This window comes from Sciurus vulgaris (assembly GCF_902686455.1).
Source record: "Sciurus vulgaris genome assembly, chromosome: X".
Lineage (NCBI taxonomy): Eukaryota > Metazoa > Chordata > Mammalia > Rodentia > Sciuridae > Sciurus > Sciurus vulgaris.
Genome location: NC_136471.1, coordinates 23,120,506 through 23,264,684, shown reverse-complemented (window position 1 = coordinate 23,264,684; position 144,179 = coordinate 23,120,506). Strand labels below are relative to the sequence as shown.

General features: G+C 43.7%; 3 protein-coding genes and 1 long non-coding RNA gene across 6 annotated transcripts; 2 read left to right on the top strand and 2 right to left on the bottom strand.

Moving 5' to 3' along the window:
- Window positions 1-31,653: 31,653 nt before the first annotated feature.
- On the bottom strand, window positions 31,654-65,898 carry LOC306650956. 2 transcript variants are annotated; one of them, XR_013761066.1, is made up of 4 exons: window positions 65,811-65,898; window positions 37,314-37,411; window positions 33,692-33,958; window positions 31,654-31,742 (listed from the first exon to the last, which is right to left on the bottom strand). It is a non-coding gene; the product is annotated as an uncharacterized lncRNA (long non-coding RNA). The 2 variants fall into 2 exon arrangements; XR_013761067.1 differs by lacking the exon at window positions 31,654-31,742 and having other exon boundaries at window positions 32,588-33,958.
- Window positions 50,637-77,721, top strand: XPNPEP2 (X-prolyl aminopeptidase 2). Its single transcript, XM_079123373.1, has 21 exons — window positions 50,637-51,063; window positions 53,579-53,652; window positions 55,153-55,263; window positions 56,724-56,787; window positions 58,120-58,224; window positions 58,472-58,558; window positions 59,478-59,624; window positions 62,396-62,497; window positions 63,187-63,268; window positions 63,576-63,771; window positions 64,528-64,617; window positions 65,845-65,954; window positions 66,527-66,604; window positions 67,991-68,062; window positions 69,677-69,737; window positions 71,053-71,122; window positions 71,694-71,798; window positions 72,214-72,273; window positions 72,853-72,929; window positions 75,622-75,711; window positions 76,298-77,721. The coding sequence occupies exons 1-21, from the start codon at window positions 51,015-51,017 to the stop codon at window positions 76,490-76,492; spliced, it is 2,025 nt and encodes a 674-aa protein (XP_078979499.1). The 5' UTR covers window positions 50,637-51,014; the 3' UTR covers window positions 76,493-77,721.
- Window positions 77,722-86,774: 9,053 nt separating this feature from the next.
- Window positions 86,775-100,220, top strand: SASH3 (SAM and SH3 domain containing 3). The gene is made up of 8 exons (XM_079124821.1): window positions 86,775-87,031; window positions 93,912-94,007; window positions 94,554-94,700; window positions 96,661-96,802; window positions 97,785-97,933; window positions 98,095-98,304; window positions 98,451-98,601; window positions 99,138-100,220. The coding sequence occupies exons 1-8, from the start codon at window positions 86,975-86,977 to the stop codon at window positions 99,326-99,328; spliced, it is 1,143 nt and encodes a 380-aa protein (XP_078980947.1). The 5' UTR covers window positions 86,775-86,974; the 3' UTR covers window positions 99,329-100,220.
- A 10,455-nt stretch (window positions 100,221-110,675) lies between these two features.
- On the bottom strand, window positions 110,676-143,235 carry ZDHHC9 (zDHHC palmitoyltransferase 9). 2 transcript variants are annotated; one of them, XM_079124644.1, is made up of 10 exons: window positions 143,030-143,235; window positions 141,144-141,445; window positions 128,967-129,127; window positions 125,011-125,169; window positions 119,373-119,510; window positions 118,438-118,484; window positions 117,601-117,705; window positions 116,556-116,659; window positions 116,054-116,150; window positions 110,676-112,298 (listed from the first exon to the last, which is right to left on the bottom strand). In XM_079124644.1, exons 2-10 carry the CDS (start codon window positions 141,308-141,310, stop codon window positions 112,182-112,184), a joined length of 1,095 nt encoding a protein of 364 aa, XP_078980770.1. In that variant the 5' UTR covers window positions 141,311-141,445; window positions 143,030-143,235; the 3' UTR covers window positions 110,676-112,181. The 2 variants fall into 2 exon arrangements, with proteins under 2 accessions (XP_078980770.1, XP_078980771.1); XM_079124645.1 differs by lacking the exon at window positions 143,030-143,235 and adding an exon at window positions 142,599-142,753.
- Between the last annotated feature and the right edge of the window lie 944 nt (window positions 143,236-144,179).

The following is a 144,179-nucleotide window of genomic DNA, read 5'->3' as shown; positions in this document are numbered from 1 at the left end:
TTTGAACAAATGTTTAGATGGAGTTCCCAAATATTGGTTATGAAGCGTAAGAATATATTAGTCTGAACTGTTGGAAGGGTAGATATCCCTGGCAATTTACCACTGACACACCACCTGATGTGTGGCATGACTTGGGGCTGGGGCTGGACCTAGGCTCATATTCTAGCAAGAGAGGATGACAGAGGCGAAGGTAAGCAGGTGGAATATGTGCAACATGCCTAAGGGATAGTGATTGATCTGGTTTGCCAGTTTGGGGTGTTTGGGAAGGAGTTGGGACTCTACTACCTATTCTGATACACTAGGCCTACCACCAGTTGACAAACTATTTCATAGATAACTCAGAATGACAGAGGGTGAGACTATTGGGGGAGAAGGGTTCCCACATAGCAATGACTCCAAAGGGTCTTCTCTGACTGATATAGGCTCCCCTTGAAAGGAGTCACCTACCTAAGGGGACTGGGACCAAATGTAATCAGATGCACATGCTCTAACCAGAGACTCTTGACATTTTTTGTGTGTCACAAATCCTGAGAAGTCTGTGAAAGCCTATGGTTCTTCTCTCAAAATAATAGTTGCAAATGCATAGAATAAAATGAAATAAAAAGGATTATAAAAGAAACCAATTGTACTAAAATGGATCTATCAAATCTGGGATAATTGTGCCTTATTATTAGCACATTAAATAATAAGATCTAGCAGTAACTCTTGTAGCTATCAAAATTTCAAAGTAGTGATGAACATATCACAATTGTAAAAGATCTGCTTCACTCTAATGTGATATAAGAGTAAGTATGATTTCTGTCAGTGACCGGGTCATGGATCCTTTAGTAATAGAGTTATTTATTGCCTGCATTCATGGTTGAAGGAAATGTTGAATGTAGTTAAAAGATAGCAGACAGCCGGGTGCAGTGGCTCACACCTGTAATCCCAGTTGCTTGGGAGGCTGAGGTAGGAGGATCATAAGTTCAAAGCCAGCCTCAGCAACTTAGCGAGGCACAAAGCAACTCATCAAGACCCTGTCTCTAAAATACAAAAAAGGGCTTGGAATGTGGCTCAGTGGTTAAGCACCCCTGGGTTCAATCCTTGGTACTCCCCACTCAAAAATTAGCAGAAATAAAGATGTATTTCTCCCCATCTAAGTTCATGAACCCTCTGAATTCTAGTAGACCCCTTAGAGGAACAGGGTCCCCAGTTAAGGATGCATGTAAACTTTCTGGTTTTTCTTTTTGGAAATTGCATTTTATCCTAGTTCATTTGTTGTCCTATAACAAAATAGCAGAGACTGGGTAGCTTATAAATACTAGGAATTTATTTTACATAGTTCTGGAGTCCAGGAAGTCCAGAATTAAGGTGATGGCAGATTCCTTGTCTAACGAGGGCCTGCTTTCTCATAGATGGTACCCTCTTAGCTGTGTTCTCACATAGTGGCAGGGGTGAGGAATCTCTGGAGTCTCTTTTATCAAGGCACTAATCCCATTCATGAGTGCTCCACCCTCATGTCCTTATTACCTACGAAATTTCCCACCTCATAATACCATCACCTTAAGGGTTAGGATTTCAACATATGAATTTTGGGGGGCACTACAGTTTAATGTTGAATGTCTCTCTAAGGTCTGTGCATTAAAGACTTGGGACCCAGGGTGCCACTATTTAGGAGGCGGTAGAACATTTAGGAGATGGGACCTAGTGGGAGATCCTTAGTTCATCTGGGGCATGCTCCTGAAGGGGACTGTAGGACTGGAGTCTCTTCCTTTTTTCTTGTGCTCCCTGGCTTCTGAGGTGAGTTATTTTGCTCTGCCACATGCTCCCACCATGACATGTTGCCTCGCCACAGGCTCAAAAGCAACGGAGAGAATCAATCACGGACTGGAACCTCCAAAACTGTGAGCCAAAATAAACCTTTTCACTTAATAAGTTAATTATCTCAGGTATTTCACTATAGTGAGAACACTATAGCTGACTAACACAAGGGGATATAGATATTTGAACCATGGCACCCTTTGTTTCAAGTCTCCTCACTGGAGATTTCATTTCTAGGGACAGGGGTAGAGTTGGAGATTTGATATTTGGAAATAGCCCTAGATCCCACCTTCCCAACTCTGTCATCTTAGAACCCACATTGGTTGGGTATCTCTTGTGGTAGGTAGCACTTTCCACCTCAAGTAGTATTCTTCTTCTGACTCTTGTCAATTTGAGTGTCTGCTAAGTGTAGGACTCTGTCCTGAGCCCTGGCCAGGAGAAGGAGAACCATAAAGAGAATGTTATCAATAATAATAACTCCCACTAATCAAATACTTTTTACAGGTCAGGCACCCTGCTGGCACTTCATTCACTCGTTCAACAAAGATGTACTGATGGCCTGTTAGGTACCAGGCACTATTCTAGGAGCTGCAGGAAGAACAGTGAACAGACAGGTAAACTCCTAGCTCTCTGAAGCTTATGCTCTAGTAGGAAAGGTGGATGGTACACAAAATAAATGAGAAAATGATATTAGTGTGCTGGACTGTGATAAGTGCTTAAAGCAAAACAAAGCAGAAAGAGGGAGTATCCAAAAAGTGGGTACAATGTCAAATGAGTTGACTGTGGATGGTCTCACTGAGGACGAGGAACTTTGAGACTAGATCTGAAGAAAGCAAGGTGCTGGGCCTTTGCAGATCTTTAGAGGAAGGGCCTTTTGGGCAGAGAGAACAAATGGCTAGACAAAGACCCTGAGACCAAAATGTGCTTGCCGTGTTTGAGGAATGTGGAAGAGGCCACAGGGGGCTGGGGAAGGGTAAGCGAGAGGGCGAGTGGTGGGAGACATGAGCTGAGAGGAATTGGGAGGAGTTCCCAACCATGCAAGACCTTGGAGGTCATTTCAGTGACTTGACCAGAGCAAGATGAGAAGCTATTGGAGGGATTGAGCAGAGTCTCCCAATGATGCTGTTAGGTGACAGTACCATTTCTCCCATTTACAAATGAAAGGACTACAGCTCAGAAAAGTTGAATGACTTGACTAGTAAGTGGCAGAGCTGAAACTTGACCAGAGGGCTCTCTGAAAGTCACATACCTCTTCCTCCCCTATTGCCAGGCTCAGCGGAAGGTGTGCACGTTCTTTACTTGCTTCTGCTGCTTCCAGACTGCTAATCATTTGTCATTTCCCAAGGACCATACACTGCTCTGTCCACCCTTGCTATATCCACCAACCTCCGCCACTGAACTGTGAGTTCTTGACTTACTGAGTACCTACTATGTGCCAGGTACTGTGTTTGATTCTGAGAATAAAATAGTGAATAAAACAAGTCAGCTCCTTGCTCTCCTGGAGCTTTTATTCTAGTATATGAGGAGACAGGCAGGTAGGAATATAAAGAAGCAAATGGTCTTTAGCAAAAAGAGTCCTGCAGAGGAAATAGTTGCTACTTTATGTAAACTGGGTAGAGAAGATGTCTCTAAGGAAGTGACATTTAAATTGAGATCTGGATAATGAGAAGGAGCCATCCCTAAGGGAGAGCATCCAGGCAGAGGGACCAATGTGAGCAAAGGCTCAAAGGCAGGCACGAGCGTGAGCTCTTCGAGAAACAGGAGGCCAGGCAGTGTGGGAGAAGCATAGGAGGTGATGGGAAAGTGCCAGGAGATCAGGGTGCAGACAAGGGCCACAACCAGGAGGATCTTGTAAGCCGTAAGCATATGGGAATCCACTGGAGTATTTCAAGCAGGGGAAGCAAGTGATCTGATAGATGTCGTAAGATCATGCTGACTTCTTTATGGAAAACAGATTGGTGGGAGGGAGGGTGGAGAAAAGTGAAAAGATTTAGGATATGTTTGGAGAGAAAGTCGCCTTGACAGACTGATAGATTAAACGTAGGTGCGAGGAAAAGAGAGGAATCAAAGATGGCCTCCACATGGAGGCTTGAGCAATTACCTGGATTGTGTCTGAGTCCATTTGGGCTACTACAACAAAATACCTATGACCGGGAAACTTAAAAACAACACAAATATATTTCTTGCAGTTCAGAGGCTGAGCAGTCCAAGATCAAGGTGCTAGCAGATTCCATATCTGGTGAAGGTTCACTTTCTGCTTCATAGATGGTGCCTTCTTGCTACAACCCCACATGGCAGAAAAGCCAAACAAATTCATTAGGCCTCTTTTGTAAGGGCACTAATCCCATTCATGAGGGCAGAGCCTTCATGACCTAGTCACCTCTTCAAGGACCCACGTCTTAATACTATTACATTGTGGATTAGATTTTAACATACAAATTTTGGTAGGACCCAAACGTTCACACCTTGGCAGATGGTGAAGCCACTTACAGAACTGTGGAAGGCATTTGGGGGAGTGAATTTGGAGGAAATGTCAAATTGTTTTGAACTTGTTAGTTTGAGATACCCACCAAACATCCACATAATGATGTCAAATAGGTGGTTGAAGTTATGAATCTGAAGTTCTGGATGGTAGTCTAATCTGGAGATAAAGTCACAAATATTGTCACCATGTATACCTACCTGTGCCAAGCAATACCTGGCATATAGTAGATGGTCTTTAAATTTTTGATTGGTTGGGGGCGTAGCCCAGTGGTAGAGTATGTAGTCAGCATGTACAAGAGCCTGGGTTCAATCCTCGGCCCATACACACAAACATTGTGCTTGGTTGGTTGAATGAATGGAAGAAATACATTCCTAGGGGTTCACAATCAGATTGGCCTTGGTTCAAATTTAAATCCTGGTTTTGCTATTTCCTAGTATGACTTTGAAGAGGTCAGTAAACCATCCAGAGCCTGGGTTTTCCCACCTATAAGAAGGAGATAACAAAATACCTGTACCATAAGGTCAGTGTGAGGATTAAACAAAATGAAACATAAACTATATACATAACTGGACATAATACAATCTCTAATACATAGTAGACATTCAGTAAATTGATACCTATAATAATATTTAAAATATAAGACATGGCCCAAGAAAGCATGCCTTGGAGAGACACTCAGAGGGACCCCCCTCCCCCATGGATGGGACGGTGCAAAGCCTGGCTATGCATGAGCATAGTGGTTAGGTGTTGCCCTCTTAAGCCAGTCTGGATTCATAATCCTAGCTCAGCTACTTTCTAGCATAGTTAACCTCTCTGTGCCTTGGGCAGGGGTGGGGAGTTAAAATTATTATTATTTAATCTCTAAAATAAGGATAATAATAGTTCTGCCTCATAGGGCTGTTGTGAAGGATTAAATGAGATAATCCATGAAAAAGGGTGAGAACAGCACCTGGCTCATACTAAGGGCTCAATGCATGTTAGAAACTGTTATCCACAGGTTTGTAGGAGGGAGGGGGCTGCAAATAGGCTTCAGCTGTGCCCTTGACCTCCCTCAGAGAAGATGGTATTCAATCCTGCCAGGCAGCAGAGACTGTTTGAAAGAGCCCTTCTCTCCCCATGTTCTCCTTCCCTCTGCTCCCCGCCTGTGGCCTCCCAGTTTTTACAACTCTCTGAATAGCTCATGAGCCTTTGCCAGGGTTGGTGTGGAAAAGGCCAACTCCTCCAGTCCAGGGCTGCAAAAACTCGGCCTCCCTTCACGCTGGGGGAGGTGTTAGCCACAGGCAAGGGAATCCAGATCCCCAAGCTGCCTGAAGTGATCTAGGAGCAGAGAAATAACCAATGGAGATAGTCCCAGAGGGCCCCCAGGCTTCTCTTACATTCAAATGCTCCCTTTGTTGCTAAGAAGCAAATCTACCCCATCCCCACTGGCACCAGCCTGCCCATTGTTTTCCTCAGAGACCATCCCAAGCCCAGAGCTGGGGCTACCTCTCTCTTACAGGGATGGCAGCCTGGAGGTCCCACTGCAGTGGAAGTGTCATATAACCAAAGTTTCCATAGTGAAATGTTCTACAACAGAGCCCAGGGCCAGGTGTGATGGGAAGGCCCATAAAAGGCCCAAAGGAGGGTACAGAAAATGTTTGCTCTGTGTCTTCCCTGGGCCTGGTCACCTGGGGATGACTGCTCTGAGGCTTTGGCATCTGGGCAATGGGCACAAGGCTAGAGTGTAAGCCCAGCAATATTTGAGAAAAGAGGTGGGCCTTGAATTTGTTCCACCAGTGAAAAAGCATAAAAATGTGTCACCATAAAGATAGAACAGAGGAGTTGCTTAAGTAGCTGGTCCTTCAGCTGAAGAGAAATGGGTGAGACTGAGGTGGGGAATGACAAGAGGGGCTTCTTCAATATTCTTGCAGCTTTGGCTCTAAATCTAGTCAGGAGACCGTCAACTTCTGACAGACCAAACCTCCCCATCCTATCAGGTATCTCCTGAAGTTGATCATCTCCTTAGTGCTCACCCTCCACTCAGCCGAGAAAGGAGAAAGGAAGATTTCACAGCCCTATCTTCACCCACACCTTCTTATCTCTAGAACTTTCTCTCAGACCATTGCCTACTGCTCAATTATTCCCTGTTGTTTAAGGGCAAAGTTCAAACACCCCTGAAGATTTTCACTAAAAATGGATTTTTAAAACTAGAAAGGGATTTCTATCCTCTTGTTTTTACAAACAATGGAATTGAGACCCAGAAAGGAGAAGTGTCCTGCCCAAGACCACACAGCAAGTTATTGACAGGGCAAGGCCCAAGAACTCAGGCTCCTGATTCCCAAAGTAGTTGTCTTTTCATCTCACTCCTCTGCTTTCACCAATCTCTTTTGTCTCTTGCTGTGTGTAAATCATCCCAAATTTTAGTAGCTTAAGACATAAGCAATCATGTTAGTACTTCTCATGGTTTCTGTGGGCCAGGGTTTTGGGAACAGCTCAGCTGGGCGGTTCAGGTTCAGGGCCCCTAATGAGGTGGTAGTCAGAGGGTGATTGGGACTGAAACACTATGGGGTGGGGTGAATGGGCTGGAGCAGCTGGGGGCAGGATAGGCATCTGGAACTTCATGTGGTCTCTGAGACTAAGTCATGTGATCTCTCCACGTGAGTTACATTGGGCTTCCTCACAGCATGGTGGTTGTCAAACTAATCATCGTGGGGGTCAAGGCTTCAGAGCAAGTGTTCCAGCAAGCAAGGTGGAAGCTATGTCCCTTTTTTATGACCTTGCCTCAGAAGTCATCTCCCTAGCCTCACTTCTATCATGTCACAAGCCTGCCCAGCTTCAGGGGGAAGGAACATAGACCCTATGTCTCAGTGAGGGAGCATCAAAGTCACACCATGATGGGAACTTGTGGGATGGGAGATATTGTCATGGTAATTGTGGAAAAATACTCCCTGCCATACCATCTCGCTTCCCTCATGTGAAAGAATTCCTGTTCCCTCACACAATCCTTCAGTCAAGCCTTCTACTTTCTTGTTTTAGAAGTCTGACTGCCACTGAGGGCCCAGCGGGTGCCCTTCTTTCTTCTCCAGTGCCTTCAGACACCAGTTGGAGTGTTGCCTCTTTATTAAAGTTTCCCTAAAGACTCAAAAGCAGCGGTTTTGGCTCATTCAAAGCATACAGACACCTGCTTGTTTAATAGGCCAAAGATTTTCTCCACTTGGTCAAGGCCAGTCTGATCAATGGGTAGGTTTCCTAATATCCGATCAGCTGAAGCACCAGATTCTGTTCTCTGAAATGGTCCTCTCATTCTTCCAGGATCAAAAAGCCTCAGGCTAATATGGCATCTGGCAGTGTTCATAGTGTCGTGTCTCTTCTATGGGGACACATGAGCAGATGGGCCTGGCAGACAGGTGAGGGAGGCAGTAAAATGTTTCATCAGGAGCCTTTGACTGGAATTAGGGAACCAGTATCCCTGTAGCAGTTCTCTGGCTAATCTGAGGCATATATGATCTAAGGCAAACCCCTTAATGTCTCAATAGGCCTCAGTTTCCCTACATCTGCATGACAGAACCCAGAGCTTACTTTTCCTATCTCTGTGATATGTGAATAATAAGAGAAATGGGAAGAACACTGAGAGCAGAAAATGATTTTACAATGGTAGTAATTCTTGGCATTTCTTCTTTCTATCTGCCACTACTTCCTTTCTCTCTAGCATATAGACTCCAGGATAGTGGGTGAGTTTGTAGGTGGATGGTTTTGGAACTGATATTGGCCAACAGCCTTTCCCTATACACATGTTAGGATTCAGGCAGGCAGGGCTTGGCAACCTGACTATTCCTCAGTTGCTGAAGGGCTCAAACCTGAGCAAAAGGTTACTTATGGAACTAACAATCTCACCTTGCCCTGCTCCAACATCTCCCAGTTAGAAAGTTTGTTATTAGACAACTAATTAGCTGTGTGGCCTTGGGTGAATTACTTTCCTTCTCTGCTCCTTAGTTTCCCTTGAAGAAAAGAGACTCATAACCAACCCTGCTGCTGAAGAGAAGCCTGATTATTTCTTGGTACCTTTGTATCTATTGTGTCCCAGGGGCATGTGGTTTTTCTGGAGCTGGGAAACATTAAGTCAGAGCAACCATCATCAATACAATGCATTATTTCCCCCAAATACAGGGAGCTCCCTTTGGCACCTTCACCTCCTGGGACCTAAGAGCTGCCTGAGGCACAGTGTGGGCCCAGGAATTAGAAGACCAGAGAGGCAAATCTTGTCATGTGAACCAATCTCAGTTAAGTCAGAGAATCCCAGATTTTCTAAGCTAAAGCCACTGCCAAAGCCCTCAAGCCCATCAATCATCAGCCTCTAGCATGAATGTGTCCCGGATGATGTTCCCATGGGGAATCTACTGCATGGCAAGGGACTGGCACAGTTCTCTGGCTGGCAACTGGATAAAATATATTGTTAAAACACACATACACACACACACACACACAAAAAAAAAAAACTATACATTTCCATAGTTATTATACATACACATCATGTATGTACATATGCAACTCCATAGGCAAAATTTAGGATATTCAACCCCTAACTGTGCCTCTACGCATGCGTACAGGTCAAGGGAAGTGATGTGTTTTCTAGAGTGTGCATGTAAATTATGCCTTAAAAAACCTGACTTTCAAGAATATAAAAACTCATACCAGAGGAAAAATTGTGAGAGTGATTCTGTGTGGAAGAACCACTCTAATTTATTAAGGCAAGTAAATCATTCACAAACTTTTGTACCTTGTCATTAATAAAACATTATGCACAATGCATTTCACAATGAGTAGCTACAACTGTGCCCGGTACAGGAACCCTGATAGATGTTCATCCCTCTCCAGTGACAAGGAGCCCCTCAATACCACAGTTCAGCCATTGTTGGGATAACTGTAATAGAAAGTTCTCTACTAGGCTACTAATTCACTATATGGCCTTGAGTTGATTATTTCCACATAGGGTCTTAGTTTCCTTAGAGAAAAGATGACCTCTAATGTCCCTTATGGCTCTGACATTCTGAGACTCTAAAACTTGGAATTTACCACATTGTAACTTTAAAAAAAATTTTTTTTAGTTGTAGGTGGACACGATACCTTTATTTTATTTATTTATTTTTACGTGGTGCTGAGGCTAGAACCCAGTGCCTCACATGTGGTAGGCAAACACTGTACTGCTGAGCTACAACCCCAATCCCTGTCTTGTAACTTTTGATCTGGCTCTGCCTTCTACAGTCACACGAAACTTATCCCTGTATGATGGTGACATCCAGACCACCATACACTAGAAGTCAACTTCCTGGCCTTTCACATTGTCCTCACAGGACATGGAGCTACAGGATCTGGAGCCAAGCAGTCTGTAGTCTAGTCTCTGTCACTTCCCAGTTGTGTGTGGCCTTAGGCAGGTCAACTCTGTGAGCCTCAGTATCCTATCTATAAAAAGGGAATAACTTACCCTGGGGAGAGGGTGTGGGGATTATGTGAGGTAATGTGTATAAGCTAGGATGTGCCCTGGGCAGACTAATGTCTCCCTAAAGATATGCAGACCCTAATCCCCAAAACCTGTGAATATGTTTTATGTGGCAAGAGGGAATTAAGGCTGTAAGCAGCTACTTTAAAATAGGGAGATTAGGAAGCTATCCTGGATTATCTGGATGGGCCAAATATAATCACAAAGGTCTTTAGAAATGAAAGAGGGAGGCAGAAGAGTCAGATTCACGGTGATGTAATGTGAGAAAGACTCCATTGGCCATTGCCAGCTTTGAACATGGAAAGAAAGGCATTGAAAGCCAAGGAATGTGGGCAGCCTCTAGAAGCTGGAAGAGGCAAGGAAACCGATTCTCCCCTAGCTCCTTCAGAAGGAACACAGCCCTGCTGACACCAGATTTTAGTCTAGCAGGACCCATTTTGGACTCCTGCCCTCTAGAACTGCAAGATAATATATTTGTGTGGTTTTAAGCCACTAAATTTGTGACAATTTGTCACAGTGGCAGTAGGAAGCTAACATAGGACAGCAGCAAGCCCCACCTGATGGTCTCCTTGCATCCACTCTTGCTCCTCTCCACTCCATCCCTTCAACACAGTCAAAGCCAGGTTCCAAGATCCTTGTCTAAACAAGCCACTCACCTAAATACAACTCTTCTCCCTGTTCCTCACGTTACTCAGGGCCTTTGAACCTGCTGTTTTAAAAGATGCCATGGTCCCCAGCTAACCCTTAGTCAGTCATTGCAAATTAGCTCAAAGACAAAAATGGTGCTTCCTCCAGGAAGCCTGCCCTGAACCCGTCTGGGTTAGGTTCTCTGAGTAATCCATAGCACCCTGCACTTCTCTGCAGTTCTTGTAAGTTTCCAAGTTATAAGTTTCCATTTATCTGTTTCCAAGTTTTTCACCTACCTTTGCCCAGCAGACCTATAAGCTTCCCATGGACAAAGACGGTGTTCATTTTATTTACCTCCATTAGCCTAGTCTCTGGCACATAAGAAGCACTCAGTAAATGGTAACTTTTATCATTATTTTATTTCTGACTCTTCACCATTCTGGTCACTCCTCAAGCACTGTAGTTTGCAATGTCCTCTTTGAAGAGTGGTACCCCTCCCAGACACAGATGTGCAGGCTTGTAATCCCAGTGACTAGGGAGGTTGAGGCTGGAGGATGGCAAGTTCAAGGCCAGCCTCAACAACTTAGCAAGGCCTTGCCTCAAATAAAAAAGAAATGGACTGGGGATGTAACTCAGTGGTAAAGCACCCCTGGTTCAATTCTAGTACCCCCCCCCCCCAAAATGTGGTACCCCTAGCTTGGCCCAGTCCTCCAGGGATGGTATAAACTACACAAAGTAGAAGCTGACAATGCTGTCCCTACTGATTGGGGACATGCCATTTTTATTAATGCAGCTTAAGGCTATTTCCATATCACCAACTCTATCACACTCTTGACTCCAGCTGAGCTGGAGGTCACTTAAACCTAAATACCACCTGCTGCAATTCTTTCTTCTTCTATCAGGACATCTGTCAAGCCAGCTCTCCCCCATCCTGTTTCCACATGATTGCTTTTTGTAACTTAAGTGTTGAGTTTGATTCTCCTCCCTGTTAGGGGGTTCTGTCATTTGGATAGACCATTGTTCTAACCTGTCCAAAGCATCCTGAGTTCCTGTGCAGCCATCCATCATATTAACCAACCCTCCTAGCCTTGACTCATCTACACACCTGACATCCCTGTGTCTCTGCACCTGCCTCCAAATCCTGGATAAAAACATGGACCAAGACAGGGCTTTGGAAATGCTGCCAGTAAACTCCTGAGACTGGGCATCCATCATGAGGTGACAAATTAGCAATACTGATTGTAATAGGCCAAGTTCTGGCTTTACCACTTTCATGGCTATTAAATTGGGAATAATAGTCTGTTCGTTTCCTGGTGCTGCCATAACAAAGTGCACCGTGGACTGGGCAGTTTAAAACAATAGAAGTACACTCTCTCAGTTCTGGAGGCCAAAAGTCCTGCTCAAGGGGTCAGCAAGGCCATGCTCCCTCCAAATGGTGCAATGGAGGGTCCCTCCTTGTCTCTTGCAGAGGTGATTCTTGGTATTCCTTGGCTTATGGCAGCATAGTTCCAGTCTCTTGGACTATGCCCTTGTGTGTCCTCTTCTTTTCCTTATAAGAATATTAGCCATTGAATTTAGGGCCCACCCTACTCCAGCATGACCTTATTTTAACTAATTACATCTGCAAAGACACTAGTCCCCTTCAACTACAAACAGTAATGCTTTCCTCACAGGACCTTCTCAGTTTTGTTTTGTTTTGTTTTTTTCCCCAGTGATGGGAATTGAACTCGGTACCTCGTGCATGCACATGCTAGGCAAGCATTCTACCACTGAGCCACATCCCCAGCCCCTCACAGGACCTCCTGGAGGCCCAGGAAAATACTGTAAGGCAGGGCTCCTCAACCGTGTAGTGCCCACAAAGCACCTGGGGATCTCTTTCAAATGCAGATTCAGATCTAGCCAGCCTGGGGTGGGTCTTCATTTCTCACAAGCTCCCAGGTGATGACCTGCCTGCTGGTCTTACTTTGAATAACAAGGACATAGGTGAAAGAATGAGCTTTGAAAACAGATGTCAGGCAGGGTTATTACATTTCTTTTGTAATGAGCTTTTCTCACGCTCCTGTTCTCCCACACCTGGAACTCGTGTGAACCACAGAAGAAAGAAAAAGTGGTTTTGTTTGGATCCCTCCCCAAAAGCAGACCCAGAGACAGGACTTGAGTTTAGGTAGTTTACTGGAGAGGTGATCACATGAAGCACACATGCAGAAGTAGGGAAAATGAGAAAGGGGAGAGAAAGCAACAGAAATAGCATTAAAGAGAAGATTGCCACTTCTGGGGTAACGGGGGCTCCATCCCACTGGGGTCCCTCACTGAGAAACTTCAGGGACCCTTCTCAGAATTGCCCTCCTTGGAGAGCTAGTGCATTTGTCCACTGATTCCCATCTTCCATCACTTGAAGCTTTACCCTTGGGGTTCCTATGTCTCCAGCAGAGAAACTGTAGGCACTGGAGTTTGGAATCAGTAGACATGCTGGAAATAGCCTCCTGCAGCTGCAGGTGACCTCAGATAGGCTGAGGAGATGGGGGAAGGAGGGAGATCGTCTTCATCAGCTACAGAAAGCTTCCAGGATTTGCATGTTATACAGATTCTATTTTGAGTGCATGAGCTACCCAAATGAGCTCTCACTTACAGTTATGATTATGACTTGTAATCCAGCCACAGTGGACACCTTGCCCAGAGGGGTGTCAAAGAAGAATCTGTTGATGGCCTGCCCTGCCTCCAGACTCTCAGACCTGCCTTCCCATTGGGAAAATGGTTTACACTCTGGGTGCATGGTAGGGAGAACTCACCCCTAGAGTGATGTGGTTTGGGCTTCAAGGCCATCTTAAGAAGATATCTCCCTCTCACAGTGCCTACCTTCACCTACCCCCACTCTTGACATTCAGTGTCACCTTTCACACACATAACAATCCTATGAGGTTGTAGCTATGACTGTCCCCATTTTATAGTCAAGGAAACTGACTGAGGACCAGAAAAGTGAAATCGCTTGCACAAGGTTACCCACGAAGTGGCAGAAGCAGAATTCAAATACAGTCTGATTTGCTAAAATTGTTACAGGGGCTCCTTTACAATTGGAGGTTAAAGGAGGACTCAGTCATTGTCCTGACTGATTCCACTTTGCTCTTTTGGTCTGTTCTTTCTTTGAGTTATTCCTTTTGCCAGTCTCTCTTGAGTTCCAGAAACAGCAAGTCTTTCAGGCAGATCATCTTATGACAAGAAATGAACTGCCCCCCTACCTTAAGCAATAATGATTTCCCTGGTGCAAACAGGACCTGCAGAGTCAGACCTGAGATGATAATCAATCAGATCACAGTTTGATCAAGATTGCTTGACTATGCATACCTCTTTCCCCAACCCTAGTGCTACCCCTATATAAAATCCTAGGGCTTAGGACATTGTTCCCCCTGTTCCTTCCCCAGTGTGGCCACATGGAAATAAATTCCTTTCCTGCTTCACCACCATTCACTCTCTCCTTTGATTGGATTGTGGCAGTGAACAGCTAGACCTGGTCTATTGGGACCCCTAGAGACAGGTCCTCTGGCCAAGGATTTTGGTGAGACTCTAGATTCCATAGGAGGAACTAGGTATTAGATCCCATTAGATTTAAATACAAATCTAAACTACACCTCTGATAGATGAGAACAGTGAGAAAACTGCTTTCATTCATACAGAGCTTCTATTCCTAGTATAACACAGCAAGTGCATTAGGGAGTGATTCTTCACTTTAAAAAAGAATTTACTACAAGTAAAATAAATGTATGCCTTTTAAAAAGTTTACTTTGCCTGGTATTGGTATTTATTGGGATGGATGGATTCACTGGAATGAATTAATTTTTTTAGATAATTCATAAGTGAAGAGACCCTAATTTTAAGGAGCAAAAGATTCATTGATAAATAAAATATATTAATTAAATGACTTTTTATCATTAGTTTTAAAAATGATTTCCTCAACTAATGATTTCTCCCAGTTCATCAAATACAAGATTTCACTCCTACATACATTTCAGGAACACATTTACTCACAAAATAGCAGATCCACCCTTCTGCTATATTGGGAGCTATTTTTATTCCCTTTCCAGGCAGCAAACTTCCCAATAGAAGTTGCCACATCGATTTCCCTGCACACTGTAGTTTGGAACCCCTAAGTTCAAGGAAGATAATGCTTGAAAAATGAATCCATTAAGCTCTTGATGAAGGAGGGAAAGAACTTTTTTATGTTCTTTCAATTCTTGCTTCTTTTTTCATAATTGTTCATTATAGAGAATGAAGAAGAGACCCCAGTCTCTGCCTTGAAAGAACTGACAGTCCAGTTGGAGAAACAAAGCAGAACATATCAGAAATAACCTGTGTATTTTTATACCAGTGAGCTGGGGAATGAGTGTGAGAGCACATGGCTCTGACTAAGTGCTCAAGGGGGTCCAGGCAGGGAGAGACCAGTGTAGACCAAGAGGAAAGTAGGCGAAGTGAAAAGAGCACTGGGTTGGGAGTCAGGAGACCTGGGTTCTAGGCCAGTCCCTTACTGGACCCTTTGTGTCATCTTATGTGTTCACTTTCTCTTGCAAACCGATCCTCAATTAGCTTGCAAACTTGCAGGGCACACACAGCCAGCAAAAGCATCAACTGTTTATCAGAAGCCATGCCAGGCACCAGGAGGCAAAGGCCAATGGCCATGCTGAAAGAGATGCTTCAAACACACCTTGATCCTCTTGCTTTTGTACCTTTGCTTGTGGAGGTGTTCCATCTCACCCCATTACCCTTCTCATTTTCTTGTCCATCTGGGAAAACTATTAACCTTTCAAAACTCCTGGCCAGGAATCACTTCATGAAGACTTCTGGTTTGGTCTGTTCAGGCTGCCATAACAGAATACCATAGATTGAGTGACTTAAGCAAGTATTTATTTCTCAAATTTCTGAGATCAGAAGTCCAAGGCCAGGGCACCATCACGGTTCAGTTCTTGGTGAAGGTCTTTTCCCTGGTGTGCAACTGACCATTTTCTTCTTGTATCCTCTTGGTCATTTTCTTCTTGTATCTTCTCATGGCAGAGAGAGAGAGAGAGAGAGAGAGAGAGAGAGAGAGAGAGAGAGAGAGAGAGAGAGAGAGAGAGAGAGAGAGAGAAATATGAGAGAAATTCCCCCAATTTTTCTTATAGGGGCATTTATCCCAACACCAGGGCTCAACTCTAATGACTTTATCACTTTCCAGAGGCTCCACCTCCTAACACCATCACCAGAGGCTCCACCTCCTAACACCATCACCTCTGGGGTTTTGATTTGAACATATGAATTTTGAAGCAACATGAATATTCCAACCACAGCAACCTCAATTTCCCTGAGCCCTCTTTCTACCCTCTCACCTAGCAGTTACTTCTTCCACCTGTGCACCTGTCAGTAGGCTTCCATTAGTGCCCTCCCTGTGTTGGACTTAGATGGTCCCTGTATCTCCTACACTCAACTGAAAGCCCCTGAGGACAGGAAGCAAGACATTATCTTTGTACCTAGTACTAGTATAAGGCCTTGTCCAGAGCAGTGGCTCCTTCAGTACTTGTTAGTTGAACCACACAGAACTAAATCAAACTGAGAATGGGATCTTCAGTTCGATCAGATTTCCATTTCATTTGCTTCACAGTTGCCTTTGGTAGAGGAGGAACTTGGGAGCATGATGGGTTTGTGGGCTTTGCTGACTATGACAGACAAATTGCTGAGAGCCTTTTGTGAGAAATGACACATTAGAAAAGAGTTGATAAATGGAGACTAATGCTATGCTTCCAACCCCACCTCAGGGTCCAATTGACAACCTAAACTCCAGGAAAATCTCATTTAATAAACTGGAATCAGAAAGAGTCTGCTAGCAGCAAAAGCCCACTGGATGGAGACACCCATCATACTCCACATGGATGTACCCTTCATCTCCCCAGAATCGTGCAATTCAGTAGTCTTATACCACAGAGGAACAGAGGAATAAGGATGATCTGTCCATGTTGGAATGGCCGTTGGCCTCCACTATCTGCCTCCCTTATACTCAGTCCCTACTATGGGAGAAGCTAGGGAAAACAATAGAAGACATAGTCTACACACTTGCAGAGGCGACCACATATAATATGATTTGTTAAGAGAGAACTCCGAGTTAATAAAGCCAACAACATGGACTCCGACCTCAACCAGCCAGTGTGGTGTCCACTGTTTTGCAGCCACGTCTTCACCATTACAGGTCTTATCAATTGTCATATAAGACCCAGAAAAGAGTATGTACCAGCCAAGCCATTTTTACCACTGGAGCAGAGAAAGATGGGGCAATTAATATCCTAGACACAGAGAGCAACACAGCCTCCATGTTTTGGTCCCACTTTATAGTGTTGGTCTTGGAAATGAAGTGAAGGTGACCCTTTCCAAGTAGAGGATTCATGAACACCAAAAATTAGCTGGTATTCCTCCAGGAGTCAATTGGGATCAGTACAGCTGTGATAAGGAGGAGGAGCAGAGGAGAGAGCCCCATTGCATGGTGTCACAGACTACCCCCTAGAAGACACCATCACACTTTGCCCAGAGCCAGAGGGCAACACAAGGGAAAGGGGACCAGACCAGCTCCCTTCTGCATGCTGTTACTATTCCATCCATCTTAGTCTATTTTTTGTTGCTATAACTGAATGCCATACACTGAGTAATTAAAGAACAGAGTTTTATTTAGCTTATGGTTTGGAGACTGGGAAGTCTAAGAAAATGTTGCTGACATCTGCTCAGCATCTGGTGAGAGTCTCATGCTGCATCTAACATGACAGGGGGTCTTACATGGCAAGACAGTGCAAGGGTGCTAGCTCAGGTCTCTCTTTCTCTTCCAATAAATCCACTAATGCAGTCAAGGGGGGTCCCATCTTCATGACCTAGGTCTAATTACCTTCCAAAGGCCACACCTCCAAATGCTTTAACATATGAACTTGTGGATTAAGTTTCCAATACATGAACTTTGGAGGGGCACATTGAAACCATAGCAACATCTTTCTAACACAGGATGGTTGAGATCTGAGTTACTGTTATGAGGATGGTTAGGAAGCTAAATTATAGGTGGATACTTGGGACAAACTTCTAAGTTGGTATCTTTCCAAGTGCCCTGGTCTGTGTATCAATATGACACCCCATGCGCACTGCTGCCCCAGAGTTTAGGCCCAAGTCAGCCTATGCATAAGACTCAGGATCAATCTGAAAGAGGGTCTGAGCTCAGCTTCATTGTGTAGTTGGCCCATTGAAGCCTGGCTCCACATGCTGGGCTCCATTAAAACAAAGCTCTGAGCAACCCAAGTGACCAGCTCCAGGCTTACTCTACAGGAACAGCTTAATTTGAAATTTTGTAAGATGCCAGTAAATAGCACACTAATGAAATCCACAGATGAGCTAAAACTGGGCTGTTCTGAATCAGTTAAGACTGAGATTGAGTCTCTAGGGGGCCTGGGAGGCTAGAAATATGGTGAGGAAATAACCATGTGAAATTCAGCCTGGACAGAGGCCAGGTAACCTCATGTGTGTTCTGCCAAATTCTCCCCACAGTTATCAGGAGGCAGGAAGTTCTGTGGAGAGCATCTGGGCTAATGGAGACAGAGGAATGGGATGTGGTAGGGCCTTCAGGCATGTGGCCCTGACCCAGTCATTTGGAGGTAAGTCTGGAAAGACAGCATTAGTCCAGGGACTCATTCCTACCTATGTGGGCTTAGAGAAATTACAAGGGGATTCAGCAGGGCTGAAGAGTTCCAGGAAGAGCAGAACTTCAGGTGCACTGGACAGGAAGGGTGTTGTGGCTGAGTCATGCTTGGGATAATTTGGTGTCAGGGATACCAAAATCTCTGATGTCTACCTGTCCCCTGGGTATTTCCCCACAGCAGGCCTAGATCCCAGGAAAAAACAGCAAAAGATGGCAGTGACAAGGCCTCTGGAGTCACAAAGACCTGACTGACTCCTAGCTCTGTTCTGAAACTTTAGATTTTGTTATCTAACTTTCTTCAGCCTCAGTTGCTTCATGTGTAGGTGGGATATAGACCTTCTTCTTAGGGCATCCTGGGGACAAAATAAGATAATCTCTGTGAAGCAATAAGCAGTCATTTCTTCACATAGCATCAGCCAAGAGGAGGAGGAGAAGGAGGAGGAAACCAATGACTGTGTTGCTGGAACCCTCACCATAGGTCCTTCCACATCCCTTCCCTGCAGAGCCTATCCTCCTTGGGGCTATGAACCAATCTCTTCCCTCCTCAACTAGAAAATAATGGGCCCCTCCAAACCTGCTTTCTGCCAAACCTCAGTAGCTAAAAGAACCACCGTGTTAATGACTAATTATTAATGGCTAATATTGAATCTCTTACTACATCCATAACTCCTACATGAATGGAGATTTCAATACTTTTAGCGAGAACAAAAATTTTGAACTTTGAGTTTTTCCTCAAAGATTTACAAAACAAGTCTTAATGTGTCATTTGCAAGTAACAGACTATATCTAAATGTCTCAGCTGGTTAACTTGGGTTGTTCTAGCCCTGTGGAGCCAACACTGTGAATTCCATCTCAGTGTGGACCAGTTTCCTTCATTCTAGCCCTGGCCATGGCCAAAACACTAGTGAATCCTGACCGTGGCCTCAATCTGAGCCCCCAACCCTATCTAATCTGCCTGCTTCCAGCAAAATATGAAAGGTGCAGGCAAACTCCTCTCTACTGCAGGGAAAACAAACCAAAGACATCTTGTGGGCATAAAACTGGTTCATTGGTTCCTTCTGTCTCCATTATGAGCACACACTAAATCTGAAGCTTCACAGAATAGTCTCCCAGAGGGAAGGACAGACTCTTGAAATCCACCCCCTTGGGCCCTTACTATCTTAAGCAGACAATGACAACAGCTAGGGATGCAAATGAAAACCATGAAAGAATAAGACGGTTCTCTCTGGTGGGTCAAGACTAAAACACCTGGAGGGGCTTGATGGTATGGTGAGGACAAGCCTGCAGGGTGCCCAGGCTGAGCTGGGTGCAGGGTTGGGCTGCTGCTCTCTCCTAGGTCCAGGAAGTCATGGAACAGTAAGTCTGTTTCCTCCCTTGATGCACTTGGGTTATGCCAACCTCCAGCAAAAGGATGACCCACTAGTAAGAACTCCTGCCAGGGAACTTGGCTCAGCTCCCCAAGAGAGACTGGCCTCCATCTGGGCTATTTCTCACCATAAGAAATTCCAGCCTGAGACCAGTAAGTATCCTGTCAGATTTCTCAACCAGCCTCACTTTCTCATATTTAGTCTCTTGTGTCCAGAGTTCTGGTTCAGAACATGTGTTCCCCATGAACAGAAAGCCTAGAAAGGAAATGTGCAGCCAGTTCTTCTCACCTCCATCACTCCAATGTCCCCCACAACACCAAGGCCTTCTCTAGCATCCAGCTATGTTCTTGTTCACAGCTTTCTTTTAAGTGGGTCCTTATGTGTAGCTACTTCACAGAGTAAATCCTAGCTCTGCATCTGCTGCCTAAGGAACTATGTCTGCCCATAAGGCTGGGAGTTTTCATGGATAGGGCCTACCCTTTCCACCTTCTTGTGTTTCTGTGAACAGGGATCTTGTACCCAATAGACAATTATTCAGTTACCCATCTAATATTTGTTGAGGGCCTACTATTGCCAGACTCTAAACTAGAATATTGCAGCAAAAAAAAATGAAGTTTCATCTTTTGTGAACCTGTCATTTTAGTGGAGGGCGAAAGGGAGCCCAGTGGGTAGGGGTGGACCCAAGACAAAGCACTTATTCAACCATCAAGTATTAGGTACCCACTGTGTTCCAGGCTTCAGACTAGGTCCTGGAGGCACAAGACAAAAGCAGATCTTCTACTTGGCCAGGAAGAGCCACCAGCCAGGCCAGTGTTGTGGTCATCTTTCCAGAAGAAATGCTTTCTCCCAGGATTCTGGATGGAGGCAGCTACATTGGCCCTGGTCAGATGCCTATTACCCACCCAAAAACCTTCACCCTTTTCCCCACCACAAGCAGCACAGGTTGTCTGAGAGCTCACAGGAGCCATTCATCCATACATCCACAAGGAACCACAGTGGTATTTTCTTGAAGACCCAGAGGGAAGAGGAGGTAATTTCCAGGTCAGTATCAGAGCCAAAGTAGACCAGGAAGAGAAGCAGTAGTACCCTTCCTTTGGGGCTGTTGTTAATGTGTCCACCACCTGCACTGCCCAGTGGATCAGTGGAGAATCAAAACCCAGGGCCCCTCCCAGGCTGTCCTTGCAACCTGCATACTCTAAGGGATGACCCAGCAAGGCAGATCTCTAGGATCCAGGGCTGGGTCCTGAGGAGGCCCAGGAAGATTGTCTGGCCTGGAGTTCATCTAGAAGTGGAGAAACAGTTGCCTTGGGGGGGAAAAAAACAGACCAAGCAAGGTAAGACAATAGGTATTTCAGGAGGTTGTAGGAATAGTGATATGGTCCTGGAGACTCACCGTTCAGATCTCCCTATGAGAGAAACTTCTGTGATGCACACAGTTAACTGACAGTCCCAGCCGCTGTACTTTTGGATCAATGGTGGTGTTCACATCAAGGCCATGTTTCCCCTGGGCTGCTTTCAGCTAGCAACCTAAGTCTGGCTGGCATACTTGTCCCAGCCCATCCCTGCCCAACATGGGACTCCTCCAACAGGCAAATGTTGTTTGGAGATCTCCCATCAATCTGGCCAAGACTTTCTCAGTGTTATGACTTGAGATTCTTCCTAACCACACCTGATCCCTTGCCCCTCTCCTTTCTCAGGTGTCAGTCCTGCACAGTGGTCAGAAGGCTCCTTCTTCCATCCCTATATTCTTCACAGGTCTTTCCCTCCCTCCATAGACCTTCTATATATGCAATCCCATCTGGATGTGTGCTTTTCAGAGGACTTGAGCTGAGCTAGACGGCAAAGATCCCACGGGTCAGGATAAGAAATTGAATGGATACGTACAACCCTTTGTAGCTCTGAAGAGCCATATGCTCTGGCAAAAAGAATTGTTTTCCAGATCTGCAGGAGGGGCTGAGCATGGGCCTATAAGGAGCCCTTGCCTCATATAGCTCCCTTCCTACTGAGTAGAACCTTCACCAACTCCCCACTCAACTCAGTAGTATTCATTTACCTCAAGTAGAAGTCTAGGAAAATTCTCCCCCAACATATACAACAATTTATTCATTTCAGTTAACAAATCCAGACCAGGTACCTTACTTTACCCAAGAACTGTGTCCTTTAGAAGTTTAATGCAAAATGAATTTGGGGAAATCAATCCATCGTACATGCCCCAGGGGTTTCACAATTAAAGGGAACTCTGCAGTGCATTCAAAATCAGTCAGCATGCCACTTATGAGTTGACAGCAAAGATGACAGTAAAATTGATTGATGACTGTGGGCATACTGTAGAGAAGTCAAGCAACAGCAATTTCAGATGAGTCTCTGGCCTTGGGTATTCCCAACTCTCCAGAGAGATAGACAAGATCCTCCTGAAGAACAAAAGGCGATGGAGGATGAATTCGGGTAAGACTGGATGATGACACCATTGCAAATTTACTAGTTCTGAGAAGCAGGAGAGTTTAGGCAAGTATTGCCAGGGAAGCCACTGAGGGTGGGTACCTGGGACTGGGCTCCAGGCCCTCCTACCATGACTACACAGACCTATCCCCATCCTGCATTTCCTTGATTATCCCAGTTGTTCTGGGGTCCTCCTTACTCTGCTGCCTGGGCCTGGCCACATAGTTAGCTTCTTGGGGAGGTCCTGGCATGGTCCCCAGAGCCAGAGGTGGAGTGAAGATGTGTGGGCTGGTTGGAGTACGGCCAGCCCTCAGGGCCAGCTGCAGGGCTCAGGGCCAAATTGACAATGCCAGCCACTGGAGACAGGCTGGCAGCTGCTGCCATCTCCTCTAAAATACCAGTTGAGGTTTTCTCCTACTTTGGGGTTTGGAAGCTATTTCCATTTGTATTATGCCTTTGTTTTGCCCTATTTTTCCTTTCCTTTTTAATAGTACTTGTGGTTGCACCTGGAGATGAGACAGGGCGGGAAAGGCAAGAGCCAAGAGAACAGTGAAGGCAACAGCATGCCCTCAGCTTTTCTTCTAGCACTGCCCACTCCCATCCTTGGGGACTGTGCCTTTCAGGGCCTGTTCTTCAAGGACCAGGACAAGCAGGGCTCCCCTCATCACAACTTCCCTATCCTGTGGCTCATTCTTTCAACATCTAGCCCTTTGTTGATAAGCGAGGACATCCACTCTGTTCCGGGCTGCCTTCTCTACTCGTTGGATACCCTCTCCCTGGACAGTCTCAGTCACACATATGACCTCAGTTGCCATTTTTTGTGCCATAAACTCCATATTTATTTCTCCAACCCCTACCTCTCCTCTGAACCCCAACCTACATATCCAATTGCCCTCTCCACCTGGAAGGCTCACAGGCACCTCAAACTGCACATGTCCACAAGTGACCTATCATCCTACTCCACTCACACACCAAATAAACAACACGCCCCTACAAAAAAAAATAACAAAGACTTTCATCTGACTCAGTCTTCTTTATCTTAGTAAATTGTACTACCATCCTCCTAGTTGTTCAAGTCAGAAAACTGGGTGTCATCCTGAACTCTGCCCTTTATTTCACCTGTATTCACTCTATGAGCAAGTCTTGTCAATCTCACCTCCTAGATAGCTCTCAAATATTTTCACATCTCTCCAATCACATTACTACTGCTTTGGTTAAGGTCAGTATAAGCTCATTCATAGATGACATACATAACCTCCCAATTTGTCTTTGTCTCTTTTATTACCTCTTGGTCCATCCAAGACACAACCAGTTTTACTTTAAAAACAAATATGACCATGTATCTCACCTACTTAAAAGGTTCTGCTTCCAGTCCGGCACAGTGGTGCTCCCAGTGACTTGGGAGGCTGAGGCAGGAAGATTGCAAGTTCACAGCCAGCCTTAGCAACTTAGCAAGGCCCTAAGTCACTTAGCGAGACCCTATCTCAAAAATAAAGTGCTGCATATGTGGCTCAGTGGTTAAGTGGTACCCCTGGGTTCTATCCCTAGTACCAAAAAAAAGAAAAAAAAGTAGTCTCTGCTTCCAATTGCATTGTGATAAATTATATCAGTCTTTTCCTCCTGTCATTAAAAATCCTAAAAAACTAAATAATACAAGTATATGAAACAGCTGTTTTTAAATATTATACAATAGAAAGAACAGGACTGTGATCCTGGAGAAAAGGGGAGGGAATGAGGGGAAGTCTATGATGGTCCTTGATTTCTGTCTGGAGGTACTTTCTGGACAATGGTGTGAGAAAAAGCATAGAGGTCTCCCTGAGTTAATGAGAAAGATATTGGAGTTTGGAGAATTGAAGTGGCTGGAATTCGTAGGGTAGAGTTCTAAAAGGAGGTAGCAACACAGAAAAGGTGGTCCAGGTATCTGCGTAAGGATCCTCTTGTCTAAAATGCTAAACACTAAGCTACACATACATAGAGAGCAAACCTGGCAAAGCAAAGAACTATCAAGAAGCTGTAAGCTAAAATTTCCACAGCCCTCACACACATGGAAGACATGCAATTTACCACCAAACAGAGTAAAGAGAACTTGTGAAACAGGGCATTCTGGTAGAGGCCACAAGAAGAAACATACCTTAGCAGGAAGGATAAGCTAGTCCTAGAATAAACACTACTCTAGACATGAATGAAGCTTAGAATGAACCTTAAAATCAAGCCTTGTGAAGTTCTGGCTAATGTGAAAACACCACAGCTGCTTTCAAGAACAAAGTTTGAGACTATTTAAAAGAAGACACAAAATCCAGAGACTCGACAATGAAATATTTACAAATGTCTAGTGTCCAGTAAAAAATAGTAAAGATGTAAAGAAGCAGGAAAAATGTGCTGTTCCATAACCAGGAAAAATAATAGTCAATAGAAACAGAAATGGCAGAGATGAAAAGATGAACAAAAAGGACTTTAAAAACATTTATTATAAATATGCTTGAGGATTTAAAGAAAATCATGACTATAGTGAGGAAAAAATGTTTAGGAAATATTAAAATAACCAAATAGAATTTTTTGGAGGTGAAAAATATATTATTTGAAATGAAAAATACTCTAGGTGGGCATAACAGCAAATTAGACACTGCAGAAGAAAAAATCAGTGAACCAGAATAAATAGCAATAGAAATTAGCTAAAATGAAGCACAGAGAAAAAAGGCTGATCAAAAAGTTAACAAAATGAAAGGGTAAACTGTGGTATATCCATTCAGTGGAGTAGTATTTTTCCACATAAAGGAATGAAATATTGATACATGCTACCATCTAGCTGATCCTTAAAAACATTATTCTATGTGAAAAGAGCCAATCACAAAAGACCACAATTTATGATTCAATTTATATGAAATGTCCAGAATAGGAAAAACCACAGACAGGAAGTAGGTCAGTGGTTGCTAGGGGCTGGGGGACTAAGGGATTGGAGCAATAACTAAACTATCTAGGGTTTCTTTGAAACTGATGAAAATGTTCTAAAATTGGCTATAGTGACGATTTCACATATCCATGAATATGCTAAAAACCATTCAAACAGGTGATATGTGAATCATATCTCCATAAGGCTTTTATTTAAAAAATGTCAACAGAGCTTAATAACCCATAATTCAATGTCACACAGCTGAATATGTGTAATTAGAATTACAGGAGGAGTTGGGGGCATAAAAATAATATTGGAATAAAGAGAAGCTTATTTTTTGATAAGTCTGATGAAAACTATAAACTACAGATCCAAGAAGCTCAACAAGCCTCAAGAAGGATAAAAATGAAGAAAATCAAACTAAAGCATATCATAAGCAAATTGTTGCCAATAAACAGAAAATGATAAAAATGGCCCTAGAAAAGAGAATCATTATATATGGAAGAAATAAATTAAAGATTGCCACAGAATTCTTAACCAAAATGCTGCAAGCCAGAAGCCAGTGAAGTGACATCTTTAAAGTATTCAAGACCTGCACTACAAGAAATGGTAAAGGAAGTTCTTCAGACTGAAGGACAATGATACCAGACAGAAACACAGATTTATGAAAGGGAATGATGAGTGTCAGAAATAGTAAATGTGGATAAATATGAAAAACTTGTTTCCTTGATTAATTTTTTTCTTTAAAAGATAATTGACTTATTGTAATGTCACACAGTACCCCATAAATATGTGCAATTAGTATGTCAACTAAAAATAAAAACAATTTTCTACTAAATGCCACTGAATTGTTTACTTTAAATGGCTAATTTTATGTTATGTGAATTTTAACTCATAAATGTTTTTTTCAAAAAGATAAATAGCTATTTAAAACAAAAATATTAACAAAGTGTTTGGGGGTTTATATTATATTTAGGAGCAAAATATATTACAATGATATCACAAAGGATAGGAGAGGGTACATAAAAGTAAAAAGCATTCTTACTTGTACATGAATTCATATAGTAGTATCCAAAGGTCAATTGTGATAAGTTAAAAATGTTTATTATAAAACCTACAGCAACTGTAACAATGTAATTATAGTTAATAAGCCAATAATAAAGCATTAAAATATTTCAATTACACTTTGACACTTGACCGTTCATGAGGTGGAGCTTAATTCCCATCCTATCGAGCATGGTCTGAATTTAGTGACTTGCATATAATGAATAAAAGTTAAAAAGGAAAAACAGTACCTTCACAGTGAAGAAACCTGGCAGACACCACCTTAATCAAGTTATCAAGGTTAAAATCACCAACAAGTGATGTTGATGTCATAGACCCCCTGATATGCTGAGATGATAGGAGCATAGCATCTCAGTGGTATTCTTCTGCAAAGTCCATAGTCATGGACTAAATCCAAATTGAGGGACATTCTACAAAATACATTACTAAAACTACATAAAACTCTCCAAGTGATCAAAAAACAGAAAAATCTGAGAAATTGTCACAGTCGGGAGGAACCTAAGAACATATGATGACTAATTGAAATGTGGTATTGTGGAAGGGGAAAAGGCATTAGTGGGGAAAATTCAAATAAAGTCTGTAGTCTAGTTAATAATATTATATGTTAATTTCTTGGGTTTTGATAACTATACCATGTTTATGTAAGATGCTGACATTAAAGAAGTTGGGATGAAAGATCTATGGGAACTCTCTTCACTATCTTTGTAGCACTTCTGTTAATCTAAAATCATTTCAAAATTAATATGTGTTTTAAGAAAACACTCATTTTTGTCTGTTTTTCATTTCTTTAACAAAATGCCTGAGGTGAGGTACTGTTAAGGAAAATCGGTTTATTTAGCTGACAGTTTTGAAGGTTTTAGGGCTTGTCACTGGCATCAGCTCAGCTCTGATAAGGACTTCATGGTGAATGGCCATGAAGGGAGTACGTGTAGACAGATCACAATACCAGACAGGAAACCCAAGAAGAGGGGAATGGACAGACTTGTTCTTTTATAACTTTCTCAAGATAACCAACTCTCTTACCAGAACAGCACTCCCAGCAAGACTTAATGACCTCCTGCGACTAGGTCCTGTCTCTTAAAGATCCCATCACCTCCTAATGTCCCCACCATACTGAGGACCACATTTCCACACATGAAACCTTGGGGGCAAACAAACTATATCAACACTCAGTCCAAAAGGTGGGTTTCTGGGGCTGTGGCTCATTGGCATAACACTAACCTAGCATAAAGACCTAGTGTAACCTAGCATAAAGACACAGATAGGTTAAAACCAAAATAATGGGTGAAGATATGCCGCAGACAGCTATATGAATTTCCAGGTAAGCTTTGAGACGAAATATTAGCAGTAGTGAACACATTTATAATGATAAATGGGTCAGTCACTTCATCAGGACAACATAACAATCTTACATGTGTAGGTAGGTACCTAACAACAAGTTTGAAAATACATGAAGCCAAAAATGAAAGAACTGAAACAAGAAATAGACAAATCCATGATTATAATTAAAGAGTATGACATTTATCTCTCAATACCTGATAAAACAAGTAAACAGAAAATCGGTAAAAATGTAGAAAACCTGAAAAACACCAACAGTCAACTAGATCTAATTGACGTGAGTACACACATGGAACATTCTCTAAGATAGACCATCACAGACAAGGCCATAAAACCAGTCTTAATAAATCTGAAAGACCAAAATCGTGCATAGTATGTTCTCTTACCTCAACATAATCCAATTAGAAATTAATAACAAAATGGCGTTTGGAAAATCTTTACATATTTGGAAAATAAAGTGACATACTTGTAAATAATGCTTGGATCAAAGGATAAATCAAAAGGGAAATTGTTAAGTATTTTTAAAATATTTTTTTGTTGTAGATGGACACAATAACTTTATTTTATTTATTTGTATGTAGTGCTGAGGATCGAGCCCAGTGCCTCACACATGCTAGGTGAGTGCTCTACCACTGAGTCACAACCCCAGCCCTGTAAAGTATTGTTAAATGAAGAAAATATGTAAAAATTTGCAGAATGTCACTAAATCAGTGCTTAGAATGTTATAGTACTCAATATATATGTTAGAAAAGAAGAAAGGTCTCAGATCAATGACTTCAGTTTCAAATTTAAGAAGCTAGAAAAAGAAAGGCAAATTAAGCCTGGAGCAAATAGAAGAAAGGAAATAATAAAGGTAAGAGCAGAAATCAATGACCTAGAAAACAGAAAAATCAATGAAACCAAAAGCTGGTGCTACAAAAAGACCAATAACAATGATAAACTTATAGTCAGTGCTGTTTACATGATTGCATTTGTTGGTCAAAATTCCTTGAATTATATACGTATAATGTGTGTATTTTATTGTCTGTAAATTATACCCCTCAAGGAGCAAAATATTTGAACTGACATCTCAGAATGGAAGACATACAAATAACACATGAAAAAATTCTCAAAATCATTAGTCATCAGTGTAGTCCAAATTTAAGCCACCATGAGATACTAGTACATACCCACTGGATGGCTGAAAGATAATAATACCCAGTGGATAGAAAGCTCTTACATTGCTTGTTGAAATATAAAATGGTATAACCCTTGTGGAAATCAATCTGGTAAGTTTCTCATAAAATTAAGAATGACCAAGGCTTTGGCCCAGTAACTCGCATCCTAGATAATTATCTCAGAGAAATGAAAACAAATGCTCACAAGACTTATGCAAGAAAGTTCATAGTACATAGTAGCCTTATAAATACATATAATATTTATCAATATACAACATATAAAATGGTATATAATGCAATGGATATTCAGTGATAAAAATAAACTACCGATACATGCTACAATCTGGAGAGTCTCAAAAACATTATACTAGTTGAAAGAAGGCATATATAAAGGTTAGATACTATATAGTTCCATTTACTTGAAATTCTAGAACAGGTAAAACTAACCATAATGACAGAATGACAGAAAGCAAGATGATGGTAGTTAAAGCTGGGAATGGGAATGAGATCGACTGAAAAGTTCTTCAAGGAAAAAAAATTATTTTGGTACCAGGGATTGAATCCAAGGGTGCTTAACCACTGAACCACATCCCTAGCCCTTTAAAAAGTTTATTATTATTATTATTATTATTATTATTATTATTATTATTATTATTATTATTTTGAGACAGGGTCTCATTAAGCTGCTTAGGGCCTTGATAAATTCCCGAGGCTAGCCTGGAATTTGGGATCCTATTACCTTAGCCTCCAGAGTCACTGGAATTACAGGTGTGCGCTACCATACCTGGCTTCAAGAAAATTTTTCCATAATGAAAGTGGTGTAAATCTTGATCGTAGTAGTGATCATACACACAGGCCAGTCCTAGGGTGCTCAGATCCCTGGAAAACGCATTTTGTGCAGCCCTGTCTGTGCACACTATTTGAGTCATCCAAAACCAGTTTATCAATACCATTCTGGTGGCTCAATTGCATGCACTTCTGTCAAAGAAATATTGTTCTGGCTAGTGGAGGCCATGCTGACCTCCTGAAACTGAATCCCAACCACAAACCACATAGATGTTTTCTTTTTTTTTAATTTATCTTTTAATTTTTTAAATACTGCATTTTGATCCATTGTACACAAATGGGGTACATCATTTCATTTCTATGGTTGTACACAATGTAGATTCATACCATTCGTGTAATCATACTTGTACATAGGGTAATGATGTCTGTGTCAGTCCACCATTTTTCACTCTCCCTCCCTCTCATTTCCTTCTACATAATCTAGTTTCCCCCATAGATGATTTCTTAAGAGAGAATCCAGGAGTTCCTTGGGACATACTGTAGGCCCCAAACATGGGGTGGGTGTCTAAAGACTCAAAGAGTGCCTCAAAGGGGAAAAACATGGAGTGGATGCTTTGTCTAGGTGGGACCCATTCTGGCTAAGAACAACCCAGTGCACCTAGCACAGTGCCTGATATCTTAGGCCCTGTTGAATGAATAAAGGAATGAATCAATCAATCAATGAAAACTATCCTCCCTTTGGAACTTTTTAAATTTTATTTGTTTTATATTTTACAAGGTTTAATCAACAAATAGTTTTATGCAATAGATATTATTACCATGCCCATTTTAACAAATTACATTTACAGAGTAGTATTACACCTGGCCTGAGATTCTTTTTTTTATTGGTTCTTTTTAGTTACACATGATAGTAGAATTCATTTTGATATAATTATACAAGCATGGGATATATCTTATTATAATTAGGACTATTCTTGTGAATGTACACTACTGTGGGATTCACTATGGTGTATTCATATACATGATAGGAAAATTATTTCAGATTCATTCTACTCTCTTTCCTTTTCCTACCCCCTCCTTCCCTCCATTTCCCATTATCTGATCTACTGAATGTCTATTCTACCCCTCTCCCCCATACTTATTGTGGGTTAGCTTCCACAGTTTAGTGAAAATATTCAATCTTTGACTTTTTTGGGACTGGCTTGTTTCACTTAGTATGATAGTCTCCAGGACCATCCATTTACTAAAAAAATGACATGAAGTCATTCTTCTTCATGGTTGAGTAAATATTCCATTGTGTATATTTACCACATTCTTTTTATCCATTCATGTGCTATAAATATTGATGAGGCCATGTCACTGTATTATGCTGCTTTTAAGTTCTTTGGATATATACCAAGGAGTGGTATAACTGGGTCAAATGATTGTTGCATTCCTAATTTTCTGAGGAATCTCCATACTGCTTTCCAGAGTGGTCCCACCAGCAATGTATGAGTGTACCTTTTCCCCACATCCTTGCCAACACCTATTGTTGCTTGTATTCTTGATAATAGACATTCTAATTGGGGTGAGATGAAATCTTAGGGTAGTTTTGATTTGCATTTCTCTAACTGCTAGAGATGTTGAACATTTTTCATATATTTGTTGATCCATATATTTGTTGATTTTCTTCTGTGAAGTGTCTGTTCAGTTCCTTAGCCCATTTATTGATTGGGTTATTTATTTTTTTGATGTTAAGTTTTTTGAGTTCTTTATATATCCTAGAGATTAATGCTTTATCTGAGGTACGTGTGGTAAGTATTTTCTCCTATTCTGTAGGCTCTCTCTTCACATTATTGATTGTTTCTTTTACTGAAAAGAAGCTTTTTAGTGTGAGTCCATCCCATTTATTGATTCTTGATTAAACTTCTTGCACTTTAAGGGTCTTGTTATTGGGCTAAAGAGAAATTGGAAACATGACCACTGTATTTAGGCTTAATACACATTTTTGTGTATTAATTCATTTGATCTGCACAGTGACCCTGAGAGGAAAGTACTATTGGGTGGAATTGTATGAAACCAACAATATTCAAATTTTTGACCTACAAAATAGCATTTTCATATGGTTCAACCTAATATTACCATCTCCTTTTTAGAGCTGAGAAAACTGAAATGCAAGGAGGTAAGCCCTTTGTTTACATCTGAATGTTCATCCATCTGACTCCTGAGCCCTTTTGCTATCTCCGCCACACTGCCAGCTTCACATCAACTGTGAAATTCCTGCTATAAGCCAGTCCACAGAGGCTAAGAGGTAGGACAGGGTTGGGCCAGGCTAGGGTTTCAAATGCTCTTTTGACAGGGAGGGTGGGGGATGAGCTGACATAGCCTGCAAAATTTAGTGTTTTAGTGGTCATATTTCCAATTTCTCTTTAGTCTCTTACTCCTCCAGAATCTACTTCCCCCACCACATACACATACACAGAAAGGAAGAGCCAAGCAGCTGACTCACACACCACAATGCAGTTGCCTTGACTTCGTTCACGTAGGCTCCTGCCTCAGCCTTGGCGGTGTCCTCAGTTGGCACCTAGAGGAGTCACTGCATTCTCCCTCACCATAGACGCGGCTGGAGTAAGTGTTCTTGCTCTGGGGAAGATAGCCATCAGAGATTGGCAGAGGCTCAAGTCTGAAGTCGAAGGTAATGCCTAACATCTGAAAGGGCACAAGCAGCAGTGGGAAAGTCCTTCCAGCTGGGTCTCTGAGCTTTGACTGCAGGTGGGGCCGACCCCAAACCCACCACCTCCCCTGCCCACTTACCAGGCCCTGTGAGCCACCTGCTGGGGCACTAAGTCTAGGAGTGTTAAAGGCTGGGGAGGGAGAGACATGTTACAGGATGCAGCAACCTCTCAGGGGAGGATCACGGTGACAGTAGATCATAGTGTGAGGGTAATGACAGTGCATTGCTTGGATTGGTGTGAGCAAAGTCTCAGACATCAGGTATGCCTGAGAGCTCTGACTGAGGAATAGAGAGGCTGGGAGTTCAAGTACATATTCCATGAGGTTCCACCTTGAGATGAAGGCTGGGGTTAGAGTGACTGGCTGGGTGTTATTCTGGGACTACAAGTCCTGGGCTATAGGAGGAAAGAGGAAGCGGAAGGGTTTCCTCCAAGAACACAAGAAGACTCTGGCCTTTCCGGCATGGCAAGAAACAGAAGCAGACAGCCCCAGGATCTTTGAGGATTGCTCACAGGTTTGCTTCCTGTTTCCTCTCTCATGAGTGGGCAGCCTGAAATTTCTCAAAGCACTGGGCTGGAAGTAAGGAGGCCTGGGTGCTTGTCCCAACCCTGCCTCCCAGCCTTCCCCTCTTAGGGCCTTGATGTTAACCATCTGTACAGATGATGAGGCACAGTGAATAAAGTAGAGAAGGTAGTTGGTTAGACTGGAATCATGGTTTTCAAACATTTTTATTGTTTTTTAAGCAAAATCTGCTGTGGCAGTTCAACATCTAAGGCAGATGAAAACAGAGCTGCTCTTATCCCCTCTCCATTCCCAGAGATATCCCCCAGAGCCTCCATGGCAACCCAGAGTCTCTTCTAAAGATCACTAAGTTAAAATAGTGGTCTTCAAATTTGCACGTACATCAGTGTCTCCAGGAGTGCTATTAAAACAGATGGTTGTACACACCCCTTAAGTTTCTGATTTAGTGTATATGGGATAGGACTTATAATTTTCATTTCTAACACATTCCAAGGTTAAACTGATAGTGCTGGTCTAGGTATCACATTTTGAGAACCACCAGGTTATATTATGACCATAGGCCTTTCTACATCCATGCCTAATCATTCAGTATTTACATGAAATTCACCTCAACTAGATTATCTATGATATTAAAGTATGGCAGAGTTCTTGGCATTGTGCATGGCACATAATAGGCACTCAATCAAATCTGGCAGGATCCCATTCTAAATGCCCTGCTTATGAGTCTCTTTAGGTGTAAAGCTACTGGTCAAGGAATTGACAGAAGCAGAAACCTTTCCTATAATGAGTTTACAGGATGCCATGGCCCCTCTACATCTCCCCAGGAAATAACACCCCCACTAATGTTAAGCATTATCCTTTCCAGACATTCTCTTTTTTTCCAAATAAACCCCCTGGGATGGGGGTGGCTGTTCGTCCATGACCCCTCAGTGTTTCTCAGATGTTTTTCCCATTTGTAGGCAGCAAGCCTCATCCCACTCTGAGATCTTCCAGGACAAGGACCTTACCTATATCATCCTTCCCAGCATCCCTCTTGGGACCTGGCCCAGTGCTTGGCACAGAGTAGACACTCAATACAGGTTTGTGGAATAGAATAAAGGAAGCATATGAGCCTAAATTGACCAAGCCCCATGTGAGCTACCAGCCCCTGCTCATCGTGGTTAAGGTTGCTCACTTTGGAACTCTGAAAAGGCATGTGGGCAGGGCAGGTCTCCAGTACATTCACCTGGGATTGCTGCCCAGGTTTTGCAAACTGGCTCCAGGAATGTTTAGGGCCCCTCATTCCCCACATCCTCCTTTTTCAGCCTCACCACTTTCTTAAACAAATTGGCACTGACCCTGGTGACAGACTTGATCATTTCCCTTTGCTTCGTGATTGTGTTAAGTGACTGCCAAAGTCCTGTTCCTGAATAGTCAGCACATTCCTCAGGACTGCAAGTGGGAGCCCATCTGCTCCCGGAGCGCTTCCTTTCCTTTATTGTGCTATTTTGGCTTCAATTTCCCATTTGGACAGGAGCATCTTCCAGCCGGTGAGGAAGGGGAGAGGGTGGAGAGGATCGCTGGTCACAGCCTTCCTTCATTTCTCATTCATTTCCCTGGTTTCTCTGGAAAGAAATCAACAAATATCAGACCACATGCCAGGCATTGCTCTTAGTTCTCTACATACGTCTCTGTAGTTAATCCCTATAACACCCCTATGAGGAAGGTACGAATATTCTCCCCATTTCCAATGAGAAGAAACTGAGGCAGTGAGGTAAAGTGACTTGCCTAACGTCACACAATATGTGACAGAGCTGAAAATTGAACCCAGGAAGATCTGGCTCTGGAGGATCAGTTCTTACCATTGGCTCTACACCTTGCAAGGCTGACTCTAGATCTAGGCCCAGTGGTATCTGAAGCCACAGCCCTTCCCCTTTTCACAGTCTGTCAGTAGGATAGAAGGTCACTTATATTTAAAGCAGAATTCCTTGCAAAGCAACAGGTTTTCTCCATCCTTTGTCACAAATTCATTTGATGCAATGTTTGAACTCACAGATCCTAGGCCAACAGGAGAATGTGGACTCTATCTTCGGGTTAGTTAACCTCAGACTGATGTAATAATGCAGAACAGCTGCTAGGAATCTAGTAGTCATTGTGTGCTGTTCTCTTCATATATTGCTTCACTTGAGTCTCACATCGACCCTAAAGTAGGTTGTAGGGAGGAACTGAGGTTCAAAGAGCTCCCAACCAACTACAGACCCAATGCTTGTATATTTCATTGCTTCACTAAATGTGAGATAGCTAGGGAGCCCTCACTGCATGTCAGGCATGGGCAGGCACGCTCCTATATCGATTTATTCAATCTTCACAGTACCCTGTGAAGTAGGCACTATCATCATCCCTACTCCTTTGACAGATGAAGAAGCTGAAGCATGGAGACATCGAGTAACTTGCCCAAAGTCACACAGCCAGGAAATGGAACATCTGAGATTTGAACACAGACTGCTGTTGGCTTAGACCATTGGTTTAGATGACTGCATGCCCAGTGTGCACTCTTAACTATTACACTGGGCTACCTCTTGACCTTGAGGCCACCTCAGGGTACTTGAGGTGTGCCACATTACCACAATCCCCTCTACCTCTCTCTTCTCTTATCTCTCTGCTATTCCAGATGGATTTGATCTTTTCAATAAGCATAACACCAAGAGGTTCTGGAGTTCAAATGACAGATCAGCAATTCACCAGCTGTGCAACCTCTGCATCTTTCTGTGACTTGGTTTCCCAATCTGTACAGTGACAATGATAATGAGCTCATATAATAGTTGTGAGCATTTAGGTCAGGTAGGGTAGATTCCCCCATCACCACCACCACCTCCTGCTGCATCTTCCCCAGTCCAGCTCCAGCATCCTGCAGGGGGAAATAGTGCTTCACGCCCTTTTACTTATCAGTCTCACCCTCCGTGTCTGTCTCTTCCTGTCCCAAATGAAAAGCAGCCCTCAGTTACACATTCCCTAGGCTTTTCAAAACTTGGTAATTACAATTCCTCCCAGGAGATCAGAGAAACCCATTTCCCTAGCATTCGGAGCAGGAATTCTATTGTCATTTCATAATTCAAGCATGCGCAAGGTGGCCCAGCCCATCTCCTTTCTTCTCCACCCTTAGTGGAAGCAGAGAACAGACAACTTGCCTGAAATACATCCCAGGAGCATTCCATAGTCAGGATCCCTGAGATATTCACAGAAAAGAAAATCTTTCATTTCAAATATTTATATTGATGATTCCTTGCTACACTAGTAGCTGTGGGAGTGAACCTCTCTCTCTTTTGCTGTATTTTTCCCCAATACTGGAAATGGAACCCAGGGTCTTGTGCATGCTAAGTAGGTGCTCTACCACTGAACTACATTCCCAGTCCTTTTTATTTTATTTTGAGACAGGGTCTCACTAAATTGCTAAGGCTAGTTTGAAACTTGTAATCCTCCTTGCCTCAGCCTCCTGAGTAGCTGGGATTACAGGTGTGTGTCCTTGCACCAGCTTCCTCTAGTCTTCTGCATAGAAAGTGCTAACATGCTGGGCAGGAAATAAAAATGTATTATTCCTCATCTTCCTAATTGTCTTTGTCCCATAATATCAGTCTCTTCTAAATGCCACTGAGGTCTTGTGTCTTAAGCTCAGTAGGATAGAATATAGGACTACCTATGAGCAGGCAGTCAGGATTAGAAAAGGAAGACCCTCTTTGCTTAGTTCTTCATCCACAGTCTCTAGTCCTGGCCACTGACCAAATTCTACCTCTAGCCCAGAATATTCCTGAACCCTGTTCACAGAGTGAACCTGGTACTTAGCTGCCCTTCATCTCATTCAAAGGCTGAGTATAAGATTGCAGAATGAGGAAATTCAAACCTAACAGCAACTTGACCATCATCACACACAACCACTCAGAGGATAGAGTCCTAGCCATATGCTAACCTTAAACTTTAGCTCATATTTTTAGCCACAAAGGACAAGACCATGAACATCAGTGCAAAGGAATCCCTATTACTCAGGTTCCAGTTCAAAGACAGGTGAGTGGACACCACATCTTTGTTGCAAGGGAGAGCCCACTGTTCCAGTCTTCCTGAGGTACAAAGGCTATTAAAAAGAATTCTTGCCTAGAGAGAGTGATTTGTCTGATGAAAGAAATCAATAAATTGCTATTGAATGCAGTCCAACCTCACTTACTCAAACTAATTGGAGGTAGCCTTTCAAATTAGTGAACCATCTGTATTGTAGGTTACTTATAAAGAAATGAAGCTTTATTGCTTTGAATAATTCACAGTAATTCCAAGTAGGCTAACAAATGGTAGCCTAATCAAGGTCTTAGGAGACTTGTCTTAATGAAATGGAAAGAATTCTCAGCATCAATCATTGGTATGCAAATGACCCTGCCCAAGGAATGACAAAGCCTGTTGCCTTGAAATTTGAAAACTCAGTGCTCACACTCCATTTATTCAATCCATCTATTTGCTAATAGTGGGCAAGGCCCAAGGGTAAGGCCTGGTCAACCCAAGTCATCCTCATATGGTACTCATGAATTATCTTCCAACGAGGTTTTTCTGTAAAAGGAAACAATTGGAGAGTGACCTTAAGAGTAGCAGGTGCAATCCATCCACTGATGGAATAAAAGATGGTTTGGGAATACTGTCACTTCCTTTCATTTTTTTCCCTAAGAAGATATTAGGGGGAAAAAGCTACCAACACAAGTCAAGTAGCTCAGTGCTTTGTCAAAACCCGGAACAAACATTAAGAGGAAAAAAATCCGAAGGTCGAGGAAAGGAAATAAACATGAAGAGTAAGTAAAGCATGAATCATCCGTTACCACCTGATGGCCCCTGAAAAATAAAAATAAAACCATGGAAGGAAATCGAGTCCGTACCACAGTTTGGCATTTTGATAGAGGACCTGGCACAGATTCTGCACCCTTTTATTTCACAAAAGGAACTGACCTTTGGATTCTGATTTGTGTTGCCTTTTCCTCAGAGCCTCACAGAGCACAAGGTTGACAATCCTTGTCCAGCACAGGTGTCCACGTCTCTCCTGGGCACTGCGAGTGGAGACAAGAAGAGCATGTTCTATTACCCTTACCTCGTTTCCCAAAGACTTTGAGGTGGTTTAGAACCACAAAACAATGACAAAATAGAAACAGAAGTAGGACCAAGAAAACAGCAATAGACTTTCAAAAGTCAAGTGCAAAAGATTTAAAAGCAAAACAAACAAACAAACAAAAAATATATATATATCTTATTTTATGAGAGATATATATCTTATATATTGCTTATTTTAAAAAGAACTTAAAGTCTAAGGATAAATTATAAAATGGTTTGAAATGATCTGCCCCATGACGGGATTTTCAGAAAATCCTTTTTTCTTAAAGCAAGGAGTGTGACCAAACTACAGAACCAGCCTAGATGTCCATCAACAGATGAGTGGATAAAGAAAATGTGGTGTATAAACTCAAGGGAGCTTTACTCAGTCATAAAAAAGAGTGAAAAATATGTCATTTGCAGGAAAATGGATGGAATTAGAGATCATCAAGTTAAGTGAAATAAGTCAAATTCAGAGGGTCAAGGGTTTTAGTATGTTTTCTCTCATGTGGAAGCTAGAGAGGAAAAAAGAAAAGTAGGGTAGATCTCAATAATATCAAAAGATTGGTAGAGGAAAGGGACCAAGAAGAGGGAGATGGGGAGGGAGGAAGGAAGTGGTGGGGAGCAATACTGGCCAAATTATATTGTTATATTGCATGCCTATATGAATACGTAACAAAAAATTCTACCTTTATATAATATATATAATGCACCAATAAAAAATGTGGAAAAAAAGAACTTAAAGGCCATCTAGAATGACACTATAGGTTACTAAAATGAGACTGAGCTGGGGTTCAAATCATCAGTCTAATGAACCACTTCGTGAAAGAGCACAGGCTCCCCAGATAGGCCTCTGTAAGTGTGGTCTAGGCCAGACACCTCACTTCTCTGAGCCTGTTTCCTCATCTGAATGATGAGCCTAGTACATATGAACTATTTCATAGAGTGTTATGAGGACTCAATGAGATGATGTCTGTAAACCATAGAGCAGATATGAAGACAGCCTCCTATCACGCAATACAAAGCACTTGCCCAGGATAGCATCTCATTTGATCCTCATGCCAGCCAGGTCTCGAGCCCAGGATCACAGAGAAGGAAGAGCAGAGGAAGGGGGCAGTCCTTTAGGAGATGGTACCCCATTTGGAGCTTCTGAAGGCCAGGTAGAGTTTGAAGCAGAGCTAAAGGTAAGGAGTGTACTGTCAGCATACGTGGACAGTAAGTAGACCTCCTCTACTGGAGCACAGGGATAGTAGGAAACAGGTGTAAAGAGTGGAGGATAGGTCTGGAACAGCTCAGAGTTGCTTGAATATGGCCAGATGGTGAAGGAATTTGGGCTCCATTTGACAGGAAATGGGGAGTTACTGAAGGATTTTGAGCAGGTTAAGCAGGGGAAGGATGTGACATGTCAGAAGGGATGTTTTCAAAGGTGGGGTCTGTCTGCTGCTGTCTACTCTGTGCAGGCTGGGGTGGGGGCTGGGAGGAGGAAGCAGAGACTGGCAGACCAGCTGCAGTGATCCAAGGAAGAGATCAATGGCAAGAGCTCAAACTAAGGCGGTGGGTATGAATAAGATGGCTATTTCTCAATTCCAGTTAGGGGCAATTGAGGGGAAATAATTCAACATGCTTCCCTTCTAGATGTGAAACCTCACAAGGGCAAAGACCATGCATACCTGATTCATAACTGCACATCTTCCCCAGGAACTAGCATAATGTTTGGCACAGCATAGGCACCCAGCAAGCATTTCGTGAATGAATGAAGGTCTCCATGCAGTCGGGAACTAAATAAGAGTAAGAATGATTGCCTATCAAAAAGCAATAGTAGACAGAAAGCAAAATAGAGGATCACCATTTTAACTGACTGTCCCTGTCCCTAGACCTACACTGACAACCTAGTGTAGGAAGGCAGCCCTGGTGGGAGGGCCAGAGCTACATGGGAAAGAAGCCACCTAAAGGAGAACACGTACCAGTGGTAATTCTCTGTAGGAAGTATACCAACCACATATCCCCTGAACAGTTCACACAATGTAGGAACATCACAAAGCATATAAATTGAAGGTGGAAGGAGAAGAAAAATGGTGGTATTTATCTCAAAAAAGGATTAACTGGGAATCCACTTAAAGTAGCAAACTGCCTTTCTATTACACTTAATTTGAGACTAAGATTTGATTTACTGATATTGGATTCCCATCCAAGGCAATATAGAGTAATATTAAAAGCCTAGATTTGGGAGTGCAGAATCCTAACCCTGGACCTAGGCAAAGACAAAATGCAGTGGTTAAGAGCACAGGCCCTACACTCAGGCTACCTGGGTTTTACATCCTGGAAACAACACTGTGTAGCCTTGGACAAATAGTTCAGCCTTTCTGAGCTTCAGTTTACTCATCTGTATAACACAACATCTGATTTTTTGTGTGTGTATGTATGTGTGTGGTACTAGGGATTGAACCCAGGGGAACTCTACCACTGAGCTACATCCACAGCCCTTTATATTTTTTTTTTATCTTGAGACAGAGTCTCACTAAGCTCAGAAGGTTATTTTAAGGATTAACTGGAGTAATGCAAAGAATGTGTTCAGCAACACTTGCAAGTTCTCAGTATGTGTTAACTTTCACTCTTAATCCTATGTGAACTTAGGCAAGCTACTTCCCCTCTCTGGGCCTTGGTTTCCTCATGATTCTGAGGCTTCTTTAGTCCACCCCTTGGGATGTGGTCCCTACCTGTACTATAAACTTACCAGCTACCACAAATAAAAGCATTTCTACCATTTGGGGTCCCCAGTTGATAAGTCTGTCCTTAGAAACATCATTGAGACTCCTATAAAAGAAAGAAAGCACTAATAGACACATGACTAGGATAGCACATTTTCCTTACTACACTTCACAAACCTGCCAACTCACTTAGCTTCTACCTCTGAATTCTACCCCCTCCTTCACTCCCAAGACACTCTACTTCCTAAACCATCTTCGTCCCAGGCTGTAATGGAGAGTGAACCTGAAAGTACTACTATCCTCTGGACAGCTCTCCTAGCCAACCCTCCACTTGCAATTAGGACCCCTAGTTCTTCCTTTGCGTTTCTCTTTCCCGCTCCCCACTTCCACCCAGAGCAGTACAATCATATCAACCTCTGCTGCCCTCTGCTGTCTGGCTCCAGATGTGCTGGCTCCAGTTGGGCCCAGTATCCTCAACTTCTAAGGAGCTATCTCTGTTTTCCAGGCCCTAGTTGCTACTCTGATCTCAGTAAAACATCCTATATGTTGTCTTTAATATCCATGCTCTCCCCTAATCTTCTTGAATGCAACCTTTCCTATTCAGACCCAGGCAGCCAGACTATATCTGATGTGGTCCATGAGTTTGGAGCTTTTGTGTTCAGCAAAGGTGAGCTGCTAGAACCATTCTCATTTTTCATCCAAGTCCCCTTTTTAAACATTCCACAATTGTTTATCGAATGTTTACTGTGTGTCTGGCACTGTCTAAATGCTGCAAGTGTGCTATCTGATTCCTGGTACCAACCTTGCAAGTAGGTAAATGATCACCATTTTACAGATGAAGAAGCTGAGACTCAGCAAGGGAAATGTCATACTCAAGTTCAGACAGCCAGTTAAGGGCAGAGATGGGGGACACAAAAAATAGATCTGTCTAGTGCCAATGCTTATATTTTAATCATTGATCATGGTGTAGAGTGTATATTAGAGGGAAAGAGTAGAGGCAAATAAGCCAATTGGTATCTGTGGCAATAGTCCAGGGCAAAAAGCAGAGGAAGTGATGATCTTTAGATGTATTTAGAGGTGAGTTTGACAAGACATGGTGACTGAATGTGAAGGCAGGGAAGAAAGAGGGATTTGAAATGGCCTTCAAGACACACTTGGGCAACTGGGTGGTTAGAGACATGTTGAGATGTTGGGGAAAGGAAGAGATTCATTTTGGACATGCTGAGTGATATGCAGGTAGAGATTGTCAGTAGGCAGTTGGTTTCATGAATCAGCTTGGAGATGTCAACATGGAGATGAGTGACATTTTCCAGGGAGAGTGTAATTCATTAGAAAAGAGGGTAGAGGCAGGAACATGAACATTTAGGGGAAGACAGAATAAAAGGAGTTGTAAGAAGAAGACTAAGGAAGAAAACTCAATCATCAAGGAAGTCAAAGAAGGGGAGAATTTAAAGAGGGAACAGCTACCACAAAGAGGTCAATATCCTTTAGATGTTGTAATTAGAAAGTTATTCTGGTTATCTACGCCTATGTTAGAGAACTTAAAGATTTAAATAACAAAAACATTGTATTATTATCTCTCATGGTTTCTATGGATTGAGAATTGGGGAAACTGAGCTCTCTGAGTCAGGGTCTCTTATATGGTTGCAGTAAGAAAGTACTTGGAGCAGAAACACTGACTCGGGGAGGTGGCTATAAGGGTTAATCTGAATTGTCAACTTGATCGGCTTAAGAGATGTCAATGATTAAGAGGCTTCTGCGTGTGTCAATGAGGACATGTCTAGGAATGACTGGAATGAGGGGTAGTGAACTGAAGTGGAGACCCTCCCTAAGCATGGACAGCACCGCCCAATAGGATGGAATAAAAGTTGGAAAAACAAGGAAGCAGATACAGATGCAAATTCGGCTCTTCTTGATTGCTGCTTCGATTGTCTGAGGATATCAGACTCTCGCTTTTTCACTTCCAAAGTGGATTCTGCCAGTGATTCTCTAGTTAGTTTCCAGAAGCCTTGGTCTTGGACTAGGGTAGCACTGTTAATCTTTCTTGTTCTGGGGTTTCTGCCTCTTGGACTGCACAGCTGCTGGTTCTTCAAGCTCTCCAGCTGCAGGCGGCCATTGTGAACTATCCAGCTTCAGGTTGTCTAAGCCAATCTAATAAATCCCCTTTTTATAATCATACTTCCTGTTGATTCTGTTCCTCTAGAGAACCCTGACTAATACAGTGGCCAAAGTAGCTGGGTGCTGGATCTGCATTTCTGTCTGTCTTCCCATAGTTCCAGGGTATCTCAAAGCCTGAGATATCTCAGGGTATTTCATGGGCTGGAGGTCTCAGGGTAGTTGGTGTATGTCCATGGCAGCTTAAGGTTTCAGGAGTAAGAATCATGTGCTATAGATTGAATATTGTGTTCCCCAAATTTTATATGTTGAAACTCTAATCTCCTGTGTGATGGTATTTGGAAATGAGACTCTGGGAGGTAATTAGGGTTAGAGGTCATAAGTGTGGGGTCCTTATGATGAGATTATTGGCCTTTTAAGAAAAGACATGAGCTTTCTCTCTCACTCCCTGCCCCGCTCCATGTCAGAACACCAGAAAAGACCATCATCTACAAACCAGGAAAGAATACCCTCATCAAATACTGAATATATTGGCACCTTAATCATGGACTACCCAGCCTCCAAAAATGTGAGAAATAAAATTTGTTTTTAAGCCACCCGGTTTATGGTAACTTGTTACAGCAGCCCAAACTAAGACACATGTTTCTATACACCAGCAACAAGCAATCCAAAAAGAAGTTAAGAAAGAAATTCTTAAAATTACTTAAAATAGCATGCAAAATGATAAAATGTCCACCAATAAATTTAATCAAGGCAGGAAAAGACTTATGTGCTGAAAACTATAAAAACATTGTATACAGAAGTTAAATAAGACCTAAATAAGTGGAAATAACTTTAAATATCTGCTATTGATCTAAACAGTCACAAAAAAATCTGCCTAGTTTCAAGGGGAATGGACACAGACCCACCACACATACCAATGAGAGAGTATCACAAAGGTCACTGGTGACTTTAGCAAGAGCACCTTTAATAGAGTGGCTAGGGTAACACCAGACCACAGAGGGCACAGGAAAGGATGCCAAACTTCACAGAAAGGCATAAAATACCTGAATCAGTGGGAAAAAAAACAACTGGTTATATTCTAGGGTTTAAAAAATAAAACAAAATCTCAGTTTTACAAAGGTAGATATTCTCTCCAGATCCACCTAAACATGTACAGCAATCTCAATTACAATCATAACAGGGATGTTTTCTTTATTTTGCTTTTTGATTTTCTTATTTTTCCAAAAGTTTTATTGATGCATATAGTTGTATTTAATGGTGTAATTTGTGATTACATCTTCACACATGCACACAATAAACAATATATTTGGGCCAATGTCATTCCCCAGTATTTCCTCTTTCCCTTCACACCATCCTCCCCATCGTCCCTTTCCTCCATTCTGCTGATCTCCCTTCTATTTTTGATATTCCCCTCCACCGTTCTTTTTTTATTCTTCTCTAGCTTCCACATACGAGAGAAAACATATGACCCTTAACCTTCTGAGTTTGGCTTATTTCTTTTAGCGTAATGGTCTCAAAGTTCCATCCATTTTCCTGCAAATGACATAAATTCATTGTTTTTTATGACTGAATTTAACTCCATTGTGTATATATACCACATTTTCTGTATCCATTCATTCATAATGGACACCTAGGCTGATTCCATAGTTTGGCTATTGTGAATTGTGCTGCTATAAACATGGATATGCATGTATCACTGTAGTAAGATGACGAATTCTTCAGGGTATATTCTGAGGAGTGAGTGGTGTAGCTGGGTCATATGATGGTTCCACACCTAGTCTTTTGAGGAAATTCCATATTGATTTCCATAGTGATTATACTAATTTACAGTCCCACCAATAGTGCAAAAGTGTTCCTTTTTCTCTACATCCTCCCCAGCTTTTACTATTATTTGTATTCTTGATGGCTGCCATTCTGACAGTGTGAGATGAAATCTCAGTGTAGTTTTGATTTGCATTTCCCTAATTGCTAAGTAAGGATATTGAATATTTTTTCATGTATTCAATAGTTAGCCATTTGTATTTCTTCTTTTGAGAAAGTATCTGTTTAATTCATTTGCCCAATTATTAATTGGGTTATTTGATTTTGGATGTAAAGTTTTTTGAGTTCTTTATCTTGATATATTTGGAGCTACATAAAAAATTAATTCTCTAAAATTAAAAACAGACAAAGTTAAAAAGGAGAAAAATGCTTGTGGTGTATAAACATTTGTAATATGTCAAGTAGAAAAAAGGAAGGAGATGGGGGTGGGAGGAAGGGAGAGGTGGGGAGTGCTGGAAAATTGGCCAAATTATATTGTTATATTGTATGCATATACTAGTATGTAACAACAAATCCCACCATTATGCACAACCACAATGCACTAATAAAAATGTGGAGAAAAAGGAGGAATACACAAAATATATTAAAGATCTCCTTTTTAAATGAATAAAGAAAAGACAAACAATCTACTAGGAAAATGGGCTAAGGAAAGGAACAGGTACTCAAAGATGAAGAAAAAATAAAAGGCAAATAAAACATGTAAAAACACTCAGGCCAGGCACAATGGCATGTACCTATAATCCCAGCTATTTGGGAGCCTGAGGCAGGAGGATCACAATTTCAAGGCCAACCTCAACAATTTAGTGAGTCTCATCTCAAAAACAAAAATAGACCAACAGCAAACACAGACACAGATACATACATACACACATACAAACATACTCAACTTAAACTAGCAATGGAATAAACACAAATGAAAAAGTAAGAGACCAATTATCACCCGTCAAATTGATAAAATTTTAAAACATTAATATTATCCAGTATTGATGAGGCTGTGGAAAACAGCTAATTTCCCACTGTATTGGTAGGAGTGCAAACTGGAGAGCTTTTCTTGGAAGGCAATTTGGCAGAATCCTTGTAATGAAAAATGTGTACTTTTCTGCTAAAATGGACCCTGGAGAAATCCTCCTACCTGTGCATAGATTTCCATTGTACTTGTCTGTATAATGCAAAGTCAGAAAAGACCCAAATATCTCAGTCATAGAATACAAGCAGAGTAAGATTTTGAGGACAAGGGTAAATGTCTAGAATTGTCAATGAGGGCAATGGGAAATGGAGCCAACCCAGGACAAATAGCATGATTACCAAGTAGCATCAAAGAGGCCTGCCAAGGTTGGACATTGTAACTTGGAGTGACCCCAATTCACAAAGTTGGGATGTATTCCACCATGGAGAAGACAGATTGTTAAAATGCCCTGGGATTTGTGCATTCATTCAACAAATATTTATAAGTGCGTACTAAGCATCAGGCAGTGTTCTAGGCCCCAGGATATAGCAGATGTCAAAAATAAGAAGATGCATAATATAATGCCAGGTAAATGCTATGAAGAATAAATAAAACAGAATAGAGTATAAGGAGTAACAGAAGCACTGTTCAAACAATGAGATCAGGGAAGGACTCTCTGCAGAGCTGGCATTTGTACAGAAGTCTAAAAGAAATGAAAGAGTGAGCCATGATGATTTCTAGAGAAAGAGCGCTCTAATTAGTAGGAATGATACACACAGAGGCCCTGCATGCTTTACTTGGAGGTAAAGATTGACAGGATGGCTGTAGTAGAAGGTCACAGGAACAGGAGAGTTAAATGTGTGTTAGTAAGTGGGGGTGATGGGTAATGTAGTTTAGACCAAGTGAGGGCAATCAGACCAGGAGATGCTGATAAACGGAGAGGAAGAGCATAGGATAAGGGAGAGGAAGATCTGGTGAAGCGAAAAGTCAGATGTAATAAGAGTGAGGGAGAAAGGTCTATTACCAGAACAGGGGGGTGTGGCAGGGGAATGGGAGCTTGAAGTTCAGTAATGAGAGAGGACAGTAATCCCGGGCAATGACAAGGCCTCAGATGTTGCTTTGGGTGTGAGGGGCTGAGAAGGAGTAGAGGAGCAAGGGTTTTCAATTAAGGAGCTTTAGACTCAGAGAACTCAGATATTAGATGGGTCATGGACAGGGAACTTGATGTCTCCCAAGATAATGATAGACATGTGGGAGAGAGGCAGCCATGAGCTTATTGTCATGGTCATCCCCAAGACTGGGGAAACATTAAGAGGCAGATGGCAGAAACTGTGGCAAAGGCAGTAAGGGGAATAACAGAAGAAGTCAACCTAGCCAGGATGTCAGAGAGATCTTCCAGACCAAGTGACACTTGAGGTGAGACTGAAAAGAAGAGGAGACCATAGGACCAAGAGGGTAAGGAAGGGGTGGCACATTTCAGACAGAGAGAAAAGAACAGGCAAATACCCTGTGGTAGAGGAAACATGGGAAGAGGGACAGAAAGAAGCGTAGTATGGAGGGAGAGGAAATGGTGAGAGAAGAACCCAAAATGGTTGAGAAGTAGAGTTCTGGCTGCTGACGAGGAGAGATGTCTGGGAGAGTGTCCAAAGACCATCACATGGAGACATGAGTGGAATGGACCGGAACCTCAGCAAGCCCCAGTGTGCTCTAACCATGTGTCCTGTTGCAGTGCAAGACCCCTGAGGAGAAATCACAGGTTTGTAACACACCTGGCTGAGTATAGGACTCAGGTGGGACTCAGGATCTGATTCATTCTGTGATCATGGAAGTCAGCCAAGCTAACTGGCCCACACAGGGCTTCAGCCAGGCCCAAATGGAATTCACTAAAATACTTACTGGACCATAATCACCAACTTATTCCACAAGGAAGAGGTGGAGAAGGAGAAAGAGAAGGAGGAAGAGGAAGAGTCATTGGAGAAGCTGGACAGGAACTGCTCCTGGGATCTACCAACCACAGAAAATGAATGGCCAACCCTTGCCCTGAGGGAATCAATCCCCTTCCCTGCTGCTTGGCTGTCTGGGTGGAGAGGTTGTGGGCCACATAACACCAAAAATCAGCTTCCATGAAAGAAACGCTTGTCCCCTGTGCTCTGATCTCCCCCTATAGACATGAGCATGAACATACATGTGTGTACACACACACAGAGGCATCTCCATCTCCATCCCCTGGGATGGAGGTATGAATTCAAGGTGGTCGGGATTTGGTGGACAAGATGACTTTTGAGCTAGACTTTGATGAATGAAGAGAATGTGGACAAGAAGAAATGGGTAGTGGGATATATCAGGAAAAAAAATGGTTCCTGGACAGCAGAAATTGAATTCTATCCTAAGGGCAATGGAAGCCAGGGAGGAACTTCAGATGGGATGACAGTGAGGTCCAATGGAAGGAACATGGGCTTCAAAGTCACCCTGACCTAAGTTTGAGTCCCAGCTCTGCCAAGAACTGGCAAAGCCAAGGTTCTTGTCGAAGCCTGTCTCTCCTTCCGCTAGCGAGAATCCCACTTATCTCCCAGCTTGGTTGAGAAACCTTGAGGGAGGATATGAAGGGGTTTGGAAGCAGCTGCCACATGCTGCGCTTACAAGGTGAAAAGTTTCCATCTGTTAGCCTCGAAGCCACATCAGCCATTAGACCTAAACTGCACTAACTCAAAAGTCTTTTCCCACCTGCAGAACTGTTAAGACCTCAGGTCTCCTTTCATCGTTTCACCCTCAATATCCCTGGGGTAGGGGCATTGCAGTGCCCAGCGTCCCATTTGGTTATCTGACTTTTCCACTGCCACAGGTTATTGCAAGCCTTGTAGCTGCCCACCTGTGCTCCCTCAAGTGTGGTGTTGTCACCAGTCTGCCTCCAGACTGCCAGTCCTCCCCATTACCACTTCTTGCAGTGCCATTTCTGTACCTCTACTGCCAGCATTCACCCCACCACTGCTCCCACTGCTCCCCCAGTGCTGCAGGATGCCTCCTGTTGCTCTGGCCTGCTGGGCCCCATCTCCTTCCTCTTGGCCTTTCTCCTGCTTTGACTCTCCAGAGGTTCCCACAGCAGAGCTACTTATGGCCCTGGTGCTAGCATGCATGCTAGTTCCGTTACCTACATTTTGTCCTTCTAATATATCAAATATGTTGTTAATGTGAGCTGGGCTGTGACTCAGGATACCTATGGGTAATCCTCAGGCAGAAGTACATGGAAGTCAAATTGGCACATTCCGATACCAGACAGGGCACACCCCCCTGATCAGAAATCAGGGTGATAAGCTTGGGGTAGGCTCAAGGTGCAAAAAAGGAGGATAGAGAAAGCAACCTTAGAAAACAATTTCTCAAATTTCAGAATTTGGCTAGACTTGGACCCAAAAATGAAATAAACACTTGTGCAGGTCACAGCAAGACTGCAGTGATCCATAGGTCTTCCAAACAACTTTGATACAAGGGCCCTTGGTCATTTACCCTCCCTGTTCTGAATTCTTTCTTTCTACTTCAGGCCTGTTGCCAACTTGGGTTCAAGTCCCCAATCTGATGAGAGTAAAGATAGTGATTTTGAGATAAGGAGATAAGGGAGGAGCTGAGGGTGAAGGCAGGTGAGGTCATCATCACCACCAGGGCCAAGGCAAGGACCCAGGGGACAGAACTGGCAGGCTGAGCAGTGTGGAGACCATCCCCGGGTGGAGACCATCCCTGGGCAGAGTCCAGAAGATGGGGGAGGGCTGCCTGTACTGTTTGTTTGCTTTCCGGGTCCTTGTGCCCAGCTGATCTTTGCTATAACAGTAGCTGTTATTTCAGCAGTGTTGGAGGCCAAGGACAGAAAGAACAAGGTACAGACCGGTCTCGCTTTAGTTTTAGTTATGTATTTGCATTAACAAACACTTATATAGCATTTACTCTTTGCTCTCTGCCAGGCATGTTCTAAGGGCCTCACAGCATTAATCCATTTAAACCTCATCACACTCTTAACAATTTAGTGTAATTATGATCCCTTCACAGGTGAAGAAATGGAGGTTTCAGAGAGATGAAGTCATGCACTCAAGGCCATGCAGCTGGTCAGTGAATGAGCTGGAACTGAAACCCAGGCAGTCTGGCTCCTGTGTTAGTGTCTCTAGGTTCACTGATGAAGAGGTCGGACCTTGCATGTCGTTGAAGGCTGTCTTCAGGGTCCTTCCTCTACATGACCCCATCGGTCCTAAATGCTTTCCTTCCAGGGGGTCTAAACATGGCACAGAGGAGGAAAGGGCCTTTGAGAGGGCATTTCTCTTGTCCTCTGGTCTCTGGGAATAACTTCACCACCAGTTCTGGAAGGACTAGGAAAGTGGAGACAGGAAAAAGATAACGAGAGTTTCAGTAGTCACAGAATGACACAGAGTTCTTCTCATTGTCCTTGTCCTTGATCCCAGAGGGTTGAAGATGGAGTTCATGGAGTTTCCTCATTCTTTTTGACTCCACCCCATCAGGGAGTTCATGAAGTTTCCCTTTCCCTCTACAAAATGGCCTACTTTGCCCTTGAATGGATCATTGAAAGCTGCCTTAAATTTGTTATAGATATTTAAAAAGAAATCAAAAGAAATGATGTTAGGTGCAGTGGCACACACCTGTAATCCCAGCAACTCAGGAGGCTAAGGCAAGAGGATATCAAGTTCTAGGCCAGCTTCTACAACATAGCAAGGCCCTAAGCAACTTAGTGAGACCCGGTCTCAAAATAAAAAAAATATAAAGGGCTGGGGATAGGGCTCAGCGGTAAAGCACCCCTGGGTTCAATCCCCAATACAAGAAAGAAAGAAAGGAAGGATGGATGGATGGAAGGAAGAATATGCTTTTTGTCTTCCAGGCTAAGGGAGTAGCCATCCACTGGGTCTGTCTCTCCCCAAAGCATTCCTCGGGCTCAACTTTCCCGAGGCCAGAGGTCCTAGAGAACTAGGAGTTGCCTTTGGCACTGGTGCCACATGCTGCTCTCTGACATGGCTGTCCTCTCAGCTGCTCCACTTCCTTCACAGGGAATTGTGCTGTTTAGGAATGACCTGCATGCAGGACAACCAAATCCCTGTTCTAGAAGTTATGGCAGAAATGGCATTTCCAGTTAACCAAAGTTGTCTTCTCAAAGTCCCCAAACTTCTGTCTGGGTCTTCTCCCCTCTTCAGTAGCACTGCCTGATCCCTCCAAACCAAAGTGTCTTTGGTCCTTCATTCCCTCCCAGTGTGAATGAGTCCAAGTAGCTGGGACTTAGCAGAGCCCAGAATGTGCTGCTGAATGAGACTCATAGGATCCCAAGGGAAGAGCTGGTAGCATCTTTGCAAAATGGACTCTTCTGAGGGAACTCATGCTGGCTCCAGAAAGTAACTCTCTAGTTGTAACCGACTTCCCCAAAGGGTGCCGTGGGATTTCCCAGGCACTATGGAGAGAGAGGACACTGACTTTTTTTCTGGGACAGACCAGCTCAGAGGAGGAGCAGAAGGAGGAGCAAATATTCATCACAAAGCAAAAGCAAGGCTGTAGCCAAAGCCTGGAGTGGGGGAGCTAATGGGAACCAGCTTGCTGGAGGGAGTGGGGACAGAAGTCCGGAATGGCCAGGGCAGGACTGCTGAAGAGAGGGCTGGGAAAAGAAGGCTGATTGAGACCAGCTGTTGCTCCTCAGACTCAAAAGATCTTTGGACTCTGCCCTGGGGCAGGGCTTACACCCTACTCCAAGCAACCAGGAGTCAGCACACGTTGCCTGGGCAGCCCCAAGGCTTCCACCGTGACTCCCAGAGCCCTCTGAAACAAAAGACCAGAGGGGGACTCTCCATCCACCAGTTGGACGCCTCCTTCCCATCGCCAGTCCTCACCCTGTTCCTGTCCAGGAAAGGGCTGGAGGAAGAGGCCAGAGAAACAGCCCTGGCCTCTCTCCCCAGTCACTCCATCCACTCAGCGTCGGCATCTGGAAACCCCATGGCTCGGGCTCACTGGGGCTGCTGCCCCTGGCTTGTCCTCTTCTGTGGTATGTGCTTCTGGGCCTCTCCTGGAGAGCAGCTCTGACCTCTCCCCTCTGGGCTTAGAAAGGGTTGGAGTGAGGGCTGGGGCCCAGGATGTCTCTTCTCTCTTGGTCACCCTCTCTGTCTTGAGGAAGAGGCCCCTTCAAGGATGATCTTCAGGGGCTTGTGACTTTCCATCTACCTGTTAATGACAAAATATAGTGGCATCTGTTAGGATGGTAAGGAAGGCTTTATTCAAGACTACTGCAATAGTGGCCCTGCAGCAGGGCAGACAGGAGTGACTCAATGCTGACTACAGCAGAAACCACTGGGAATTTATAGCCAATAAGCAGAGGGAGGGGGTCAGTGCATGGAAAGCTACTAAGAAGAATCATTGAGGGTAGGGGGATTCTTGCTAAACTGACTTAGGTTTCTTGCTGAAGACAGGCCAGGTTAAACAGATATCAAGGGCAAAGGAAGAGGAATCCGATCAGATATTAAGAGTGATCAGATATCAAAGAGGGGGTCTCTCTGAACTGAATTGGCAGGATTCCTGCTAAGATGGGTCAATGCAGGCCTGGAAAGGACAGGACTAACACAGAAGGCCAAACTTGAGAACTTGTCAAGGAAAGGGCTCAGAGAACCTATCTAAACTTTGGTCAAGGAGAGAATCTTTGTCACCCCTATAATGCTCTGTTTGTCTTCAACTAAGTGCCCAGTTCAGCACCTCCCCCACTCCTGGTCTCCCCTCCCCTTTGCTCTCTGTCAGCAGGACCCTGCTCATTAATACAGCATCCAGTTCCTGAGGAACCCCCACCCCTGTGCCAGGCCCTGTGCCAGGGGTTATAGTGTGATTCAGCTACAGAGTCTGCTCTTTCTGGCCTCAGAAAACAGGGACATGAGTTGAATGGTCCTGTTTCTTATGTTGGCATCTTAGCACCACCATTTTACTAGAGATCTGTTCCTACAGAAATGTGTGTTCATTTTCTTAAACCAACAGTATGGATCTCATCTCCCCCTTGAGTTTATGAGGCCAAGACAGCCAGGCAGAGCATTCAAGGTGTTAGACACCAGTCAACCTCCTTCTATCTATAGTTCAACCCACTCAGAAGGTAAAAGTATTGTGTCTCCCCACACTCAGGCCTCCATGATCCTCTAGGAAAATTCCTCTGTAAGGGTAGAGGGTAGAGAAAAAGGCTATCAGAGATCACTAGACTTTTCTGACAGGAAGAGACTGTAATCCAGTCCTCTTTTCACAGAGATCCAGAACCTGAGAGGACTTAGCCGAGTTCCTGGCATATAGTAGACATTAGGAAACATTTGCTTGATGAATATTGGGTCACTGTCCTAAGGTCACATCAAATTTGGGACAGAGCACAAATTGTAAACTATGTCTCCATACATTCTGTCCCTTCTGTGGACCCCCACTTTCCAGGCCCACCTCCTATGGTTGGAAGAGAGGGAGGATAGAAAGGTAACCCCCATTTGGGGGTGGTTTGCAGTGCTGAGTATTGAATCAAGGGCCTGACACATGCTAAACTAGCACTCTACTGATCTACCACCCCAGCCCCACCCCCTTTTTGTATTCAGATAGCCTAGGTTTAAATTCCCAACTAACCACTGACTCAGTATGGCAAAACTTGGGCAACTTACCAAACTTACCTGGGCCTTGGCTTCATCCTCTGTAGAAAGTGAATAATAATACCCACCTCACAGGGTTGTTGCAAGTATCAAATAAGATACAGTCATGGGTTGCTTACCAATGGAGACTTGGGAGAAATATGCCATTAGGCAATTTTGTTGTTCTGCAAACATCATGGAATATACTTACACAAACTAAGATGGCTATGACATCATCAAACAATAAAACCTTATGAGTTATTTGTTGATCACAAGGTTGTGTAGCACGTGACTTCAATAGGTAAATTGATAAGTTCAGTATTGGCACATAGTAGGAGCTCTTTAAATGCTAATCCATCTTTCCACGGGAAGTTATTATGTTGGACTAGGATTGCTAGGTTATATATTTAAAATAAGGCTCAAATGATAAGCAGATATTTGGGTTGTAAGAAATAGTACAAGTGGATCTTGAAGTAAGCCTAATATATATGAAATTAGATTTATAAAAGGCTATAATGAAGGTGGGAATGATTATTTAGAGAGATCCTCTAGAGCATTTCAAGGAAAATTTGATTACAAAATTTAATTTACACACAACTTTTCCACTTCAATTGGCCCTGAAAAGACTCAATTAGGTTAGAAGAAAAAATTGATGTAATGAGCACTAAAACCCATCCAAAGGGGCAATCATTTGTCGATGAAACTAGTTTCTTTGATTGTGACCCAGGGTGCCATCCAATTCATTCTGATTTCCCATGAAACGTGATTGTTCTTATCTTCAAGTAGACATGGCCAGCATGGTGTGTTTCAAAGGATGGAGGCTCTGCAGGGCGGGGAAGAGCGCTGAGGGAGGGTGTCCCTGTCCTTTCTGAGAGCTCTCTGGACCCCAAACGACCCTGGATTTTTTCTCCTGGTTTCTAGCTTATGCCTGGAGCCACCCAATACCAGGGGACCTTGCTAGAGAAGATGTAAGAAACTGTTCAACTAGCCCTCCGGTGAGGACGTGGATCCAACCACACGCAGCCCCACCCCTCAGGTGGCCCCGCCTCACAGGTCCCACTCTGTCATCCTCGAATTCCCCCATAGGCTCAGTTGCTATCTTCTTCCCCCACTGACTTTTTCCTGATTTCCCAACTCTGGGCCCCTTGCTTTTGAGTAGGGTTTCTAACATACGCCTCCAACCGGACCTGTATCGGTGCCCTTCCCCTCCCTCCCACTCATTCCCATAGCATGTTCTCTATTTCCGTCCTGGCCTGACCCTGGGAAACCCCCGGGGGGAAGGAGGAGGGAGGGAGGGAAGAAGGAAGGGGGAGAGACTTTAGCTGGTCTTCTACGCTAGGAAGAGACAAAGAGGAGGATGGGAAGGAAGAAATCACTTCTAGAGGGACAGAGAAGAGCGTAGCAGGGAAGGGAAGAGAGAGAAATTCAGGAGGCTAGAAGAGCCAAGGAAAGGGCAGGAGAATGAGACGTAGGGTGTGACCAGCAGGAGAAGGCCCTGCAGATGAGAGCCAAAGGAGATCAGGTGGTCAGCTTTACAGCTGGGGACCAGAATGGTTCTTTGCATGACCAGAGTTGGGCTAAAGATCTTCACCAGGCAGGGGTGGGCCAGAAGGTGTGAAGAGGTGAGCAAGTGCATAGTACCTTAAGACACAAAATAAACTTAGAACATCTGCATGCAGTGTCAACTTCATTGGACCAATAGGGCAGACAGACAGGGGGAGCAAACCACATTACTTTTATATTAAATCAAACCTGGATAGGTTTTGAGTAGAAAGCAAAACAAAACAAGCAAATAAAAAAAACATAATTTTCATTAGACAGCTAAAATGTCCTTTAATGATGTGTCTGGGCTGGAGTGGATCTTTCTGGGCAATAACTGAAACTGCTGGGGGTACTCATTCACTCTCCTTTGCCATTTGGGACCAGTGGGTGACAAGTTGAAAAAGCCACAAGGTAGGGTTGCAAGATAAGATACAGGACGCTGATTTACATTTGAAATTCAGATAACAAATATTGTGGTATAAGTATGCCCCAAATAGTGCATGTTATATACTTATATTAAAACATTATTCGTTGTTGATTTGAAAGTCAAATGTAACTGGGAAGGCATCCTGTATTTTCATTGCTAATCTGGTTACTCTACCCTGAGGTATCCAAAGAGGGACTGTCCTGGTGACCTGGCTCAGTGCCAGAGCTCAGGTCCCTCAGTTCTCATTCAATACCCTCTCCCAGACTCAGGTCCCATTACTGTCACAAGGGGTCCTTCTCTTCCTAAAACACCTGCATCTTAGCTCATCCCAGGCATCTGATTCTACTCTAACTAGTAACATTAACTGCCACCCCACCCCTCCCCAGGCCGGGTCAGCCTAACCCTCCCAATCCCAGCCTCAGGGGAGGCTTGTGACTCCTCTGGAGGTGGCGGGGGTGGGGAGGAGTCATCATTTTCTCTAAGTAGTGTGTGCCTGTGTCTGTGTGTTTGGGTGTCTTCCTGTTAGTACCTTCCAGTTACTGCAGTCAATACCACAGTGCGGCTGACAGCCCTCCGCCAGCAGATACAGGCCTGGAATCTCTCTGCCTACATCATCCCAGACACGGACGCCCACATGGTGAGGGACTCTTCCTCTCCCTTTTTCCCCTCTCAGCTACCTGTCTTAGCCTGTGAGCACAGGCCACAAACAGGAGACTAAGACTCAGAAGATGAAGGCAGAGAAGGGATTTGATAGGCAAAGGGGTAGAAGTGGAAAGCTTGCACATGGTAGTTTTAGGACAACTAAAAGAACATATATCTTTACATAGGAAGGAAGGCATAGCCAAATACTATTGACCTTAAAAAGTGAAAGGATAAACAACTTCGAAATGAATTTTGATCAATTCCCAGGTGGCGGATCCAGAAATAGGATCCCTAGGAGATTAGAAAGGAGGCTGGAAATTGGACAGGAAGAAGTCTAAGCTCCCTTTCAGTCCAAACCTTCCCATAACCTGCTAAGTGGAGCAGTGAGATGATCCAGATTCCTGGACCGTGCCAGTATGGTGGATAGGCTGTGAGGGAGGACAGACAGGAAGCAAGATGGTCAGAACAAGAGCCACTTTTCCCAAAACAGCAACCCCGCCTACCCGTCCTACTTTTTCCCACCACTGGCTCAGCCTTCACCTACCCACCTTCCCAAGACCAGCCCAGTTGGAAGAGAAGGTGCTTTCAGTGTCAACAGCCTTGCTTAAATTAGTTTTCCCACCTGCTGGGGAAGGCTAAGTATCAGAACTTCTCTGAGCCTCAGTTTTCTCTTTTGCAAAATGAGAATATTGATATCTTGTTTCCAAGGTTTCTGAGGATCAAGATAGAGTCATCCCTTGATATCTGCAAGGGATTGGTTCCAGGAGCCCCACAGATACCCCAATGGGTGGATGTTCAAGTCCCTTACAGGACATGGTATTTGTGCATAATCTATGTACATCCTTCCATGTACTTCACATCACCTCTAAATTACTTATAATACCTAATACAATACAAATCTATATAAATGGTAGTCATACTGTAATGACAAGGGGAAAAGTCTACATATTCAGTACAGGCACACTTTTAAAAATATTTTTGACCTGTGATTAGTTGAGGTTGCAAATATGGAATCCAGGGATACAGAGGTCTGACTGAACGATAACGTGTAAAGCTGTGTGCAGAAGTTAGTTATGGGTACTGAGCTAGACTGGGGAGGAGGGATATCTGGAGAGGAGAACCAAAAGATATACATGATCCTGGATTAAATAGAACTTGCTTTCTGGTCAGGGTGACAAACTCCCTTGCATTACAATCCAGTGCAACCCAAGTCCAGTGCTAGACCAGTGGGTTTAAGTGTCTGAGAGATAAAATTGTTTAAAAGAGGGGGAAATGGGAAATAAAGGGTTGAAGGAGTTACAGAAGGCTTCCTGGAACAGGTGCCCAATATGCTTAGCCTTGTGGGACTGAATGGAGCTGACCATACAGAAAAAAAACTGGGATGTGGTTGGGGGCCTTCCACGTGTGGGTCTGACCCCATGGAAAAAGCTAACAATGGTGTTGTCAATTTCCTAGAGTGAGTACATTGGCAGACATGATGAGAGGCGTGCGTGGATCACAGGCTTCACAGGGACTGCAGGTAACAGCCATTACCTACCCTCATTGCTTTTGTTGGTAGACCAGAGATGGTAAGAGGGGACCTGGCATGGCTAGTGCCTCAAGAGCTAGGACCCCTGGGCCTATTTTCCAGAGTTCTCTTCTACTCCCTCTCCTTCTCTCTCTGCCTGTCCTCCACCACCCTTGAAGCCATCAGGGTGCACACCTCATGGTCCACTGGTCACATTTCTGTGCAGAAAGATGGCAGATGACCCTCCTGGCTTCCTTCCCATAATCATTACCTCTTCTGTAGTCATACCCAGCCCAGCACTCCCTGGACTCCATTTCTGAGACAGTTGCTACTTCCACATCTTGCCGCTAGGGCCCCACTTTTCCCTTCAGATGACTCACTTTGGGATAAAGTTTTACTCTGCAAATCTTTTTACAGACAATACCACTTCACGAGGCCAAATAAGACACAAATATAGAAGCCCTTAATGATGTCCCAGTTTCTAAAACATGCCCCATCCCCAATCCTGGCCCCTTAAATGAAATCCAGACTTCCTTTGCTGATCCTCAAACTGCTTCCTGCACTGGAAGTTGCCCTGCCTTGCTCATCATGAGCCCTTACCCTCTTTGCCAAAGTTGCTGGATTTGTCTTTCCCACCAATCCTCCAGTAAGCCTCTGACTTAGTGTCTCTATCAGGCACCAAGTCTTGACACAGTCTCAGCTATCCTGAGAGCCCCTATATGCAGTATGAACTCTTTTCTTTCTTTCTTATTTATTTACTTATTTGGTACTGAAGATTGAACCCAGGAGTGCTTTACCAGTGAGCTACATCTCTCTTCCTTTTGATTTCATTTTTATTTTGACACAGGGTCTCACTAAATTGCCCAGAATTTGGCTTCAGACTTGTGATCCTCCTGCCTTGCCTCTGGCATTGCTGGGATTATAGTCCTAGGCCACTGCATCTGGCCAGGATGAGGTCTTTTGGACTGACAAAAACAGATCCCACTTCTTCTGCTAAAAGTCCTAATGACCCTCTCCACAGAGAAATCTTCACAGGGCTAGGGCTACAGCTCAGTGGTGGAGAACATGCCTAGCATGCACGAAGCTCTGAGTTCATTCCCTAGTACCGCAAAAACAGAGGTTCTCAACACAGAGTTGTCTTATCCAGGACATTCTTTCTGTCAGCTTCCCCTGAGGCTCTCTACCATTTCCCGCCTCTCCTTCCAACGGAGGAGGAGGCAGATTCTTTCTAGAGGTCCCTTGTGACATCTCAGAACCAGCACTGTATTGCATATCCACCCACTGAAACCATACTCTTCATCTTCACCTTCACCCTCACCTCCAGGTTTCTCTGTTCTGTCCCAGGTATTGCAGTGGTGACTCTGAGGAAAGCAGCTGTCTGGACCGACAGTCGCTACTGGACTCAGGCTGAGCGGCAGATGGACTGCAACTGGGAGCTCCATAAAGAAGGTAGAAAGCCCACATGGATCTCTCCCCACAGCCCTGCATCCCACACTAGGTTTGGAAAAGTATAGGTGAGGGGATCTTTCAAGGTCGTGCTGGGCCTCTACGGAAAACTCAGGATATCTGAGGCCATCCCTGACCTTCAAGGCTGATCCCAAGGACACACATGGTAGGACTATCAGAGACAGAAACCTGGCCAGAAGGCCTGAGGCTGATCTTGGAGGTGACCTCTGCATTCCTTCCCATCTTTCAGTTGGTATCACTCCCATTGTCACCTGGCTCCTCGCTGAGATTCCTTCTGGAGAGAGTGTGGGCTTCGACCCTTTCCTCTTCTCTATTGGTATGTTCTTCCCCCAGTCCCTAGATTTGTCTAAACCAGCAAGGGGAGCTCAGCTTTTCTGGGAGGTAAAGAAACATACCTTTTTAGAAGGGGGTGGTGGTAAAGCAGCCAAAGAGAGTGTTTTGAAGTTGTGGTTGTAGAATATTTTGCAACAAAGACGTATTCATGAATTGTGCAAATCAAAATGTTAAAAAATGTGTATGGAATTTGTTAAAAGTCATGAGTACAGAAAATCAACCTAGAAGACTCAGGGAATTATTAAGATCTAGTGCATGAATAGGACTTCTTGGATGTCCTAGAACCCAGAATCATCTTCTGTGGCCTGGAACTCTACCAGTAATGGTACTTAGCATCACCTGTAAGCCCCCTTCTGGAATGTAGCTTAGAAGGGTAACTGGAGTTGGGATGGCCTTTGAGTAAAACAGGACTCCTGGGAATACAGATTCCTGAGTTCCAGCGCCCCAGAAAGCTGACCAGATCATGTCCTCAAAGGTGGAATTTTCATGAATACACTGAATGACTCCTACTTCCAAATTTACTTCTTTTCCAGCCTATCTAATGACTCAAACATCACCATTCATTTAAATGGTGGCATTGAATCCTGGTGAAAAGTCCCAAAAGAGGGGCTGCCCCCAACCATTGGCACTTTAACAGACAAAATTAGCCAATTGGCAGTGGACTGGATTGAGGTGGGTTCAGGACAGTTAGGCTTGGAAAACAGAAGGAGGAGGATTCAAGGCAAAGCCCAGAGTGGGGCATGCATTCCAGAAGGGCCAGACTGCTGGGGCAGGCTCAGGAAAGCTGGGGCTACAGGAGTGGAATAGGGGGCAAAGGGAATCAGGATTAACTTGGTTCAAATCACAGTTTTTCCTGAGGTGTAAATGGGCAAGGGGAAAGTGACTCCTTCCTATCTCTGCAGACTCCTGGGAGAGTTATGACCAGGCCCTCCAAGGCTCCAACAGACAGCTGGTGTCCATTACAGACAACCTTGTGGACCTGGTGTGGGGATCAGAAAGGCCCCCAGTACCAAGCCAACCTATTTATGCACTGCAAGAGGCATTCACAGGTGATTTCATAAGCCCGTTCTCCTTCTCAACTTGTACTAACATGGGTCCCCACTAACATGGGACCCCAGAGTCATTGTTTTGCTGAAAAGATACCAAAGTAATGATTTACAAGCTTTAGCATACACACCCAGGTTGCCCAGGATACTTGGTTAAAATGCAGCTTTTTGGACCCTCTCCCCACAGAGAGTCCTTAGTCCAATGGTCTTCAGACCATATTTATGAAATGCTAGAATAAAAGGTGTTGGAATGTGAAGCAAGAGGGAGCAGAAAGGGAGGAAATGAGAGTCAGAAAAAAGTGAAAAATCTTCTGAAGAGAGAAAGTACATGGTCTGAGTTGTTTCTCCAGTAGTGGAGACTGGTTCATAATGAATTGTTCGACCTTTTATTTCTGGCCCTCCTGTGGTGAAGAATTTAGATTTGAGAGATGGCTGGGGTGGAGATTAAGTAAATAACTAAGTTCAGGGTAAGTCTGCAGCATACATGAGCGTTTGAGTTTTGGCTAGACCACAAAGGAAAGTTAACTGACCCAGAAAAATCTAACATCCATAACCTTGACCTTGTTGACACCATCTAAATACTTCATAAAAGATCAGTATTCTCTGTGATTCTTGTAAGTAATAACTAAAAAGCTGACCAGAACTGATTGTAAATCAGTCTGGGCCACCAAACGCCCTTACCTCCCTTGGAGTTGTGAACGAGCCAATGGATTAGTACTCCTGGTCACATTAGGCAATCTGAGAGGCTCCTTTCCACACATAATTCCATGTGCATTTCTGGTTTGGAAAGGAGTTTAAAAAAAGCAGGAGGTTAATTTAAAAATTGATGAAATGAATGAAAAAACTGTGTTCAATTTTCTTTATCTGTTCCAATGTTAACTTGAAGAATCATTCTTCATCCTGACACCACTTTTTAAAGAAACTAGCTATCCAAGACTGTTTGATCATAAATAAAACTCATCTAGTTTCGATAAAGAAGGTCATGGTTTTACCAGGAAGAGGTAAGGGTAAAAAGACACTGGGGTCAAATTTGCATGGGTTTTTTCACTTTCCACAAGCAAGGGAGAAGCTGAGGTATCTCAGGCTGCTAGTCTTCAAGGAGAAGCCATCAGGAGTCAGAACTGGGCCGGAAAGCCGAAGCACAGCTTTAAGGTCAGCTTTAAGAAGTTTAGACAAAAGAGATTTTCTCTCCAGTCACTTGCAGCTTTTAAAGGCAGGTGGAGGGGAGGAACAGGGAAAAGGGCAGAACATGAAAAGTTAGCTACTCAAAGATAGCTATATGTGTAAGACCATTGAAACTTGATTTCATTTGTTTTCTCAAAAATGTATCATATTCATGAATATTGACAACGTAATTCTAGGTGGTTTTTTTTTTTTTTTTTTTTTTTGCTGGGAATCGAACCCAGGGCCTTGTGCTTGCTAGGCAAGCACTCTACCGACTGAGCTACCTCCCCAGCGGACAACGTAAATCTAAGTGAAAGAAACCATTCAGAGAAAGCCACATATTGTGTGATTCCATTTGTATGAAACACCCAGCACTGCCAAATCCATAGAGACAGAAAATAGATTAGTGGTTTCCTGGAGTTGGAAGGATGGGAAAATGGGGAGTGATTCCTTAATGGGTACAAGGTTTCTTTTTAGGATGATGAAAATGTTCTAGAATAAGATGGCAGGATGGTTGGCACAATATTGTGAATGTACTTTAAAGTCAACTGAATTGTGCACTTTAAAAAGGTTAAAATGACAAATTTTATGCTATGTCTATTTCCCCTCAACAAAATAAACCTAAAAGTATTTCATACCCAAAGCTTTAGTTCTTATTGAATAGTTTTATCTGTTTGCATGACATTTTTAATGGCATTACGTTATCATTTATGCTCATATCTGAACCCAAACAGGACCCTTAATGCCTATAACTTTCTGCCAAAAAAAAAAAAAAAAACCCTAGTCCTGCCTAGGGGCAGACTCCATAGGCCTTGCAGGGGGCAGGGACTAATGTCCTAGAATTCAGATGCAGGCACCTAGAAAGGATGGCACTGTGGCACAGAATTTGGAGATTGACTATGTTAGCAAGATATTATATATCTGTACAGATTAGGAGTGTGGGCCATGCCATCAGACACAGCTAGGTTCAAATCCCAGCTCCCCCATCCTTGCAATTATGAAACCCTAGATAAGTGACTTTACCTCTCTGAAATCCATTTCCTTATCTGTAAAATGGGGGAAGTAAGAATTTAGACGATACAAAGTGTTTAGCCCCAAGCCCCTAGCTTATTAAGTATTGGGGTTACTGTGGGGGAGAGTTGAACATGGTGCCAGCCCTCTGCCTCTACCCTTCAACTAGAGCAACTCTCCTGATCTCTTTCTGCATGCTTGTTTATCCATCAGAAAACTATACCAGACCCACTATGCACCAAAACAACTTTCTACGTGCTTTATAAATATTAATTCATTTGAGCCTCATAGCAACCCTACTGAAGTAGATTGTATTATTATATCCTATCCCCATTTTTAAAGATGCACAAAATAAAATACAGAAGGGTTAATCATTTGCCCAAGGTCTCCAGGCTAATAATGACAAAACCAGGTCAATTGAGCCCAGTCTGGGTCCTAAGCTCATGTCATAAGTGACTACACAATTAAAAGTTTGTTTGAAGTAAGGGTTCTACTGCTTTGTCAAAAAATTGGAAAACTACTATTCCAAGGGAGCCCTTTCAGGAACCAAATGTCAAAGATATGTCGTTTACACTTTCTTTGGGCTCCTTTGCTTCTAGGGAGCACTTGGCAGGAGAAAGTGTCTGGCATCCGAAGCCAGATGCAGATGCATAGTGAGGCACCGACTGCTGTTCTTCTGTCGGCGCTTGATGAGACGGCCTGTGAGTGTGGATTTATGGACACAAATGGTGTGGGAGTCCCCCACCCCACTGCAAGCCTCCTGGGCCCTACAAACCAGAGCTGTTCCCCAAACAACCGTGTATCCAACAGCTGCTATGAGCTCTGTGGCCATGACCTGTGGGACCTAAAAGGCATAGGGAACAGTAGCTCATGTCTGCAGAATAAAGAAATCAGGAGACCTTAAGCAAGGTGGGGCCAGCCCACAGGCCACCAAAGGAATGGACTGACTATGGCAGCAGAGTGCTTCTGTCTCCTTAAGGGGAGGAGGACCAAAAACTCCTTCCACTAGCCTGGTCACTATCCCAGGACACTCACATTCCCTGCTTTAACACCCTCAGTAACCCTACTTCATTCCAACATGGCTCAGGAATTCTTGCCCGATCCATATGACTGGGCTTCAGACATTCTGAAGACCCACTAAAACTGGGTGCTGCATGCTGGATACTGCATTTTTCACAAGATGGGGTGGGAGATAGGTCTGTAGCTCCCATCAGCATCTCGAATCCTCTACCCATCCACCCAAAAGGACTGAGAATCATTCGGAACCACATGATGAAAGTGTGCTTTCAGCAATCTTTTGGGGCCAAAGAAAACAGTGAGGCAAAGGTGTCTGAAATGCTCATCCCAAATTAGATCAGCCTCAAACGGTTCCCATTAATTCTTTTCCAAGGGCTCTTCAACCTTCGCAGCAGTGACATCCCCTATAACCCCTTCTTCTATTCCTACACACTGCTCACGGACTCCTTCATCAGGTATGGCTTTTCCTTGCCTTGCTGTCATGAACTTCCTTCAACTTCTGTCCTCTTATTGCCCCACCACTGACCCCACTCCAATATATAGCCTTCAGGCTGCCCATGAGCTTGGTACCTGCCCCAGCAGGACCCTCTAAGAAACCTCATGTTGGCTTTTTCTGACCCCTTGACCTCTACTCCCGATAAATCCCAAATCTTGGCTTCTGGTGCTGGCTTCCTCTTACTTTTAGGATCAAAGAAACTATATATGTCTTTGGTTGTTTGCTTTGTCCTTAATAGACACTCCCGGTCTTTCCTCCCCACCCAGGTTATTTGTAAACAAGAGTCGCTTTAGCTCTGAGACTCTGCAGTACCTGAATTCCAGCTGCACAGACCCCTTGTGTGTGCAACTTGAGGACTACAGTGAAGTCCGTGGCAGCGTCAAGGACTATGCCTTAGGAGATGTGAAGATCTGGATTGGGACCAGCTATACCACGTATGGTCTCTATGAAGTGATACCTGAGGTGGGTTTAACAGGCTCCATCCAGCCCATGCCAGGCACCTAACCACTCCAGGTCTGATAAGTGTCAACTAAAAGTGGAGTCAAAGCCCCTCAGCCATTCAGTCAGCTGATCAGCCGAGTGTACCCTATGTTCCCTTGTAGGTCTCACTGGGAAGAGTCAAAAGAAGAGGAAGCTGGAATGTCTGTCCACAGAGACAGAGCATTCATACCATGAAGAGGCTAGAGATAATACAGCCTGGTCTAGCAGTCTTTAGAGCCAGCAAACCTGACACTGAATCCCAGCTGTGCTTCTAACTGGCTCTGCAAAATGACCTTGGACAAGTAATTAAGCCAATCTGGGTTTCTTTTTCCTTGCCTGTAAAATGACAAGAGTCCTGACCTCACAGGAGTTGCTCTGAGATTCAAGGACAATATTATATGTAAGGCCCATTGTTTGACACACAGTAGGCACTCAATAAATGGTAGCCACTAAGATATGTACAGGAAACTTACACTGTCAGAACAGCCCATTTCCTGAACCATTCTAGAGTGCAGGTGGAAGTGAACTCCCAAGCAAGGCAGTGTTAATCAGGAAACCTTCTGGAGGGAGGGTTAAACTGGACAAGGAAGATTAGAAAAGAGAGCTCCTGAAGGAGAGGGCATCAGCATGACAGGGAGCAAGTCTCACCTCAGCTGGCACTTCCTGCCAGTCCTTTGAAAACACTACTGTGCCTTGGAGGGTACTGCCAGACTTCCTCTCCTTCCCTATCCCCAACAGGAGAAACTCGTGGCAGACACCTACTCCCCAGTGATGGTGACCAAGGCAGTGAAGAACAGTAAGGAGCAGGCACTCCTCAAGGCCAGCCATGTAAGTCCACGTGCAGGAAGATGGGCTTTTGGGAGCTCCAAGTCCGATGGGTTGAAGAGGAAGGACTTCAAAGGAACCTGAAGAAGACACTCGATAAAACAAAAGAGTAGATACCACACTCCTGAGCACCCACCTGCCCATCACCCCCTCACTCCCAGTATAGTGCCATGGCTTAGAGCATGGGCACATGGGGGCAGGAGGCAGCTGGGAGGTATCAGTGACTAAGTTCAAACTCCAGCTCCACCCACTTCCTAGCAGGGTAACCATGGGCAAGTCATTCACTTCCCTAGGCCTGTCACCTTATCAGAAAAATAAGGATCAAAATAGTAATCTTACAGCATACAAGTATTGTGAATATTCAGTGAAGAATATATGTGCATATGTGTATATGTGTATGTATATATATATTATTATATATAATATATATTTGTGCTTTGAGCACTGCCTGGCACATTCTAAATGTTAACTACCTGTTGTAATGATTTTATCACCCTGGCAAGAGAATGGAACACTTTTCTGGAATATTCTTGTTAAAATTAGGTTAAGGGGGCAGTGGTTGTGGCTCAGTGGTAGAATATTTAAAATTTTTAAATATTTAAAAAATATTTTAAAAATAAAAGAAAATAAAAATTACGTTGTCACTTCACCTTTTAAAAATATTTTTAGATGTTGATAGACCTTTATTTTATTCGTTTATTTATATGTGGTGCTTAGAATCAAACCCAGTGCCTTACACATGCTAGGGAAATGCTCTACCACTGAGCCACAATTCCAGCCCCGCCACCTCATTTTTAAAAAACCTTTTCTAAGGGAAAATTTTAAATGTATGCTATGAGAGAGAAAGTAGCATAATGATTCCCTGTGTCCCCATCACCCGACTTCAACAATCATCAACTCATAGCCAATCTCATTTCATCTATAACCCCACATTCATGACCTCCACTCCCATCCTCTGCTGCTAGATTATTTTAAAACAAATCCCAGATATCATATCATTTCTGCTGTCAACACTTCAGTAAGCATCTGTAAAGATAAGAATACTTTTGAAAACATGAGCACACTATGATCAGATATAAACATTAAATGGAATCCTTTGATATCAAATTGCAAGTCAGACCCTCATGTTTTCAAAGCTCCAGATCCCAGAGTGGCTGATCTTTGTCCGGAGCCCATGGCTGCCACTCTGACCATACCTCAGCCCACTTCTGTGCATCTCTCTCTCTCCAGGTTCGGGACGCTGTGGCTGTGATCCGGTACTTGGTCTGGCTGGAGAAGAATGTGCCCAAAGGCACAGTGGACGAGTTCTCCGGGGCAGAGCTCGTGGACAAGTTCCGAGGGTGAAAGACTATCTTCCAGTAGGGGGGGTGGGGGCAGGGAGGGATAATTAGTCCACTTACTTAGAAGGGAGGCCCTCCTTTTATTTGGAAATAGGAGGGACAGTTTCTTGGGTGGTCTGGTTGCTGGGCAGGGGGTGTTGGAGGACAAGCTCCAGTCCCGCTGAGATCGGGATGACCCAACAGCGCCCTCTAGTGCCTGCTTCAGCCGCGGGCTCGCTCTCCCCAAGGAGGCTGGTTCAGGCCGGTCTGCGGCTGCACCACTTGAGAGCTCCCAACAGGGAGGGGGGCTCCTCAGGCATGCGAAGGACACATTGTAGCGTTCAGGAGAAGCTTTGGTCCAGGGATGGGGTCATTTTCAGATGCAGGGAACTAGATTTCTTCACTCCCATTTACAAAATGGAGGTGGAGGGGGAATAAATGTTCTCTTCAGTCTGGCCTTTTCCATTCTTGAGCACTTTATAAGTGACAGGACCCACCCTAGGAAGATGAAACCAGGAGATGGGACTGGGAGAGTCATACGGAGTCACGCTGAGGACCCCTTCACTGACCATTTCTTGCCTTGCACTATCCAGAGAAGAAGAGTTCTCCTCTGGACCCAGTTTCCAAACCATCTCTGCTAGTGGTCTGAATGCTGCCCTGGCCCACTACAGGTACTTGAGGAGAAAGAATTGGCTAGGACTCTGTGGGGAGGGTTGGATCTTGTGAGTGCAGAGGGACTGGGGTGGGGAAGGGAATGTTCTGGGCCCAAAGTCCACAGTCGAGGTTTGAGGCTCTCCGCACTGTGCGGGATGGAGGAAGGAGCTCAGTCTGGGGTTGAGATTCCCCTTGAAATTAAAAGGCTTGAATGACTTTTACCACAAGAAACCAGGACTTTTTGAGTACTCAGGACTGAGGGGTCTAAGACGGAGGCACACCTGCTGTTAGATGTTTCTCCTTGGTTTCCTGTGAGGTATTTATGTCACCTAATTCTTAAAGTTCATGAGCACTCTAGAGAAAGGTCTATTTCAATCAGTCTGAAACAACCATGGTGGGCCCAAGATGTAGGCTAGCTAGCTAGGTATTTGGCTCCATGGAAAACAAACCACTGTAGGCCTGCCTAACAATATTTGGAGGACCAAGGTAACCAGATGCCTCAGCCTGGCATAGGTATGGCAGGAAGAGGTTGGATGCCATTCTGAGGAAAGGACAGACATATCCCAGAACTTCCTCCTGTGGCACCCCCTGGTATCTCCCAAGCCTTCAGTTGCCCTACCCCAGCCCCTTCTCCCCAGTAGAGCTAAACGTGGCGGAGTAGGTACTCTTCAGCCCTAAGGACTTCGGTTCTCCAGCCCCACCCTCAAGGTCTCCTCCCTTCCTGTGCCCTGGCTTCCTGGGGCCCTCCCACCCTCTGAGGCAACAGGCATAGAAAGAATACTGGATGGAGCATCTTAGTCCAGGGCCAACTTCTTGTTCCTTTCCTGTGTGACCTCTTGCAAGTCACTTTGTAGACCTGTCTCTCCTTATGTAAAAGGAGATAGCAGGACTGGGTGGTCTCTGAGACTTTCTTAGTTACCACATTCTGGATTCTTTTCTTCCTCCCCTCCCTGGGGCCCAAGGGCTTGCTTGGGCAAGTGCAGGATGGACAGAAGTGTGCTGAGGACAGTAGCAACAGGAACCAAGTACTTTCCCAGGGCCCTTTGGGCGATAAGGATATCCCCAGAGTATGAGCTTGATCTCCAGGAAAGGGGGAGTTCCTCTGAATTTTTTTTTTCTTTTTGGTACCAGGAATTGAACCCAGGAGCACTTAGCCACTGAGCTACATCCCCAGACTTTTTATATTTTATTTAGAGACACATTCTCACTAAATTGCTTAGGGTCTCGCTAAGTTGCTGAGGCTGGCTTTGAACTCATTATCCTCCTGCCTCAGCCTCCCCAGCTGCTGGGATTACAGGCACGTGCCACCATGACTGGCTAGTTCCTCTGCTTTCACTCAGAACTCCACATCACTGCATGCAGGGTTAGGCTGCTCCCCTCTCAGTGTTCTCTCCCCTTCTCAGCCCAACCAAGGAGCTGCATCGCAAGCTGTCCTCAGATGAGATGTACCTGCTGGATTCTGGGGGACAATACTGGTATGTACCCCCACCCTGCCGTGAACATTCTTCTCATTTTCACTCATGGGCTCCCTGCACAGTGGCAACCACACAGAGACCAGGATAGTGGGGGTACACATGCAGCACTTCTGTGAGACTTAGGAAGACTCCTCTCAAGCAAAATGTTTTTTTAAGTCTGCACATTTTTACCTAGCCCTGCCTGATTGCACACACATACCCATATTCTCACCCACTTGTGCAGTCCCTGGCCACAGCCCACATACCAAAAAGCACTGTGCATAATCCTAAGCTCCCCATCCCCCTGTGACACAGGTGAGGTAACCAGGTCAGGTTGGGGGTAGGGGCAAGTAAGAGAAGCAACACTTTAGATATGTTTTATTTGTAGAGTGCACAACCTGAATGCTTAGACGTGACAGCCGTGCAGAATAGGCTAAGCATATTCCTTCCAAATGTATGGCCAATCATATGTACTGGAGCTGATCTGGGCTGACCTGACCTAGAGAGCAAGTGGACTGTGGGAAGATTGGGTGAGGCAAAGGAAGGGGTGTGCTGAATTGAAGGAGGAGCAAGGAGTAGTTTCTAAGGGTCCCCCAGCCTGTCTTGGGTGGAAATGGTGAATGTGCTAGTGTTAAAAACTCCTTTGCTTGTTCTTAGCATAGCTCTAAACAGCCTTTGCTAATCCCCAATTCCATGCTGTGTGTACTTGAGATGGCTGACTTGCAAAGGGGAAGTAAATTTGTGGGGGCGTTGTTGGATTGGGGCATGCTCAGAGTAGGGTGAGGCTGGGGAAATGGTCACCTCACTTCCTCTTCTTTCCTTCTGAAGAAGAAGTTTGCCACGCCCCATGACCTACTCCCAAGGAGGAAACCCCCAGGCCCCCCCATGGTTTCTCCCCTCCCCTTCCCCCAGGGGGCAGGATGCACTGTCGGCACAGGGACCATCCTTGGGGAAACTGCTGCAGCTGGTGGTTAGGAGTCAGATCTGGCTCTGGCTTCGCGTCACTGGATCACTGGGTCAGATCTGTGTTCACAATGAAGAGGACTTCGTGGAAAGTCAGTGCTTGCTCTGGGCTGGCTTTGCTGAGGCTTGGGGAGGGAGACCACCTCACAGCCTCAAGGCTTCAATTGCCTCATCTGCGAGATGAGGATAATAAGGCCCTCTCTGCCATCCTTCCTAAGGAGCTGGAAAAGTGTCCTGTAAATGGGAAATACCTGAACATGGGAATGTTATGGTCATGTAATCTCTCTGAACCTCGGTTTCCTTATGTGTAAAAAGGAGAAAACCCTGGGTTGCCTCCCAGGAAGCCCAGAAGAAGCCTTGCTTTTAGAGCTAGCCTGGTACCTACAGCTGGCATACCCAAATGGGTAGTATGGGGAAGGAGTGTGTATGGGGCATTGTGATTTTCAGAGAACAAAGTGACTTTCAACTTGAGAGCTATGCAGAGCCCCTTCATGCATGGATGCTGAAGGTGCGATTTTGATAATGGTGGCTAGCTTCTTTTTGCTTCCTATCTGGCCTTATCCTGGCCCTGTTGCTCAGACACCAGTGGAGAAAGCACAGGAAGCACAGAGCCCAGCCTCTACCCACAAGCACTCAGTGGGACTGAACATATTGGTTTTCCCTTCTCCACAGGGATGGTACCACAGATATCACCAGAACAGTCCACTGGGGCACCCCCTCTGCCTTCCAAAAGGTAAGTGTTAGGACCAGGATTCCCCTCTCCACCCTCTCCCAAGAGGCTCCCAAGCAGTCACTCCACTAAGAATCCTTTCATCTGGGAGGACAAAACCGAGGCCTGGAGAGGTTAAGTAGTTTACCCAAGGTCATGCAGCAAGTTAGTGCCAGAAAACACAGTGCTCTCTGCTGCTGCCCCACAGAGATTGCAGGCCACCAAGGCTTTTGGCCCAAGCTCATCCTCAACTCATTTCAGTACATCAATGCACAGTTATCTCTTTAGTACTGTCTGTGTGTCTGGCCCTGTGCTCAACAGAAAGGGGGAAGAAAGGCATTCTAAGTGGAGGAAAATGGCACAAGTGAAGTGTCAGGCAGAAAGGAGCTAGAGGTGTTCAGGACAGTAAGGGCTGGTCAACTAGGGCAGAGGCTGGGACAGGGACCTGTATTCATGCATCCAGTAAGCAGATAACAAGTCAGACATTGTGCTTAAAACAGACAGAGGGGGAAATGCTGTGTAGATCTCCAAGAGCACACAATTTAGCCAGTCGAGTCTGCTGCCTCTGGCTATCTTGCATGGGATGGCAAGCCTGTGTGGGTGGGCAGTGAAGGGAATTGCCCACATCACCACTGGCAGTGACCAGAAGAGCCCATGCCACATTCAGCACCCCCCTCCCCTGACAGGAAGGCTCACCTGCCAAATGATCAGGCCCAGCCCAGCCTTGGCCTTAGAGTGCCAGTGCTGAGATGAGTATTTACTCACTATGTTACATTCACCATCAGTCCACATCTTCCTCCCGACAACCTTAGGAACTAAGTACCATCATTATCCCATCCCCGATGAGGAAATTGAGGCACAGAAAGGTGAAATTCACTGACCCAAGGTGTCTCAGAGTTTGAATGGCCAAGCCAGAATTCCAGCCCAGTCTGCCTGCCACCCCCTACTATCACCACCCTCATTAAGCATGTCCTTGGGCTGGGGTTGTGGCTCAGTGGTAGAGCACTGGCCTAGCATGTATGAGGCACTGGGTTTGATCCTCAACGCCATGTATAAATAATTAAATAAATAAATGTTAAATTCTTTTAAAAAATAAACATGTCCTCCGCACATTATAATGACCTCTGTGGACCAGCCAAAGGGAATCACATGGACTGAGCCCTAACTTTAGGACCGTCCCCATCAGCCTCCTTAGGCCATCTTCCAGAACCTGGGTGACCATACATGAGGATATGTCTCCCCTACTCTGCCAACACACACACACACCCAGGTCAAGCAGCTGGAATCTCCCTTGGCTCCTCCTACTGTCTGCCCCATCGCCTCTTCCTTCCCCTATCAGGAGGCATATACCCGGGTGTTGATGGGAAACATCGATCTATCCAGACTCATCTTTCCTGCTGCTACATCAGGTGGGTTTTGGAGACCAGGTTGGACCCAGAGCCTCGGGCCCTGATTTCTTGGGACTTGGACTGCCATCCTGGGAAGGGATTACATCATCATCCCAAACCTTATTTAAATAAGAAAATCTAGCCCAGAGAGAGAAAGACTTGCCCAAGGTCATACAGAGGGCTGGTGGGAGAGCCAGGCTTCAAACACAGGTCCCCTGCCTCCTAATCTAATGCTGTTGCTCAGAGGTGGGGGAGATCAGTGTGGGCTACAGCAGTCATGGGAAGATTCCTGGAGGAAGTAGATGTCAAAGGCCTGAGCTTTAATGGAAGGGGAGAAATTGTGGTAGAATTGTCTGTCCAGGTAACAGGTACAATGTACATTGTGCTGGAAATTGAGGGTCTGGGCCAGCCAGGGTATCATGGGCTTCATCCATTAGCCCTTCTCCATCCCTGCCCAATGTCACTGTGTCGTTTCATGCTTTTCTGATTCTCAGGAGCCCCTCTCACCACCCTGGTAGTTGAGCAGGAAGGGGCAAGGTGGACAGTCTGGGGTCCAGCCAACTAATCTGGGACAATCTCTTTTTCCTTCTAGGGCGAATGGTGGAAGCCTTTGCCCGCAGAGCCTTGTGGGAAGTTGGCCTCAATTATGGTCATGGGACAGGCCATGGCATTGGCAACTTCTTGTGTGTGCATGAGTGTAGGTACCTTCTCAACCCCTGTCCCACCATCTCCCCTTGTGTGACACCCCCTAAGAAAGAAAGCATCTCACAGGTATGGAAATGGCCAGGACCCACAGAGATGCCATGACCCACCTGTGGTCACCCCACTCGTGGAAAGTGATAGACCACAGGATAAGTGAGGCACACTGGCAGCAGGACAATCCACAGCCTGCTTGCCATCCAGGAGAGCATCAGAGAGAGGACATACACCCGGAGAAATAAAAGCCAGAGCCAATCTGGTATGTGCCAGCTCCAGGTAGACAGTGATGTGACAGACAAATACTGCTGCAGATGTCCAGGGACCCCAGGTTACCTGGCTCTTCTCCAGAGCCTGCTCATCTCAAAACTGGTAAGGATAGGATACCTGATTCTTGCCTGTATCTTCCTTTCCAGGGCCAGTGGGATTCCAGTCTAACAACATTGCCATGGCCAAGGGCATGTTCACTTCCATAGGTATGGCTCTCAGACCTCTCCACATCATTCCACCCCAGAGCAGAGCTAGCCAGGGACTCAGGCACCCCACCTTCAGGAAGCATGCCAGGCATGAGCACAGCCCTGGCTCCACTGCTGCCTTCCCTCACTTCCCCACTCTCATTCCCATGTCCCAAATGTTTTATCCCACCCTTCCCCAGCCCTCTTGGCCATACCCTTCTTCTTATCCTTGGGAGCTGATTCTCAGCTATATATCTAGATTATGGAGTTTCTAACCAAATGCTGAGATAATTGGACAGTGGCACACAGGGAGAAGGGAGTACCTCAAGGACCCACGTGGGCTCTTCAGTCTTCCTTGCTGGACTATAAGGAAGGGATAGTGAGCCAAAGTTTGGCTTAGAGGGGATCTGGGGCCTGACAGTTGCCTCTGCTTAGCCAATGAGCATCTAACAAGTTGTGGGACTGCCAGAGCTAACAGCCAGGGAGCAACCAGTCAGGCAGTGGGGCACTCCAGCCACCTGTCAATTGGTTCATAAAGCCTGGGTTCGCGTGTCCCCACCCACCCTGGCTTAATGCTGTCAGCATCTCTGTGTCTCCCAGAACCTGGTTACTATCAGGATGGAGAATTTGGGATCCGTCTCGAAGATGTGGCCCTTGTAGTGGAAGCAAAGACCAAGGTAAAGTACCACTGAGAAGGACTGGAAGTGTGGACAGAATGGCAGTGCCTTTGCACTTCTTGGGAGGTGAGGGAAGCTGAAGGAGAAGGGCATTTAATATGTGAGCATGAATTTATGTGGAATCTTCCATGGCTCTGTAGGAATTCCATAAATCATTTTCTCAAGCCACACATTAGAATCATCTGGAAAACTTGTTTATTTCTTAAATGCCAGTGCCAGGTCCTGCTTCAGGCCAAGGGAATCCTTATGCCTGCCCTAAATCATTGGTTCTCAGTGCACATTAATAATCACCAAGGGAGCTCATTAGATAAAGATTTGATACTTTAACAACCAACAAGATGAAATACCCAGATATAAACTTTAAAAGACTTATATGGAGAAAACTCTCTGCTAAGGGACATAAAAGAGATTTAAGTAGATGGTGCTCTCTGAAAAGAAGCCGCCATAGTATGAAGACGTCATTTCTCCCTCAGTTAATGTATAAATTCAAGATAATCACGATTTCAATGTTAACTGGATACTTTTGTAACTTCACAAAATGGCAGTGAGGTTTATTTGCAAAAATGCACATGGAAAAATAGGTAGGTAGGAAATTTCTGAAAAAGAAGAGCAATAAAGATAACTAACCCTATCGAAATTTAACACAAACTAAAAGAGAATGACACTAGAGATGAAATAGACGGTGGAAACAATGGAACAGTTACTCCCAAAGTAAACCTTCTAATTTCCAATAATGACATGGGCAATTTAGTTTTCAGTAAAGCTGACGTTTCAAAACAGTAAGGAAGAGAGAAATTATTCAACTAATGGGTGGGGTGAACCAATGACTAATCATTGGGGGGATTAAACTGAATAACATCACTGTTAAATCAAAATAAAATTCCAGATGGACCAAAGTTTTAAGGTGAACAAGGAAACCACAAAAGACCTGGAAGAAAACCTACATGAATTCATTTACAATCCCGGGGTGGAAAAGGACGTTTTTACATAGATCCCAGAAGTCATGAAGAAAAATATTAAAACTCCGACTAAATTATATAGAAAATGTCTATATGGAAACAATACAAAAAATCAAAAGATCTGTGATAAAGCGGGCTGGGGATGCAATCTGTGGTCTGGGGATGTAGCTCTGTTGTAGAGCAATTGCATAGCATGCACAAGGCCCTGGGTTCCAGCCCCAGCACAGCAAAAGAAAGATGGAAGGAAGGAAGGAAAGAAGGAAGGAAGAGAGGAGGGAGGGAGGGAGGGAGGGAGGGAGATCCATGACAGTGTATTACATGACAAATAAAGTGTGAATTTCCTTAATTTTACCATAGCTTTTACAAATCAATAAGATAAAAATAGGAAAAGCAAAAAAGAAAAAAAAAAGTGGGGCAAAGGACATGAAGAGACAATTCACTAAAATTAACACAGATGGTTCACACATGTAAAAAGATGCTCACTTCCATTCCCAAAGGAATACAAATCAAAACAACAATAGAATATCATGTTTCACCTATTGGATTGGCAAAAATTAGAGACTTCAATGATATCCAGTGTGGTGAGTATGCAGTGAAATAGGCATTCTTAGTACACTGTTAAGAGAAGTACAAACTGGTGGCAACTTTCTGTAAGGCAGTTTGACAATATCTATGGAAGTGCCTATTAAAACCTCCTGTACCTTTTGTCTCTTTGATTCCTGCACCAAATATGTACCTTCCAATATAGTCCCAAAGTTCCAAATGTTTATACAGTGCTACTGGTTTATAGCATTGATGATCATAGTAAAAAAATGGAAACAGCATAAAAATTCATGACTGCTTAAATAAATCATGGAACATTTTATGTAGCCCTTAAAAAGAATGAGGTAGATCTCCTTGTGATAACTCAGAGCACTTTCCTGGGATTGCTATGAAGTAAGGTGGGAAGGAAGGTACGAAGAAGCATGTATGGTAGGATCCATGTTGAATGGCTTTTCAAATATATACATGTATAGACATATATATGTTGCATATGCTTAAAAGGTTTTCAGAAAGGAAACTGGCCAGGGAAGAGATTTTATTTTTATTGTGTATCTTTGTGTAGTTTGAGTTTCCTAAGCACATACATACAAGGACTCTCTGGGAGATGAAAATTATAGGCTTTTCCCCACTTTCTTTTTACTTGTCTCTAAAGATAGATGAAGCAATAAGAAGATACATGGATGGATGGATAGAAAAACCTAATAACTTTTTTTGAAGAAAATGAAAAAGAAGTTTTATTACTTTGCTACCAAAGGAGAAAAACAGGGAACTCCTGTCCCAGAGGCTGTGATTCTCCCCTAATAACTTAATTGTAAATTATTTGATTTGCATGTGAGCCCCCAGGACCCTGGCCTAGAGTCTTTGCCCCAGTAGGTCTAGCAGGTGGACCCTGGAATCCACACATTCAACATACTCCTCAGGTGCTGTTGATACCCATGTTTTGGAAACACAGACCAACTGTTTAAATTTCAGGAATCAAGAGGAAAGCACCTAGGTAGGGTACTAAGTGGTAGAGAAGATGATTGGCCAAGGGAAGGGATTCGGGAAAGCTCAGGTCTAGCCAGTGTTCAGGGTTGACAAGGATCAGTTCCCTGTGCCTGTAGCTTCTGGGTGGAGTGCTTCCCTGTTCCCTTCAATATAACTCCTCCTCCTCATTTTCCTGCTTCCCCACCTTCTTTGTGGGCTCTCAGTACCCAGGGACTTACCTGACCTTCGAAGTGGTGTCCTTCGTGCCCTATGACCGAAACCTCATTGATGTCAGCCTGCTGTCCCCTGAGCAGGTGAGTGTCCCTCAGCACTGCCAGCCCTTTAGCCTGTGAGTGACTGCCTTCTCCCCGACTCTGGGACTTTCCTATCTCTACTCCAAGACCCTCTGTCCCCACCCCTCACCAGGAAAGTGCACACCGGTAACACAGTAGGCAGACACTGGGGCATACCTTTCCAGCTCACCCAAGACCCCAAAACTTCTAGAATTTTCCAGTCAGGTCAGCCTGCCCAACCTCAGGTAGTGCACTCTTGGAAAGTCTGAGACTGGAGTTCTGAGTTCTGCTACTACAAGACCTGGAACAATAAGCATTCCCTACATTTTCTCTGGACTTCAGTCTCCTCTTTTGTAAAATGAGAATGCCAGCCTTTTTACTCTCATTCCTGGACCTGAAATTCATCCACCTCACTCCTTATGAACATCACTATGGCATTAAGCAGCCAACATGGGGAACTGCCTCTAGAATGCCCCAAGAATACCTAAGACCTGATAGTAGCTGGGTTCCTGGACCAAGGTGGGTATCTGGAATACCACAACAGGGTTTGGGTGGCACCAAGACCTCACTTCCTGGCAGCTCAAATCAAACCTTCTTCCTTTTGTAGCTCCAGTACCTGAATCACTATTACCAGACCATCCGGGAGAAGGTAGCCCCGGAGCTACAGAGTCGCCAGATGTTGGAAGAGTTGGCCTGGCTGCAGCAGCACACAGAGCCCCTGTCTGCCAGGGCCCCACATTCCACTTCCTTGGCCTCTGTTTTGCTAGCTGCCACTCTTGCCTTCCTCAGCTGGAATAGCTAGAGGCTCCTGACTCCCCAGCTGACCCTCCACCTTGACGTGGGACTCACTCGCTTAGCTCCCCTCCCCCTGTACCACACAAGCCCCAAGAGTACTGCTGGCACATCACCTAGAAACCGCTGCCCTCAGCCTCCTCTGGGACCAGACCCCAGGCAGCACACGTACACCCTTTCCCAGCATATACATGTCATCCTGGACCCCTAGTTTGGGATACCAGAGCCAACTATGCTTTCCCTCCTGTGAACCCAGCTTGCTACAACTACTTCCTCTCCCCCAAAGTGAAAAAAAAAAACCAGTCAGGCAGCACCCCTACTCCCAGGAGCTCTATGACCTAGGGAGAACCCCACCCTATTGCCACCTAGTAGAGATTGCCAGAGCTGCTGCCACCCACAAAGCTCCTGAAATTTTGGCTTTTCCACACCTTTAAGGCTGCCTCTGGCCACTCCCACCTGTCCCCAGCCCCACGATGGCCTTCTGACTATAGCCCTTAGGGCGAAAGGAGCAGGACTTCCCCAGGCTAATCGCTGTACTTTAGAGGAGGACTAAGGGAGAGTGACTGAGTCATCTGGTTGCCAAGAGCCACCTAGGATTGGGGAGAACATTCTAGTCGGGGACAGGGTAAGCCTGGAGCCAGAGACCAGCCAGGAGCACACACCAGCCCCCTCCACACACACGTGGGAGCCCATTGCTCCCAAACCCCAAGTGCACTCTGTGCCAAGTGACAGCAGGGGGAGTGAAAGTGTAGGAATTTGGCTATGGAGTAGAAGGGACTGTGACAGTGTGCTTTAGAATATGGTGCTACCAGAGGTCAGGAAACAATGTCACTATCTCAGGTTTCCCTGGCATACAAGGAGCCCTTTTAACTTTCTAAAATGCAGCCACAGTGGCAATGCAATTAAATTCTCCCACATCCATGGATGGCCCTTAACCTCAGGTGGGTAGAGTCTGGTTTCTCTGTTTCACGGACAGTAAAACTGAGCTTAGTACAGGAGGTGGTCCCTGCTTGAGGACCCACAACACATGGTTAGGCGGTGGAGGGGAGATGGCCTGCAATCCAGCTCTGTTGCCTTTCAGGACCATGCAGCTTCTCTTAGCCTGCCTCCCAGTCCCCTCCCCATTGGCTGAGCCCACTGGTGAGAAGAGCTTTCTCTGTCCTCAGTCAGCCGTTAGCCACCTGGGCTCACATCCTGCTAGATGCTTAAAACAGCCTTGCAAAGATGCCTGCCTCTGGTTTTGTATTGTGTCTGCTGTGTTGCTGGAGGCTGCTGTTACCTGTGGCTTTTGTGGTGGGGAGGAAGTGGAGAGGTTGAGGTGGGGGTGGGGACATGAGGCTCCAAGAAGCTCAGTGGGGGAGCATATGGGCTTGAGAATGTGCACGTGAGCATGCGTGTGAGTATGCTCCTGAATGTGTATGCGCATGCTCTCCCTGCCTAGCCAGCTGCCTCCAGCCTGTGCTAGAGGTGCGGAGGGGGCAGAGGGGAGAATCATGCTGGGAACTTGTCAAATATGGGCCAGAAAATTTGGGGCCAGCACCTGTGACCAGAACACAGGATGGTGGGGAGGTGAGAACCAGGGCTCTGGGGACAGGGTGCTGGGCAAAGGCACCAGGCCAACAAGTTGCCCAGCTTGGCAGCACAAGGTCTGGTTTGCTGAACGTGAGGATGACTATGATAGTCATCACCAAATCTGGCATTGTAATGTCAGAGGTCAGACCCACCCTCACTGAGAGCCTGCAGCACCCAGCAGTGGGCCTCTGTTTGCTGGGTCCTTTCCTCTCTCACCTGCTTACCGCACACACAGCTACTACTAATAAAATTAAAGTCTTCTCCATCAGCATCATCATCATCATCATCACTGCTACCACTACAGAAAGTGTTATATGTTATATGCAGAAAACTGTGTGGTCAATTTCCCATTTTATCCTCAAAACCTCGGAACAGGTACTTGTATTATTTGCATTTTATAAGTGAGGGAACTAAGTGAGGTCCTTAGAGATTAACCAACTTTCTCAACTTTACTTTTTTTTTTTTTTCACCATATTAATGGTGGCAAGTTTGGTAAGGCAGGGTTCAAACCAGTCAAATGTCTCCAGAACCTACCATCTCAGAAAATGGCAAGAGGTGTAGCTCTTACCTACCATTTTCCAGAAGAGAAAACGGGCTCAACCAGCATCACACAGCTGAGAAGCAGAGTCCATGCCATACTGCTTCCTCAGGGCCTGCCTGCCCAGACCTGCACCTGTGCCCTGCCATTTGCTCCTGGGGTTCTTTCAAGTTATGAGTGCTAACCAAGACCCACTTGTGGGCCTTTCAAGCTCAAGGCAGCCCAGTGTTCCCATTCCTTCTCTTCAGCCAAGACTCTCTTTAGCCAGGACTCTACCTTGTCTCCTTCTCACAACTTATGGCCCCTCCAGCCCACTGTCTTGCAACTGAGAACCCTGGCCCTGGAAGCACCACTGTGGAAGGGCCCACAGCCAGCCTACCTCCTCCCTTCCCTGGGACCCAAATGGCCAGCACTGACCATTTCTGCTTTAAGAGCTTCCCTCTGGGTTAGGCAGGGAGAGATTCAGGGCACACACCGCAGGTCTCACATACATGGGGGCTCTTGTGACCTCACGAGGAATTGAAGATAAGTAACTGCCCCTTGGGCTCTGGTCCTTTGTTTTCATGCTGGTGGATGGAGCTTACCAAAACCTCTCCTCACCTTCTGTCTGCAGCTATGGAGCAGGCCATATAGAAAGTCCCCTTTCCTAGGAGATAGGACACTGAGATTTTAGTACCAGTTGTACCAACTGTGTGACCTTGGGAAAGACCCTTCACCTCTCTGGTCTTCAGTTATCCCTTCCACAAACTACTCATCCTGCCTTCCTGATGAGGTTATAGAGACCCATAAGACCCGGATGTGGCAGCATTCTGTAAGCCAGGAAACTACACAGACAAGAGATGATAATGCTGCTATTTTCCCAGCATGAAGTCAACTCTTGCTTCACCTTTTTTTTTCTGTTTGCATTCTTTTTTTCATTGTAAACAAATGGGATACATGTTGTTTCTCTGCTTGTACATGGCATAAAGGCATACCATTTGTGTAATCATAAATTTACATAGGGTAATGTTGTTTGATTCATTCTGTTATTTTTTCCCTTCCCCCCACCCCTCCCACCCCTCTTTTCCCTCTATACAGTCCTTCCTTCCTCCATCACCTTTGAATGTAGATAAGAAAAAGGTTTGGGACTCCAATTTAAAAAATAAAGAGCCAAAACTGAAAAAGCTTGCAAGCATCTAATTTCTGTTTTTTCAACTATGTTCCCTGGAGTCTAAGGTTCCTGAAAAACCTCACAAGGGTTGTCAAGGAAAGCAGAGTTCCAGAAAAAAAAAATCAAGCTTCCAATAAAATTGCTCTGGAAGTAGTTGCAGGGCCAGTTTCATGGGCATATGACCTATGCAGTCACTCAGGGACTTGTGGTTAGAGAGCCTCCACACTGGGTTTAATGCTCTCTCACGTTACCTGTCTTGTAATTCTTAATACTTATTTTAAAAGAGCCCAACAATTTCATTTTGCACCAGGACCCTCAAAGTCCATATCCAGTCCTGAATAGGAGCTACATGACCAAAGATCTGGTTCAATCCCTTCAGTGTACAGATGAGAAAACTTCTACAACAGCCGAGAAAGAGAAAGGGACTTGCCCAGAGTCACACAGCCCCCCATTGGGCTAAGGCAAGGATTAAATCCCCAACATCCTGATTCAGCTTGGTGATGGCTCCTCTCTTGATTTCAGTGTGCATATCTGTCAGCCCCGTATAGCCTCTAATAAACCAACTGAGGCTCAAGGAGATTTTTGTTTGGTCACATATCTGTGACAATGGTGATGGTGGTATAGAGCTACATTTCTTGATGCTTCGAATCCTTTTTGGAATAGAAAAGGGTGTGAGTAAGATGATTTGTACATACACACACACATACACAAATAGTTTAAATAGTTCATTTTTAAAATGATAACTAAATCGGTTTCTACTGATCTGTCAGCCAGCTGGCTCCAGCTGTTCATAAGATGGAGCCTCAGAATGGGCTGGGCTGGCTCCCCTTCACTCACAGGACCCACGTCAGCAGTGAATTTTACCAACTCACTGACTTCCTCAAATCAGTAGTTGGGCATCCTTGGTGCCAGAAAAATAGAAATATGAAAGATTCAGTAGCAACTATTTCTTCCCTGTCCATTCCTGCCTCCGCTCAAGGCTCATCACAGCTGGGAGTGGGAGGTGCTCCCCAAACCCCCACCCAGCAAGCCCTTGACTGAGGCCGGCCCATCTCTACTTCCTTGTTTCTTTGTGAAACAGGAACTTGGTAAAGCAGCTCAAGTGGGGTAGAATGGGCGGGGGGCGGGGGTGTTGAGAAAACCCCAGTTGGCCATGACAGGACCTTGAAGCTGAAAAGCTACTTTCCTCCTAGTGGGTCTCAGGCAGCTTTAGACCCTCCTGCTTGTCACACCTCCTGTGTTCTAGTTTGAGCTAAGGGACCTTGCCCTTGACAAGGTAGAGACACACAGGATATGGGCCACAGGGTCATGTGGCAGAGATTCAGATGGGACCCAGTAGACATAGACGCAAGGTGTCAAGGGGATGCTGCAGAGAGAAAGCAGCTGAAAATGGTCACCAAGGGCTTCCTGGCTCTGGCAAGACAGGAAACTCATGGTGGGAGCCTGGAGTGAACTGATGTAGAGTCACCCATCAGGCATCCAGCAGTTTCCATGAGCTGAACTCAGGACTATGCATATCATCTGAGTAGTAACTCTGGTCACACACACACACACACTCACACGCCCACACCCATAAGTGAGGGACACATTATCACTGTTACTATTTTCATTAAGGCTCATCGTAGGTGATGTCACTTATTCCAGGTCATGTAGCCAATAGGTGATCACAGGACACTTGAATCCATGTCTACCTGCCTCCATTTCTGGGAGGTGTTCTTCTGCTTCTCCTCTTCCCTGGAGCTCCAGACAACTGTCCAAATGGGGTCGTGGTCACACTGTTCGGAGACTTTTCTCCTCATAAACTTGAGACAGTCCTAGGCAAGTAACCCAACCCAGCTCCACCCGCTCCCCCGTAGAAAGGCCCTCTAGTGAGTCATGAGCGTGTTTTGCTCTGAGTGCCAAAGTCCAGCCCCCTCTTGTGAGGGTAATTACCACAGCTGCTTGCAGGTGTTTTTTGTTTTTAAGTTATCATGAGTTCAGAGCTCCAGAGATGATTCTTTCCCTCCCAGGGGCTCCCCAGTGTTCCCAAGCTGAAAGCTATGTGCATCGTGTGCATGCCCAAGGAATGGATGTCAAGAGTTCCTGCCCCTAGTCTTGTTGCCCTCCTCTGTCCTCCTCCTCCCCCTGTAATTTTCCCTTTCCACCCTCTCTAAGATGACTACCATGAAATTTGCTAATGGAAACTATTTCCAAGGTACTACCAAGGTGGGCTGCACCTTGGAAATAGTTTCAAGGGTCTATGTGGTCTCTGCTTGGATATTTCCAGAGACAGGAAGACCATCACTTACCAGGGCTGAATGGGACCATCTGAATAGCCAAAATGTCTTCCTTGTACTGAGCCCAGATCTTCCAATTATCTGTTCCTCTTCATTCCCAGTCCTATAGCTATGTCTCCCTTCTCTACATGACAGTTGTTAGAAGTCAGCTTACTTCAAATTCCCCATCCAACTCTCTAGGCTAAATATGACAGGTGTTTAGTACTCCACATGTTCACAAGGGCCTCCCTATACCTCACCTCTACTTAATCAGCCCTACCTACAGCAGTTGTTGTGTACATGATGCAACTTGCACATGCCTGCCTCTGTCTGTTCATTCCCCTCTGGGCCTGCTTTAAGGTGGTCCTGTGGCACCTAGTGCAATACCCAACCCCAAAATAGGGCACACTTCTTAAGGCTGTGACAGGGGGCCCTGTCACAATTCTCTTACCTCCTTGTTCAGGAACTCTGCATCAGATCCACTTTAGCCTAGTAGTTAACAGCATGAGCCCTAGACCAAGACCTGACCTGTGTTTAAAATCCAGCTCCCAGAATTTACTAGCTGTGCAGTCTTGGGCAATCCAATTAACCCTTTTGTGCCTCTGTTTCTTCCCTGGAAAATGGAGATAACAACAGTGCCTGACTTAGCAGGTTGTTGTAAAGCCCATGGCCTACCACGCACTATTATAATTTTCAGCTGGAATATGTGGGGAGTTTGTGGAGAGGAAGTGAGAGTAAGAATCTTTTAGGAAGTCTCTCCAAATATACGTATTCAAACTCGCTATTTCAAAGCAGGGATGTACTCATTCTAGGAGTGAGAGATGCTTGTGCGTGTCTGGATCCCACCCACTCCATAGATCCCACCCAGGACCTTTAGCAGCCCATGTCCGCCCTCTGAGGGTTCAGATCAAACCCCCCGCCCCACACGCATGCACATCCTGCCATGCTACTGCTTAATCAAGGTTCTCCTGCCCACCATTTATCCTTTTGGGCACATCTTTACCATCTTTATTCCAGTCTAAACCACCTACCACAGAGAGATTAAAGAATGTTTGTGAAATCTAGGCGGGGGTTATGACTCAGTGGTAGAGCACTTGCCTCGCATGTGTGAGGCACTGGGTTCAATCTTTAGCACCACAAAAAATAAATAAATAATTTTAAAAATCTTTTTTAAAAAAAGAATGTGAAATCTAATGGCAAAGAACAAGTGTTAGGCAAAAGTAAGCTTGCTGTTCTACCAAGATGTCAACTCCCAAATGCATGCAACCTTGGGAGCTATTTATTGTGTCCCTCACGGTGCCTACCACAAGGCTGTGCCCACTGAAAACCCTTAGATCCTGCCTGCCAACCCATGATCAAGTTGAAGGTAGCCTTGTTCACTGAATTACTGACCCAGATCTCTTCTCTAGCTGAGGGCTCTGTATACTTGGAATGGAACCTATAAAATACAAATATATTGCCCAGAAAGGGGGATATCTATTAAGTGTTTAGGGCCCCTTAGCTGGCTGGGACTTGACCCCCTGGGATTCCAACAGGGTCTTCTGTTGGAAGAAAAAGCTCAGGGGAAAGCAAGTCCGCATGGGGTAGACCCTGGAACCCCAGAGCTGACCAGAGGGTGTAAATCTGAGGGGAAAAGGGCGGGACTGAAAACGTTTGCTCCCTCTGTCCTGGAGCCTGTCATCTTTCTGTATTTCTCTCCAGGTGCCCTCACTTGCCCCTCGCTGCCTTTTCCCAGGTCTCGGTGGGCGGCCCAGCGCCCTGGTTTGCTGGCTGTCTTTGAAGGCTCTGCGGTTAGAGTGCGAGCTCCACTCGCTACCCTCACTACCGGGGCTAAGCAAACAGGAAGCGGGCACATCCTGCGCGCCAGCCAGGGACGCACCACCGCTGTGAGGCCGGGAAGGTTGTGCGAACTGCTTCCTCCCTCGCGCCCCCCAGCCTCCGGAGCCCCAGGTGCTCTGAGCCCATGTAGCCATGTCCCCTATCCCAGACTATGATGGGGCTGCCCTCTGGCCCCTGATCATGCCGAGGCCCAATGGCCCGGTGGGTCGGTCCCTATGTGGCTTCCAAACTTCTACGCAAAGCCTTAAACAGTTACCGTGCTCGCTCGTGCTTCCTGGGAGACCAGGGAGGGTCTTTCAGGCTAGAGGGGAAGCGATCTGGGGCGCAGAATCTTTTTTATGAATCTGCTTAGCAAGCTGAGTAGGCCAGAGCCAAAGGAAACCGAGTTTCAGTCTTGGGGAGAAGGACCTCGGCTTCCCTGAACTCACCCCCAATCCATTGGGAAGATCGAAGGGCGTAAGGCAGGGTTGGGGGAGGAAGTCAAGAGAACATCTTGGGACTAGAGTAGAGGCGAGACAGCTCAGGAATTCACAAGTGCCTCAGAATCCAAAGCCTGTGCATCTTTAGAATTCTTTATGATGTTCCAAGAGGTTAAGAGATAAAAGCTGATCTATGTCACTTGGAAACAGGTCATGAACCAGGTAGGAAGATTTCCCCATACTACTCTACTCCTCATTGAAAACAAATATCCGACTTCATGTTACTCCATGAGTTTATTTCCCTTTTGACATCTTCTAAGTTTGAATTGTCTTCTTTGAATGTTAAAAATAAAAATAAAAAAGTGCATACCTGTGCCCCAGCAATTTTCCTTGAGGACATTTATCCTGTAAACAAAATTGTGGATGTGAATCCTACTTACCTTAAGGATATCCAATGAAGAGTTAAAAAAAATTAAACCAACCCAAGTTCATCAGTAGGAGCCTGGTAAAACCATCATGGTACACCTACACAGTGCAATGCTCAGCAGCCATTACAAATCACATGTTGAAGAACATTTCATAGCATGAGAAAATATTAATATGTTCCATATGAAAAGCAATTATCAACACAGTTTATGTAGTATGACTTTTTTTCTTAAATAAATTTAAAAATAGCTTTATGGAGGTGTAATTGACCTTCAATAAACTGCACGATCTTTTTTTTTTTTTTTTTTTCGGTAATAAGGATTGAACCCAAAGGTGCTTTACAACTGAGCCACATCCCCAGCCCTTTTTATTTTTAAATTCGAGACAGAGTCTTGCTTAGTTGCTTAGGGCCTCACTAAGTTGCTGAGGCTAGGCTTAAACTTGCATTCCTCCCGTCTCAGCCTCCTGAGTTGCTGGAATTACTGGCATGTGCTACCGTGCCAGGCTAAACTATATATTCTTAAAGTGTACAATTTCATAAGTTTTGACATATATGTACATCCATGAAACCATTACCATGATCAAGATGGTGAAGATATCCATCACCCCCCAAAAATTCCCATTGTCTTTTGTGTTCTCTCCATTCCCTCCCCTCCCCATTTCCTGAAACCAATGATCTTTTTTCTGTGCAGGAAGATTTTTGTAAGAAGAAAAAAAAAGATTAATCAGCAAAGAAGTAGATACTTAAAACAGAAAAGGATATTTGGCCAAACTGTGGAAGACAATTATGGAGAATTTTTTGAAATTTCTTTTTTTATCCATGTTTGCTAAATTTGTATGTGATGAATACCAATCGCTTTTGCAATAAGAATAAGTCACAGGGCATGGTGGCATATGCCTATAATTCCAGCAACTTGGAAGGCTGAGGAAGGAGGATCACAAGTTCAAAGATCTCCTCAGCAACTTATTGAGACCCTGTCTCAAAATAAAAAATAAAAAGAACTAGGGATGTAGATCAATGGTGGAACACCCCTGAGCTTAATCCCCATTACCAATAATATTAATAATGTGGTCGAAACAGAATGAATCAAACATTACTCTATGTAAATTTATGATTACACAAATGGTATGCCTGTACGCCATGTACAGAGAAACAACATGTATCCCATTTGTTTACAACAAAAAAAATACATCATAAAAAAATAATGTGGTGGAGGTTATTAAAACATGTGCCACAGATAATCCAAAAAGTAAGCATCATGCATTGGCATTCAATAAATGCCTGTTGAATGGGACATTTGCTGGTGGTGTGGTGGTGTTTGCAAATGTCTTTCACTGTGGTAGTAATAAACACGTGTGTAATGATTGAGGTGTGTTGACCATAGGCGCAACTGCTCTGGTGATGATGACCAGAAGTGTGCTGAAGACATTGCAGATAAGTGCTGGTGTGGCAACTGTGGGGGTGATGGCTACAAGGGGGTGATGATGGTTGTAGGAGTGAGAGCATCATGGGGTTGACTGGCCATAATATCTGTAAGGGTGGTGGCTATAAAGGTGATAGAGGCAACAGCGCTGACTGTACAGGTGATGGCTGAGGGATGTTGGCTGTGGAGGTGATTGCTGTAGTGTTGATGGCTGTAGTGTGTTGATGGCAGTGGAGATGACTGCAGGGATCATGGTTGTGAGGGTGATGGTTGTCAGGTTGATGACTCTAGTGATGGCTCTTGATAGGAGTATATGGCAGTGATCACGGCCATAGGGGTGATTGTAATGTTAGTGATGGTGATGGCCTAGGAGATGCAAGTTGACCAGGATCACTGACCCAACAAGCAGAGAGAGAGTCCACCTTCCAGTTGCTGGATTCTGATCAGTGAGTATAGGGCTTGAGTAGGCCACATACGTTAAGGTGATTGCCACCTATAGGGAGACAGAACAGAAGGACTGGTGATTATTGACATGAGACAACAGGGTAGGGGCTTTTCTCCAATTGTTCAGCCCAAAAACTGTGTGCATCAGAATCTCTGGAGACTGAAGCTGGGACTTCCTTCCTCCCTAGGGGCCAGCAGGGGCTGCGATTGCTGTAAGAGCAGGTCACGTGGCAGGGCTTCCTGTATGCTGTGCCGCTGGGTGTCCATGGCCTGCACCCCCAAGCTGCAACTGCAGCAGTCGGAGTGGCGGCCAGAGGCTCAGTCCATGCAGTGCCCCCTGGTAGGTGTTGGCAAGGCTAAGAAAGAGGCCTCTGCATCTTGACGTGTAGGAAATCAGGGAAGGAGTCTCACCCAGGGGGAGGACCATGTTGCGCCGCAAGCCCTCCAATGCCAGTGAGAAGGAGCCCACTCAGAAGAAAAAGGTAAGGAGCATCTTTGGAAACCCACTTCTTCCTTCCCTCCTCTGCCCTATCTGCCTGTCCCTTCCAGGACTTGTAGAAGTGGGAAGAGCCAAAAAGGCCATATGACACTCGTAGGTGAGGTCCATTCTCCTATGGACCCAAAGGTTATTGGAGAAACAGAAGTACAGGAGAGATTTTTAAAATCCTAGAGAAACAGAGTCTCGGGATAGACCTTTAGAAGTCTAGAGTGATAGAATTCAACCCTAGCAATATGGATAAAGAATTAATATTAGGGACCAGAATCCTAGACTGGAATTCAAGAATTACAAACTACAATGCTCAAGTTGATTCCTAAGATTGTACTTAATTGTCTCTCCCCTGTCCTGGTCTTGCTACCACTTCTGCCCAAGTGTGGCCTTTCAAGAGCCATCTCACAGTCAGCATGGGCCCCACTGGGCCACACAGCCAAGATGCTCCCAAGGTCTCTCCCTTTGGCCAGGGCCCAGAACCTGAACTCTGGGCTCAGCTTTGTTGAAGCTCCCCAGGCCACTGGAGACAAACCTGAGGTGACCTAGACTCAGGAAAAGGGTCTCCCAAACTACAATGGGATGCAAGGGGCTCTACAGGTTCTTCTCACGTGGGGAAAAATGTTAGGAATGAGTAATGGAGCTGGTGAGATGGTGATAGTTGAAGAGGAAAAATTCAGTGGGGGGAGGATTTCAAAGGCTAGTAAGGAAAGCAGCTGTCATGGATGATTGAAGTGTTCATTGTCTTCCTGGGGTAGAGGCCCAACTGGAAGATTACTTGAAGGCTCTGCCAGATCTGGGTTTCTCTGGTTGGATCTGAGAATTGATTTGATTGTATGATTCTCCCAGGCAATCAGAAAGTACATACTGTACATTCCAACAGGACTACAGGACCCTTCCAAAGTAGGCCTGAACCAGGTCCAAGAGGCCCCCAGGTCAAGGTCTCAGTCCTGCAGGCCCTCACTGTATCCTGCCAATTTTCCCTGGAGCTCAGCCCAGGTGCACTATGGGGGAGCCCCTTTTTCAGGGAAACAGCTCTCAGGCAGAGGCTGAGACAGCTGAGATAAACCTCAGGGCACTGGAGTGTGCATCCTGCCCCATCTCTCAGGTCTTGGGTGGTTATCACTTCCGGCTGTATTCTCCCCACCCCAGCTGCTTCTCTAAGGTTGCAGTGGTGTAGGTGGGGGAGGGAGAGATTCTTGAATTTCTTATGGGACCTGTCACCCCTGTCCAAACCTCACACGGTGCGAGGCCCAGCAGGCCTGCCATTGGCTGCCACTCCTTAGCGAGCAGGGGCACTTCCCCTTGTTCTCTCGCTGATAGGGATGGGAAGAACAGACTGCCCTATAGACACTGCTAGGCCCCAAACCGCAGGGGAGCTGAACTGGAGGAAAGAGTCTGAGAAAGAGCTGACACTTTGACACTGGGACCCTGTGCCACCTCGGGCAACGGTACTCAGTGGCACACAGAAACCAGAAATCCCCTCCTTTTTTTCAGCTTCAATTATCCATTTTCTGTGAAATTTTTCATAGGCCACTTCCAGAAGTCCATGTGGCAAACATCCTTTAGAGGACTGTAGGCAAACCCTACACCAACCATGCCACATCCTGTGCCAGCTTCCAAAGATGAGATGAGCTTGCCTCCACATGCTCCAAGCTCATACTGTGAAAATGGCCTTAGAAAAACCAAGCTTCCAGAATGGAGAGACAACATCTTCCCCAGGCCTAAAGGCAATAAACTGGCCCCATCATGCTTGTATGATGACTGTGAGCAAGCCTCTTCCCTCTAGAGATTGAGGTGATGTGGTAGAAGGGAAGACTCAAAGGCAAGGGAGCTCTCTCTCTCTCTCTCTCTCTCTCTCTCTCTCTCTCTCTCTCACTTGCTCGCTCCTGCTTCTATTCTCGGACCTACAAAATGGAGAATGTGCCTGACAGGGGACAAGAAAGTAGAGTTAGAATCTTGCCACTCTCTAGCTATAGGACCTTGGACAGTTCATTGACTTCTTTTGTGCCTCAGTTTCCTCATCTCTGTAAAGGGGGATAACTTCTGGTCTGCCTACCTTAGGAGATGGAATAGGTCAACTAGAACAATAGCTGTGACAGTACTCTGTCACATGTGTGCACATGCCCAGGAGGGGGTGCATGCTTAGGCATGGGCAGAAGTAGGAAGCACACTGCAAAGAAGAACAGACCATGGTCCCAGCCCTGAAATGGAAAAACAAGACTTAATAGCACTAAGAGTCACCACTGAGGGAGGGCTCCATAGATGTCAAGAACTGTGCTTACCCCTCACTACAACTTTGTGAGGAGGGGATAGATATTGTCATTATCCCTATTTCACACCCAAAACTCAAAGAGACGAAGAAACTTACTAAAGGCCACACTGCCAGGAAACTGCAGATCAGGGATTTAAGCCAAGATTTGTCTGACTCCAGAGTCTGAGCCCTTTTCTCTCTCCATGTTCTTGTCCCCCTACTGATCTCAAAAGCGCTAGAGGAGTCTGAGGAACAAAGGATTCAGCCCACCAGTAGGAGTGACCTTCCAACTCACAGAGCAGAGGAGGGAATAGGCCCTCCAGGGCGGTAGGGTCAGGACATGGCACCCACTGTAGAACATGAAAGACTGGGGAGGCCCCAGGGTCAAAGGACACATCATTTAGCTGCCCTTGGGAGACTTTCACCTCTTTCAAGTTCTTTGATCTAATTTCATTCAGGGACCAGTATTAGGGTAGAGGAAGCAGAAAGGGGTTTATCCTGGACCAGCCTCCCCTAAGGATGGCCCTTCCCCACCACACCTCCAATTTTCACCAACTCCCAGACCTATCACCAGGGGAAATGGAGAGGAATCTAGACTCCTGTTTGAGTGTTTAGTTGGTCCCTCCTTCCAGTCTCTTTCTGCCCCAATCTCACCCAATCTCAGCGTACTATTCACAGTGACTCCCTTGCCACAGTACACCCTTAACATGCCCCCCACCAGCATGTGTTTCATATTTTCAGTACAAGTTGAGACTCCCTAATCTGGAAGTCTGAAATGCTCCAAAATCTGAAACTTTTTGAATGCTGACATGACACCACAAATGGAAAATTACATACCTGACCTCATGTGATAGGTTACAGTCAAAATGCAAGCACTCTAAAAGGGTCATATAAAATTACCTTCAGGCTACGTGTATAAGTAGTATGTGAAACATAAATGAATTTTACATTTAGACTTGGGTCTCATCCCCAAGATATATTATGCATATGGAAATATTCCAAGATCTGAAAAAATAAATCTGAAACACTTCTGATCCCAAACATTTTCAATAAAAGACATTCAAGCTGTAGCTTCTCACTGCCCACAGGATAACTCCCAAGATCCTGGGCATGGCTGCAAAGGCCTTCCATAAACTTTTCTTCACCTCCCACCACAGCCACTGACATATCCACCTTTCCATCACTATGCTTAAAATGTCCCTCTCTCTCTGACTCTTGTTCAAACCCTTCCTAGCTCCACCTAGAGAAATCCTGTCCCCACGGGCCCAGCTCAAATACAGCTCCTTCATGAAGGTCTCCTGGGCCCTTCTACTACCATGGACCCACAGGCTCCCCTGGTGGCTCTGTTCAAATACCACCTGCTGTCAGCATTGCACTCAATCACTTCCATCTTTGGGTGGGAACGACCACCCCAACATAGTGATTATGTGATGGGGATGTAGCTCAGTGGTAGAGTTCTTGCCTAGCATGCTCAAGGCTCTGGATTTCATCCCCATCACTGAAAAAATAAATAAATAAAAATAAAGTGGAGTGGAAAAAAAGTTAAGTACAGTAGTCATACAGAAAAGTACATAAATTATAAATGCATCACTCAACAAGTTTCCATAAAGTGACCATTCTCATGTAGGCAGTACTCAGATCAAGAAAAAAAATTTCCAAAAGTCCAGAAACTTCTCTCATGCCCTACCTTTTGCTAAATACCCCTCTCCCCCAAGGTTAACCACTTCCCTGACTTCCAACAGCATAAATATGTTCTGCTGGGTTTTGAATTTTGTGTAGCCACTGAAATATTTGCATATATACTCTTTGGGCCTATTTTGTTCAAGAGTATATTGGTGAGACTCATCCATGTTGTTGGGGCTAGTTTTACTGTCTCATTACTCGGTGCTATTGTCTTTAATGAGTCTGCTGCAATCAATTTATCCCTTCTATAGTTGACAGGCATGTGAATTGTTTCCAGTTAAATTGAAATTTAAAGGAGAAAAGAAACTGTGGTTGACTGAGAGAAGGGCAGAGTATGCTAGGTGGAGAAATGCCCAGGGTGAGGGTCTAGAAGTGGCTTGCACAGAAGGCTAAGCTAAGGCAGAAGCTTTGAGCTTCATTTAACTGATGAGAAGACAGCAGCCTAGAGAAGTTAAGTAACTTATCCAGCTTTACACAGCTGACCAGTGGCATAACCAAGATGTGAAGTCTTGCCATTTGACACCAAATGAAGAAACTGAGATTCTGAAAGGTTAAAGAAGTTGCCTAAGGTCACACATCCCAAAATTGAACTCATCAATGTCTGACGCCAGAAGCTTCCCAAGAGTCCCACATGCCCTCCTTAGACTTGAAAAGGGGGTCAACATTATGTGGTACCACCTCTCCTACATCCATGACTCCTGGCAAGTCTTGCCCCAAAGTGCAGCCAGGCAGAAAACCCAAAAGCACTCAGGGATTTCAATTCATCCCAGGGTGGGGGTCACCCTGGAGTCACTGAAAGGTAGTTGGGATATTGGGGCTGCCCTTAAGGTTAGAAGTAGGCCTGGAAAAAGGCTACTCTGACTGATCCTCATGCTTGATCACCCAGAGAACGTGTGTTAGTCTTTTCCCCTCCCCAGACTGAAAAGTGACCAGCTGGGCCCAAGCACCAACAGCAGCTTCATGACCTTTTTGGATTGTCTCCTTCTTGCTTTGGGCTAAATCTGGGACAGAGGGGCCCTTACAAAGGGCCCATGTGCCAAAGTCCCCTCTTCCCAGCCCCCAGACTGCAGATAAATGACAGGAAAAGGCCTGGGGAAAGAGCTGCAATTAGAGGGCAGTCCAGCCATGAGTTTACTCTTCCCTAACAAAGCCTACTTCCGGCCCCACCTCTGCCCTTCTGCTTGCTTTCCAGCTTCACCAGTCCCTGGGGCTTAAGGGGCGACTCTCAGCCTCCTGGTCTGCAGATCAGGCTAAAGGGTGGTGGAGAGAAGGTCACAATAGGCCCCATCTGCCTATAAATAGCAGGGCCAGCCTGCCCTCCTTGGGCCCAAGCCAGCCTAGTGCCCACCCTCTCTCTGTTCCCTCTTTTCCATGCAGAGGAGGAAGTTATCCAGGCAGCTGCATCCTACCATACAAGAGCAGGAAATAAATGGAAGGTGGAGGAGAGAGGGGAAAGAAAGGGAGAAAAGGAGGAACGAATAATAGCAGGGAAAAACCAAGGAAGGAGGATGGAGGGAATGTATGAGAACCACAGCAGTCACCCCGTGGTCATGTTTTCCCCTTTGTATACCCACTCACAGTCCCCTTTTCGAGGTCCCTAAGGCAGCACAGAGGACACTTTCTGACTGAGGTTGTAGATGTCCCACACATGAGGCCCTGATACTTCTAGTGTCTGCTTGACCTGACCACTGACCTAGCTTCTGGTCAACTACCTCTAGGAATGTGTGGTCCCTGATGCCTGATTGTTGGCAGCTTTGGTCAAGACCCAGCAGCAGTACTAGACAGCTATACTATTGTCCCCAGAAGTTGGGACCAATTGTGCATGTGTTGGGGTGCAGGTGATATTGCTTCTGCCCTGGGGGCTTACCGCTGGACACATATACCCCCATTTAGTAGGAAAGAGGATGTGAAACACTATGCTTTGTGTGGGTTTGGGGCTTTGGTTCCTCAAGTCCTTATCTCGGGTGTCTGCAGTCTATCCTGCTCTATCTGTCTGGCCATCTGTGAACCCCAGTTCCTGTGTATATCTTCTGGCCTTGACTATTTATCTTGATATAGGCTCAGCCTCAACTTCTTGTGTCTATGGCCTGCACCCCTTACCTGCCTTGCCCTGTTTTCTGACTGCTATCTTAGCATATTCATGTATATAAATATGTTAAGAAACCTCATTTCCTGAAAACAGTCTCATCGTCACAATAGGTCATGCCTGAAAGTCCAAACACTGGCAAAAGTCAAGAGTTGCAGCTCATCACAGGAGTGGCTAAGGTTAAAAGCTGAAATGAATAAAGAGAAAAATGGCAGCTTGCTTTAACTAAATTAGCCCCAATCATTTGTGTTCCAAATTTGTAAGTACCTTCTATGAGTGAGCTTCTACTGTAGATTTCCAGAAAGTATAATAATAGGTCTTGCTGGCTTCTGGTGGATGGTCTTGCTCTTCCTGAGACAAGTTCAACTTGCAGGAGGCCCCAATATGCTTACCCTAACCACCATGACTATAGAGCAGGCCCAGTGCAGGCCCAGGGCATGGAGGCTAGAACCAACTGGTGTGGGAGGAATTTGCTCTCAGTTATCTTGTGGTAAGGTTCTTCTATGTGCTGAGGTACATATTTACTTGAACCCATTCAGTCTTTCACTCAGGTATTGGTGGAAAGTTGAGCTTAGTCTGGGGCTTCACTGAGATCTGAGGTTCCTGAGTCAGGAACTTGGTCAGTGGCCAGGAATAAGGTAAAGAACAGGATGAAGTCACATAGCTCGAAGGACAGCTTGGCTCTTTACTTCATTAGCCCTGGACTTTTAGGGCACATGTGGCTCTGCCCAGCCGAGAGAGAGAGAGAGAGAGAGAGAGAGAGAGAGAGAGAGAGAGAGAGTAGGGGAGAAGACAGCAAGCCTGGAGCAGCCATTTTAGTGCCAATGATTGCAAAATGTCTGCTTCTTCCAGCTCTCCCTTCAGCGCTCAAGCAGCTTCAAGGATTTTGCCAAATCCAAACCCAGCTCCCCTGTGGTGAGCGAGAAGGAATTTAATCTGGAAGACAATGTAAGTTTCAGAACTTCATTGAAGGATATGGCTACAACCCCTGGGTGGGGAAGTCGGGGTGAGAAGGAAAGGGAATAAGAGATAATAGGATTGTCCAGGCAAAGCCTCATTTAAAAAATATTTAGTTGTAGATGGACACAATACCTTTAATTTATTGTTAATTTTTTATGTGGTGCTGAGGATTGAACCCAGTGCCTCATGTGTGCAAGATAAGTGCTCTACCACTGAGCTACAGCCCAAGCCTTGCAAAGCCTCCTTTACACAGAAGGCTCACCTGTCCCACACCAAACTTAAGGGCCCCAAGTATCTGCCAGAATTCTTTTCTACAAAAGAATTTTCTAGAAATTAATTTTCTAGAAATTAAGAAGCAAATTTATTGCAAATTAATAGATCTGAGGACAGGGCTGGGGCCAAGGGGGAAGAGCATGGGAGAAACCCCCATCTCCTTCCTGCCTTTACAGTGACCCAAAGTGTCTCTTTGTACTGCAAGACCAGGATCCAAGGAGGGTCACCAGGGTCCCAGGACCTCCTCTTTTGTTTTCACAGATTCCAGAAGATGACTCCAGCATCCCCACCCCAGAGGATGCTGGGAAGAGTGGCAAAAAGCTGGGGAAGAAGTGGAGGGCAGTTATTTCCCGAACCATGAACAGGAAGATGGGGAAAATGATGGTGAAGGCCTTGTCAGAGGATATGGTGAGCCCGGGGATCCAAGGGAGGGGAGCCAAAGAGGCTGACTGTGGCAGGGGGTGACAGCAACTACTCAGGCCTGAAGGAAGGTCACATGAGAGGGAGATCTCACAATCAGCCATGGACAATGTAGACATGCAGTCCTAGGGGGCCAGAGGCTGGCTGAGAAAGAAGCGAGGTCTGAGGAGGGATGAAAGGCTAGGCTAGGCATAGAAGCTTCTGGCAAAGTCAGGCCTGTGGGGAAGGGCAGCTGAAAGGGGCATGAGATCACCTAAGACAAATCCATCTACCTCAAAGCTTTGCTTGGAACTAGCCCCTGGAATTGGAAAGACCTGATTATAGGAGAATATAGAGAAAAATATGGATCTACTTAATTTTTGAAGAAGTTATGTCCTAATAAACCCATCGTAAGTTGAGAATATCATGAAGTCAAAATTACATTGAAAGCCAGATGTGGTGGTGCATGCCTGTAATCCCAGTGGCTCAGGAGGCTGAGGCAGGAGGATTGCAAGTTCAGAGCCAGCCTCAGCAATTTAGCAAGGCCCTAAGCAACTCAGAGAGACCCTGTCTCTAAATGAAATATTTTAAAAGGGTTGGGGATGTGGCTCAGTGGTTAAGTACCCCTGGGTTCAATCCCCAGAACCAAAAAAAGAAAAAAAATCGGAGTTTAGCAACATAGTACACTGTACACATAGAGTGTCAGTTGTTACCCTTCATGATCTTATGGCTAACTGGGAACTACAGCTCACTGCCACTTCCCAGCATCACCAGAGAGGCTCAGACTGCATAGTGGCAGCCTGGGAAAAGATCCAAATTCAAGATTCAAAGTTCACTTTCTACTGAATGCATAATGCTTTGGAACCATTGTAAAGTCAAAAGATTGTAAGTCCAATAATCATGAAGTTTGAAGATCATTCATAGAGAAAATTGAGAAGGCTGGATTCAGCACAGGGGGGGCAGGTGATACAATGGTGGGGCAGCACAGTCCAAGGAGCTTGTAAGAGCTTGTGGCTCTTACAGAAGGCACTGAGCAATGATGAGCTGGAGTTGGCTCAGATTGGCTTGTGAGAGCGGTTGTTCAAATTGTCAGGAATTTTGTGAGCCAGTTGTTAAATAAGACCATTATTAGAAATAAAACCATATAAATTTACAATTAAAATAAATTCCATTAAAAGCAAAAATTATACCATAAATCTTCAAAATTCAGCACTTCCTAATTGTGGCACTACCTCTTATTCTCTCAGTGTTGTTGATATTTGTTCCTATAGTATCTGTGTAATGGAAACAACCTAAATATCTCTTCCAGCAACACATCCAGTAGCATCACAATGGTGGCTTGATGTTGGCCACGGTAGGAAGATTTTATGGAACAGGCAAATCTCGGGGCTTTTATTCCCAGAGAGCCAGCAGTTAAACAGCACCACAGAGATGGGGTGAGATGGGAGGAGCTCTGGAGTCAGGCCAATGTAGTTGTGGGTTCCCGTGGGTCTTGGCAAGGTTACTCTTCATCTGTAAACTCAAGCCAACTATATCACTTATCTTCAAGAGTCACTGTAAGGATTAAATGAAATGGCAGGCAAGCCTGGCTCACAGAAGCACAGGCAAAAGGTTTGCTTTCCAGCACCACTGTTTGCTTGACTGGGCCATAACAATAGCCCTGAGTCCAGACTTGTTCACCTTGGCCTTTTCAGCATATACATGAGCACTTGAAGCTGATAAAGCACATTCACTGGGCACCCTGGTGAGCCTCATTCTATGAGGTAGGCAGGACAAAGATTGCCATTCTCATTTTTGCCGAAGAGGAAACTAGGGCTCAGAGAGGGTCACTGAGCCTGCGGGTAACAGCTGGGGTTTGAGCCAAGCCCAGGCCCAGTTCCTCTACACTCAGTTCGGGCCTGTGTACACCACAGGGACTGTGGGCATCACAGCTAGGTCACTGAGGGCTTCCTGCCTAACATTCCTGCAGGGAGACACACTGGAGGAGGGCTCAGCCTCCCCAACATCTCCAGACTGTAGCCTGGACAGCCCTGGCCCTGAGAAGATGACCCTGGCCTTTTCTGAGCAGGAGGAGCGTGAACTCCCAGTGCTCAGCCGCCAGGCATCAACGAGTGAGTAGGGGAGGTGGGAGGACACCTGCCCAATCTGGAAGAAAGAGCTGGGTTAGGACCAGGCAGGTGGGCTCTCTGGGAGGGGAAGGTAAAAGAGATGAATGTGTACTGTCTGCCTGCTGGGAACTTTCACATTAAATCTTCACAACCTCATGGGACCACTACTATTATCTACCACTTTATTGATGTGGAAACTAAGGCTCAGAGGGAGAGGTTAAGTGACTAGCCCAAGGTAACCTGGTACTGAATTTGGATCTGCCCCAGGGAAGGTAGTCTGCCTGGAGGAGGGGCTGTGGGCTCTGAGCTGCAACCCTCAAAAGACACTGCCTTTCTTGCCCCTTAGGCCCATTCCAAGTTTCCTATTCTTTCTGTGCCTCCACAGACACCTCCTTGCCCCCCGCGATTGAAAGTCACTTAAAATGCCCATCACTCTGCTCTTCCAGGAAGAAAGAGACATCTAAGTTTCCATGGGACATTGTACCTAAATATTTAATCTTATTAAGTAGAGAAAGTAAAATATTAACATAAGGTGTGGCTGCCTTGATGTTAGAAGCACTGGAATGGGAGTGTGATCTGGAGTCTAATGGACCCAGTGCTGTTGAGTATAAGGTGAAAGGCATTGGGCAGGTCACTCGGCCCATCTGGCCTCTGGTTTCCTCAGCTATTCCTTGAGGTGTTGGCCCAGTTGGGCTCCAGAGGCCCTCCCAATTTACCCATTCTTTGGTCTGTGAATTATTTCTCTTCCTGTTTTCAACTCTTCACTATCTGAGGCCCCAGAGGTAAAGCTATGCTTCTTCAAGGTTGTCAAGATGATGAGTCCAAATCACTCCTGCAGCATGAGGCTTGCCCGAGTGTAGCTTTCTTTCCCAGGACGTACCCTGGAGATCTCTAGGCAGGATCCCTGGGAGGCACCTGATGGGCACTGACTGCCCCAGCTGCCCTGGGACAAAGGTGAGCCTCCTCCCCACCCCATCTCCTGCAGGCAGTGAGCTCTGCAGCCCCAGCCCTGGCTCTGGCAGCTTTGTGGAGGAACCATCTGCCCCCCAGTACACAGGGCCCTTCTGTGGTCGGGCACGAGTCCACACCGACTTCACTCCCAGCCCCTATGACCATGACTCACTGAAATTGCAGGTAAGGTTGGCATCCGGGCCCCTCCAGAACCTGACAGACTGCAGTCATAAAGGAGGCTGGACTGAGCCATGGCAAGACAGTATCTGCAGAGGCCAAAAGACCCCCTCTCCTCTTTCCTGCACTCCTCTCTCCTGTCCTCCTCTCTCCTCTCCCCCCCGCAGAAAGGAGATGTGATCCAGATCATTGAAAAACCACCTGTGGGCACGTGGCTGGGCCTGCTCAATGGCAAACTGGGCTCTTTCAAATTCATCTATGTGGATGTGCTGCCAGAGGAGGCTGTGGGGCCTGCCCGCCCCAGTCGCCGACAGAGCAAGGGCAAGAGGCCCAAGCCTAAGACTCTGCATGAACTACTGGAGCGCATCGGCCTGGAGGTTTGAGCTTGGACCTGGTGCCAGTATCTAGGCACAAGGGAGGCACACTTGCCTCTGGGATGGAGGTCGACAGCCATGTGCAGAGGGCGGGTCTAGGCTGGGATGGCTTATAAGCAGCATTGTCAGTGGCCTGCCTCTGCCCCCAGGAGCACACGTCCACCCTGCTGCTCAATGGCTACCAGACACTGGAGGACTTCAAGGAGCTGCGGGAGACACACCTCAATGAGCTGCACATCATGGACCCGCAGCATCGGGCCAAGCTGCTCACGGCTGCAGAACTGCTGCTGGACTATGACAGTGAGTGGCTTTGGCAGTGGAGTGATAGGCATAGGTGCCAGCTGGCAACCCCGGGGAGCAAAGGCTTGCCCTAGCCCTGCCCTCAACCATACTCTGTCCTGGAGCCCCTTGCATTAGAAACTTTCCACACTTGAATGTGAGTTTCAGGGAAAGTGTGTGGGGGAAAGGGGTTTTAGGGGTGATTGGACTCAGCTCCCTTTTGGATCAAAGGAGAGAGACTTAAGACCAGAGAAGGTAAGGCACTTATACGGAGCCTCAAAGCTGGGTAATAGAGCCAGGATTCAAGCCCAAGTTGCCTGGCACCAGTTCAGTGCCAAAGACTCATTGGATCTTGATCTCCTGGGTGGTAGAGCAGGCCTGGAAACAACTGGAAGTGGTGAAAAGTGAGGCAGTGGTAGTTGAGGGGGCAGAGGGACTGAGTGCCTTCAGGAGACTTCCCATGGTCCCTACCCCCATGAGAGGGCTCCTTGTAGCCTCTGACCCCCCACCTTAGGACCAAACCCCCTTATTCTGTCTTCCTCCCTTGTCCTTGGCAGCTGGCAGTGAGGAGGCAGAAGAGGGCGCTGAGAGCAACCAGGAACCAGTGGTGCATACAGTTTCAGAACCCAAGGTGGACATCCCACGGGACTCTGGCTGCTTTGAGGGCTTGGAGAGTGGGCGCGATGAGGCAGAGCTGGCAGGCACTGAGGAACAGCTGCACGGCCTCTCCCTGGCAGGGGCACCTTGAAGTGAAGGTGGCAGAGGCCGAGGCTGGGCCTGAGCTGCAAAGGCCACAGAGATGGGCCCATCCTCCCATATGGCCTGAGCCCAGAGGACTGGTGCCCAGCCTGGCCCTGCTTCCTCAGGGGCGTTTACAGTCAAAGGCCTGGCCAGGATGCTACAGGATCAGCTGGAGTAGAGATAGAGCTGCGCAGAGGCAAATCCCATCTGCCATACTCCCTCCCTCCACCAGTGACTGACAGCACAGCCCCTCCTGGCGCCACCCATATCCCATCAACAGAAAGTGGGGCACCAAGGGACCTGCCAGTATCCCTAACCACCAAGGCCCCTAAACCCTCCTCAGCTCCATAGCATCTACCCTTGTCACACTGTTCCTGAAAAGGGTGCCAAGTCAATGTTTAAGGAGTCTCAAACTCCTAGGGAAGTCAGCTGTTTCAAAGGACCCCAGTTGATCATGGGTGAATCCAGAGTTTCCTAAATAAGGTTTGAAGAAAGCTGCAAGCACCATTCCCACTTTCCTTCTCCTTAACTTTCAAAGAGGTTTGGCAGCTTTTTTTTATTTGTTCTACTATCTACACGATAGTAGAATGTATTTTGACATATTATACATATGCGGACTATAACTTCTCATTCTTCTGGTTGCACATGATGTACAGTTACATTGGTCATGTAATCATATATGCACATAGGATAGTGATGTCCAATTCATTCCACTGTCTTTCCTATTCCCATCTCTCTCCCTTCCCTTCAATCCCCTTTATCTCATCCAATGAACTTCTATTCTTCCCTACCCACCCCCCGTCTTATTGTGAATTAGCATCACATATCAGAGAAAACATTTGGCCTTTGGTTTTTTGGGATTGGCTTATTTCACTTACTACACAAAGGCACCAAAAACATACATTGGAGAAATGATAGCCTCTTCAACAAATGGTGCTGGGAAAACTGGAAATTCACATGTAGCAAAATGAAATTAAACCCCTACCTCTCACCCTGCACAAAACTCAACTCAAAATTGATCAAGGACTTAGGCACTAGAACAGAGACCCTGTGCCTAATAGAAGAAAAAGTAGGCCCAAATCACTATGAGTCTTGAACCAAGGGCCTCCCCTCTCTGGGCTGACCATGGTTAAAATGGGTAATAACTGAGGGCTTTAAAAACTCTGACATTCTGTGACTTTAAATGTCTGCTCTCCTGCAACCTGTGGCCCAGGACACAGTGGAGCTTATTGAGGGGGTTGGAGAGGTCCTGGGGCTTTCAAATGAAATGGCTCCATTTTATACCTTCCCATGGGACTCAGGCTGAGTTGCAACTTCCTCCAGCTTTAAACAATGCCCATACCTCATACAACATGGGGCCCCCTTCTGTTCCTGACCTCCTCGAATAAGACTTCCCACAAGGCTGATGGCAGGTGGTCATACCTAACTTCCAAGGACAAAACTGCCCCTAAGAAGCCAGATGTAAAGAGGGGTGTGCAAAACTGTAATTCCAGCAACTCATGGGCTGAGGCAGGAGGATCACAAGTTCGAGGCCAGCCTGGGAAACTTAGCCAGACCCTGTCTCAAAATAAAAAATACAAAGGACTGGGAATGTAGCTCAGTGGTAGAGTGCCCCTAGGTTCAATCTTCAGCACCAAAAAAGAAGAAAAAAAGAAGCAGTCAGATGCAGGTCTGAGTCCAGACTTGGTCGCTTGTGTGGGTCCTTACAAGCAAAAAATGCACCAAGTTTGACACTGGAGAGTCCACTGCCCCTGCATTGCTTCTCTAATGATTTTGGTGTACTCTGAGCTCCAGAAAGTGGTGAGAGTATCTATTGGTGGAAGCCTCCCTTGTCCCCAGTAGCAAGTCTGTGCCCTGAGTCCCAAAGAGTAGCCCTTTCCTGATGTGAGTCAAATGGTGCCCACTACATCTAGGACTGCCTGCTTAGTGGACACACTTCTTGACCTACTTCTAGGAACTTCAGCAAAAGCTAGCTTTGGGGAAGGGGTTGTGTGTAGATATGAGGGGATGGAGAGAAGCAATTTGGTAGCAATAAATGTAGGTCAAACTAAATTTCTGTCTCCACTTGTGTTTCTTATGGAGAGAGGATTGAGGAGAGCAGACCAGTCTCTTTCAAAGCTAGTCTCAACAAAATGTACCTCCATGGTCCTTTCAGGGCCATCTTTTCCCTCCATGAGGATGCCAAGCACCCTTGACTCTGCTAATCTAAAGCTCCATCCAAAGCCTAGCTGGCTCTGTACTTCCCTCCTCAGAACAGGGCTCAGGTTCCCATGGCCACAGACAGAGAGGGAGCTATTTCCTACTTCCTACAGCAGTTCATTTAAACAAGAGCTTGAAAACCCTCATCCCTGTGAAGGGCCTACCTTGGGCAGGCTGTCCATGGTACAAGATAGGGAGAGTAAGAGCAGCGGGACCAGTTGGGCATGGTGGCACATGCCTGGAACCCCAGTGACTTGGGAAGCTGAGGCAGGAGGATCTCAAGTTCAAAACCAGCCTTGGCAACTTAGTGAGGCCCTAAGCAACTCAGCAAGATCCTGTCTCTACATAAAATATTTTTTAAAAACAGGCTGGGGATGTGGCTCAGTGTTTAAGCATCTCTGCATTCAATTCCCAGTTCCAAACACACACACACACACACACACACACACACACACACACACACACAAAACAGGCCTTTCCTCTTGAAGCACTCTTCGAGGCCCCTGAACTGGGCCCACTAAATCTGCACCATCTCCTGGGAGGTAGGATGGAGTCAGAGACCCCTGGCTTTCTCTCTGTTTCTGCAGCATTGACTGCATTAGGAATCGCACACTAGAATGAGAACTGTCATTAGAGTGAACGAGACCACGCTGCTTCCAGACTGTGTTCTCAGTGGCACTCATCCCACTATGGGTAGTGACTGTGAGCATCGGGAAACTGCAAGTATTATTTTCACTCAAGAAACAAGAGCCCTAAGGGGACTGAATAATTGCCTCAAAGTCCCAAGGGGACTGAATAGTGCTGACTTTTGTGAGTGCTGGCACTGAGCACTTTACATATATTATCTCATATAATCTCCAGTGTTCCTCTGAGGTTAGGTACCATCATCACCCCAATTCACATAGGAGGAAACTGAGGCTCTGTTGAAGAGGCTGACCAGGAAGTGATAAGAGCAAGGAGCCTGCTCGACTTCCCAACCCATATTTTTAACCCCTATACTACATGGCTTCTCAAAGACCTTGTCCAATGAGCTTTTCAAAGTCTGTGGGCACTTCTCAGGGCAATTTGGCCCTTTGACTCGGCCTTTCCCCTTCCCAGATTTGACCTATTACACAAGCTCACAAAGGTATATGGACAAAGATGTTCATGACAGTTGTTTCTGCAACAGTAAGAAATTGGAAACATAAATGGTGAATTAGGTAGATACATTATGGTGGGTAGGGACACCAGGCAACCATTAAACACAATGTTGTGGAAAACTATTTAATGATGTGAGGAAGTCTTCATGATTTTTTTACTCTTAAATTTTAAAATAATAGAAATAATGTATAAACATTTTGTTATAAAAGAAGTTCATACACTATCAAAAGGAAAAGCAAATACATAAGCATTTTTATAGGGTGATTCTGTTTCTATCCAAAAAAAGGAAAACATACATGGAGAACGTTTTCCTTGGACAGTGGAAAAATGCACACCAAAAGGTTACGGGTGGTGGTCTTTTGAGGGGATTAGGGCAGGACAGGGGCAGTGAGGGGTAGAAGTATTCACTTTCTACATTCTTCTTTCATTAGGATGAAACAATATCTGATTCAAAAATATCTATCATTTTTCTATCTATGAAAAAGGAACAATGTTTTGTTTTGTTTTTGCGGTGCTGGGGATTTGAACCCAGGGCTTTGTGCTTGCAAGGCAAGCACTCTACCAACCGAGCTATATCCCCAGCCCAGAAAAAAAGTAACAATTTTTGAAAAAATAAAGCTAACAAACAAATAGAGCCCAAACCTCTGATTCTAATCTAGAGTTGCAGCAAGGGCTTCTGGAAAGATGGGGAGGTAGGGTTTAATAATGCCCAAGTGCTTTAAAATCCGTACACCCCAAGGGGTACCTATCAAAGGAGATTATTAAACATTTTTAAACTCCTTAGTAGGGCCAGGGGTGTACTCAGTGGTAAAGTGCTTACCTAGTGAACACAAGTCCCTGGGTTTGATCCTCAACACCTGTGCCCCCAAAAATCTAGGTAATGGCTATCTAAACTGAGGAAATATTAGAAAAAGAGAAATACCTGAGAAAGTGATGTTTTGAAATCCTCCAAGTCCTGGGGAGGGGCTTGGGAAGTAGGAGGATGTCTTGAGCTACTATGGGGCTTAGTTTGGCCTATACGGTGATTGCAGGCTGCAAGGAGGTAGCAATACAAGGGCTTCAGTGATCATAGGAGTTTGAGAGGGGCAGGTGAGGAGGGGCATCAAGGAAATGTAGACACCAGGCCAAGACCTCAGGGGCAAGAAAGGCACTGCTGAGCAGAGTTACAGGTCAGCCTAAAACTCTTCCTCTAAGCAGGGATGCCAGAACCTCTCGTCCAGCCCCATGAACTTCTAGAAGGTGCCAAGTGGTGCCCTGAGCTCAGCAAACCAAAGTCTGGGGTTCAAGAGGCTGATTCTTCATGGCAGAGGACCCTATACCCCACCCCAGCCTGCAATGTCAGAGACCCAGGGAGCTGTAGCTTCCACCACCCCTTGGAAGAGTGGGGACAGGCTGGCCATGCCAAGAGGGAAGACCTCTGCCCTTGAGCCCCTCCAGGGCCTGGAGACAATGAGTAGAATCTCCTCTCAGACAGGTGAGGCCTAGCATTTAGGAGCTCAGGTCAATCTGAGTTCAAGTCTTCGCTGTCACACCTCTAGCTGAGTCACTTTAGACAAGTCACCTGACCTCCTTAAACCTGTTTCCATATCACTAAAGTGAGGATAATAGTACTGGACCCCCCACAGGGCTATTATGAAGAATTACTAACCCCTATACTTAGCACAGTGTCCAGCAAAAACAAATTCCCAATGTATGATGATATGCCTGGTGACCTCCATTCCCAGCACACTGCATTGCACTCCCTTCAAGGCATCTCACCTCTGACCACAGGTTAGTACAGTGACAGGAACAAAGACTTTGGCGTTGAAATGTTTTCAAACTCTGGCTCCACCACTTATTAATCACATGACTTCAGGTTAGGCTACATGCATACATATTTCTTTTCTGTAAAATACTTTGATCTAATGATACCTACCTCTTGGGGTTGTTAGAGAAATAAATGAGATAGTGTATATTGTTTCTGGCACACTGCGGCAATAAACAGTAGCTACTTGACCTTTCTGTAACCTCTAGGATACTGTGCTCAACACTGGGCAAAAGGGTCATCTCAATATGTGCTTGTCTACAGACTGACTGACATTCAAGCCTGCCATAGCCCAAAGACAAACCAATATCCAAGCCCCTAGATGGTGTTGGAGGTGTTGAACAGTTGATTGAGAGTGCCACCTCTGGTGTTCAGAGAGGCTAGTGATGGAGAGAAAGCACACCTGAAGACCTGGGACAACTCTGGCTCTGCCCAGTTCCTACTAGAATGATCAGCCCTAGGCATAAGACTCCCATTAGGCAACTCCCCTTAGACTTCTTTCTTCCTGCTAGAAGGAAGAGGAAACAGGCCAGATTCAAGAAGTGTTAGGATTCAGCCAGCTCATCCCCAGTACAGGGTGAGAGCCACTTTCACCTGCTCCTTCCCATCAGAGAAAGCAGCTTAGGGCATTGGCACATCCCAAACTCACTCCTGAGACCATCCTAGGCAGGTTCCCTCCATACAGTCCCTCTCCTGCCACCCCCATCCACCATAGCTATGTGATCTGATACGTGGCACTGAGGCCCCAGTCCCTGCCAGTGGCCTTCCAACTTCTCACTCATGGAGCTTCCCATTCAGGCTTCGCACAGAAGAGGAGGCCGAAGTTGGGCTATCAGTGACCAAAGGCATTAAAGCCAAAGCTAACAAGAGTTTTTTGTAAGGGAAAAAGCACACTGATCACCATAGCCCCAAAAGGGGCCAACACCTTCCCCCTTCCAAGTCAGGAAATTCAGGATGAGGTATGAGGTTTCCAGGCTGGGAAAAGAAGGGCTCTCCCAGCCCTCCTTCCTTCACAATAGAAGCTCCCTTTGCTTCTCACACAACAGTGGCCACATTACATATTATTCAGCCAACAACACAATCAAGTGGGAAGGAACTGCCTCCCCTCTAGGCCCAGCCAAGACTCCTCCTCCAGGAAGGACTTAAATAAATGGAATTCTATAGTACTTGATATGTAGGCTTCACCTTTTCCTATAACTTCACAGTGACCAATATAGCATTTGTATACCATTGCCTCTGGGACTTGCCTGGGATAGCGTCAGAAAGTCAGAAAGAGACCCAGGCAATGGCCCTCACAAAGGGACAGCCAACTTGACTGTGGGAACCTGGCAAAGCAACTTCCTGACTTTCTGTGCTAAAGAAATCCCACCATCAGTTCAACCTAAGTGCAGGGTTCTGGAAAGAGATTTAAGAGATTTACATTTAAAACAAAAACCCAACAACCACCCCCATGTCAGCCCTACTATATATAGTCAGCCCTCTGCATGCCTAAAATGGAGCTCACCAGAAATATTAATCCAAAATGGCAAACAATCCTAAAATCATTGCTTACGAGATAACGGAGTCAGCAATGCAATTTCTCCTAAAGTTAATACTAGCACATGGTCAACATTCAACAAGTATTTATTGAATGTGAAATAAATAAAAGGATCATTTCATTTAAAGGAAACATGACATTTGTGGTTATTCAAACTCCTTCTGTTGTCTATACCTGCTTGGCAGAGGGGCAGTGGATTATGCTAGAGAGCTCTCTGAACTAGAAGGAAGTGCATCTTCGTTCTGGTCTTGGCTATACTAGTAATTATGTGACCTTGGATAAGTCATTGCACTTAATTTGAAAATAGCACACACATGAGCGCACAAACAAGCAATATGGGCTATATGATCAATGTGTTCCTTTCAGCTCTGTCGTTCAACATGGCCTGTATTTTATGACAAATAACTACCGTGTCTCTTATTTGGACATGAAACTCTAATTCTTTCAGCCAAGTTGAACAGCCAAATAGCTGTTGATATATAGCCAAATAGACAGTCACTAGCTGAAAAGAGAAAGAAATGTGGGTTTGAAGAAAGTATAAGGGCATGGAATGTGAAGATAATTCTGCTCCATGTTACAGAGATGTAAAACCACTTCTAAATCAAGGGTTCCCTCATTTCCTAGCCCATGATGGAATGTGAGCTCTAAATTCTAACTTATTAATGGATTAAAAACCACCTAATACTAGAATTAAAATATTCGAAGGTCTTGGACAGACAAGTCATAGAAGAAATAAAAATGGTAATACAGGGAAAAGAAGAAGTGAAGAAAATGTAAATTCATGATTAATCAAAGAAATATAAACCACATGGAACTGAGATATGTTTACAGCTATCAAATTACTGTACCAAATGTTTGCATTAGATGGACTGAAGCAGGTTCTGATACATTGATAGCAGAACACACTGAGACAGCTTTTCTGTAAAGCAATTTGACCATATTTACCAAGAACTTTTTAAAATAGCATTCTCTTTGACACAATAATTCCACTTCTAGTAATCTATCCTAAGGAAGTTCATCACAGCATTATTTATAATAATGAAAAATTGGAAACTCTTTAATATCAGATTCTAGGGGGAAGGTTATGAATGTTTTGTGGAATCATTAAGTACTTTCAAATAACTTCTAACAACATGGAAAATACCAAGCAAAAAAGCAGATTTACAAAACTATATTTTATAGTTGAATTCCACTTATGTTTAAATGTATACATGCCAAAAAAAAAAAAAAGACTAGGAAGAAACACACCAAAGCATTAACATTGATTACTATATCTTGGTGATGAGTTTATAGATTATTTTTTTAAAATATCCTTACTTTTCCTGTACTTTCCCAATGTTCAACAATGAGCATATTCTACTTTTAAAATTTTAAATAGCACATTACAAGTGTGAGGAGAGAGACATGTGCATTTTTTTCTGACTAAACTTTACAAATATTTTGAGTGAGAAAGGAATCTCTCTGAGGGTTTGCAGCATAGGTCATTGGTAGAATGCTTGCCTAGCATGCACCAAGCCCTGGGTTTGATCCCCAGCACCACCATGCTGGGAAAAAAAAAAAAAAAAAAAAAAAAAAAAGATAATCTGGTCCAATAGTTCTCAACCCTAGCAGTCCCAACGCTCCCTTGGTAGTTAACAGTATTTTAAATGCACCCTTTACCCCACCCCAAAATGAACTTCATAGTTAATATAACCTGATTATACTTATAATTTCAAGAATACCAATGTAATGTACAGTTATCTCTCGGTATCCATGAGGAATTGGCTCCATTGTTCCTTCCACACCCCAAGAATACCAAAGTCCATAGACACTCACATAAAATGGCATAGTATTTGTATAGGAATTATCCACATCCTCCTGTATGTTCTAAATCATATCTAGATTACTTCTGTTACCTAATACAATGGAAATGCTTCATGAATCATTGTTATACTGTATTGTTTAGGGAATAATGACATGGAAAAATGTTTGAATATTTTCCACCCAAGGTTAATTAAATCTATGGATGCAGAACCAACAGATATGGAGGGCTGACTGTACTAAGAAAGTAATTTATAGTATAATATGTATTTTAATATAAAAATACCTAGGCAAGAGTACACTAAAACATATAATAAAGTGTAAAATTCTCCTACCTATCTGTAGAATCCCTGTTGAATGCAGGTGCTATAAATGTAGATTCATACAGGTAGGCTGTGTTGGCAACTTAAATACCCATGAATGGCACTACTGACAGTGACATAGGTTTTGAAAGTCATGAATAACTCATGGTAAAGTTCTGACAAAAATAAAATACCATCTTTCTTCAATTTATACTTTTGCATTCTTATATATATATATATATAAACATTTTGTGTTTATCTGTGAATTAATTAAGCCCAGGTAGTCATTCCAGTTTTTTCTACCTACATGCTTTGTAGGACATTTGAATGTTTTACAGATGCAGATTTACACTTCCCATTCCCCTTTCATATTTATCCAAAACGTGAAACCCACAAAGACTCACTCTCTCTTTCTCTCTCTCTGTGAGTTGGGCTTGCATTCTTTAAAACTAATGATATTCAGAGTTTGTACCTTTGAGACTATTTCCAAAACCTATCACCCAACAACAGCAAGAGATTCCTAGAACGTATTCTCAAAAGTGACACAAATGCCTTTTGAATTATTGGGAACAAGACTTTCCTTTAGTAGCACCAAGGCATGAGAACAAATTATCATTTTTTAAAAACCATTTACTGTGATCCCTGGGTGATTTTCCCTAGCCTGGCCTCAGCCTCAGGAGTATAAAATGAACTGAACTGGAAGAAAAGGACTAACAGGGCCAGGCCACAGGGAATGTGGGGGCCCTGGTTGCTAGGTTACCACTTGAACCAATCCAAGTGGTCCCAGAGGGGTACCAGATACAGGACAGGTCCTTCTCTTTGGCCCATGAAGTTGAGGGCCCTCTCAAAGGAAGGGGGTCAAAAGGTGGGGGAGGGGGTCCCGATCACTCACATTAGACACAAGTAAACAAATGAGGCAAAAGCACAAAGAAACAGACAGCCCTGTATTTCTAAGACCATTCAAGTCTCCTTCATTAATTGGCTTCCCCCCAAAAGAAAGATTTCTTTATTAAGAAATACCAGAGAGTGAAAAACCCCCAACACATACACATTTGTAGGCTCACACAAAAGTGCAGAGATTTACATATTAAATTGCATTTAAGTTAGAAAATAGATTTAAAAACAAAATACTTCTTTTCCCCAACAAAGTAAAGAGATTTGGTCAGTAGGAAAAGGGGTCTTAGGAGTAAAGGCAGGATGGTCAGGATGGGAAGAATGGAATCTAGCTGCTATAGAATTAGTACCCACCTCTAACCTAACCCCACTCCTGGGGGGAAATGTGAACAGGGAGATGATGATCTCAGCCAGGGCCAGGAGGGCTCCAGAGCCAAATGGACATAAGTTTCACCCACCCCTAGAAGTTTTCGATCAGTGTGAACCCTCCTGGCCTGGGGAAGTGGGGTGCATAGGAAGCATGAGGAATGGGAAGGAAAGGGGGAGTTGGAGAGAGTGTCAGCCATTGAAAAGATCAAACAATATAAGGCCCTTTTCCCCCTGGGTAAGATCAACCCTTCAATCTCTCCTCTGATCAGAGCTCAGATTAGGGACAGTCTTGGCTGGTGTATGATACAAATGGGAAAGATCTTGAGGCCAAGGTCTTAAATATAGAATATTTATAAAGGAAAAGAAAGTGGGCTGGGAGTATGAAAAAACAGAAATGTTTTTAAAAATCATTTCGCACTACAGATAAGATATTTCCATTTTGACCCTTTATATCAGAAAGAGAAAGCTTCTCTGAGTGACCTGAGGGTCACCAGGAGAGTGGCTGAGGTAAGTTGAGGGAGGAGAGAGATCCATCCTGGCCCAAGAGAGGGAACAGGCTGAGTACTGACTAGAAAGGAGTTCACACGAGTGACAGTTTGACTGGAAAAACCTAATAAATTCCAAACTCTCCAGGCTTGGCCTTATTTTGAAATAATTAAAATCTAACTGAAAAAACAAAATTGAGAGAGCCAGAAAAAGAATGGGAAAGTAAAAGCAAAGAGGAGCGGGATATGAATCAATCTCTCTCCCATCTCTCTCTCATGCTAAGTTCAAATCTTGCTACAAGAGTGTGAGGGAGACACAGAGAAAAATCTGGGAGCAGCCAAATTTCACTAATTCCGATTAACTGGGAAGAGTGAGCTAGGAATCAGTAAGGAGTCTTGATTACAGATCATTTGAAAAGAAATATATACCATCACTTGTAAAAGACCACTAAAATGAAATATTTCCAAGGGAAGGCCCTGGTGAGCCTGCTTTAATAACCAAGACTCATTTGCAATAAACAGTGCCCATCTGCTTGCAAACAATATCCTAATGAAGAACTTGTTCTCTTCAGTATAATTTCTCTACCCTCCTAATCTTGTTCACACTGTATGTTGCTTAGAAGTCCTTTTGTCATAGTCCAGAGTAAGATAAACCTCGGCCCAGAAGGTAGTATAGATCAATGGAGAGTTTGAGTTTGGGAGCTATCTCTCCAACCCAAGGGTACCCTGGAAAATGGAAGTATGGGTAGTAACAAGCAACCCTTCCAACCCCCACCCCCCACCCAACACACAAACACATTCACATCCCCATGGTGGTTCTTGAAATGGAAGGGGAAGGAGGAGGCAGGCAGTTTGCATTAGACACAGTTTAATTGCCTTCAAATAGATTAAAAGTTCTGGTTTACACTCCCCCCCCCAATCCCCATAAATCATCCAGACAGGACCCTGGCTTAGAAAGAGAAAAACACAGGTGCTTTAGGAAATATAGCCACATATAATACATAAATCTTCTTCCCTGAAATAGTGCAGGTCCTGAGCAGAGCTTACTGGGGGCCACAGCCCACCCCCAGGGTGAAGTGGCTCTGGGACTCTGACGGTGGAAGTGCTGGAAGAGTGGGGCTTGGAGGAAGCCCCTGGTGTGGTTACCATTGCCCGAGGTGGGCTGAGGCCTTGGAGTGGGTTACCCGGGAGGGCAGCAGTGCTGGGTTTTCCCTCACTCAGCCAAGGCTTAATGGAAGTACTGGTTAGCCTTTTTTTTTTTTTTTTCTCTCTTTTTTTTTCTTTTTCTTTTTTTTTTTTTTTTTTGAGGGGACATAGAGGGAGAGGAGAGGAGAGGTGAGCCTCTCTGTGCCTTGGTTTCCCCATTTGTGCATTCAGGGCCTCTGCAGGCCTCACACAGGGAATCTGAGGGGGTAGTGTTTAAGTGGGCACTTGGGTTTCCTCTGAGGAAAAGGAATCACCAAAGTGTAGACTTTTATTACTGCCATTCCTGCTCCTATTGGGAGCAAGAGTAAAAAGAAAAAAATTAAAATAGGCTAATGAGAAAGGAGGAGAGATGAGGCAGAGAGTGTGAGGGGCTATGCCATTGGCATCTTGTCAATTCTTATTGAGAATAGCACGGGTATTAAGAGTTCCTGGAGAATCTATGAGAACTGTAAATTGTAAGCTCTTCTACAACTACTTACATATATCTAATGAGGAAAGAGTAGGACTTGGGTGTTAGAGAGTGGATGGGGGACAAAGGAGAAGCTACATGAATAAATACAAGAAGAAGGTACCTGCCCCATTCCTAGAAGGATTGGCTGGCAATGCTGGCACTTTGTAGCCAGGAGAATCCTCCAACCTCACTCTCCATAATTATCAATTCTGAAGGAGAAGAACCCAGTTAGGATTCCCTGGCCAGAGGTTTCTGTGTCTGCCTATGGACTCAGGACATGCAGCAGCTTGAGAGGACTTGAGCCAGTCTCAAGAATTGTTAGCCCCAGAATGAGAACAATGACCCCAAGCAGGACAGCTGGGATCTGGTGGGAAGAGAGGGGAGTCCAAGGAGACCCCATGGCTGATGCCATGGGAAATAAGTGCCAGGGCCCAAAAGACCCATTTGTCCAGTTGCCAGAGGTGACTGACATCTTCTGCCACTGCCTTGAGTCCAGAAATTAAAAAAAAAAGCTTGCAGCAAGAAAATGCCAGTGTGCAATTTGGGTATCTAAAGACCAAAGGAAAATATTAAAAGGGACAGCTTACTTTCTCTCTGTCTCAGGTTTATCTTCTCCCCTGAAATCTCTCATAGCCCTAATTAAACACAAACAAAAGTCTCTTCCATAGATTGGCTACTTCTCAGCTTCAGCTGCATCCTGTGGTGGCTCTGGGGGCTCTGGAGGTGGCATCTCTTCCGGAGTGCTGGTGTCCTCCGGCATCTCATTGGAGTTCAGATGTTCTGTTGGGGCCTGAGAAGGAAAAGATATCAGATTCAACACAAAACTCTCTCTCAAAATCCAAATGCAGATAATCCAGACACTGAACTCTTCATCAAAAGCCCTCCACCACACTGACGCTACAGATATGTAGCCACCATCACCAAACTCAGACCTGAGACCTGAATATCACATTCTCAGCAGAATACAACTGAAGCTTATTTGAGTTCTATCCTCAACTGTCTGTTCCGGACAGATGTTTCCATTAGTATTTGTGATAATAATAATAATAATAATAATAATAATAATAACAACCACAAATAATTAGATATCCCCTTTCACAACAGAATGTTATAATGTACTTAACCAAAAAGTGCTGACCCAATGGTTCTCAACCCTGTTTCTGCCCTTACACAGAACTCACTTAGAATAGTGATTCCAAATCAAAGAAGGTGGGGTATCAAATGATCATATATGGTTTTAAAATGTCCGCTAAGTTATTCTAAAATACCACACTTTCCCCACATTCAATTGAATATCACCAACTTAAATTGCTATAGTTTGGGACCAGACTCATCAGAAAAACAATATTCAAAATTATGACACTAATACATAAACATCATAAACATTTTTAATGTTCATTAAAAAGAACATTCAAAATTTAGGAAAGGCAAAGTACAGAACAATGACCTACTTTACAAAACTATTCACATAAAAGTGGGATTCTATTTTAAAATAAAGTCTAAATTGACTAAATTATATTATAACTAATAATTTCAGCAAGATTTTAGGATATAATATTAATATACAAAGATCAATTTGTATACTTCCAATATACTCCAATGAACAATCCAAAAAGAAATTTAAAAAAATTCATTTATAGTAACATCAAAAGGAATAAAATACCTATAAACAAATGTTGCAAAAGAAGTATAAAATTTAGCCAGGCATAGTGGCACAAGTCTGTAATCCCAGCAACCTCAGAGAGGCTGAGGCAAGAGGATCATAAGTCTGAGGCCAGGTTCAGCAACTTAGGGAGGCCCTATCTCAAAATTTTAAAAAAATAATAAAAAGTCCTGGGGGGCTGGGGTTGCAGCTCAGTGGTAGAGCACTTGCCTAGCATATGTGAGGCACTGAGTTCAATTCTCAGCACCACATATAAATAAGTAAAATAAAGGTCCATTGACAACTAAAAAATATCTTTTTAAGAAAGCACTAGGATGTAGCTCAGTAGTAGAGTATCCCTGGATTCAATTCCCAGTACTGTGAAAATAAAGTAAAAATCTAAAAGAATAAGTGTTCAACTCTGAAAACTATGAAATATTATTTAAAGAAATCAAAGGCCTAAACAAATAAAAAGACAACTCATGTTAGTAGCTCAGAAAACTTAATCTTGTTAAGATGGCAATATTCCCCAAATTTACCTATAGATTCAATGCAATCCCTATTAAAATGTCAACTGACTTCTTTGCAGAAATTGATAAAACTGATCCTATGATTCATATGGAAATTCAAAGGACCTAGAATACTCAAAGCCATCATGAAAAAGAAAAATATAGTTGAAGGACTCACATTTCCTAATTTCAAAACTTACTACAATGCTAGATTAACCAAGACAGTGTGGTATAGGTATAAGAACAGACATATTGATCAACAGAATAGAATTGAAAGTCCAGAAACGAACTCCCACATTTACAGTCAAATGCTTTTCAACAAGGATAACAAGACAATTCTACAGAAAAAAGAACAGTCTTTCCAACAACTGATACAAAGACAACTGGATATCCACAGGCAAAGGAAAGAATGCAGACCCCCTATCTCACACCATATATAAAGATGAACTTAAAATGGATCAAAGAGGAATGGGGTTGTGGCTCAGTGGTAGAGCACTTGCCTAGACTGTGTGAGGCACTGGTTTCAATTCTCAGCACCACATATAAATAAATAAATAAGTATATGTGTATATGTATATATATACATATACACACATATATATAAAGTACATCAAAAAATAGTTTTTAAAAAAATGGATCAAAGAGCTGAAATTAAGAGGTGAAACTATAAAACTCTTACAGGAAATCAGGCATAAATCTTCATGACCTAGGCAATGGTTTCTCAGATATGACACTGAAAACACAAGCAACAATAACACAAAAGGATAAACTGGACTATACCAAAATTTAAAACTTTTGTGCTTTAAAGGTAACACACCATTAAGAAAGTGAAAAGACAACCCACAGAATGGGAGATATTTGCGAATAATATATCTAGAAAGGGACTTGTATACAAATCATATACTACTATAACTCAATAATAAAAAAAAACCACAATTTTAAAAATGGACAAAGTTTGTGAATAGACTCTTTTCCAAAGAAGATATACAAATGGCCAATACCTACAATGGAAAGACACACAACATCCTTAGTCATTAGGGAAATGCAAATGAAAACCACAGTGAGATACCACTTTACACCCACTAAGATGACTAATATCCAAATGTCAGATAATAAAGGTTACACCAAGGATGTAGAAAAACTGAAACATTCATACACTGCTAGTGGGAATGTAAATTGGTACAGCCACTTTGGAAAACAGTCCAGCAGTTTCTCAAAAGGTTAAACACAGAATTACCATGCGCACCAGTAATTTCACTCTCCATCAAAAGAAATGAAAGCATGTGTCTATGCAAAACATCTTATATAAAATTGTACAAAAACTTGTACAAATATTCATAGCAGCATTACTTATAATAATCAAAAGGTAGAAACAGCCCAAAAGTCTATCAACTAATGAATGGACAAATAAAATATGGTATAACTAAATAATGAAATATTATTCAGCCACATAAAGGAAAGGTAAATCTAAAGCAAAAGAAAAAGCAGATTAGTGGCTGTCTAGGGACGGGGCTAAAAGAGTTGGGAGGAAAGAGAGAGTGGTAGCTAATAGTACAAGGTTTTTGATGGGGAATATAATGAAACACTTTTAAATTAATTGTTGCAATGATCATACAACTCTGAATATACAATACTATGGAAACATACATTTTAAATAGGGATTATATGGTATGTGAATCATATCTCAATAAAGCTCGTAAATATATATAAACATAAATAAATGGAAGGAAGACTAGAAGAGTGGAAGATGGGGAATAGGAAGAGGGAAGAGGGGAGGAGAAAAGTGAAGTACCCAGGAATGTATTGGAGCAAATTATGTCATGTGCATTATGTCATGTGAATCTATCACAATGAGCCCCACCACTATGTATAATTATAATGCAGTAATAAACCATTAAAAACAAAGTTCAAATAACTTTTTAGGATATTTTATGAAACATATTGAGCAGGACATTTGGGAGATTTTCCACATCTACATATTCCAGCAATGAACTCTAACATGGTCCCCTGACCCCACCTTTGCTTCTGTAACATTTTATGCTTCCTTCCTCAAGGTGTGTTTCACAACATTGAGCAATGCCCTTTTTTGTTATCCCTTGTCCCCACCAGACAATGAGCTCCCTGAAACAGGGACATCATTTGCCTTGTTTACTGGTGTGTCCCCAGCACCTAACACAGTGGCTGGAACAGAGTAGCTGTTTACTATATGTCAAAGAAATGAATAAACCTTAATCTACCTCAAGGACACAAAAAGCTAAAGGCAATGTCAAGCAGAAGCAGAGACAGTGTTGCTGGAGAGATAAGGATATGAAATTGTCTAATTATATCTCTAAGCTATAAAGGTAGTATACATGCTCTCTATCGCAGACTCAGCCATAAATCAGGAACACTTACTGGGCTCTGTGGCAAGAGGCTGCTACTGGTCTCTTGAGTACTGGGAGGTCGACTTCCACTTTCCTCCAGTGGCAAAATACCCCTTCGATCCAGCACACTGAAAGGGACAGGAGAGTTAATCAAGGACTTGGCATTCGCTCCTCCACCCACCCAGGCCACTGAATTCTGCTGTGTATATTGGAAAACATAAACCTGCCCTTCAGCAATCTAGCCTGATCCAAGAACACACCTGCTCTCCATCTCCATTCATTTGTTTTTCTTCCACAAACCAGTGAATGTCACAATAAATAAGGAACAAACAAAATAAGAATGAAAAATCGTCTCTTCAAAATAACCAGCCCATAGTCCATGACCCATGTAGATATGGTGCCAGATGAAAATCCCTAGGAAGACCTATTTGACACTGAGAGGTCGCATTCAGAAGAGTTTATTGAACCAGGTAACAGGATAAGGTTATGCCACTCATCCCAGGAGTCCCAGAACATTTTAGTCTCTCGAGTACCTGGGGGGCAGGGGGCCACACAGGACTTCACAGCAGTTCTTCACAATGTTGCCATGGCTGTACGGATTCTGGACACGATTCTTCCCTGTCCATGATCCTTTGATCTGCAAAATAAAAGCCAAGGCTTACATGAAAAACTGTGCTGAAATAACAGAATGAATCAAACAACATTACCCTATGTAAATTTATGATTACACAAATGGTATGCCTTTATGCCGTGTACAAACAGAGAAACAACATGTATCCCATTTGTTTACAATAAAAAAATAAAAAATAAAAAAAGAGTAAATCGAAAAAAAAAAACTGTGCTGAAGAAATACATGTGGCATGGTATGATGAGAAAGTTCAGGAGATGGATGGTGGCAGAGGTTGCGCAACAATGTGAATATGCTCAATACCACTGAACTGCACATTTTAAAATGCCGAAGATGGCATATCTTATGTTGGGTATATTTTATCAAAATAAAAAAGAAATACACTATAGAGACATGAAAATGTTCATAAGAGAGGAAAAGGCAGATAAATTAATATATTATTTTATTGAAAAATACATAATGTATGCATAAACAAACATGAGAACAAGTCCAGACAAGTTTGGAAGACAAGTTTCATGACATTAATCAAAGTGACATCTAAAAGTTAAAATTACAGGGATTTATTTTCTCATTTCTGCTCATCTGTATTTTCTGATTTTGTACAATGAATGTGGATTAACTGGCACCTTTTTAAAGCAAGAATTTATTCAGTACTATTGCCCCTTTCCACTCCAAATCCAGAGGCATCAGCTAACTTCTAGGACCTATGAATAGTTAAAGACCTTACACCCACCCAACTGTTTGACCTTTTCTTCCTAATGCCCTACAGACATTCAGCTCCAAACAAAGCAGTGCACCTTCCATATATCTGATTTAACATCTCCTACACCAGCTTTTATGCTGGCTTCAACCTTCAAGGCCCTGGAGACTCGGTTCTCTAGCAAGTAAAAAGAGAATAGACTTTTGGGAGAAGGACAATATTTGATGAGGAGAAGAGAAAGTTGACTCACGTCTTCATTGGTTGTCTGGTTGAGAGCCACAAGGAAAGTGTGAAATCCAGTCAGTCCCACGACGGACCAGAGTGTGAAGAAGCAAATGAGGACTTCTAGAACAGTGCAGTTAAGTTAAGGAATGTTGAAGAAGTCACACCAGGGAACCTGATACCTCGGATCATATTCATGGCATCAGTCACACCACCTTTACCTCTTAGAACAAATGTCTCGAAAAGCGAAATATCCAGATGAATTCTAAACTTACTGGATAGATCCTTGATAAAAGGTAGAAGATTTCCCTTCAGTCTCTATTAAACAAATCTCTAGCCTCTCTAGCGTATTTAAGTGTTTGCCTGTTTCTTTGTCTTTTGCTCTTTGGAGGGGGCCAAGGCTAAACTATGTTAGCCATTGCTGGCAGTGCAAATCTCATCAAAAAATAAAACTTTATAAATGAAATATTAGTGGGAAAAAAACAACACGTGTTTTATAGAAACCTATATCTCATTTTCAGAAATGTAGTCACTGCACAAAATAAGATTTGATTATAACAGAAAGGTGGTACTCCCAGTAAATGATACACAAGATATTGAGGCAAAGTACAGCCCACTAAAGGAGACAGGTCATGCCTGGGAGAAGGACTTGGTAGGGAGGTGGCCGGGAAGTGGGTGAGGGAAAGACCTCCCTTTGAGTCCTGGTCATCTTCCATTCCAGTTGCTACCACTAAGACTACACTTTGTAATTTTGGTACTCCCTGATGTCTGGAAAACTAGATGTTGGGAGAACTGATGGGAGACAACATGCTGGAAAGTAGTTTTAGAAGGTTTCACAGGGACATACTGCCAGGGGAGGATATGTTCCAGGAGTTTCTTTCAACGTCTCCAGGAAGCCAATTTTCAGGGATTCTGTGAAATTGGGAGGAGGAGTAGACAGAGAAATTAGTGACTTTAGTAGTCTGACAAAGTATCCTAGTTCCCACTCGTTTCCTTCCCTCCATATCCCATGTTCCACATTGGCAAGAGAGTGGCTCTCACTCGGGCAAGGGTGAAGAGTCTCCTTTCCAAGCTGGCACTCTTGTGACTGAGGAGTTCACATTTCCAATGCAAGGCCAAGCACAGACTAGAGTTGAGCAGAAGCCAAGCATCAGGTTTCCTTCCCCTTTCCCTGCCCCCATATACAGACATGTATGGCGATATTAACAGATGAAGGAAACCAGAAACAGTGAAGAAAAATCCTCTCTCCTCACCTGTCAGGGTCCCTCCCTTGTGCAAAAGCCAGCTCAAAGCTCCTATCTTTCCCAAAAGCTGCCTTGATCAAGTCTACTCCCTTAACTTCACATCCCACCTGCCGTTAGATTGTTAAGTGTGTGCATATGGTGTGTGTATTTTCTATCTCCCAAGTGAAGCCCAAATTACTAAAAGTTATTCCTTGGGTAGAATCCCTTCTGCAGCCTAGCACAAGGAAGGAAAAGGGATGCAGAGAGCCAAAATACATCCCCAAACTTTGAGATCACCCCAGAAATGCCCAGTACTCTGGATATAGACCAGTAATTATGGCCCTGATCTTTAGCACAGGGCCAGAGAGAAGGCTGAAACACTCAGTAAATAATTATTGATGTGTGCTGAAGTCACCAGCCTGGTTCCAGGGCAGACAATACTGTTCATTTCTAATCAGACCTGAGGTGCTTCACAATGGCAAAAGTCCCACCAGAAACCCAACCATCCCCCTAAGCTGTCTTCATGTCTTCTCCTTCCCCACGCCCACTCCAGTAACAGACTGCCCTGCATACTCACTGAGGGCCACATAGACGATGTTGAAGGCGAAGACATAAATTGTGAGGAGGGAGAGAGAAAGGATGAAGAGGTAGAAGTAACGGTAGTTCCTCTTTCCAACACAGTTCCCCACCCAGGGGCAGTGATGGTCAAATCGCTCTGTGGGAGAAAAAGAGAGTCCAGTGCCAGAGCCTCCAGAACAAAAGCAACCCCACCATTCACATAATACCTAATTAAGACTCCAGAGTCATTACCTTCTATTGTGAAAAACATGGGTTTTCTTTTCTTTACTTTTTCAAAGTAAAAAAAGTCTTTACTTTTTCAAAATGATTTCACAGTTATTTCATTTGATCCCCATTATCACATGGGAAGTTACACAACAGAATGTACTCCCCATTTTACAGAAGAAGAAACTAAGGCTCGAAGCAGTTAAGTGTTCTCTATTACTCAGCCAGTTAAGAGCACAGACACTGCTTTTTCAAATAAAAATCTTAGCAGGTGGGCCTGCTAAGTTTAGAAAGAATAAAGAGGTGAAAATAGTACAGGAAATTTTGAAAAATGAGTAGTATAGTTTCTCTTGATCTTCATTTACTAAAAATATAAAATTATAGTATATTTAAAATGGTATGGCACAGCTCAGTGAAATGGAAAAGCCCAGAAATAGACTCTAGAACCTGTAAGAATTTACTGTCTAATAAATACAGCATTACAAAAGGAAGTATAATTTCATAAAAATTATGAGATAAATTGGCTAACTGGTGGAAAATAAGGTTACATTTTTTCGCTCACACTATTTGGAAAAACAAAGTCCAGATAAATTAAGTGTTACAGGTAAAACAAACTGAAGTCACAATATAACTTAAAGAATGAATACACATTTATCCTCTGTATGGAGAAGGACTTTCTAAGCACAAAAGTAATGGAGGAAAATACAGAGGAAAAAAAATAGATTTGTCTCAATAAACTTTAAAAAGTGATTTGTGTATGTTAAAAATACTATAAAGAAAATTAAAGAGAAAAAACAAGTGTTTACATATTTAAATTTGAACCTATCCTTACAAATTCTTACTATCTCAAGAAAATTATCAAAAGTTACCTGAAATTTACTAAGACAGATTTATGTGTCCTCACTTAAATGATGAATGTTGATTAACTTAGGATAATGCTTGATATGTTGATTAAATTAGTTGTGCTAATTCTTACAGTGCATGCTTATTCAAATCACCACATTGTACTCATTTGATTTTGTCAATTATACCTCAATAAAGCTGAAAATAAAAATGAAATATGTACATAAAACAAAAAGAGGGTGAAAATAGCTAATAAATGCCATAAAACATATTTGATTTTTTAATTAACTAAAAATTCAGTGTAATACTAGTAAAACAAGATAATTTTTGCCTATCAAAATAAGACTATACATTATCACACCCAGTTCTAGTGATAATAGAGTAAAATGGACACTCTAATGTACCACTTATGAGAGTACAAACTAATAAAATCCTTCCAGAAAGCAATTTGGCAGTACATATCAAGAACTCAGCTGGGTATAGTAGCGCACACTGTAATCCCAACAGCTTGGGAGGCTGAGGCAGGAAGATTGCAAGTTCAAAGCCAACCTCAGCAACTTGGCAAGGCCCAAAGGACTTAGTGAGATCCTGTCTCTAAATTAAAAATTTTCAAAAGGGCTGGGAATGTGGCTTAGTAGTTAAGTGCCCCTGGGTTCAATCCCTGGCAACCCCCCCCCAAAAAATAAGAACCTTTAGTGTTAATACCCCATTGGAAGAATAAATCATTTCCAGTAATTTCTCATAAGGAAATAGAGATGTGCACATCAATTTAAGTTCAATAGTTTTTTTGTGGTAAAATATATGTAACATCCAAATTGCCATTTTAACCATTTCAAGTGTACAATTCAGTGGCATTAGTTACTTTCACAATGTTGTGCAACCATCAGCACCATCTATTTCCAAAACTTTTACACTGCCCCAAACAGAAATTCTGTACCCATTAAACAGTAATTCTAGCTCAGTTGGTAGAGTGCTCATGGGTTCAATCCCCAGCACCAAAAAAAACAAAACAGTAATTCTACGTTTCCACATTTTCCCACCCCAGCAACCTCTAATCTTCTGTCTCTATCAATTTGCCTATTCTAGATATTTCATGTAAGTGGAGTCATACAATATTTATTCTTTTGTGTCTGACTTCTTTCACACAGCATAAATTTTTCAAGGCTCACCAATCTTATTGCATGTATTGGTACTCCATGTTTTTAATGACTGAATAATATTCTACTGTATGGCTATTTGTTTATCCATTCATCTGTTGATGGGCAGTTGGGTTGTTTCAACCTTTTCGCTCTTATGGATAAAATGCTGTGAACACCTGCGTACATTTTGAAACCTTATTTTCAATTTTTTTGGCTATTGCTAAGGACTAAATTATGTCCCCCGGTCAATTCATGTTGCAACCCTAACCTCCAATTTGGAGACAATTAAGGTTAAATGAGGTTAGAGTGGGGTCCTAATCCAATAAGATTGGTGTCCTCATAAAAAGAGGATATGAGACATCAGTAGTGTGTGAATACAGAGAAAAGACCATGACAGGAAACAGCAAGAAGGAAGCCATCTGCAAGCTAGAGAGGCCCCACCAGAAATTAAACCTGTTGGCACCTTGATGTTGAACTTCCCAGCCTCCAGAACTATGAGAAAATAACTTTCTGTTGTTTAAGCCAACCAGTCTGTTGTATTTTTTATAGTAGCCCAAGCAAACTAATATAGATATATGTTCAGGAGTGAAATTGCTACATCATATGGTAATTTTATGTTTAACTTTTGAGGAACTGCTAAGCTGTCTTCCATAATGGTTGTCCCATTCTACTTTCCCACCAGAAATGTAAGAAAGTTCCAATTATTCCATATCCTTAAGCTTAATCATTTTGATTTCAGTGCTACACCAATGAATAAAATGAAATGGTGAGTAACATCTAATGACAGGAAACTAAATAAATTATAATATAATCATATGATGGGTTTTGCAGTCATTAAAATAATGTATTAAAAATATGTATTAAAGCTAGACATGGTAGTGCATTCCTGTAATTCCAGCGGCTCGGAAGGTTGAGGCACGAAGATCGTGAGTTCAAAGTCAGCCTCAGCAACTTAGCAAGGTCCTAAAGCAACTCAGCAAGACCTTGTCTCTAAATAAAATATTAAAAATGGCTGGGGATGTGGTTCAGTGGTTAAGTGCCACTGGATTCAATTCCTGGTACCAAAAAAATGTATTAAAGATGTAGAAAAAAGTTCAGTTTACAATGTTAAGTAACCAAAACAGGATTAAAAACTCTATCATATATGGTCCCATTTTACAAATAAGGGACTGGAAAGAAATACAGCAAAATGGAGAGTGAGTTTAGGATTAAGTGTCATTACAGTTTTTATGGTTTACATATTTTCTTAAATGAATATATTTGAGTGAATAAAAAAGAAATCATTTTTTAAAAAACCATCAGCTATATACTGGTCAAAAAGTAAGGCTATAAATAATGATGCATCTCCTAGTTAAAGGGGTACATCTTTTCAGAAAGGAAAAAAACGACAGAGGAAAGAATGGCAGGCCCAAGTATTTAGGGCAACATCTAGATCCAGGACTATAGACATATATTCACTTTAAGCAAACTTTATAAACATTGGGAAATTATAGGTTTATAGATATATGATTTTTACTGTACTTTAAATCACAATATTACTGATAATATAAGTAGTACATGCTCATTGTAGAAAACTTGAAAACGATAAAATGAAAAATGGAAGAAACACAAGTTATCCATAATCCACAAGTTATAAGCATTTTGGTGTACCTCCTTGCATATTTCTTTATATACTGTTTAATTTTTAAAATTGTAACAGAGACCACACTGTAAATGTAGTCTATCTCCTGTTTTATGTCATTTAGTTTTCTGATATGACCTTTCCCGTAGCCTATTATATGAATATTCCATAATTTATCTGACCATTATCTCTTGGTAGACTATTTAGTTGTTTCCAACTTTCCTTTTTCATAGTAATCCTCAAGTAAACATTTCCATCCCTAAATTTTTTCCCACCTCTTTGATTTCTTGATATATTCCCTAAAAATGGAATCAGTGGCATCCAAGGGTATACACATTTTAAGACTTTTGATGAATCTTATTCAGTTGCCTTACCAAAAATTTGTTCCAATTTACATTTCTACTGGTATAGGACTATATTGTCACATTTACCTTGCTAATGTTCTAGACTTTAAAAAAGGTTCCTCTTTTCCTTTTTTTTTTTTTTAGCCAGTATTATCTTTTTTTTTAATATTAACTTCTTTGATTATTAGTAAGAATAAACTTTCATATTTTCATGCTAACTGATCAATTATATTTCCTATTTCATGAACTGTCCACATCACTATTGGAATATTAGGAGTTCTTTACATTTAAGAATATTCATAAGGAGAGGTAATTCTTTATGAACCTTCAAATCAGACCTCACTTAAATATTGTTTCCTGGTCCATTTAAAATGAATTTTGAGCCAGGCACCATGGCACATGCTTATAATCTCAAGAGCTCCAGAGATTGAGGCAGGAGGATTGTGAGTTCAAAGCCAAACTTAGCAACTTAGTGAGGCCCTAGGTAACTAAGAAAGACCCTGCCTCAAAAATAAAAAAATAATTAAAATGGGCTGGGGATGTGGCTCAGTGATTAAATGCCTCTGGATTCAATCCCTGGTATCGAAAAAAATGAAATGAGTTTTGATTTGTAGAATTCTATCCTACATATAGATTTCTACTATATAAAGCAATTTGCATTTCCCCACACTTTGGCTAAAGAATTGGCTAGTCAGAGGAAAGCAAGGACCTTGGAAATGCTGCATGACGTGCAGAATGTTGGAATTATGCCCAGTAATAATATCAACCTTATTACACATGTGCCTATCAATTAGCACATCACCTGTTTCTGATCTTTCCCAGGGTTCACCACATAGTAGGCAGTAAGTCACATACATATGGGTGGAACCCAAATGTATTATGTACACCTACACTGTCCACACTGCAGCAGCAGAAGAAAGAAAAAATGAGGGCTTTTTCCATCTGTTCCAGCTTTATCTTAGTTTATACAAAGGTACTTCACTATTTCCTCATCTGTTAAAGGGATAATACCAACTTTGGGGGTTATAAGTGCAGTACCTAGTGAATAGTAGGAACTTAATAAATGCTACCACCTTTCTTCTTGGGAATACTACTCTGACATAGGCCTTCCTTCCTCAATACTGCCCTCCAGTGGACAAGGATGTTCCTCCCCCTATGTAAGGTGGGCCCCACATGACATGGATCTAATGGAGGAAATCTAGATTTCAGAAACAGGTAAAGTTTATTTTCCTATTTACCAAAGAGGTTGGAGTTTTGTTTTGTTTGTTTTCACTTTAGACTAGAGGATATTTAAATTATGATTTGGTCTACACAAGTACAATCGATTTGCCTTTGTTCAGGAGCTTCTTTCCTATCTAAATCTATCTTGTTTCCCAGCTAAATTTATCTTCTCACCTCCATTGACTTTTCCCAAGAACTGATTACCCCGAGTCCCTTGTTCAATTCAGCCTTTTCCCCAGGCAATATCCCCTTAGTTTTACTCACCCACACAGTTGTCACAGATGCTGCAATGGGAGGCCCTGGGAGGCCGGAAGATCTTGCACGTATAACAGTATTTCAGTTTCACAATCTGGTTGTTTATCTGAAAATTCTTGATACGAGGGGGTGGTCGCTGGCCCTGGGGTACTGCACCATTGGTAGCTTCTGTAAATCAGTAAAGCCAGTTTAACTCCCTACTAGCCACTACTTAAGCACCAAATCTCACCATCTCTCCAAAAGCAGTGAGGATCATCAGAGGTTCCTTAGGTCCACTAAGGTGAGCATTTCCAGACAAAATTTCAACATCACACAGCGCTCCCCTACACCAAACTCCACTGAGCACCAGGCAATTTTGTTATGTACATGTGAAAGAGTTTCAAGTTTATTGTTGTTGTTTGTTTGATTGATTGATTACAAAGAAAAACGTTAATGGAAGGAAATGCAAAAAATATACAAAAACATCCAACTTCACTAATAATCAAATAAATAAAAATCAAAACACAAAGACAACATTTCCATGTGTTACATTAACAAATATCCAAAGGAATAAAAATACCCAGTGTAGGCAAAGGTGGGAAAAGGTCATTTTCATACCTTACCACTGAGCAACATGGAAACAGCTACCAAAATATTAAATATGTATACTCTTTGACCTAGCAATTCCACTAATAGGAGTTTGTCAAAATTACAAAGACAAATGCAAAAGATGTCCATACAAGATTTGCTGGGCATGGTGACACACACCTGTAATTCCAGAACTCGGAGGCTGAGGCAGAAGACTCACAAGTTTGAGGCTAGCCTCAGCAACATACCAAAGACTTAAAAAACTTAGCCAGACCCTGTCTCAAAATTAAAAATAAAAAGGACTCGGATGTGGCTCAGGGATAAAGCACCCCTGGGTTCAATCCCTGGTACAAAAAAATGATTTTTCAGAGTCCCTTTTGATAGTGAGAAACTCAGTAACCTCAATGTTACAATAGAAAGTTGGTTAAATAAATAAATGCACAGAATGGTATATTATGCAGCCATTTAAAACACTGTGGATGAATGGCAGCACAAGAAAATACAATATATTGTGAAATGAAAAATATATGCTAAAAATCTATAGGAATAAGATACTATCTTACAAGAATAAAATATATGCATAAAAAGATAGATAATAGAAAAACAATTACTAAGAATAATAATGCTTTTTAAAAAACACATAAATAAGGAAAAATAAAAATTCCTGACAGTCTCTCAATTCAGAGAGAGTCATACCTTTTGTAATATTTTCCTCTTCTATTAACAGATAAATAAACATTCATGACTTTTAAAAATTTGAGATCATATAAATGCAATTTTGTACTATGAATTATTACTTAACATAAAACTAGGAACACTTACCCAGGGTCATCAATTTTTTTCTAAAACATCATTAACAATATTCCATGATATGCATGTACTATGATTTATTTAACCATTTCATATTGTTAGGCATTTAAGTTGTCTCTGAGTTTAAACTATTTAAATGATACTGCATGAAAAAACTTAGAACTCTGTAGATGAAAGTTTCAATCTCCTTTGATCACTCAATCCTAGTCCACTTCTCAGTTCCCCAAGAATATATTCACGTGTTAAAATTAATTTCTAAAGCATAAAAGCATGCTGAAGTCTGAGCTGTAATATGTGAAGTTGCTAGCATTAAAATAGCTATATTCATATTAAAAAGAAAAATGATACACTAAAACTGCTTCTATAGTAATTTGTTTAAAATATCTGATTGTTTCCTTTAGCTAAACCCTTAGGGAACCCTTAATTACCAGGTCAAAGGGTATAAACTTTTAAAGCCTGTGTTACTTTTTGCCAAACTGCTTCCCAGACAGATTTATGAATTTCCATGCTGCCCATCCACAGCATATGAGAGTCCCTGTCTCGTTGTGCCCTTGCCATGCAGAATAATTCTAAAAACAGAATATTTTTCAATTCACTTTGATTTTAAAAATATCTGCCATATGGAACATTTTTCCTTTTTCTGCAGAGTGGGGTAGGTGCCGTGAAATCAAACAATAACAGTGTGTCACACGTCTTAAAAGGGTGGGGACAGCTATTCATTAGAGGATGATATAAGTGCCAGCATGCCACCTTAATATTCCTTTGCATATGCTTTACATGAGGGCACCTGGGAAACAGAGTTCATGGTTCACTCTTCCCAGGAGGAAAAGGAGTCACATGACTTCTCCCCCCAACACACACACACACACACACACACACACAGCATACCCAGTACAGGGCTGACTGTAAACTGACAAATACTTGCTAACATAAACATACACATCAACTAAAGAATGCACTCTTCCATCTGGAGAAACATGCTAAATGCAGAGGTCACAAAATAACAGCTTGAGTCTAGGCCCCAGGGCCAGTGACAGGGCAGAAAAGAGCTAACCTTGTTGCTGACTTGCTGCGAGATGCAAGAGACAAGTCAAGATACTGCCTTGACCCTCAGTTTCTCCATATGTGAATGGAAAGGGGAAATATAAGAGAATGACTGAGATGGGGGGAAAAAAAGCACTCACAACTCTCCCTCACTGTCTTGCTCTTTACTAATCCCAGTTCTACCCTCAGGTTTCCCAGAACTGCAATTGTGCCAACACACCTCATCTCTGCTTTCTTTCCACCATTCCCACCCTCACCTAACTCCTAGATAGTTCTAGCTCCTATGTGTGCAAATCAATTTCTCCTTAGCTCAACAAAAACAGGCTGGGTTTTTCAAAAAGAAATCCACTAAAAAGCTGGGGGCAAACATAGGTCAAAACAAATAAGAGTAATATAAAAGAATGGAAGCCTTGAAAGCAGCCTCAAAGAACTAAAGACTCGTCACAGGTTGGCACTCTACCAGCATGGCATAGCTTCTGAGGCTTACAAGTCCTGTGTCCCTTTCTTCTGCTCTATCTGGCTTAGATGCTGACTCAAGCTACCAAGTGCCAAACTTGAGAACCATTTAGGTAGTCAGAGCTGCTGGTCGGGTGGGCTCCCATTACCTCCCCAGTACTTGTACCGCAGACTTCTTTCCCGCTGTGAGCTCCCAGGATATCCCCTCTCTAGCCCTGGGATGTTCTGCTTCAATTCACAAAGCCATTCTGGCTCCTCATAGTGTAGCATATTAATCTCTGTCCCAAAGACTCTTCCTCTAAGTTGCAGACTGCACACTACTGAGCCTGCAATTGCTTCCTTTACCCCTCCTAGAATTCTTAGTGGTTCCTGGCACTACAGCTGCCCCCTCTCACCTCTGTATTTCCCTAAAGCAGGAATTCTTGGCCAGGGATTCTTTGGAAAATCTATGAATCCCTGAGATATATCCAAAATTATATATATGTACACATATAAAAATAGTTTAGCCAGGCACAGTGGTGCATGCCTGTAATCCCAGCGACTCAGGAGGCTGAGGCAGAAGGATCACAAGTTCAAAGCCAGTTTCAGCAACTTGGTAAGATCCTAAGCAACTTAGGGAGATCCTGTTTCTAAATAAAAAAATAAAAAGAACTGGGAATGTGGGTTCAGTGGTAGAGCACTCCAGGGTACAATCCCCAGTATCAAAAAAAAAAAAAAAAAAAAAGGATAGTTAATGGAGGAAGGTTTACAGCTTTTATCAAAAAAATAAATAAATAAAAAGCTAATGCTGGTAACCCCTGCCCCAAAAAGTAAAAAAAACATCCTCTTGGGGACAATACAGCCAGATCTTGGTAATAAATCCTTCCTGCAATGCAACCCAACATGGGGAAGACAAAGCATGTGACTTTAGATTCATGCTATACCTGCCTTACCAAATTCACAGGACGATCATGATCTCAGACTCAGAGTCTCAGAAAGAAAAGGCTAGAATAGCAGACCCTGAATCTGCAACAACTACTATGATTCCACTCCTTAATGAATAGGGCCACCCACTACATAGAAGTTTGCCATCTGGTTGGGAGACTCACCTATCTCCATTTCTATGAAAGCTGCTTCATCTGGTAGGGCACGAGGAATCACTCCAGGGTCACTGAAACTGGTCCTCAACAGTGTGGCCATGGAGAAAAGGAAGAGCATAGCAGCAAACACAGGGATGGCAGGAGATAGCTGAACAGCCAGGTAGCGACACCTGAAGAAAGCAAGCAATTCAACATTTAATTATACCTATTCTATGGTGATCTCCAATTGTAACAAGTATGTCAGTCTTGTCTCCACAACATCAGTAGTACCTCTTGAACAGGGACCATGCTATTTACTTCTCTTACTCTAAACACCTAATACATAGTATGAGTTCAACAAATACTCAGTTGATTGATGCTACCTATAGTCTCAAGGGACCTCCCTTATCCCTAAACTAACCTATGCCTCCCATCAACCTATTGGGAGCCATATTTCCTCTGCCTCAGCAAAGAATCACAACCACTAAGGACAGGAAAGCACCTGAATTTGGCTTTGCAAGCACCAAAGTTGATCCCACTCTGGGAATTTCCAGGGCTTTTGATGCCCACTCATCTGGCATTAGGTTTAAGCTTGATGAGGAGGGAGAGAAAGAGGACCAATCAGGAAGTAGGCTCACAGTGTCAGAGGGTATCTCAGCATGCTTCAAGACAATTGAAAAGATTCAGGGCTGCTGATGAGCTACAAATATTCATTCCTCAATTAGCTCAGCTAGTAGGTGATTAATGACCATCATCAAGTGAATAAGAAAATTGTATCTCCTTAGTGCCCCTTCCCAACAGCATATTCACTCCTCTCTTTCCTCATAATACACCTCTTCCTTTCTGCATATCTCAACTGTGCTCATCTTTCAGGTCCTGGTGACATTCCTGTCATCATTACAATTACAATTTATGAAGTACTCACCATATGCTGGGCACTGCACTAAGCTCTTTAAATACATACCTCATCCAATTCTCGCACTAAATCTATTTGATAGATGAAGAATTTAGAACTTAGAGAATCTTGCCTGCTCTAAAAGGCCTATGCTAAGCTCTTCTCTCCCTTCCCTACTCCCTGTACCTCACTGCCAGAGCCCTATATTATTTCCTGGCTGTTTCTCAGCATGTTGATTGTATCTCCCCCAATCAGACTTCATAAGAGCAAGAAACTGGTCTTACTGAACCAGAAACTCTTGGGTTTGACTCCTGGCTCTACCAGCTCCTACCTGGGTGAGTCAGTTAACTTCAGTCTCCTTATCAATAAAAGGAGGATAATAACAGTACTTCATTGGATCACCATGTGGATCAAATGCACTCACATAAAGTGCTTAGAGCTGCACTTGACATATGTAAATGCTAAATAAATGTCAACCATTAACATTATTTTGATGATTCTATATCTCCCACAACCCAATAACTGTAAGGAAAAAAAGAAGCTATCAATAAATACTTGTTGATCTGAACAGAATTTCAAATCAAATGAATGGGAATATCTGATGAGAGTTATCACTGGCCTATTTTTATTCTCCTCCTGAGGCACATTTCTCCTTGAAAAAAATATCTCGACTGGAGGCAGACTATAAGTGGATGAGCAAGGAGCAGAGGGAGAGCAGAGAAAGTAAGCTCAGGAAAAAGCTTAGCTCATCAGCATGGGGAGCAGGCAAGATGCAGTCCATTCAGGACATTTAATCCCAGGTTGTATATTCATGGCAGTTGCTGAACAACCCCTGTGAGGTCCGTCTCATGCCTCCCTGCCACACACACAACTGCATGGGGGATGCAAACCAACTGTCATATTAGGCAAGGTGGTTTGTGATGAAGGTAAACAAAAATATATATTGGATCTGGAATATGATTTTAGCGGCTTTTTTGTTTGTTTGTTTGCTTGCTTGTTTGTTTTTAACACAATCCTTGATCTGAGCTTGCCCCCCCCTTTTGGTACCAGGGATTGGACCCAGACGTACTTTACCACTGAGCTCAATCCTCAGTCCTTTTTATTTATTTTGAGACAGGGTCTCACTAAGTTGCTTAAGGTCTTGCTAAATTTCTGAGTCTGGCCTCAAACTCGTGATCCTCCTGCCTCAGCTTCCTGAGTCAACGAAATTACAGTTGTGTGCCACAATACCCAGTCTTAGCTTACTTTTGAATCATTTATATCCTTCTTCTAAAAGCCAACTGTAGGAAAAAATTGAGAACTGAAGGATCTAGCAGCTGAGTTCAGGGTAATTAAAGTTCATATATATATCACTAGTTTGTGGATTACTCTCCTCTCCATTGCTCCCCTTCACAGGAATACATAGTAATAAAAGTGAATTCAGAAATGAAGATCACTGCCACTAATATAAGACCCAAAGGACAGAGGAGAAGCATAAGGCTTTGTTTCATGAACAAGACAAGTGAAATCACCACACTAACAGAAAATAGCCATCTTCCTAGTCACTGCCCATCCCTAAGAATACTCCAAAAAACAAAGAAGTAATGTTCCAAGACTCCTACTACGAGTATATAGTCTCCAACAAAAGTCTTTTATAAAAAAGCAGAAGCTGGGAGGATTAGTGCACACATGTAATCCCAGTGACTCAAGAGGCTGAGGCAGGAGGATCGTAAGTTCAAGGCCAGCCTCAACATATTAGCATTAACAACTTATTGAGACCCTATCTCAAAATCAGAAATAAAAAGGGCTGTGTATGTAGCTGAGTAGAGCACCCCTTGGTTCAATATCCAATACAAAAAAAAGTATTGTTATAAGTCAAGCATGGTGCTGTAATCCCACCAAATTAGGAGGGCAAGGCAGGAGGATTGTAAGATGGAGGCCAGACCTGGCAACTTAGTGAGATCCTGTCTGAAAATAAAAAAAATATAAAGGACTGGCGATGTGGCTCAGTGGTAGAACACCCCTGGGTTCAATCCCTAGTACCAAACACACACACACACAGCAGAGCTAACTGATCAGCTACCAAAAGGAGTTTATTTCTTTTTATTAAAGGGAAATGGTGCAGAACAAGTGGAACAACCACCAAAAAAAAAAAAAAAAAATTCAAAGTTAACGCTGCTCCCCTGAACAGAAGGATCCAAGCTTAACAAAGTACGGTTCCAACACCTGCTTGTAGACCAGACAAAGGACAACTTAGATTTTGAATTATGCTATGCTATCAAGGATAAAGGTCTCTGTAATCTCCACACAGACTATCTTCTGCACCTGCTAAAACAATCCACTCTGTATGTCAACAACTGTACAACGGGCTCATTGTGTTGTTCTCCTCCAGAGATGAGGCTACTGGCAGCCAGTTGTCTCTAGTGAGTGGGTGTGGCCAGGAAGGCAGATGTGGAACCAGTAGGCTTTCTACTCCAAGTAAGAGGAAACTTCGAGAGGCAGCAGTGATTGTGAACTTCAACACATAGTGTCAGTTTTCAAAAATTGATTTTTAAAAACTACCTCCCTAAGCAAGGCATGGTAGCATGCACCTGTAGTCCCAGAAATTTGGGGAGCTGAGGTGGAGGATCACTTGAGCTCACAGGTTCAAGACCAGCCTGGTTAGGCATAGTGGTGCACAACTGTAATCCCGTGACTTGGGAGGCTGAGGCAGGAGGTTCACAAGTTCAAAGTCAGCCTCAACAACTAAGCAAGGCCCTAGGCAACTTGGCAAGACCTTGTCACAAAACGAAAAATAAAAAAGGGCTGGAGGGATAGGGAGGTAGCTCAATTGGCAGAGTGCTTGTCTCACATGCACAAGGCCCTGGTTCAATCTCTAGCACCATGAAAAAAGAGCTGGGAATGTGGCTCAGTGATTAAGCTCCTCTGGGTACCAAAAAAAAAAAAACTATGGTGGAAGGATTGAGGATATGTTGGTCAAAGAGCACAGAATTTCAGTTCGGAAGAATAAGTTCAAGAGATCCAATGCACATCATAGTGACTATAGTTAATAGTAATTATTGTATGCTTGAAAATTGCTAAGAGAGATTTGAAATGTTCTCATCACAAAAAGACAAGTATGTGAAATAATGTATATGTTAAATAGCTTGTTAGCCATTCCACAATGTATATATACATCAAAACAGCGTGTTTTCCACCATGAATATATATATAATTTGTATTTATCAATCAATGCCCCCCAGGTTAATCCCATAATTGCAGTAAACTGGAGGTTGGCCTCTGGCAAGAACAAACTATGTGAAGATTTGGTGGTAATTTCCAAAGGTAAGTGATGTTTGTGTATCTTCAAACATTATAAGTGATGTTTGTGTATCTTCAAACATCACTAATTTGTCTTAGAGAATGACCAGATTTGTCACCAATGAATTTAAGCTAATTGGTTTTGAAACCCCCTAGTACTTTCTTTCTATATCACTTCTTGGGAAAATAATATCCATACACTTATGGGAACAAAATTTTCCTTTGTTTTCCAAGTACTAAGAGGCCTTTCTCCCTCTAGAGGATTAGAAGTTCCAGTTATCCCTTGTGAATTTTATAAATGCAATCATGTCCCCAGTAAGTCTATATTTCTGCCACCTAAAGAGAAACATCATTTTAAGTCATTGTCTACCAACTTCTTGACTGGCCTCGGGCTTCCATACTGGGCTAGACAACTGGACTCCCATATGTCCCCATGGGCCACATGGTGGTACTGATCAGCAGTAACCAGCAGTGCCAGGCTGGGCTGGTACGTCATGTCCCATCCCCCACTCCTAGCATGCTAGTTCATTGAAGGGATGATGATAATGACACAGACTTCGATTCACATGCAAAACTCAAAAGAGATTCATGAGTGGAGCTGGTAAAGAGACCAAACAGATTCCATGGCAGGGCTATGCCTTACAGACTGGCAGCTTGAATTGGTATTCTATATAATATTCTGCTTCTAAGTCTCCCTAATAGCTTCCTTGCTATGATTTTTATGGTTTGTGTGTTCTTTTATCAGTGCAATCATTCAGTCAAATATCTATTGGTTCAACAAAGGAAGAACAAGAGAAATAGGAGTTAATTTTGTTGGGGAAAACATAAGTAACATATGAAACAACTAAAAAATTAAGACCAAAAACAAAGTGTTGGAATGGTGATTCAGACTCAAAAGACTGTAAGTGGTCTGAAAAGAGCTCTCTTTGGGGAGCTGGGTCTGCCTAAAACTGCTCCGATAACAGTTATTAAGGATGGCTTTAAAGAAAAGCTGTCCTTGGAACATCAGGTAAGACCCAAGATCAGAGACCCATGATGCCTTTGGTTCAACACGATAGGAATAAGCCTTTGTTATAAGTCCTCCCTGATATGGATAGAGGGCTGTTTTCTTACTTACAATCTACCTGCTCTAGACTGAATGTTAATATACCCACAAAATTCAAGTTGAAATCTTAACTTCCAATGTGATGGTATTCGGAGGTAGAGTGGGCCTTTGGTAGATGTTTGGTCTCCTAAGGCTCCACTCTCATGAATGGGATCAGTGCCCTTTATAAAAGAGACTCTGGAGGACCCTTTTACCCTTTCTGCAATGTGAGAACACAAGAGGACAGCCATCTATGAACCTGGAAGCCGACTTTCACCAAACACCAAATCTACCCAGTGCTTTGATCTAGAACTCTTGCAACCTCCAGAACTGTAAGACATAACTTTCTGTTGCTTACCAACCACCCAGTCTATGATAGTTTGTTACAATGGCCCAAAACAGACTAAGAGTCTACCTCTAAAGCATGATAAACATGTAGAACCACCTGTAAGACAGTTTAAAAGTTCTTATGACAGTCTGTTGAGAAGGAAAAAGTTTACTTTAACACTAAAAACAAAATTTGAAATCAGCTTCCTCATGTAATGCTATGTGAAGGCCAGAAGAAAAGGCATAACCCTCTTTTGCTCCAGTAGCAATGCAGAAAATTAACCAAACAGGCATTTTTACTTCTGAAGTGATAAGCTGTCTTCTTGCGGAGGTGGTTTAAAATCTGTATCCAAGCAAATCTATTCAGTAGTTTCCAAATTCCAGTTATAATAACAAATTTCAAATTTTAATTATAATATACCCCTCCTTAAGAATTAAGAACAACTTCTTCCTTGCTGCCAACTATATTAAGCCCCAAATTCCACAGGCCTGTATTCTAAGGTTTTCTATTAACTGGCCTTCTCTAATCATCATCATGAGACCTCTATCTTCTCATTGCTCCATTCCAAAAACATCCCTCTAATTACCATGAATTAGCTAGCTTCTTGCTATTGCAAGAAGCATGAGGTGTCTCATTTTTTTCTTAAACAGAATACTGGTTCTGGCATATCTGAGGAGGAAGATTTAGGATGTCTCTTCTTTCCCTCAATAAACATCTTAACCAATGTCAGCATGCTTGGGGACATCCCTGTTCTTTGTGCTTCCTTTTCCCAAAATAGAGGTTCACTATACTCAATTAAGACTCATTCTCAAAAGATGGGAGAGGTATTCAATGGAGATTGACGGTATGAAATTTATTACCACAAAGGTAGAAGAAGCTGAAAATTTTCACAGGAACTCTTGAATGAAGGGAACATTAAAAAACTGTTAAAGGAAAGCAAACCCTTCAGGAGACCTAACCCAACCCTTCCTCAGGGAGCATGCTTTATCAGGAGTAATTTTAGCTAAGTATTTTAACAGATTAATATCAAAGAGGCCGCTTCTTTCTAAAACTGTCATTTGATTGGCCAAATCACAAATAGAATCCTAGGCTAGATGAAGCACAAGACTGACCTCCATAGAGTTATTCTCTAGGGAATGCTCTCTTGGCTAGAAACCAGAGTAAAGTCACACATCCCTCTTCCCAATCTCACCTAAAGATACTCTTTAGGAACCTGGGCCTTGTCACTATAGGCATGTGCCACGTCAAGTTTGGCTCTGGTCTCTACAGTCCTGTTTCCTCAAACCTGCAACTATGTATTCTCATAAGATCTGTTTTTCTGTTGCATCTGTTCACAAGGACATGGTGCCCCTTTCATCAGGATCACCCACATAGTAACAAGGTAGGGAGAACACACTGCTCAATTTTTCTCCAAGTCATCTTCATCCTGGCAGCAGGACCTAGGAGCAGCCACAGAGGTGATGATCCCTCATTAACTCACAAAGCTCCTTACATTGTAAGTTCCCATTTAGAGATGGGCCACTGGTTCCTGCAAGGCTACCTGAAGGCCATGCTGAAATGCTGTCAGTTTTCCACAAAGATGCTTCCATTTTCTGGGAGTATGAGCTTGGGAGGCCCAAATAACCTAGATAACACACACACTAGTGGGCAAGAACCCAGAATATGCTGCTCTAGCATTTGGCACCATGCACAGCTTTAATAATGTGAATACCTTTAGGATCCCATAGCCAAAAGGTGACCATGAGTTGAAAGGTAGTATCATACAGAGACACTGCTTGGTCAACTGGTGAAGTAACCTCACTTCTGTGAACCTGGTTTCCTCACTCACAAAAAAATGCAGAGTATCTCCAAAGTCCTTTCCATCTCTACCATCCTGTGATTCTGTGAGTTAAGACTGTTAAATTTTAAGTATATACAGACTGTATTCATTCAGCAACATTTATTGACTATCTACTTATAGAAAGCCTAGTGAAGGACATTGTGGGGGCTACACAGACATAGGAGATAGTTCCTGACCCTGAAAGAGCTCCCCTCTATCTTTGGAGGACAAAGGAAAAATATAATCACCATAGAATTCAGAAATATAAGAAATGTCAGGGGCTGGGGAGATAGCTCAGTCAGTAGAGTGCTTGCCTTGCAAGCACAAGGCCCTAGGTTTGATCCCCAGCACAAAAAAAAAAAAAAAAAAAAAAAAAAAAAAAAAAAGAAAGAAATGTCACGTGATTTTTTGTTACAATTAAAAGAGCTTGAAAGAGGGGTAGAATTTGGATGGGCTAGGAGATTAATAAGCAGTGTTACAAAGCTTTATTCAGTTCATCCAAGTCAATGACTCCTCTGCCAATATGTACATCATAAGCATCAATGGGGACCAGTCCAAGAGAAACTGGTCTGATGGCACCTTAATATGATTTCCTCCATACATGACAAAGTGAAAACATCAACACTGATCATAGTAGCCAATTGCTTCTATTTCAGGGGTCAAGGGTCACATAGTCATTCTTGCCACAAGAAAGTCTGGGGACCTTGGATGTACTAGAGGTCTGGTTACAAAGTTCAAAGAGAAAGCCAGGCAGCTAATTCCAGAAGACTGTGCTTGGTTCTTTCCCAAGGATAAAAACTTTTTTTGTGTGTGTATACCAGGAATTGAACTCAGGGGCACTTAACCACTGAGCTACATTCCCAGTCCTTTTAATTTTTATTATTATTTTTTTATTTTGAGACAGAGTCTTGCTAAGTTGCTTAGGGCCTCATTAAATTGCTGAGGCTGGCCCCAAACTTGCAATCCTCCTGCCTCAGCCTCCGAGTCACTAGGATTACAGGTATGCACCTCCACGCCTGGCCCAAGGATCATACTTTATCAGGAAGTTGAGTATGCCCAAATACTACAATAATTTTTCAGTAGGTGGACAGCTCACAAGTTGTTGGTGTCATTCCACTACAGTGTCCTGACACTCTAAGACAAACCAGTGGCTATGTGTTCACCACACAAGCTAGACAAGGTTTGAACAGAAAAGACTGAAAATGGTTCCTGTGCTCAAAGCTGAAACTGGCACACACACTCACAATTCCTCAATACCTCACCCCCTGAGAATTAATTAGGAAATCCATCTTCTTCAAGCATTGTACAATTTTCACTCTGCTTTTAAATTTAAATACATTTACCAAGAATACAACTACATTTAAATACAGCTACCTACTGGTAATCTACACTCTGCTTTTGTGTGTATTTGAATCTTCCAGTCTCTGAGTTATATGCAATTTCAGGTTCTTAGAGTTGCAAGAGGTTTAGTGATTATGCAGTCCAATTTCCCTGAGGGATGGCCATCCAGCTTCTTCAGAAATACTTCTAACAATACAAAGCTCACTGGCTCCCAGGTGAACGAACTTTTTTCTGTTTTGTTTTGTTTTGTTTTGTTTTATATATTCAACCTTCTGTCTTTCCACTGAAAATTATAGCTCTCTTCTTTGAAAAGTCAAGGTCCATAAAAGCAAAATCTAAAAATACAGTGGTAGAGCACTTGCCTTGCATGTGTTGAGGCACTGGGTTCGATCCTCAGCACCACATAAAAATAAATAAATAAAATAAAGGTATTGTGTCCATCCGCAACTAAAAAAAAATTTAATCCTAAAAATACAAAACTATCTACTACTAACCAATACTGTACCTTTTTCATTAAAGGGCACCCATGTGCCCAACCAGACTTTTCAAGCCATCTGACTGACCCAGGGTTGTGCCACAGGCAGCCATAAATCAACTCACACTTTTTCCTAAGCACTTGCTACACAGCAGGTCTGTGTAACTAAAATGCACATACAGATGTGTTCCAAGATCTGAACTATCTCCACAAGGCAAAAATGCAGCTGTCAGAGGATATGGAATCTATGCTCCTAGACAATTTAAGAATGAAAACAGACAGTCATTCATCTATTCAAAAACCCTCACCTGCCTGAAGGCAGGAAACTAGTTCAGCTAATTTCCTGATATCTCACTGAGTTCTAACACTGACAATAAAATCCATATTCTATCCCCAAAACTCTACCCTCCACTAAGTGGCTGATAGTAAATTATAGACTCAAAAGAAAAGGTCAACCAAAGAGACTTCGTTTCTCAGAAGCATGCCAGTGTGCCTTGTACAGCCTGTCACTGGCTAAGTAAAAAGCAGCCACCACCTACAGCATCTGTATGTCACACACATACACATTCAAATGCAGATTCTACCATTCTCAGTTAAAAGAATTTATCCTCAGGATCCTCTCAACTATGGTCAGATTTATACTTCCCCATTCCACTTTTCAGCTAACACAATAACTTCCTTCTGTCCTCCCTATTCCAGCCCTACCTTCAAAATATTTACTCTTTCATGCAGACAGCTGGAACTCAGAACACTTTTGCAAAAAAACCACACCCTTCCTATATATAGAAAAAACACAAGAAATAACTTGTAAGCAGTCGGGTGCAGTGGTCCATGCCTGTAATCCTAGCAACTCAGGAGCCTGACAGGAGGATCGCAAGTTCAAGACCAGCCTCAGCAAACTTAGTGAGACCCTGATTCAAAATAAAAAATAAAAAGGGCCGGGGATGTAGTTCAGTTGTAAAGCACTTTTGAGTTCAATCCCCAGTACCCACCCCCCAAAAAAAGAAAGAACTTGCAGAGGAAAGTTGTCTTGGAAGAAAATTTGACCTGCCTCTGTCAAATAGTAACTTGGCTAATTACACACTTCATCCCATAGGCAGTTTTCTTCAGAGGCCCAGGCCTAAGTGGAACAGATGTTAGTCAGAATCTCTCAATGGCTCCCAGATACAAAAGGAGCCAAACAGCAATGGCTTCAAATTCCAAGTTCCCCTGGCCAGTCAAACCAAAAGTTTCCTGAACCCAGAGCTACCAACTCATTCAGAGCCTGGAAGCAAATCTCATCAGTATCATGAATGATTCCAATCATAAAAATTTAACCAAAGAGGTAGGGGGGACAAAAAGAGAGAGAATCACAGTAGAGTTCAGTTCTGCCCTTCCAAAAAGAAGCAAGGCAGGAATAAGTCAAGGAAACTTGAGAGAACAATGAGAAGAATGAAAACAAATTGTTTCGCATTGTGCATATGCCTGTCCAGCTATACATGCTCACTCATACCACACATAAGCATGTGGTGTATGCACACGGGCATTCACACATTCAGTCATGAAACTCAGACTGGAAAGCAGCTAAGAAACCCTCAGCAACCTGCCGATTTCACCAAACACTCCACAAAGTCAGCAGCAAAAGCAATAGTAAAAGGACCTTTAACTAAGAGTGCCTCTGACCTTACTTCCACAGCCCTTTATAAACTGGGGCCCCTCTCCCTGTTGCTATTACTCAAGCCAGATGTAATCATCAAAAAGTCTGGCAAAAGTCCCCAAATACTCTGGATGCACTGGGAAAGCCTATAGCCCATAGAGAGGGACAAAAATGAGCCCCAAGGGACCAGAGTTCACTTTAATTACCCACAAAGCCTGGCCAAGGAGCCCCCTTCCTATATCCCCTGGCCACACCCCAACATGGGAGCTCCATTTCCAGATCACCCACATATATGAAGCACACCAGGCTCCCATCAGGTATAGCTCTCAGTCAATACACACACCTCCAGTTCCTCGAGGCCTTCCTTACAGTAATCTCAAAACAATTAACACTACTCTCATCCCTAGAGTGTAGAGCATTCTCAGCATACCCAGTAGTCATGCCACAGTGCCCTAGAATCCAACTGGCCACCTCCCTAGAGAAGTGACCTACACAGACTTCAAACAGTAGCTCTAGTACTAGCTATTACATCACAGAAAAAAAAATAACTCCAAGAGTGGTGTCTGTCATACAAAGAATAGAGAGTGTGTACACTGAGCAATTTTGAGGGAAACAAAGAGTAACTCACTTTTTTTTTTTTTCTTTTGGTACTGGGGGCTTGAACTCAGGGGCACTCAACCATTGAGCCACACCCCCAGCCCTGTTTCGTATTTTATTTAGAGACACAGTCTCACTGAATTGCTTAATTTGAACTTGCAATTCTCCTGCTTCAGCCTCCTGATCCACTGGGATTACAGGCTTGTGCCACCGTGCCTAGCCAGAGTAACTCACTTTTAAGAAGCACCTATGTGCCATGTCCCCAGCTTGTTTATGGTACTACTGGGCCTGAAATCAATCTTCAGTGAACTGGAGATCCCAATACAGTTGGCTTTTCCATTTACCAACCAATTGAGAACTGAGATTCTAAGGAAATAGGACTAGAATAAAGGTCAAGTGTTGCTGGATGGTATTATAATAATGAGGGCTACCCCTCGACTTGAGAAGAGTGGAAAGGAAGCAGTTTGTCACCAAACTCTTGTCATTGAAAGAGGGAGGTATCACCCTTATTCCCAAATTTGTCAGGGGTAGCCCCAAATCAATGCTATAAAATTGGTATCAAAGGTCTTAGTCTTTATAGGAAGCACATACTCTGCTATAACCACAAAGCAATGAATTCAGTTGGTATCAACTATAGACATTGTTCAAGAAGACAGTAAAAGTCATCCAAGGACTGGCATCAAACTACTCAGAAAGAAGGCTCCTCCCCTGGACCCAAAGCAATCATAATTAGGCAACTCAATGGAAACTCACTCGAAAGCAAAGAAGAGTGTGCAGGTCCCCAGGATGAGGAAGAGGGTCAAGTAGAAAATGCCCTTTTGCCGGGCCATCATGACCCGGCCATCACAGCAAAAGGTGTTCCTGCCTGGGAGTTTCTCCCATTTCCGTGTCACCTTCTTTCTCACCACCATCACAGACATGATTGGAATTCCTGGTCCAAAATGGGCTTTGTGATTACACGAGAGAAGAAACGGAGGCTGAGACCAGCTTCAAAATCACGTTGCCTGCTATTGCTGCTGCTGGGTCAAACATCATCAAAAATCCAATTTCTAGCCCTAAGAAAAAGCACAAAAAGGAAAAAAAATGAGGTAAGAATGAGAAAATGCATATTAACCCTCCTTTCCCAGAGGCAGAGAGGTGAACACTGACCAAAGAAGTGGGGATGGGGGAAGTTCCCTTCCAGCCTACGTTTGTCCTTTAAAAGGAGAAACAAGTAAAAGTTCTCCCAAAACAGAAGTGGGCCAGCATTTCTTAAACCATATGCTTCCAAACTAATACTGCTTAATTGATAATCATGGAACTTTGGAACAAAAAGGATTTTATATGTGGTAACCCTGATTATTTGTAAATGAGTAAACTGAGGACCAGAGAGGAAACAACTTATCCAAGATCACAGCAGCAAAGCTGAAACAAGAAAACAGGCTTGATGACTTCTAGTCCAGGACACTTTCTACTATTCCACAATGTTCTTTAATATTCATTAAGAGGACTCTAAAAATAATAGTAGAGTTTCTGTCCTTAAGGGGCCATTCCCGTCCCTCCTCCACTCCTTCACCTTCTTCAGTTAGCCACTCAAATATGAATCACACCAGGGAATAAGTCACCCTCTGGCAGGGCCAGGAGGTTCTGGACACTCTGTACACATACACACATTGTATTTACACAAAACAGATTTCCCCTCATCGGACCCTTTGTAACTTCCTGAGTCCGGGAAATGAAATAATCTTGCTGGTCTAGCCTAACATTTGTGGGAATCTTAATGAAACCACATTACAGAACTATAGGTGAAAGGCCGACTCAAGCAGGAGAGATTCTAGAATGGTTGGCAACTGAGATGGGTGGTTGTGGGGGGAGGCTGCTGAGACAAGTCATAAGGACGCTTTCTGGGACATTTCTTAAGTACCATCTCTGCTCAGCATCCTGAAACCCCAGGCCTAGCCTTTCTCGGCCACTGCCATCCTCCTCTTCTCAGGTGTGGGGCTGTGGCCTCTATTTACTGACACGACGTGCCCCACGCAGGCAAGAATAAGGCGGAAGCCTGCAGTCCCACTGACTGAGAAACAACCAACTCGAGATCATTCCCGGACTGGAGAGGGCAAAGGTCCAAAAAGGTACTAAGAGGTGAGCCGAGAAATGAGAAGGCATAGGCTTGAGAAAGGGGAGGGGGCACCAGAGGTGCACAGAGCACTTCCTTTGTGTAAAACTAACCTGGAAAACAATCTCCTCCTGATAAACCGGCCCAGCAGGAGGAGAGAGACCAGGAAGGAGAACCCGGCCTGGGAGAACAAAGATCAAAATCCGTCGGGAAGCAGCAACCAGCCCACTAACCGAGCGTCTGAGGCCCGAGTCCGGGGCCGGGCCGCGGGCGCGGCCTCGGGAGGCCCGCCCTGCCTCTGCCACGCAGCGGACCACCGCCCCAGGCAGGTTGGGACGCGCGCCACATCCACACGCACACGCATCCGCACACTCGTACACACTCACACACGCCCCGCCACGTGTAGTCACCCCGGACCAGGGGCTTGGCGGCTGTCGAGTTGAGAAGGGCGGTGCCAATGTCCCCACGCCCCGCTACATCTGAAGGGGAGGCAGCCCATCATGCAAGCCGAGTCCAGGAGACCCCCACCCCCACCCCTTGTTACCTGAACGAGAGAGACCGAACTCGGCCAGCTACTGAGGGCAGGAAGTGCACTGTCCCAAGGGACCGCGTCGGCCGCCAAAGGTGGCAGCGAGTTTTCCTCCCTGGCTGGGAGGCTGCCTCCTCCTGACAAGGGGCCCCAATAGTCGGGGCCCTAAACCAGCTGTGGCAACCGCCCACCGCTGGCCAAATGGAACGCTCCTCACGTCACCAGGTCGCTCCAGTAGTTGCTCGCCCTCCATTGGCTAAACAGCCTCAGCACCTCCGCCCCTGACGCTCCTTCCAAGCACTGCCATTGGCTATTCCTGACGCCACTCGACGGTGCCTCCGCCCACTCCCCCACCCATCTCCCTGCTACATGCCCACCTGCCAAGCCGCTGCCAAGCCGCTGCCAACCTCTTTGGGGTCCGAGCGCCAGTCTTTGAAGTGTTGCAGTCTATTAACATAGTTACCCAAAGACATAGGCGAAGGGTAGTGCCGATGGGACAGAGAGGGGCGGGAACCAGCCTCCCCCCCACTTACACGCAGGGTGAGATACTGAAGCCAACATTAGCTCACAGATCCGGATGCTCACCCCGAACTAGGTCCGCCCTGGGCCTCCCCAGTCCTATTCACATTTAAAATCAACCATAACTCCGGGTTTTACTCTTCGTCGTCAGAAAGACGAGTCTTCCTCCTCCCAAGTCCCATTCAGTAGTCAGGCACCCTGGCTAGCATTTCTAATTCTTTCAGAACAAAACAAACATAAAAATGAAGTTGAAAGGGATAACTGTCCTCAAGAACACAGTATCATTTTTACAGTACCAAAAAACGATGCATTGACATTAAGGGACATAGAGAAATTCCACTAAGATGACAAATTCTTCCAGGTAAATAATGAAGGGTGCCAAAAATGTTGTAAATTTCTATTAGATTTGAAGAGTTTATGATAATTAAGGGGGAATCCAAGGCAGAATTTCTACTCAACCAACCAGATTGATTCTTTCCTTCTGCCACTCTCCTCTGCAGATACTGCCACCATGAGCCACTGCTACCATCCTAGTGAGTCACATCCTGTAGAAGTTTGAGATTGGAGTGGGGAAAAGAGTTGAGAACCATAATATTATTTTATAGTGTGGACTTTACAAAGCATCAGGTCTCTTTCCGCCAGACTG

Excerpts from the sequence above, each read along its gene's own strand:
- XPNPEP2 (XM_079123373.1), top strand. The coding sequence starts at position 51,015 with ATGGCTCGGGCTCACTGGGGCTGCTGCCCCTGGCTTGTCCTCTTCTGT. Across the intron at positions 59,625-62,395 it reads ACTGCAAGAGGCATTCACAG|GGAGCACTTGGCAGGAGAAA; the intron begins GTGATTTCATAA and ends CTTTGCTTCTAG. Across the intron at positions 71,799-72,213 it reads CTTCTTGTGTGTGCATGAGT|GGCCAGTGGGATTCCAGTCT; the intron begins GTAGGTACCTTC and ends CTTCCTTTCCAG.
- SASH3 (XM_079124821.1), top strand. The coding sequence starts at position 86,975 with ATGTTGCGCCGCAAGCCCTCCAATGCCAGTGAGAAGGAGCCCACTCAG. Across the intron at positions 94,701-96,660 it reads AGGCCTTGTCAGAGGATATG|GGAGACACACTGGAGGAGGG; the intron begins GTGAGCCCGGGG and ends ACATTCCTGCAG. Across the intron at positions 98,305-98,450 it reads TGGAGCGCATCGGCCTGGAG|GAGCACACGTCCACCCTGCT; the intron begins GTTTGAGCTTGG and ends CTCTGCCCCCAG.
- ZDHHC9 (XM_079124644.1), bottom strand. The coding sequence starts at position 141,310 with ATGTCTGTGATGGTGGTGAGAAAGAAGGTGACACGGAAATGGGAGAAA. Across the intron at positions 118,485-119,372 it reads CATCGTCTATGTGGCCCTCA|AATCCCTGAAAATTGGCTTC; the intron begins GTGAGTATGCAG and ends CCAATTTCACAG. Across the intron at positions 116,151-116,555 it reads TGTGGCCCCCTGCCCCCCAG|TGTGCTGGATCGAAGGGGTA; the intron begins GTACTCGAGAGA and ends TGTCCCTTTCAG.